We start from the raw sequence: 143,117 nt of genomic DNA on the forward strand, positions 1-143,117 counted from the left end.
CAAAGAGTCAGACATGACTGAGCAACTGAACTGAACTGAACTGAACCCTAGCTTCTGCAATACCACATTGATTTTTCTTTTGTCCTATTTTTGAGTTTATTTATTTTAATTATTGAATTTGTTTGGCCACGTGGGTTCTTAGTTGTGGCACGTGGGATTTTTGTTGTGTTATCAGGATTTTTCCTTGTGGCCTACAGATCTCTAATTGCAGCGTGTGGGCTTAATTGCCCTGTGGCATGTGGGATCTTAATTCCCTGACCAGGGATCAAACCTTCTTCCTCTGTATTGCAAGGCAGATTCTTAACCACAGGACCACCGGGGAAGTCCCGCGCCCTTCTCTTGTATTTCTAGCCCGCAGAAGTCTCATCATCCACATGGGTTCCTAGAGCACTACTTGATTCCTTCTCCTCATTCACTAAGCAAGCTCCTCTTCTGATCAACCACTTGTTTGGCTTCTTCTACCTCCAAGATACCTCTAGTCTCTGTGCATATACACCCTCTGTGTCTGTTGCTCCCTAGTCCAGATGACAACCCCCAACTCACCTCTTCACTGGTCTCCCTGCTGTTCATCATGTGACTCTCCAACTTATTCTCCACCTACAGCTGGAATAATATTTCCAGAACAGATGCAGTCACATAGAGCCAGAACTTTATGTGGGGCTTCCCTGGTGGTTCAGATGGTAAAGAGCCTGCCTGCAAGGCAGGAGGCTGGGTTCGATCCCTGTGTTGGGAAGATCCTCTGGAGAAGGAAATGGCAACCTACTCCAGTATTCTTGCCTGAAGAATTCCAGAAGAGCCATGGGCAGAAGAGCCTGGTGGGCTACAGTCCATGGAGTCAGAGAGAGTTGGACACGACTGAGTGAAAATATTTTTTGATTTGGTCTATGTAAGGTATCAGTGACTTTTTGGTTGAATGAATGTCATGTCCTAGCTTAAACCCCAATAGTTTTTTAAATTTTATTTATTTTAATTGAAGGATGATTGCTTTGCAATATTGACTTGGTTTCTGCCACATATCAACATGAATCAGCCATAGGTATACATATGTTCCCTCCCTCTTGAACCTCCCTCCAACTCCTACCCCATCCCACTCTTCTAGGTTGTCACAGAGCACTAGTTTGAGTTCCCTGAGTCACACAGCGAATTCCCATTGGCTATCTACTTTACAGAGGGTAGTGTATATGCTTCCACACTGCTCTCTATCTGTCCCACCCTCTCCTTCCACTCACCTCCCACCTGTGTCCATAAGTCTGTTCTTTATGTCTGTGTCTCCATTGCTGCCCTGCAAATAGGTTCATCAGTACTATCTTTCTAGATTCCATATATAAGCATTAATATATGATACTTATTTTTCTCTTCCTGACTTACTTCACTTTGTATAATAGGCTCTAGGTTTAACCACCTCATTAGAACGGACTCAAATGCGTTCCTTTATACGGCTGAGTAATATTCCATTGTATATATGTACCACAGCTTCTTTATCCATTCATCTGTTGATGGACATCTAGATTGCTTCCATGTCCTAGCTATTGATACAGCACTGAAAGGAACAACCTAATAGTTTCTCATGACCCTTAGAGTCCAAGCTCCTGGACACAGTTTCTAGCCCTTCTGACCTAGCCCTTATACACGCCTCTCTTTAACTTTAATTGTTATCATGTTCACCCTCCCTCCATGCGGGACACTTGCCTTTTTTTCCCCCTATTATTCATCTTCTACATTTCACTTTCATGGACCTTTTCCTGTCTCACCTGCTATTGGGTCCTAGTCACTTCCTGTTCCACCTATTATATAACAATTACATGTTTATTGTGATTGTTTACAGTATCTATTTGCACACCCTTATCCGTGTCTCAGTATCTCCATCACTCCATATTCTTGGCAACATTTGATGTAGCCAGACTTAAAAAAAAATTGATAACTTGGTAGAGAATATCTTATTATAACTTAATTCCCATTTCTCAAATTTTTAATGAAGTTGAGCAGCTATTCAAACGTTTTCCAGCCAGGTGTGTTCTTCTATGAAATGCTTACAATTTTCCCTGCTGATTTTTATTTTTAAAATTCACTTGTAGGAGTTCTATTTATATCATCTGAATACCATTTTTTTTTTTTTACTCCATTGAGTGAAGGGAATCTTAATTCCTTCTGTCTCTGTCTATGTGCTTAGTCGCTCAGTCATGTCCAACTCTTTGCAACCCCATGGACTGCAGCATGCCAGGTGTATGGGGATTCTCCAGGCAAGAACAGTGGAGTGGGTTGCCATGCCCTTCTCCAGGGGAATCTTCCTAATCCAGGCATCGAAGCCAGGTTTCCTGCATTGCAGGCTGATTCTTTACCATCTGAGCCATGAGGGAAACCCAGAATACTGGAGTGGGTAGCCTATCCCTTTTCCAGGGCATCTTCCCAACCCAGGAATTGAACCAGGGTCTCCTGCATTGAAGGTGAATTCTTTATCAGCTGAGTTACCAAGGAAACCTGAACCAGAGATCAAATCATGGCTCCTACAATGGAAGTGCAGAGTCTTAACCTCTGGACCACCCAGGAAGTCCCTAAATATCAATTTTTTGCAAAATATATATGTTGCAAATATTATATTCCAGTTTGTAGCTTGCCATTTCACTTTTAATGAAAAAAGTTTAACTTTTAAAATGAGATCAAGTCGATCCATATTCTATTTATGGTCTATACCTTTGGAGTCTTGTTTAAGAAATATCTTCCTGCCCATAGCCACAAAAATCTTCCTCTGTGTTGTTCTAAAAGTTTTCAAGTTTTGCTTTTTGCTTTTGTGCCTTTATTCCATTTAATTGACTGCCTCCTTTGCTGGAGAGGGACTTCCCTGATAGCTCAGTTGGTAAAGAATCTACCTACAATGCAGGAGATCCCTGTTCAATTCCTGGGTTGGGAAGATCCGCTAGAGAAGGGACAGGCTATCCACTGCAGTATTCTTGGGCTTCCCTTGTGGCTCAGCTGATAAAGAGTTTACCTGCAATGAGTGAGGTCTGGGTTTGATCCCTGGGTAAGGAAGATCCCCTGGAGAAGGGAATGGCTACCCTCTCCAGTATTCTGGCCTGGAGAATTCCATGGACAATATAGTCCATGGTGTCAAAAAGAGTTGGCAGTATGTCTGAGTGACTTTCACTTTCACTTTCTGCTGGGGAGAAGCTGCAGGAGGATGTAGAGCATCAGTCTTGTTTCTTGCTGATCCCCAGGGCCCCAAATAGTCACTGGTACCAATAAGGGATCTGTGACTAAACAAATGAATAACTCAGTGACTGAAGGTAGAAACAAAGTAGCGTGGACGTTCAAAGGGAGCAAGAGATACCTTTGAAGAGATGGAGAAAAAGTAGGATAGTGGTTCTCAATGCTGCATCCATAATGGAATTCCCTGGAGAGCATTAAAACATACTGTGGAGAGACTTCTTTAGTGGTCCAGTGGCTAAGACTCCATACTCCCAATTCAGGGGCTCTGGGTTCAATCCTTGGTCAGGGAACTAGGATCCCACTTCCTGCAACTAAGACCTGGGACAGTTAAATAAATTCATTAAATAAATAAAAATAATTTAAAAAATAAATAAAGGGGAAGGGGAGGGAAGACATGCTGGGGAGAGGGACCAGTAGAATGGGTAGAGAGTGTGAAGAAGACAGTAGTGGGGAATCTGCCCCAGGAGAAAGGTGGGCAAACAGATGTCAAGGGGATGATTTCTCAGGGATCCCCATGGACACAGCGCTCCTCCCAGTCTCCAACTTAGCCATCAGTGAGCAAGGGTTCCAGGTTCTCTCCTTCTCTTCCTTGTTCCAGGAGCAGAATAGTGACTGATATACAGGAGGAGAGTGGAGGTAGCATGGTGGGGAGTAAGGGGTGCAGAATGCAAAGATGGAGGAAGAGGCTTCCATCCCAAGGAGAGGAAGACTGGGGCTCCAGAGAGGCCTGTGGGTGATGCTAGACTCCACCTTAGGTCAGGTAGGAAGTATTTCTGTGAAGAATGATGTGGAGTGTTGTGGTAGAAGCAGCCAGCTCTAGTAAGCTTCCTGAAGTGCCAAGCCTTTTAGATGGCTTTTAAAAGCCATTTAATGGTGTTTTCCCCTTCATGGATCACAGCCTTGTCATGGCAAAGGGGCTATGGTTTTTCCAGTAGTCATGTATGGATGTGAGAGTTGGATCATAAAGAAGGCTGAGCACCAAAGAATTGATGATTTTGAATTGTGGTGCTGGAGAAGACTCTTGAGAGTCCCTTGGACTGCAAGGAGATCAAACCAGTCAATCCTAAAGGAATCAGCCCTGAATATTCATTGGAAGGACTGTTGCTGAAGCTGAAACACCAATACTTTGGCCACCTGATGCGAACAGCTGACTCACTGGAAAATTACCCTGATGTTGGGAAAGATTGAAGGCAAAAAGAGAAAGGGGCGACAGAGGAAGTAATGGTTAGATAGCATCACTGACTCAATGAACATGAATTTGAGCAAACTCCAGGAGACAGTGGTGGACAGAGAAGCTTGGAATGCTACAGTCCATGGGGTTGCAAAGAATCAGAAATGACTTAGCAACTGAACAACAATAACAAATGGAATTTTATCTGGTGTTCAAGTTCACAGACACTAATATAGTAACAATGGGAAACTATTTGAGAAGGCTCAAGGGAGTGGCCTGGAAGTTCTGTGTTGTTATATCAGGTGGCTTAGGGTGAGTTCAGACTTGGATCTTTGCATACCTGGCACAGTCACCTGGCTGTCCTAAAGCATCTTCACCTTAACATGCCTTACATTGAACCTTGATATTTCTGCTCAATCTATCCCTACACGCAGCTCCTAGCTCTCACCAAATGGTACTCCAATGACCCAATACTTGAGCAAGTCTTAGTATTCATCCTGAATTTCTCCCTGTCCCTGTTCTGTCACCCCATTCAATCCATCAGAGCATCTGGCAGGCTCTCTCTCTGACATAAATCCTGCCCGCGTGTTGCCAGTTCATGCCAACCACCTCTCAAGGGACTCCTTTCAAGTCTCTTCCAAGAACCTTCACTGCTCAAGACAGGCACGTCTGTAAATGCAACCAGGAGACTTAAAAGGTAACCAATACAACTGGGTGGAGTTACACTTACAAGTTATTCTTCCTTGAACAATAAACAAACATTGGTTATTTATATAGGGAAACATGCCATCTTTCTTCTCATGCCAACTAACAGACATTATTAGTTGACGAAATCTGCTGATGCCACCAGTACTATTTTTGAATGCTCAACTTGAATTATTCTCACTGTCATATATGGGAGTTATTCTTGGGGAAATGTAATTGAGTTTTCCAAAGCAAATGGAAATTTGAGGTGTGCCTCTGGAGCATGACTCATGGAATCAGATTCTTAGAGGGAGCTCAGCATGCCTCCAGGTGACTGTAAAGAAGCTTTGATAGCTGTCATGGGGAGTGGTTGACCTTTGCTGGAGTCATCAAGGTTGAAGTTTGGTTTGCTTACCTAAGTGTTCCTTATCTGATTAATAAGAATCAAATTCATAGGGGTTGATTAATAAGCTAGAACGCCAGTGTATCACATTTATGGTGAAGGCCATATCTACAATAACTGTATGTAGTCAAGTTCGTATCAGGATGAGAGTTCTGACAAATACGTAACACAGGTGAGGGGCTACCCTGGTGGCTCACTGGTAAAGAATCCACCTGCTAATCCAGGAAACAAGAGTGTGATCACTGATCCAGGAAGATCCCACATGCCACGGAGCAACTGACCCTGTTTACCACAACTACTGAGCCTGTGCTCCAGAGCCTGGGAAGCACAACTTCTGAGCGCAAGTGCGGCAGCTACTGAAGCCTGAGCTCCCTAGAGCCTGTGCTCTGCAACAGGAGAAGCCGCTGCGACGAGAAGCCCGCTCACAGCAACTAGAGAGGAGCTCCGGCTTGCTGCAACTAGAGAAAAGCCCCCATAGCCAAGAAGACCCGGCACAGCCACAAAAAACCTAACTAGTAAATAATTTAAAAAATAGCATGTGAGAACCATTGGACTGAAATTTAGATTTTCCTGGAAAACTGTGATTGCCATTGACATACTTTTCTGCAGACTGTGATTCTCATGCCCCCAATGTTAAAAGATGTGTTCCCATCAGTTGCTTTACTTCCCGTTTTCTTTTTAAAACCTTAATCAGTAAGTCAAGTGAGCCTGAGGAAGCATCGCTATGAACAAAGCTAGTGGAAGTGATGGAATTCCAGTTGAACTATTTCAGATCCTAAAAGATGATGCTGTGAAAGTGCTGCACTCAATATGCCAGCAAATCTGGAAAATGCAGCAGTGGCCACAGGACTGGAAAAGGTCAGTTTTCATTCCAATCCCAAAGAAAGGCTGTGCCAAAGAATGTTCAAACTACTGCACAATTGCACTCATCTCACACGCTAGTAAAGTAATGCTCAAATTTCTCCAAGCCAGGCTTCAACAATACATGAACCGTGAACTTCCAGATATTCAAGCTGGTTTTACAAAAAGCAGAAGAACCAGATATTGCTAACGTCTGCTGAATCATCGAAAAAGCAAGAGAGTTCCAGAAAAATATCTATTTCTGCTTTATTGACTATGCCAAAGCCTTTGACTGTGTGGACCACAATAAACTGTGGAAAATTCTGAAAGAGATGGGAATACCAGACCATCTGACCTGCCTTTTGAGAAATCTGTATGCAGGTCAAGAAGCAGCAGTTAGAACTGGATATGAAACAACAGACTGGTTCTAAATCAGGAAAGGAGTATGTCAAGGGTGTACATTGTCACCCTGCCTATTTAACTTCTATGCAGAGTACATCATGAGAAACACCGGGCTGGATGAAGCACAAGCTGGAATCAAGATTGCCGGGAGAAATATCAATAACCTCAGATATGCAGGTGATACCACCCTTATGGCAGAAAGTGAAAAAGAACTAAAGAGCCTCTTGATGAAAGTGAAAGAGGAGAGTGAAAAAGTTGGCTTAAAGCTCAACATTCAGAAAACTAAGATCATGGCATCAAGTCTCATCACTTCATGGCAAATAGATGGGGAGACAATGAAAATAGTGGCTGACTTTATTTTTCCGGGCTCCAAAATCACTGCAGATGGTGACTGCAGCCATGAAATTAAAAGAGACTTGCTCCTTGGAAGAAAAGCTATGACCAACCTAGACAGCATATTCAAAAGCAGAGACATTACTTTGCCAACAAAGTCTGTCTAGTCAAGGCTATGGTTTTTCCAGCAGTCATGTATGGATGTGAGAGTTGGACTATAAAGAAAGCTGAGAGCTGAAGAATTGATGCTTTTGAACTGTGGTGTTGGAGAAGACTCTTGAGAGTCCCTTGGACTACAAGGAGATCCAACCAGTCCATCCTAAAAGAAATCAGTCCTGAATAGTTATTGGAAGGACTGATGTTGAAGCTGAGACTCCAATACTTTGGCTACATGACTCGAAGAACTGACTCATTGGAAAAGACCCTGATGCTGGAAAAGATTGAAGGCAGGAGAAGGGGACGACAGAGGATGAGATGGTTGGATGGCACCACCTACTCAATGGACATGAGTTTGAGTAAACTCTGGGAGTTGGTGATGCACAGGGAAGCCTGGCATGCTACAGTCCATGGGGTCGCAAAGAATCAGACACGACTGAGTGACTGAACTGAACTAAACTGAACTGAATCAGTTCCTATTTTTCCCTGACCTCCATTCCTCAAAGGTTCAGTTTTCTGTTGAATGAAAAGCAGATTTCTGTTTTGGGCAACATGGCTGAGTATTTTGCAGGGTCTTTCTGCCTCAAAAGAAATGTTGTAGATAAAACAGACTTAAACACACTTTTTTTTGGGGGGGGGGCGGATTTCCAGTAAGGAAAGAAAATCTCTAAATTGCTCCTTCTGTGTCTCCCACCCCTCATCCCCAGCCCATGCCGTCTAAAGTGAACTTGAGACAGAGCGGTGGTAAAACAACATCAGGTAAACGTATCTCAAATTCAGTCTTCTTCCCAGAGAGGAAAACACTTACTTTAGCATTGTGATCAATGGTGCCTCTGAATTAGAGTTCAAGGTCAGTGGCAAGGTCAGGGGCTGACCCCAAGGTCACAATCTAGGACCTTCAAAGCATGCTAAACTGGGCTCCAGGTTATTCCAATTTTCCTGGTTTTCCAGCACTTTGAGCTAAATCCACGGACAGGGGTGATATTAAAAATGTTTGACAACGTACATGGCATAGACACCAGCTAATCAGAACAGGAACCAGCCAGAAAAGATCATGACTACAATAATGATGTCAGTTGTTTTGTTTGTTTAGTTGCCCACCAGACTGTAGCCACCGGACTGTAGCCACCAGACTGCCCACTGGACTGTAGCCCACCAAGCCCTCTGTCCATGGGATTTCCCAGGCAAGATACTTGAGTGGGTTGCCATTTCCTTCTCCAGGGGATCTCCCTGACCCAGAGATCGAACTTGAATCTCCTGCACTGGCAGGTGGATTCTTTACCACTTGGCCACCTAGGAAGAATTTGCTTCCCAATGCAGGAGATGTGAGTTTGATCCCTGGGATGGGAAGATCCTCTGGAGAAGGAAATGGCGACCCACTCCAGTATTCTTGCTGCAATAATCCCATGGACAGAGGCGCCTGGCAGGCTGTAGTCCATGGCGTCACAAAGAGTCAGACAGGACTGAGTGAGCACTCATGCACAGTCTCCCAGCAGAGGGAAACTCAAATCCTCTCTGGAGGCAGGACTCCAATTTACCATCGATTACAGTCCCCACAAGCTAACATACACCATCAATGAGCTCACAATCAAAGGTCACCAAACATAGAGCCACAAACCATGAGTGACATGAACCAGAGTCAATAGAAACTACACACAACAGCTGGGACCTCCCAGACCTCAGCTCTTGGAATGACTGAATACAGAATTCAGCTGCCACCAGTGTGAACATGTTAATCAGTACTCACTCTGCAGCAGGCCCTGGCATACCTTGTGCCAGATGCGGTGACTCAGCTCCACACTCACCTTCTCGTTTGCGCTGGATTAAAAGGTGGGTAGAAGGTGGTAGCTATTTTGGTCTTGGAAGTGCCTCTGGGAGCCACTGCCAAATGGGTAGTAGCAATGGTAATGACAGTTAACTGCAAGCTTTTGTGGCTGGGACTGAAGCAAGGACTTACATGTGCAAGGTCCCTGAAGGGACAGTGGTCAGCAGATGAGCAGTGGTCTATAGCTCCTACTGTCTAGGCTGTGCATGCTGCTAAGCCACTTCAGTCGGGCCTGACTCTTTGCCATCCTATGGACTATAGCCCACCAGGCTTCTCTTTTCATGGATTCTCCAGGCAAGAATACTGGAGTGGGTTGCCATGCCCTTCTCCAGGGTATCTTTCCCACCCAGGGATCGAACCGGCATCTCTTGTGTCTCCAGCATTTGCAGGAGGATTCTTTACCATGAGTGCCGCCTGGAAAGCTCACCACACTTAAGAATAAGCCCATTTCTACATTGGGCTCCCTCTGTGGCTACTGAGAGATAGTAACTCAGCCGGGCTTATTGCTTAATAGTGAATATCTGAGAGACATGCGAATATGATCCTAGGAAAGTCTTTTGTGTCTTTGAAAGGTCCATGAGGCTTAAATTTTCCTGAAGTCCTAGCAAGTGTTTTTATAATCACACTCATGTTTTCAAGACAGATTATGTGTTTCTGTTCTTCCTGGAAGCCACTTTTTAATTATAGCATTGTTTGCTCTCTGGAGAGGCTGGGAATGAGAAATAGTTTTATTGCTGAACTTTGCGAGCCTGGGCTCTTTAAAATTTTTTTTTAATTGGAAGATAATGGCTTAACAGTATTGTGTTGGTTTCTGCTGTACAATAACATGAATTAGCCATAAGTATACATACGCCTCTTCTTCTTGAGCCTCTTGCCTACCCCTACCTTCCCCGATTCCATCCCTCTAGGTTGTCACAGAGCACCAGGCTTAGCTCCCTGTGTTATGCAGCAACTTCCCACTAGTTATCTATTTTACACATGGTAATGCATATGTTTCAATGCTTCTCTCTCAATTTGTCCTACCCTCTCCTTACCCTGATGTGGTTTCTGGAGGTTTGAATCTTTTTTTGTTGTTGTTGTTATTTACTTATTCCCCACAGCACACTGAATGCTTAATAAATGGTTATGGACTCTGAGTTTTATTTAAATGGGTATGTTCCATGTCTAATTGGCTCCTGGACAATTGCATGGTTCCTCTCTTGCTTCACCAGGGGATGGGAAGCCACTTTGGGCTGGACTGTGCCAGGTGGAAATGCATGAATTTGCCCTGGCTCCTGAAAAAGAGCCTGTGAAAATGCAAAACTGAAACCTGCCATTTTTAGAGCAATGTAGTGATGTGGCACTCATCACTCAGGTGGTATTTTATCCTGTAGTTACCACCGGTGTTTTATGACAATGCTTACCCAGGTATAGATTTTATTTCCCATGCAGGGAACTGAGGACAGGAATGAGGTTGAAGCAGACTCTAGATAGTGAAGCCAACATTCATATAATTTCTATTATGTGATTTTTGAAGAATTTGATTTTGCATTCGTTTAGGTGGCGCAGTGGTAAAGAATCTATTTGCTAATGCAGGAGATGCAGTTTCCATCCCTGGGTTCTGAAGATCCCCTGGAGTAGGAAATGGCAACCCACTCCAGTATCGTTTCCTGAAGAATTCCATGGACAGAGGAGCCTGGCAGGCTACAGTCCATGGGGTCTCATAAGAGTCAGACATGACTGAGCGATGGAGCATAGCATTGAGCAACACTTCTCTAACTTGATAGTTGTAGGCTGACTGAATGTTTGAGATGTCCTCAAAAATGATGGCTTTGGTCTCAGAAAAGCTATTTTGAAACGATTATTTCTAGTGATACTTAAACAGCATGGCCATGGTTTCTGGAGACCTCCCTTAGACTGTGAAATATCCTAGATAGTAAAATCATATCATCTTTGAGTAGAAAAATGCTTATCCTTCAGTCCTGTGCAGCAGGATAGGAATCTAGCTTGTCTCCAGAATGAAATCAGATGAGTAGAGCGTACTTTACTAAGGAAATAGTTGGAGCAAAGAATTCTCTGTTGCATTGACTCTGTAGGAAATCATCTATCCATCAGACTTCCAACTGACCTCAACTCTTAAGAAATCACTACAATAAGCGTAAACATTGAGTTACATTTTTAAAGAAACTTTCCCATGATTTAGGGAACTGTTGACTGGATAAACTGACAGATATATAATTGGGGAGAGTAGACTGTTGCCCTAACTGGTTTGACTTATTTCAAAGCTACACCTAATTTTTTTTGTGTGTGTGAAATAGTCTGGATTCTTTAAAAAAAAAAAAAGTTGGATTGCATAATACTGAGAAATACTGAGCCATTTGCCTGGAAGAAGTAGGTGTGACAGAAAATTTGAACTAATTTAGAGATGGATACTATTGATATCAACTGGAATTCCATCACCTCCACTAGCTTTGTTTGTAGTGATGCTTCCTAAGGCCTACGTGAATTCACATTCCAGGATGTCTGGCTTGAGGTGAGCGATCATACCATCGTGATTATCTGGGTCATGAAGATCTTTTTTGTACAGTTCTGTGTATTCTTGCCACCTCTTCTTAATATCTTCGGCTTCTGTTAGGTCCCTACAATTTCTATCCTTTATTGTGCCCATCTGTGCATGAAATGTTCCCTTGGTATCTCTAATTTTCTTGAAGAGATCTCTAGTCTTTCCCATTCTATTGTTTTCCTCTATTTCTTTGCATTGATCACTGAGGAAGGTTTTCTTATCTCTCTTTGCTATTCTTCGGAACTCTGCATTCAAATGGGTATATCTTTCCATTTCTCCTTTGCTTTTTGCTTCCCTTCTTTTCACAGCTATTTGTAAGGTGGCCACAGGATTGGAAAAGGTCAGTTTTCATTCCAATCCCAAAGAAAGGGAATGCCAAAGAATGCTCAAACTACCGCACAATTGCACTCATCCCACACGCTCGTAAAGTAATGCTTAAAATTCTCCAAGCTAGGCTTCAGCAATACATGAACCGTGAACTTCCAGATGTTCAAGCTGGTTTTAGAAAAGGCAGAGGAACCAGAGATCAAATTGCCGACATCCGTTGGATCACAGAAAAAGCAAGAGAGTTCCAGAAAAATATCTATTCCTGCTTTATTGACTATGCCAAAATCTTTGACTGTGTGGACCACAAGAAACTGTGGAAAATTCTGAAAGAGATGGGAATACCAGACCACCTGACCTGCCTCTTGAGAAATCTGTATGCAGGTCAGGAAGCAACAGTTCGAACTGGACATGGAACAACAGACTGGTTCCAAATAGGAAAAGGAGTATGTCAAGGCTGTATGTCATCCCGCTTATTTAACTTATATGCAGAGTACATCATGAGAAACATTGGGCTGGATGAAGCACAAGCTGGAATCAAGATTGCCAGGAGAAATATCAATAACCTCAGACATGCAGATGACACCACCCTTCTGGCAGAAAGTGAAGAAGAACTAAAGAGCCTCTTGATGAAAGTGAAAGAGGAGAGTGAAAAAGTTGGCTTAAAACTCAACATTCAGAAAACGAAGATCATGGCATCCAGTCCCACCACTTCATGGCAAATAGATGGGGAAACAGTGGAAACAGTGGCTGACTTTATTTTTCTGGGCTCCCAAATTACTGCAGATGGTGATCACAGCAATGAAATTAAAAGATCCTTACTCCTTGGAAGGAAAATTATGACCAACCTAGACAGCATATGAAAAGCAGAGACATTACTTTGCCAACAAAAGTCCGTCTAGTCAAGGCTATGGTTTTTCCAGTTGTCATGTATGGATGTGAGAGTTGGACTATAAAGAAAGCTGAGCACTGAAGATTTGATGCTTTTGAACTGTGGTGTTGGAGAAGACTCTTGAGAGTCCCTTGGACTGCAAAGAGATCCAACCAGTCCATCCTAAAGGAGATCAGTCCTGGGTGTTCATTGGAAGGACTGATGTTGAAACTGAAACTCCAATACTTTGGGCACCTCATGCAAGGAGTCGACTCATTGGAAAAGACCCTGATGTTGGGAAAAATTGAAGGCAGGAGGAGAAGGGGATGACAGAGGATGAGATGGTTGGATGGCATCACCAACTGGATGGACATGGGTTTGGGTGGACTCCAGGAGTTGGTGATAAACAAGGAGGCCTGGCATGCTGTGGTTCAGGGGTTGCAAAGAGTCTGACATGACTGAGTGACTGGACTGAACTGAACTGAACTGAACTGAACTATTGATATCTACCTACTGAGACTTTTAGGCTGACCCACTGAAGAAGCATTACTTAACACCACCAGGCAACTATGGGGATGATCAGCTTAGTGTGTTTGGTGGTATTGTGTTTGTGAGAGAGAAGGGGAAGAGGAGAGTAAGGATTCCAAAGAAGGGGCCAAGTTATGCATGAGCTATTTGATCCATAACATAAGGGAGACTGAAGCAAAGAATCTCAAGCAAGAGGGGTGTGCATTTATTGATCTTCCTTTAAGAAGGACACAATGATAAGCATTGGGAAAATGAGGATGAGTAAGAATTGGTCTCTGATCTCAAGGGGCTCACAGGTTTGCAGGAGGACAGATAAAAATATTTGATAAGTATGGTAGAGTGTTAGAGATGCTCTGATAGAGGTCAGTGCAGGAGACCAAGAAGAGAAGGGCCAGTTGATTGAGTCTAGGAATCTGGGAGAATATATTCATAGGCAAATGCTACTCACATGTCTTATAGGAGAAGTAGTCCTCAGAGAGGATGGAGGGTATCAGACCAAATGCCTTCAGGTAAGCTCTTTGAAGGCAAGTGAAGAGAGATGAGACTAGCAAAGCAGGCAAGGACCATATTAGGAAGGACCTTGTGTACCAGGCAAAGGAGATCTCAGTGATACAACAAAATTTGCATTTTAGCAAGTTTATTTTTTCACTGTACAGCTGGAGATGGGCCAGGCTCAAATCAGGGAGACAATCTAGGAGGAAGTGATGAGGCCTTGAGATAAGCCAATGGTGATGGGGAGAGAGTAGAAGGGATAGAGTTGAGACATTTTCAAGGTAGAATTGGAAGGAACGTAATAGTTTTAGATATGAATGGGGATTGAAGAAGCAAAGCTGAGGCTAACTCTCATACTTTTAGATTGGCCCACTGGAAGAGGGATTACTTAACATCACCAAGCAACCAGTGGGATGATCAGCTTAGTGTGTTTACTTGCTTTAGGGGGAGGGATAAAAGAGGAGTTATTGCAGTAAAGCTTGGATAAATGAATTTGTTATGTTTTTGGTATTTATAGGTAAATCTCCCTAGACAACAGTTTGGCTGGTGATGCACAGTTAATAGCAGTCATTCTATTTCCCTGAAGTCCATGAGGTCTCAAGTAGTCAGACATGACTCAGCGACTGAACAATGATTCTGTTTCCTAGACCTCAGAGAGAGTAGTTGGTGACCCTGCAGAAGCTGGGTGAGGAGCTTGGGGAATAAATGTTCTCACCTCTCACCCTTCTGCTTTCTGATTTCCTCTCCATTCCTCTGGCAGGCTGAACCCAACTGAAAGCCAGACACCCAGGGAGGCCAGTGAATGCAGTCCATGTGAGTCAGATTCCAAGGGACCAAGTAGGGTGGAAGAGAGTGATAGAAGATCTGGGAGTTCAGAATGAATATATGTAGGACAGGCAACACCTGAGGACAGGTAGTATAAGAATTGTCAGTACAGGAGAAAAGAAGAAGGCCAGAAGGAAAACCAGGCAAAGGACTTCTCTGGTGGTCCAGTGGTTAAGACTTCACCTTCCAATGCAGAGGGTGCTGGTTCGATCCCTGGTCAGGGAACTAGATCCCAAATGCCTTGTGATCAAAAAATCAAAAACAGAAGCAATATTGTAACAAATACAATAAAGATTTAATAACTGGCCCACATTTTAAAAATCTTTTTAAAAAAGTAAAACTGGTATTTAAAAATAAAAAAGAAAGAAAAGCCAGGTGACTTAGAGGATAAAAGAAAAAGGAAATGGAAGTGGTCAATGGTGCCTAGGGCTTCCCAGGTAGCACTAGTGGTAAAGAATCCTCCTGCTAATGTAAGAGATGCGAGAGACCTGGCTTCCATTCCTGGGTTGGAAAGACCCCCTAGAGGAGGAAATGGCAACCTACTCCAGTATTCTTGCCTGGGAAATGCCATGGGTAGAGGAGCTTGGTGGGCTAAAGTCCATGGGGTCAAAAAGAATTGGACATGGCAGCAAATTTGGAAAACTCAGCAGTGGCCACAGGACTGGAAAAGGTCAGTTTTTATTCCAATCCCAAAGAAAGGCAATGCCAAAGAATGCTCAAACTACCACACAGTTGCACTCATTTCACAGGCTAGTAAATGCTCAAAATTCTCCAAGCCAGGCTTCAGCAATACATGAACCGTGAACTTCCAGATGTTCAAGCTGGTTTTACAAAAGGCAGAGGAACCAGAGATCAAATTGCCAACATCTGCTGGATCATGGAAAAAGCAAGAGAGTTCCAGAAAAATATCTATTTCTACTTTATTGACTATGCCAAAGCCTTTGACTGTGTGTATCACAAGAAACTGTGGAAAATTCTGAAAGAGGTGGGAATACCAGACCACCTGACCTGCTTCTTGAGAAATCTGTATGCAGGTCAGGAAGCAGCAGTTAGAACTGGATATGGAACAACAGACTGGTTCCAAATAGGAAAAAGAGTACGTCAAGGCTGTATATTGTCACCCTGCTTATTTAACTTCTATGCAGAGTACATCATGAGAAACGCTGGACTGGAAGAAACACAAGCTAGAATCAAGATTGCTGGGAGAAATATCAATAACCTCAGATATGCAGGTGATACCACCCTTATGGCAGAAAGTGAAGAGGAGCTAAAAAGCCTTTTGATGAAAGTGAAAGAGGAGAGTGAAAAAGTTGGCCTAAAGCTCAACATTCAGAAAACGAAGATTATGGCATCCGGTCCAACGACTTCATGGGAAATAGATGGGGAAACAGTGGAAACAGTGTCAGACTTTATTTTTGGGGGGCTCCAAAATCACTGCAGATGGTGACTGCAGCCATGAAATTAAAAGACGCTTACTCCTTGGAAGAAAAGTTATGAGCAACCTAGATAGCATATTCAAAAGCAGAGACATTACTTTGCCGACTAAGGTCTGTCTAGTCAAGGCTCTGGTTTTTCCAGTGGTCATGTATGGATGTGAGAGTTGGACTGTAAAGAAGGCTGAGTGCCAAAGAATTGATGCTTTTGAACTGTGGTGTTGGAGAAGACTCTTGAGAGTCCCTTGGACTGCAAGGAGATCCAACCAGTCCATTCTGAAGGAGATCAGCCCTGGGATTTCTTTGGAAGGAATGATGCTAAAGCTGAAACTGCAGTACTTTCGCCACCTCATGAGAAGAGTTGACTCATTGGAAAAGACTCTGATGCTGGGGGGAATTGGGGGCAGGAAGAGAAGGGGACAATAGAGGATGAGATGGCTGGATGGCATCACTGACTCGATGGGCATGAGTCTGAGTGAACTCCTGGAGTTGGTGATGGACAGGGAGGCCTGGCGTGCTGCAATTCATGGGGTCGCAAAGAGAAGGACACGACTGAGTGACTGAACTGAACTGAAGCATAGCATCCAGGAAAGTGGCCTAAGATGTGGGTAAATCCACTGGATTTAGGAAGCTTTCACAAAAGTAGCTTCAGTGGAATGGTGGAACCAGGAGTCAGTTGGATGAAATGGATTAAAAAATTAAAAGGATTTTCAAAATGAAGTTCTGAGCCTTCTGAGAAGGCCAAACCTTCCTAATTCCTTCATTTCTTCATACAACAATGTTTTAGGTTCTTTCAACTTCCGAGTCATTCTCTATGTTCATATTTATTTGTTTTCTTGTTTGTTGAATATCTCTCCTATTAAGCTGTAAGTTCCGTAGGGCAACATCATATCTGTTTTATGCTCCAGTATACATCCAGTACCTGATACAATGCCTCACAATTAGAAGGTTCTCAAGAAATATTTGCTCAATTAATAAGTGAACAAAGTAGTGAAGAAACTTAAAAAAAAAAAACACAATAAAAAGGCTTTTCATTTCTAGCCATATAGATGACTAATTGTGTAGCACAATTTCTCCCAGTAAAAGACATCTGGAATATCAGGATTAAGTTAGCTCTCATTAGCATATTTTTAAAAGTATTACTCAGCTGATAAGAGAAATAATATGAGGCTGGATGCAGTAAGAAAATTATTTCACAACTGAGGTTAACCACGTGTGTGCATGCTAAGCCACTTTAGTCATGTCTGACTCTTTGTGACCCTGTGAACCGTAGCCAGCCAGGCTCTTCTGTCCATGAGATTCTCCAGACAAGAATTCTGGAGTGGGTTGCCAGGCCCTCTTCCAGGTATGCACAGGAGATAGCAAAGAGAAGTTGGTTAGTTACAGAGGCGCAACAATTAGAATGATGGGGAACTCTTCAACAGTTAAAGTGAAAGCTGAAAAACAGTGCAATGATAGTTTTATAGTATTGTAAGCAAATGCTATCAACTGAGAATTGTGGGTCCCATAAAAACATCTTTCAAGAACAAGAACCATGCAAAGATGTCAGTGGTGAGAAGTTTCATACCAAGAGGCCTTTATTAAACTAACTTCCAAAGGCTGTACTAGGGGGAGGGGAAAATGACCCCACTAGGAAAGCCTGGGATGTGAGAAGAAATGGTGGGCTAAGAACATAGTGTTTGAATAAAGCTAAACAAACATTTGAGCTTCCCAGGTGGGATGCTGGTAAAGAATCTGTCAATGCATGAGATGTAAGAGACACCAGTTTGATCCCTGGGTTGGGACGATCCCCTGGAGTAGGAAATGGAGTAGGAGCCTGGTGGCCTGCAGTCCATGGGGTTGCAGAGAATTGGACTCAACTGAGCATACATACACACACACACACACACACACACACACTCACAAACAAGTGTCAACTGTTTAATAAAATATCTAATTTGTGAGGGAACTATAGTAGGTTTGGGGAGGGGAGAGATAGAAGTTAAAGCACCTGAGGTTCTTTTTAGTTCAAGAGAAGGAAATAAATATTGACAAATTTATTTTTGTCAAGACAGTTTTTGACAAAATAAATTTTATTTAATTAGATATGATGTTAAAAACTCTTAGAGGTAAGCACTTTTATAACAGAGATAAAATAAATAATTTCTTTAGATTAGTGAACGAAACATTAATGAAACAATGAAACAAAACTCAAACCATCTAAGAGAAAAAGATGACATGAAAATTCATAATGCATGCTATATTTTTATAAAACAGAAGTAGAGTCACAGACGTAGAAAGCAAACTTACGTTTACCAGGGGACAAGGTGGGGAGGGATAAATTGGGAGACTGGGATTGACATATACTAACTACTCTAAACGTGGGCTTCCCTGATATCTCAGTTGGTAAAGAATCTACCTGCAATGCAAGAGACCCTGGTTCAATTCCTGGGTCTGGAAGATCCCTTGGAGAAAGGATAGGCTACCCTTTCCAATGTTCTTGGGCTTCCCTTGTGGCTCAGCTGGTAAAGTATCCACCTGTAATGCGGGAGATCTGGGTTCTTTCCCTGGGTTGGGAAGATTCCCTGGAGGAGGGAAAGGCTACCCACTCCAGTATTCTGGCGTGGAGAATTCCATGGACTGTACACCCCCAATGGGGTCGCAAAGAGTTGAACACCGCTGAGCAACTTTCACTTCACTTCACTGCTGCTACATATAAATAGACTAAATGGCACAGGGAACTCTACTCAGTGCTCTGTAATAACCTATATGGGAAAAGAATCTAAAGAGTGGATGTATGTGTATGTATATGTAACTGATTCACTATGCTGTACAGCAGAAACTAACACACCAGTGTGTATCACCTAGAGTTCAATAAAACTTAAAAAAAATAAGAAAAAATAAAAAAGGAGAAACTTCTCTGAAAGAAATAAAGCAAAGCAAAACCTCTCTTAGCCTAGAGAGAAATTCTGGGGAAAAATGGCACTTCCGAATAATTCCAGATTTATATAAAAGGATGACACTAGCAGTGAGTTGGAAGTGACTCATGCTGGGTCTGAGTTTCCAAGCCTGCCTAATCCTGACAGATCAGAAGCACTGAGCTGGCTGGAGCAGGGCCTCTTGCTTCTCACGGAAGTCCTGGAAAAATGGTTCTGGCTAGCTGGGTTCCATTCTGAGGACCAGCCTGAGGGCTGCAAGTGAAAGAGAGTGATGGATGATGCCCCCAGCTCCTGGTAATGGTTTCACACGCTTGAGCATATGAAGACTGGGTTGTAGGGTTTTTTTTTTTAATTCATTTATTTTATTTTTGGCTGTGCTGAGTCTTCGTTGCTGCACGGGCCTTTCCCTAATTTTGGTGAGTCGGGGCAGCACTGTGCCAGCTTCTCATTGCAGTGGCTTCTCTTATTGCAGAGCATGGGCTCTGGAGTGCTGGGGCTTCCGTAGTTGTGGCTCCTGGACTCTAGAGCCCAAGCTCAATAGCTGTGGTGCATCGGTGCAGTTGCTCCACAGCATGTGGGGTCGAATCCATGTCTCCCGCATTGGCCCGAGGATTCTTTACCAGGGAAGCCCTGTGGGGCAGCTTCTAAAAAGCTTCTTAGAGTTTTACTTTCCTTCAATGTCTCTTCTTGGGAAGAGTTGGCTCAACAAGGGGACAGTTTCGCAGGTTAAATGATCTCCTGGGTGGAGGTGAGGGTGGAAAAAAGTGAGCACTTGTGGTTTTTCTCTGAGACAAGCTGGAAATATATTCTTAGAGAAAATACCCAATTCTTGAGCCTTGAGCCCTCCAGGAAAGCTTAGTCTGCAGAGTAGCCACAGCCACAGGAGTCTAAGAATTTCTGTATCACCCATCCCCTTTAATTCCCTTGCTAATCTTGGGTGATGTTAGGGAACTCTGGCAGGTAAACTTCCAAGTATTTGGTAGTAATGGGGTGGATGGTATGGGTGGCATGGCATGTGTGAAGCCATGTTGTAGAAAGGCAGTTGGTTCTAGACCTGAGAATTGCCTGAGAATTGAATGGATTGTTTCAAAGTTGCTCTGATGTGATTAAACTCAGGAGCAAAGGATCTGTGCTGTTGATGGACAGGACTGTGTGTGTGTGCGTGCTCAGTCATAGTCGACTCTGGGAACCCATGGACTGTAGCCCTCCAGTCTCCTCTAACCATGCCATTTTCCAGGCAAGAATTCTGGAGTGGGTAGCCATTTCCTACTCCAGGGGATCTTCCCAACCCAGGGATCAAATCTTGTCTCTCAAGTCTCCTGCCTTGGCGGGTGGATTCTTTACCACTGTACCATCTGGGAAGCTGCCCTATCTAGTTGGTATGTCAGTTTTTTCCACCCTCTCTTTCCCCTGCTGAGTCATGTGCACTATTGTAAGATATTTGTTGTTCTCTTTCTGACTTACTTCCCTCTGTGTAATAGGCTCTAGGTTCATTCACCTCACTAGAACTGACTCAAATGCATTTCTTTTTATGGCTGAATAGCATTTCATTGTATATATGCACCATGACTTCTTTATCCATTTATCTGTTGATGGACAGACATCTAAGTTGCTTCCATGTCCTAACTAAATAGTGTTGAATGTAAATAGTGTTAAATGTAAATAGTGTTGCAGTGAACACTGGGATACACGTGTCTTTTTCAAATTTGGTTTCCTCAGAGTACATGCCCTGTAGTGGGACTGCTGGGGCATATGGTAGTTTTATTCCTAGTTTTTAAAGGAATTCTCCATAGGGGCTGTTATCAATTAACATTTCCAATGACAGTGCAAGAGGGTTCTCTTTTCTCCACTTTCTCCAGTATGTATTGCTATTAGTTTTTAAAAAGCTTACAAGCGTAGGATAAGAAATCAAACAGCGTGAAAGCTTCCATTGCGAAAAGTGACACTATCTCTGTTCTGAGTCATATATTGCAGCCCAGAGATTACTGCCATCAAGTGTGATTTTTCTATTTTGATGGTTTTATTCATTGGAAGGACTGATGCTGAAGCTCCGATACTGATGTGAAGAGCCGACTCATTGCAAAAGACCCTGATGCTGGGAAAGATTAGGGCAGGAGAAAAAAGGGACAACAGAGGATGAGGTGGTTGGATGGCATCATCAACTCAATGGACATGAGTTTGAGTAAACTCTGGGAGATGTTGAAAGACAGGGAAGACTGGTGTGCTGCAGTCCATGGGGTCTCAAAGAGTCAGACATGACTTAGCAACTGAACAACAACAAGGGTTTATAGCTCTAAAAAGTAGATACTAGGGTAGAGCTCAGAAAAATTATCGTGGATGAAGGCACAGCTGCCTCACAAAGATAGATACATGCACAGCAGGGACATTTCCCATGGGGCTCACTAGCTGCTCTCACTCTTGCTTCTGTGCCCTTGTTGGGCTCAGGATACCCTGCAGTTGGGATCAGCTGAGGGGAGAAGGCTGACATGTAGTTCTCCAGAGACCACTTACCATCCTCGGTCACCTGGAAAACCTGTTGAAGAAACCAGATTCCCTGAGGTTCTCAGGAGGGCCACTTGAGGTTTTGGCCATTTGGAAAGTCTGTTGAAGAAACCAGATTCCCTGAGGGTCTCAGGAGGGCCATTTGGGGTTTTCTAGTCCCAAGGCTTCCCAAGTGGCTCAGTGCTAAAGAATCCACTTGCCAAGCAGGAGACACAGGTTTGATCCCTGGGTCAGGAAGATCCCTTGGAAGAGGAAATGGCAACCAAGTCTAGTATTGTTCTGGGAAATCCCAGGGACAGAGAAGCCTGGTGGGCTATAGTCCATGACATTGCAAAAGATTTGGACAAGAAATAGTCACTAAACAACAACAATGGCCTCAAGTTTAGGGAGGGACAGTTTGCCTTTAGGCCACATGCTCCTTCACCCAGCAGATGCAAGGCACCCAGGAGCTGCTGGGTTGGATCCTGGGCAGGAGAGCAAGGCAGGGACAAGAGGCCAGGAAGTTGATGGGTTGTAGGAAACTTCATGCTGGGCAGCAGAAGTTAAAGTTAGGAGTCCTGGTGGCAACTGTGGGTGCAGAGGTGGGAGAAATGACAGGACTGTAAGCTTCTGGGGCTGTTGGTGCTCTGACTGTGCTACTTTGCTTTCTAACGCTCATCTTGGGCTCTTACAGCAGATGGCTGACAGCTGGGGCTTCAGCCAGCAGCAGCAGCAGACAGGCAGATTGGCTGAAGGAAAGGCATGCTGACAGCTGTTCAATCTCATTAGTATTTTTGGACTCCCAGCCAGGGAGTTCTCAGTGACAGATCAAATGAGAGAGGAAATGAGGTCACCAGTGACTCAGTGCCCACAGATGCTGGGGGTCTTAGGGCGAGATCCCATCCATTGCCTGGGTCTTCTTCGCAGCTAGATCTGAGCATGACTGGTGAAGAGTGAGCTGGTCCAAGAGGCTGTGCAGAGGTCATCACGCAATCTTGCAGGAATGTAAGCACGCAAGCTCTTAAGTATGCAAACGCGTACTGACAAGCGTGCTGTCGCTTTCCCCTTTCGCACCAGGACCATGTCTGGGCTGCCTTGGCTCTGCCACGTGAGGAAACAGGCTGTCCTTGGGGAGCCCCTACATCCTGTGTCTGGCCCACATACATCAACAGATGTCTGCTCTTCTAAGACTGGGCCTCCAGGTCAGTTGGCTGTCTTTTACCCCATCGTGACACACTCCACCTAATGAGGGGCTCCCCATTGTCTCCATCCTCTTTGCCTCTAGCAAGTGGAGGTACAGAGCCTTTGCAAGGAGGAGTGACTGTTAGAGAAAGTGAACAAGAACAACAAAAAGTTATCTAAATGGCATTTCCCATGGGACAAGAGAGGGGTCTGCCTGTCATCTGACTCCTATCCCCATTTGCTGACCTTATTCCCAAGGCTGGACATGCTATGGAGGAAGGGAGGCTGAATACAAAATTCAAGAAGGAGACCTTCCAACCTTTTGTAGAACACAGGGAGCCCAGTACTCTGTAATGGCCTATATGGGAAAACAACCTAAAAAGGAGTGGATATATGTATACGTGGGCTTCCCAGGTGGCACTAGTGGTAAAGAACCCACCTGCCAATGTAGGAGACAAGAGATTCGGGTTCGATCCCTGGGTTGGGAAGATCCCCTGGAAGACAGCATGGCAACCCACTCCAGTATTCTTGCCTGGAGAATCCCTAAGACAGAGGAGCCTGGCAGGCTACAGTCCACAGGGTCACAAAGTAGGACACGACTGAAGAGACTTAGCACACATGCACATATGTATACGTATGGGAATTCCTAGGTGGCTCAGTAGTAAAGAAGCCTCCCGCCGATGCAGGAGACATGAGTTCGATCCCGGGTCAGGAAGACTCCCTGGGGTAGGAAATGACAACCCACTCCAGTATTCTAGCCTGGAAAATCCCATGGACAAAGGAGCATGGTGGGCTATAGTCTGTGGGGTTCCAAAAGAGCCGGAAATGACTTAAGCAACTGAGCACGTATGTTTATGTTTAACTGATTCACTTTGCTGTATACCTGAAAGTAACACAACATTATAAATCAAATATACTCAAATTAAAATTAAAAAAAAAAATGTAACCCTTCCAAGCTGCCCCAAATACCCAGCCTAACCAGAGATACACCGGCCTTGACTCAGCCCATGTGTTATATCCTTGTTGTGTTGACTCATTTCTCTTTATAACTATAAAGTCCCCCTTTCCTGTGACAGGAGGAGCCTGGGGCTAGTTACTTTCAGTTTATGCAAATTGGGCAGGAGGGATGACAGGTTTGTGTGCCTATGGTCTGGGAGGGCAAACACAGGCCAACAGAGATGGAACTTGATCCCAAGCTGTGCCTAAGGGATAGGCCCAGACTCGTGCAGACGAGTGATTCTCCTGCTTGTCTGTTCCAGAAATGTGAGCCAGGGGACTTCCCAGGTGGTCCCGTGGTTAGGACTCTGCACTTTCACTACAGGGAGCCTGGGTTCCATCCCTGGTTGGGGAAGATACTGCAAGTCAAGTGGCAAAAAAAAAAAAAAAAAAGAGTGAGCTAGATCCTCAGATTGTTGTTATTCAGTCACTAAGTCATGTCAAACTCTTCAAATCCACATGGACTGCAGCCTCAAAACTTGGACTTATTTCCACAGCTGAGGGCAAAGCCCCTCATCTCTGGGAAGAGAAGGCCTCTCCTCTTGGTATCATAGCTTTCCCTTTGCTTCTGCCTGCCCCCCTCCCTGCATGGGAGTGGTTGGGAAGGCTAGGAAGGGGAGTAGAGCTGTACTGCCCAGCCACGGGGTACATGTATCCTATTAAGGGAGAGACAGGATGTGCATATGCCTACTTGAACATGGAGAATTGACAAACATTGGCAGCTTAACCCATGCCAGTGAGTTTTCCAAGTCAGAACTGCCAGAAGGATGGAAGTAGGGACCCAAGCAGGGACCTAGTAGGGACCATGGATGTTGGGGCATCCATGGAGGGGCTGCACTGGCTAAAGGAAATTTTAAGGAAAACCACTGGTCTTTGTCAAAGCTATGGTTTTTCCAGTAGTCACGTATGGATGTGAGAGCTGGACCATAAGGAAGGCTGAGTGCTATGGTGCTGGAGAAGACCCTTGAGAGTCCCTTGGACTGCAAGGAGATCAAACCAGTCAATCCTAAGGGAAATCAACCCTGAATATTCACTGAAAGGACTGATGCTTAAGTTCCAATACTTTGGCCACCTGATGCGAAGAGCCGACTCATTGGAAAAGACCTTGGTTCTAGGAAAGATTGAGGGGAGGAGAAGAAGGGGATGACAGAGGATGAGATAATTGGGATGGCAACACCGACTCAGTGGGCATGAGTTTGGGCAGACTCTGGGAGATAGCGAAGGACAGGAAAGCCTGGTGTGCGGTAGACCACAGGGTTGCAAAGAGTTGGACACGACTGATTGACTGTACAACAAGGCCAGACGGGAAGGCTTGTTTATCAATAGGAAAGTGAAGGCTTGTCATTTGGTCTTTTAAAAATTTATTATTTATTTAAGCTGCGCTGGATCTTTGCTGCTTTGCTTGGGCTTTTCTCTATTTGTGGTGAGCTGGGGCTACTCTTTGTTGAGGTGCATGGTCTTCTCACTGCTGTGGATTCTCTCATTGCAGAGCATGGGTTCTAGTAGCTGAGGCACGTGGGCTTAGTTGCCTAGTAGCAAGTGGAGTCATCCCGGACCAGGGATCAAACCCATGTCCTCTGCGTTGGCAGGTGAATTTGTAACCACTGGACTGTCAGGGAAGTACTGGTTGTTGTTGTTGTTGTTGTTGTTGTTTCAATGCTGCTAAGATAGGAATTTCAACAGTGGAGACACAAGCAATAAATATTTTCTTGACTTGATTGATTTGGATATTACTGGGGCTAGTTTTATAGCTAGTCTTGAACCTTAGGAAACAGAAGAATTACTTGGTTATTTTCATTACAAAAACCAGATATTTCTGAAGTGGCAGAAAGAAAAGATGTTAGTATTGGATGGGGCCTTGGGTATCCAATCCCTGTAGACGAGGACGGCATCTGAGATGGCACGGTCTGCCTGGAAATTCTCATCTGGGGACAGAAGAAGCCTGGCTCCAAACTCACCACCGCCACCAGCTGTATTACCTCAGTTTGCAGGATGCTTTCCTGCCTAAGTCTTTCATGTGGCTTGTCTCATTTCTTGCTTCTAATGTGAACAGGACAGTAGTTATCATGAACACATCTTCTGTGTGACAAATGGGGGTGCCAGTGGCATGCATCCTGGGGACCCAAGAGCTGGAGGCTGTTGCTACAGAAACTGAAACAGAATGAAAGGCAATGAAAGAAACTCACATGAAAGTGGCTGCCACATCACAGACCCAGACCCCATCAGGGTCCAGTGATGTCTTTTTTCTGTGTCCACACCCACCCACCTCTGCTGGGTCTTCAGTGGGTAGGTCAGGATCCCTTGGAGACCTCCTCCGTGCCCACAGCCTGCCCCACCCTTTGGATCATCAAACCTCTCTCCTTCCCGGATGGGAAAACTGAGGCGCCCCAAACAAATCACCGTGCTTTCCCAAACTAGGTAGAAGTTCACCTCTGTAAGCACAACTTTGCACTTAAAAAAAAAAATCATTATTGCATTTCAAATTTATTCACAAGCATTGATTGCTTTTACAAAGTGAACGTTCACTACAGCTTAAGGAGTGAAATCAAAATGAGAATGAGGATGGTCAGGGAGTCTGGGAAAGCTGTATTAAAAAAAGAGTGGTTATCAGTCACTCCATATTTATTATTTCACTTTATCCTCATACCATCATTAAGCTTCATTAAACACCTTGACCTTCCCTCCTTAGAGGGTATAAACAAGGCTTAGAGGAGTTAAGCAAAAAATGGCTCAAGTTTCAGTAAATGGGAAATAGCAGAGACAGGACATGAAACAGAGTCTCACATCTTCGAAACTTCTGCACTTTCCCAAACTTTGACTTCTGGTTTTCTGAGAAGCCACTGAAACCCAGAAACACAAAAGCATAAGTAAAAACCACCACCAGCAAAAAAGCACACAAAAAGGAAAAACCTCAAACAAAACCTTGGTCTCAGGAATCTTTTGTCTTTCCATCGAGTACACTGACTCTGGAAGCTTTGGAAAATAATCAGTAAAGGATCACATAAAAACAGACACAAAATTCATTTCATTGAGCAGTGTCATCTGATAAAAATTTAATTGTAAGCTGCAAATGTGAGCCTCATAGGGAATTAAAATTTTTGTAGAAACTGCATTTAAAAAGTAAGAAAGAGATAAGATTCATTTTTGTATATTTTATTTAACCCAGTAGGTCCAAAATACTGTCATTTGAACACATAATAAAATAATAATCAGTGAGATATTTTGTGTCCTTTACTTAATAATAAAGAATGTAAACTATGTCATCTATGACATTTGGGGTGTGTTTTACACTTTAGATGCTTAAGAGCCATGTACGGTGAGTGTATAGTTCAGGTCTATAAGTAAAGAGAAAGAAAAATATTCCTGGAAGGATGGTTGTTGGGTATCAAGGCCATGGTTAATTCTTAAGGGCTTGAAATTTACCCTGGCATGGGGTGTTGAAACTATCAGCAAGAAGTAAGATGAGAGAGTGGTTGTTATGCCTAAATTATATACAACAACCACTCTCTCATCTTACTATTGAAATTATATACAAGCCTCTGACCTCATCTTTTGAAGTAAAAGTCTGATTGGAGAGCTAATGATTGGGAAATGTGAAGATGTAGAAACTGTGAGGCTGGGAAACTGGTAACAATTTATACTATAAGTCTGCCACATAGCAGAATCACAGAACTCACGATTATCTGCAAGATATTGGTACAGGCCTGATACACTTTCCTGAACTGTTTCTTATAAGAGGCAGACCCTCCATTAGATGAAAACTACTGACCACAAGAACACTGACCCCAGACTGGTTGGAACCAGAAGGCTATTGTTGCTGACTCCCAATTACCTCACCACCAGCCAATCAGAAGAATATCCACAAGCTGGCCACGCCGTGCTCCTTGAACCATAACACTCCACATGACCCCTTCCAGGGTGGATCACACAGTTTTGAGGGCAGTAGCCTGCTGGGGCCCCTTTTGCCTGGCAAAGCAATGAAGCTATTTCTATTTCACCCAAAACTCTGTCTCCAAGATTTAATTTGGCACTGATGTATGGTAGCTGAATTTCAGCAACGTTATTATTATTTTTGATTTAAGAAAGTTAAACATTTCACACACGGAATAGGAATGAGATGAAGGGAGCAGATTCGAAGTGAAGAACTGTTGGGTTCACGTTCAAGCTACATTCCCCACCAGCAATTCTGGGAAGGTTGTTTAATCTCCTTGAACTCAGTTGCCTTGTTTGCAAAACGGGATCCCACGACCTGCCTTGTGGAGATCTCAACTGAGAGAATGTGGCGATGATCACGGAGCCAATTTCTGGGGCTCACTTCCTTCTTTTCATAGTAACTTCCCTGCCTTCCGTGCAAAGTCCAGAAATAGAAGTCAGCCTCAGTCTCATTACTAAGAACTCGGCTTTGGGCCATTTCCCAGGAAGTGAACACATATCAATGGTCATAGACTCAGGGGAGCACAAATAGAATTTTCCTCCTTTCTTTTTGGTAACTCCCCTGCATCTCTGAGGGCTTCACTAGTAGCTCAGTTGGTAAAGAATCTGCCTGCAGTGCAGGAGGCCTGGGTTCAGTCCCTAGGTAGGGAAGATCCTCTGGAGAAGAGAATGGCTACCTGGACTCCAGCATTCTTGCCTGGAGAATTCCATGGACAGAGGAGCCTGTTGGGCCACAGTCCATACGGTCACAAAGAATTGGGTATTCAGTTCAGTTCAGTTCAGTCGCTCAGTAGTGTCCAACTCTTTGCGACCCCATGAATCGCAGCACGCCAGGCCTCCCTGTCCATCACCAACTCCCGGAGTTCACTCAGACTCACATCCATCGAGTCAGTGATGCCATCCAGCCATCTCATTCTCTGTCGTCCCCTTCTCCTCCTGCCCACAATCCCTCCCAGCATCAGAGTCTTTTCCAATGAGTCAGCTCTTTGCATGAGGTGGCCAAAGTACTGCAGTTTCAGCTTCAGCATCATTTCTTCAAAAGAAATCCCAGGGCTGATCTCCTTCAGAATGGACTGGTTGGATCTCCTTGCAGTCCAAGGGACTCTCAACAGTCTTCTCCAACACCACAGTTCAAAAGCATCAATTCTTTGGCGCTCAGCCTTCTTCATAGTCCAACTCTTACATCCATACATGACCACTGGGAAAACCATAGCCTTGACTAGACGGACCTTAGTCGGCAAAGTATCGGTACTGAGCGATTAACCGGAGAAGGCAATGGCACCCCACTCCAGTACTCTTGCCTGGCAAATCCTGTGGACGGAGGAGCCTGGTAGGCTGTAGTCCATGGGGTCGCTAAGAGTCGGACATGATTGAGCAACTTCACTTTCACTTGTCACTTTCATGCATTGGAGAAGGAAATGGCAACCTACTCCAGTGTTCTTGCCTGGAGAATCCCAGGGACGGGGAGCCTGGTGGGCTGCCGTCTATGGGGTTGCACAGAGTCGGACACGACTGAAGCGACTTAGCAGCAGCAGCAGCAGCAGCAGCAGAGAGACTAGCACTTTCACCGTGTCTCTGATGAACTACCTAATTTTGTTGTCGTTGTTTCTTTCAGGTAAACTCAGGCAATTCAGATTTTCCGTAGTCATTTCAGCTTATTTCGTTTTATTTTTTTAATTGAAGGACTTTAAGACATCCTCAGGTCTGCTTTTTAAAAGCTATTTATTTATTTCTGGCTGTGCTGGGTCTTTGTTGCTGCCTGCGCGTTTTCTCCAGTTGCAGCTAGCAGGGGTTACTCTAGTTGTGGTAAATGGGCTTCTCATTGCGGTGGCTTCTCTTGTGGAGCATGGGCTCTATGGTAATTGGGCTTCAGTAGTTGTAGCACACGGGCTCAATGGTTGCGGCCCATGGGCTTAGATGTTCCTCGACATACGGAATCTCCTCTGATCAGGGATCAAACACACATCCCCTGCATTGGCAGATGGGTTCTTATCCACTGAGACACCAGGGAGGTCCTTCAGTCATTTTAGGTTTAAACTCAGCCAGCTCAGGATTTCACCCCACCCTCTCTTTCTCCCCTGGAGGCACCCAGGTTGTGAAGAGGTCTTCGCCCTGTGGAGCTGCTGGCGGTTGTGGGGGACAGGTCTGTGTCTGGCGGCATCTGCTCTCTGTGTGCGCGTGCTGGTGCTCAGTCGTGCTAGACTCTTTGGGATCCCACAGACTGTAGCCCGCCAGGCTCCTCTGTCCTAGTCGTTCTCCAGGCAAGAGTACTGGCGTGGGTTTCCATGCCCTCTTCCAGGAGATCTTCCCGACCCAGGGATCGAACCCATGTCTCTTGCATTTCCTGCATTGGCAGGCGGGTACTTAACCAGTAGTGCCACCCGGGAAGCCCCATCCAGTCTCTAGTCATTGGCTTTGTCTCCCACGGTTCCTGCTGTCGGGTGCTTTGTGTGTTTCTTTCCCCAACCACCAGGTTCAGGCCCGCAGACCTCTCTCACTGCTGAGATACGGAGTAAAGGCAGCTTCTGGAAGATATTTTTCTGAACTTTCCTGGAAACTGCAAGGCTGTAGAATGGTTTCTGTTTAGCGTTTTCTTGCTACCACTTTGGTCATTTCTAGCTTCTGTAAGGCTTGCAGCTTTCTTGGACTCCCTTAGATGTCTAGATGGATCTTAGGGTTGATCATCCACTCATCGCCTGGCTCAGCCTGGAGAAGGGGGCTCTCTCTGGACGCCCTCTCCCCCGCCACTGCCCCCAGTCTGGCCTGGTGGGAAGGTTGTCTGACTCTTTGACATAGAGTGGGTGTAGGTTTGGGTCAGACAAATCTCATGTGGAATCAAGTTTACTGTTGGAAATATCATAGAAAATTTTCTCATTGATACTGTCACCTGGCTCTCTTTAAGTCCACAAACCAGTTTTTTCTGGGGTAGTTTTGGAAGGCAGGTCAGGAATAATGTGGCTCAGATGGTAAAGAATCTGCCTGCATTTCAAAAGACCTGGGTTCGATCAGTGGAGAAGGGAATAGCAACCCACTCAAGTATTCCTGCCTGGAGAAGTCCATGGACAGAGGAGCCTGGTGAGCTAGTCCATGGAGTTGCAGAGTCACACACAACTGATCCGCTTTCATTTAACATGTGGAGGGGTTTGTATAAAAGAGATGAGAAAAGGCAGAAAAAATTGTGAAGTGGGTGAAAGTATGTGACAATCCTTAGCTAAATTTTCAAATTGTACCTTGCCACCAAGGCACCCTCTTCCCAGGTTTGGGCTCATTGCCATCCTATCAGCTGTTTCTCTTCACAGAGAGAAAAGCCAGCAGGAAGCAATGAGAGAGACAATTCCTCCGCATTATATAGCAGTTGAAGGGTGTGCTGCGTGTTGTCTGGGTTCCAGGCTGATTTACGAAGACGGCGTTTGCAGGCAAAGCCAAGCCATAAACCACTGCTTTGCTGGAGAAGTGTCTGCCTTCAGCACCTTATATCAGGAAACATTTTTTAAAACGAGTTTGCCACAGTTTTCTTCTGAAGTCTATATAATGTTTTCATCATTAGATAGGCATGTTATGGAGGTTTTAACAAACAGATTTTATGCTTCCAAGGAATGTGTGGGTCAGAAAGACCCAGTCACTTCTTTGTGAGGAGCAGCGCAGCAGTCTACATCCACGCAAGCTGCACCACCCCCGCCCCCACGCCCGCGCCCGCGCCCGAGCCTCAAGGAACTCGCTCTCTCTCGCCACCTAGTGGTCATGTACCCTCAGTTCAAGGGAAGTGCCTCAGAGCTTGCCAGTCTAGGATCTATTACAGATTTTTTAGCAAAGCTAAACTCAGCAGAGAAATAGGGAGGAAAACAAAAACAAAAAAACACCCCCTTACCACAAAAGTGTTTTAAGAGAAAATTGGCATTTGTTTTTCAGCTCTATTCATTGCTTCTTAAACAGGGCTATCTGTATCTGACACTGTTCTAAAATAACAGATTTTTAGACGCGCTCAGTTTGAGGGCACTAAAAATGGCTGATGCTCTGCATGTGGCTCAGTTGGTAAAGAATCCGCCTGCGGTGCAGGAGATGTAGGCTCCATTCCTGAAGATCCTCTGGAGAAGGAAACAGCTGCCCACTCCAGTACTCTTGTCTGGGAAATTTCATGGACGGAGGACCCTGGCAGGCCACAGTTCATGGGGTTGAGAAGAGCCCAGCATGTCTGAGCACACACACACACACACACACAAGATGCTTGATATAAACTTTGTGGTGATTCATATTTTTGGAAGTAAAGTGCAGAAGTTTTTGAGGTCTGGGCTGTAGCATTATGGAATGTTTGGAGAACCATTCCTGATGGTACCAGGAGGGGCTAAGCTGTGGACCTGGCGGAGAGCACTGACAGGTGAATCTGTGAATCCTGTCTGTGCCAAGTGACCCCTGAGGATGTGGAAGCAGAGACACAGCTCTTTCTATTTCCGAGAAGACATTATTAGTAACAATGACATAAATATTTAACGCTTGAAATCAGTATCTACAGCACTGTTTCCACTGAAACTGAGCAATGTTTTCCATGATTAGAACTTTCCTAAGTGACATTTGTGTGCCGTCAAACTGAGCAACAGATGGTGGAGAATGTCTTCCTTCTGAGCCCCCTCTTGAGACCTGGGTCATTCCGACTGATGGAATCAGAAAGCCTGGACTTGAATCTCATCTGCCTCTGGTGTTTCCTGGACAAATCCCATAAGCTAGTTGTTTTTAGCACAGACTTTGTAGAAGAAAATGTCGACGTCCTGGCTTATACCTCCTCACTCCCAAATGCACTGATCTGAAGTACTTTCTTTGGTTGACATCTTTTGCATTTATACATACATAAATTTTTTTTTTTGCCTAAATGAGGTCACACTTGGTTATATTATTTTCTTTTAAAAATCAACCTTACTAAAATTATAATCTACATACAATAAAAGTTCATTTTTAAAAGATTTTTTTGATGTGGGCCATTTTTAGAGTCTCCCAGGTGGCGCTAGTGGTAAAGAACCCGCCTGCCATACAGGAGATGTAAGAGACACGGGTTCAATCCCTGGGTTGGGAAGGTTGCCTGGAGGAGGAAATGGCAACCTATTCCAGTATTCTTGCCTGGAGAATCCCATAGACAGAAGAGCCTGGAGTTTGCAAAGAGTTGGACACCTCGGAAATGACTTAGCACACATTGAATTTGTTACAATATTGTTTCTGTTTTATGTTCTGGTTTTTCTGTTGCAAGGTATGTGGGATCTTAGCTCCCTGACCAGTGATTGAACCCTTACCCCCTGCACTGGAAGGCAAAGTCTTAACCTGGAACCACCTGTTCAGTTCAGTTCAGTTCAGTCGCTCAGTTGTGTCTGACTCTTTGCGACCCCATGAATCACAGCACGCCAGGCCTCCCTGTCCATCACCAGCTCCTGGAGTTCACTCAGACTCACGTCCATCAGGTCTGTGATGCCATCCAGCCATCTCGTCCTCTGTCATCCCCTTTTCCTCCTGCCCCCAATCCCTCCCAGCATCAGAGTCTTTTCCAATGAGTCAGCTCTTCACATGAGGTGGCCAAAGTACGGCAGTTTCAGCTTTAGCATCGTTCCTTCCAAAGAAATCCCAGGGCTGATCTCCTTCAGAATGTACCGGTTGGATCTCCTTGCAGTCCAAGGGACTCTCAAGAGTCTTCAACAACACAGTTCAAAAGCATCAATTCTTCGGCGCTCAGCCTTCTTCACAGTCCAACTCTCACATCCATACATGACCACTGGAAAAACCATAGCCTTGACTAGATGGACCTTAGTCAGCAAAGTGATGTCTCTGCTTTTGAATATACTATCTAGGTTGGTCATAACATTTCTTCCAAGGAGTAAGCGTCTTTTGATTTCATGGCTGCAATCACCATCCCCTAAAAATCCATTTGTAAATGTATACCTTGATGAGTTTTGACAAATAAAAAGACTTGTGAAGTGAATACCTCAACCAAATCATAGAATATGTACCTCTCCTCCTAAAATTCCCTTATGCCTCTTTGCAGCTAGCCTCCCATCCCCAACCCCCTCTCCACCCCGGTCAATGACTTATCTACTATCTATCATTGTAACTTCAATTGGCTCCCTCTCTAATTTCATTCTTCCCTGGTGGCTCAGCTGGTAAAGAATATGCCTGCAATGTGGAAGACCTGGGTTTGATCCCTGGGTTGGGAAGATCCCCTGGAGAGGGAACGGCTACCCCCTCCAGTATTCTGGCCTGGAGAATTCCATGGACTGTATGGTCCACAGGGTCACAAAGAGCTGGACATGATTGAGTGACTTTCACTCACTAATTTCTTGTGAATGGAATTCTACATGTATTGTCCTTTGTGGCTGGCTTCTTTTGCATGGCCTAATGTTTTCTGAGATTTTCCCAGGTTTTGGTGTTTGTCAACAGTTAGTTCCTTTCTACTGTTGAATAGTTTTCCATTGTAAGGATATACCATAATTTACATATTCGTTTGACTCCTGATGGATGTTTGATTTGTTTACCATTTTTGACAATTGTGCATAGAGCTATTATGAACATCCACGTGCAGGTCTTTGTGGGGAGTTATGTTTTCATTTCTCTTGTTTAAGTAGCTAGGACTGGAATGGCTGGGTCACATGGTAAGCATATGTTTAGCAGTTTGTAAGAAGCTGCCAGAGTTATTTATAATGCTGATACCATTTTTTTTCCCCTTCCTGGAATTTGTGAACGTTTCAGTTGCTCACATCTTTGCCAAATCTGTTTTATTTAATATTAGACTATATATAGAGGCATCTCATTGTGTTCTAATTTTTTTTTCCTGATGACTAACAGTGTTGAGTGTTTGTTCTTATGCATTTGGACCATTCACATATCTCATTTTGTAGATGACTTTTGTTCAAATCTTTTGCCCATTTTAAAAAAATTTGGCGATTTGTCTTACTATGTTGGAAAATTTGAGATAATGGGAAATATTTACACTGCTCTCTGCCTCCAATTCCGAGTACAGAGCTCCTAAAACCTTTGTACATTCCTAAGTGATAAGATAAGATTCAAGATTTCAAAAAAATAAAGAGCATCTTATTGCTCTATTGAGGCGACTCTGGTGGCGGGTGGGGGAGCTTTCCAATGAGCACTGGTCACCAGAAAGACCAAACCATAATTAGAGGCTATGAACTTCAGTTCCACCCCCATCCTCCAGAGAGGGGGGAGAGGCTGAAAATGGAATTAGAAATTGATCATGTCCATGTAAGGAAGGAGCCATAAAATACCAACAGTACAGCATTTAGGGGGCTTCCTGGTGTGTGAACACGTCTACACCAGGAGGGTGATGCACTCCAACTCCATGGGAATGGAAGCTCCTGAACTCGGGACCCTCCCAGAACTCACCCTATGTATCTCTTCACCTGGCTGCTCATCTGTATCCTTTATCATGTATTTTATTTTTTTTAACTTTTATATTGGAGTAGAGCTGACTAACCATGTGGGGGTAGTTTCATATGAACAGTGAAGGGACTCCGCTACACATATATATGTGTCCATTCTCCCCTAAAGTCCCCTCCCAACCAGGCTGCCACATAGCACTGAGCAGAGTTCCCTGTGCTATACAGTAGGACCTTGTTAATCATCCATTTAAAATATAGCAGTGTGTACATGTCCAGCCCAAACTCCCTAACTATTCTTTCCCTCCATCCTTCTCCCCGGCTACCCTAAGTTTGTTCTCTAAGTCTGGGTGTCTGTTTCTGCTTTGTAATTAAGTTCATTAGTATCATTTCTTGTTAGATTCTACACATAAGGGATGTCATATGTGTATGACATACGACACACACTGTGTGACTTAACTTCACTCAGTTGACAATCTCCAGGTATGATATCCGGTGATAAGCTGGTAAACGTAAGTATGCTTTTGAATTGTGGTGCTGGAGAAGACTCTTGAGAGTCCCTTGGACTGTAAGGAGAACAAACCATTCAATCCTAAAGGAAATCAACCTGAATATTCACTGGAAGGACTGATATTGTAGCTGAAGCTCCAATACTTTGGTCACCTGATGTGAAGAGCCGACTCATTGGAAAAGACCCTGATGCTGCAAAGATTGAAGGCAAAAGGAGAAGTGGGCAGCAGAGGATGAGATGGGTAGATAGCATCACCAACTCAATGGACATGAGTTTGAGCAAACTCTGGGAGACAGTGAAGGACAGAGGAGCCTTCACAGTGCTGCGGTCCATGGAGTTGTGAAGAGCTGGACACGACTTAGTGAATGAACAACAACAACAAACGTAAATGTTTCTCTGAGTTCTGTGAGCCACTCTAACAGATTAATCAAACCAAACCCAAGGAGGTGGTCTTGGGAACCACCGATTTATAGCCAAGCTGAACAGAAGTGGTGGGTGAGGGGGACCTACAACTTGTGACTGGTGTCTGAAGTGTAGTGGGAGCACCTTGTAGGACGGAGCCCTTAACCTGTGGAGTCTCATGCTGTCTTGGGGAGATAGTGTTAGAATTGAATTGGATTGTGGTACACCTAGCTTGTGTGGCAGAGAACTGCTTGGTGGATGTGGTGTGTTAATAACCCTCTGCCATTGTAACTGGATCTTAGAATCATCACAGAAAACTTCCATATTTAGCTTTTCTTCTTTATCATTTTGTATACAATTCCTTTGTTAGATATAATAATATCCATCTTGCCTCCTCAGAGGTCAGATAAGATAATGAGTAGCAAGTGCTTTGCAAATGGGGGTGGATAATTTGATGTCATTCATTAAAGGTATAAGGTCCTTCCTGTTGTGGTCACAGAAGCTGCCTGTCCCTCCCTGCCTTTTACAACCAGCATGGTGGAACCATGTGGGCTATCTGTGTCAGCTGCTGTGAGTCAATAAGAGGGCTTTTTGTTTGTCTTTTCCCACCACGTCATTGCAATTTGTGACACACAGACAACCACAACATGTGTTTTCTGTTGTGACATTGGCCTGGGAGGCCAAGAGGCAGTGTGATGTGGGTTTCCGTGATTTTGCAACAGTGGTGTCTCTCTGGTCTTATTACTACAGCTTCTGTTAATACACATTCATTTAAATGAAATGGCAAAATACCTTGAAGATAGTCCCCCCTTCTTCATGACCCTGACTTCTCATAAGTACAATGGTTTTTTGGTTTCCTTATCTTAAAAGCATTTTAAGGCTCATTGAGAAAATATGGAAACAACACAGTGGGAAAAAAAAAAAAATTCCATTACCTCCCAGTCCTCTTTGTTTTCTCACATAGGGTGTAATTTCTGGGCTTTTTAAAAGTTCTTTTCTGCCCTGATTTGCATGATTGTAAACTCTGGACCTGGAAGTATTTGAATTTGGCTTGGGTCCCCAACACCTTCCAGATACATTAATTCTTACAGAGTTGTCCTTGCAATCACAATGGAGAATCAATGAAGACATTTCACACAGCCAAACACAGGGAGTGGGGTTGCCCCAGGATGCTACTGACTGGGGCTCTTGGCCTCCTTAAACAATAGATATTGACTAGAAGCCAGACAAGAAATTCAGGCAAGTCTTTACTGAGGCCCCTGCTTCAACGGGGGGCAGTGAGAACAAGTTTCCTTGCTTAGTTGCTCCCTAAGAAGGGTGGGCTAGTTCCTTACCTGGGGTGAAGGAAGGGGTGTGTCCAGAGGTAAGGCCAAGGGGTGACTTAAGTGCTTTGCCCGCCCCTGAGGAGGTGTTGTGTGCAGCGGGGCATGTGCAGTGCCCTGTTTTTCTCCTGGCTCTTCAAAAGTGGGGCAGCAGACACAGGTTTGATCCCTTTGTTGGCAAGATCCCCTGGAAGAGGGCATGGCAACTCACTCCAGTATTCTTGTCTGGAGAATCCCATGAACAGAGAAGCCTGGTGGGCTACAGTCCATGTGGGTTGCAAAATAGCTGGACACAACTTGGTGACTATACAACAACCGTAGTTGATTTACAATATTATGTTCATTTATACTGTACAGCAAAGTGATGAGTTATACATATATGTATTCTTTTTCATATTTTTTCCATTATGATTCATACCAGGATATTGAATATAGTTCCCTATGCTATACAATAGGACTTTGTTTGTCCATCCTATGTCATCCTTGGCTTCTTCTTTCTGGCTTAGCTCCCAGTTCAGCCCTTCTCTGCCCAGATGCGGCTTTCACACTGTGTGAAAGAGAGCAGTATAAAAGGAAAACTTGAAGGAACTCCTTCTTGCCTAAGGACCCCAAACCCAAGAGCATTGTGTGGCATCTGTGCCCAGCTTGTTCTGTGCAAATTCTTTGACCTCATCTCCCGCCAACCTGATGCCAAGGTCCAGCCACACAGAAGGGCTGGCCATGCCCAGAGCAGAACATCTTCTCCTGTGCCCCTGGGCCTTGCCTTCGCCACTTTCTCTGCTGAAAATGCCCTTCTCTCCTGTTCCCCTTGCCTGGCACTTCCTGTACTGTGAGCATCCTGGGAGCAAAGGCAATCGTGGACCAATTCCTAGTGTACCTTCAGTAGCCAGTTTAGCACCTGAAGAAAAAAAAGAAAGTGAAAGCATTAGTCGCTCAGTCGTGTCCGACCCTTTGCAACGCCATGGACTGTAGCCACCAGGCTCCTCTGTCCATGGGATTTTCCAGGCAAGAATACTGGAGTGGGTTGCCATGCCCTCCTCCAGGGGATCTTCCCAAACCAGCGATGGAGCCCATGTCTCTTATGTCTCCCACACTGGCAGGCGGGTTCTATACCACTAGCATCACCTATATATGATGATGTTACCTTAAATTTTCATTTTCTCTCCACAAATGAAAAGCTAGGAGTTTCCCCCATGTTCTCAGAGTTTATTCTGATGACCTATATACTCAGCCACCCCTCACTGCACCACTATGTCAGTCTGTGTCACCGGTCCCCACACCCGTCACCCCCTCTCACAAGGTCTCTTCAGCGACAAGAAGGCAGTCAGAGTCTGAGACAGCTCTGAGCCTCTGGGACCCTGTTGGGGAGAGGGTGTGGTCAGTGCTTCACGGGGGCAATGGGACTCCAGCGTGTGGTCTTGGGTAAGGGACCTCATGTTTCTGAAATGTGCTTGCAAAGAGCCGGACACGACTTAGTGGCTAAAAACAATGATGACAGTACTCCTGAACAGATCTACCAGGGAACAGGAGGAGGTAAATCTGCTAAAAGTTACTGCTTCTTACAGATTTTATGAAATCTAAGAGATGGATGAAGTAAAGAAGGCAGGGTTCAATAGTAATGCGTGGGGAAATTATCTGACTTCAATTAACAAGTCTTTCACCCCTTTATACAATGATATTGAAAACTATTAAAAATATTAAACCTAATTAAAAAAATCAAACATCTGAACTGAGTACCTTTATTAGATATTTACTTCTAGATTGAAAAATATGTATCTTAGGTAAATGTTAACCTCTGAATCTATACTTATCATTAAGAGTAAACCAAAAATACTAAAATGTGAAATGAAAGACATAAACATATTAATACAAGTTTATTATAGTCTCAGAAAGAAAAGAATATTCATAGACTATTGTGAAGGAAGGAAATGGATCAACATACAGTTTACTTCCAGTGTTAACTCAATAATAGATTTTTATAATAGGTTTCTATTTTAGAAGGTACCTATGTTTTCATAATTACTAAAAACACTCCAATAAAACACTGTTTTTTAAAAAAGGAAGGTCCCTTGAGGATGCTTTGCGTGTTATCACTGAAGAAAGAGGTGTGACAGAGAAGAGGTGGAGGGAGGTGTCAGTGGCATCCAGGAGTGCACTGGAAGGTCAGAAGAAAGAAGAACATATTTCTCTGAAATATGGGTGCCCCAGCAATCACTCCTGAATATTCATTGGAAGGACTGATGCAATACTTTGGCCACCTGATGCGAAGAGCCGACTCATTAGAAAAGACCCTGATGCTGGGAGGGATTGGGGGCAGGAGGAGAAGGGGATGACAGAGGACGAGATGTGGATGGCATTACTGACTCAATGGACATGAGTTTGAGCAAGCTCTGGGAGATGGTGAAGGACAGGGAAGCCTGGTGTGCTACAGTCCATAGGGTCGCAAAGAGTCAGACACAGCTGAGCTACTGAACAACAACAACACCTGCCTGAACACCATGAATTTGGGGACTTTCCTGCACCTCCCAGGCTGTCTGCCCAACCTGTGTCTCCTCTTTCCTTCCATTTACATCTCTTTCCTATACCACTGTTGTCAGACTGGATGGGCACCCATGCAGTCTATCTCAAGCACCGTGAAATGTGTTGAGTGGATGTAACACGACCCTTGGCAATGTGATACTACCCACAGGAATTCCTTTATACCTTTGGTATGAAAGATGGCAGGCAATGAGTGATGAACCAATAACCTCAGATGCCATCAATGACTCGCTAGAGAGATGCTGCATTTGCATATAGGCTTCCAAACTGATTACTCAAAGTGAGGATCACGCCTGGTCCCTCCAGAGTATAAGACAACAGTGCTCCAGGGGCCCAAAACAGAGCCACAGACTTCGGGGATCCCTGACCCAGGTAAGTGGTCCTTTGCTGTTGCTGTTTATTCGCTCAGTCATGCCCAAGTCTTTGTGACCGCATGGATTGTAGCCCACTGGGCTCCTTTGTCCATGGGATTTCCTAGGCAAGAATACTGGAGTGGGTTGCCATTTCCTTCTCTAGGGGATCATCCCAACCCAGGGACTGAATCTGTATCTCCTGCATTGGCAGGCAGATTCTTTACCACTGAGCCTCTAGGAAGCCCACGTGGTCCTTACCTCTGGCTTGAGGAACCACCTGATATAGATGGAAAAGCCCAGCAGCAACTGGTGCCTGCCTTCTATTTCCCTAACAGAAGCCTGCCCCTCCATGGATCTCCTGAATTTCTAAATATTCTCTCTGAGACCTGCCTAGACCACCTTGCTCTCAGCCCCCAAAGCAGCTGGAAGCCTTTTAGGAGGACTACCAATAAGCAGGCATTGCTCCAGGGCCGGGCTATCCCTGAACTTAGGAAACCTGCAAACTATGATAATGCCAGCCTCTTCTCTAAGGGCTGAGAAGACTCATTCGAGTCTGGAAAGTGCTGGTCTTCAGAAAGATATTTTGGAACCCAAAATATCCAGCGATCTGAGCTGGAGAGATGACTGTCAATGGCTGAATGCACTGCCTCTTTAGGAAGCTCTGTGGAGGCCACGTGCATTTACCTTGATATAGGTGGCAAATTCCATAGACAGCTCACAGGGACATCCTTAGATCCTCCAGCCTGTGGGCATCCTTCGGGTCACCAGCAGCATCTTCACGTATTTGGATACCTACATTTTTATCTTTTGTTCTGATGTCCTCCTATGAATGCCAATTTTCCTGCCTTCTCAAGTGCCACCAATCCTCTCTGTCCCTTGATTTGTCCCTCAAACTGCAAAGGCAGGTGTGCTTTGTGAATTCAGGGGATGCAAACAAGGACCTACTGAGGATCAAGTAGTAGATATCTGTGCCCTTAAAGAGCCATCAGTTCTCCCCACCCCCCAGAACTGCCCGGTGGTCATCCTCTCCTTTGCTCACTGTCCTACTGACAAGCCCTGGAGCTCTTCCTAGGCATTTTTACTTATAAAACCATCTAGGTTCTCTTTGTCTTTTTCCTAAGCCTTTCTCCAAGGATTGGGTTTTCACATGAAACTTCCATCTCTGCAACCTTAAAAGTGGTGTCAGCCTTGAGATGTCACCTACCTTCAGGTTTTTCATCTGAAATTGGGAATGAACAATTCTTGCCACGCTTCCCTCACTGTATTGCTCTGAACTTATGTTGGGAAATGGGCTTTGTGAATCGGGTGAGAGGTGATATGTACCGTTGGAAGGAATTTGAAAACGTCTCTCCTCCAAGCCTGTTCTGTGAGGGGATTCTGAGTCAGCCTTGCCCCAAGACATCAGGAGTTGAGCTCCTTGGGATCTCTGGAGGCTCTGTTTTCCATGACAAGAGGCTGCAAAGAAATGGCCTTTCTTTGCTGACTAGACTCTACCAGGGGGTTGGCAAAGTTTTTCTATGAAGATTGGGACAGTAAGCAGTAGAGCCTTTCTTTGACTCTCTTTCAATGACTCATCTCTGCTGTTGCAGCCAGAGAACAGCCATAGACAACACGTAAACACAGACATGATTGTGCTCCAATAAAACTTTATTTAAAACCAGGTGGTAGGACAGATTTGGCCTGTGGGCTGTCTTTCTCCAGTCCTGGGATTAGAAAAATATACTTCTAATTTTTTATTTTGTATTGGGGTATGGCTTATTAACAAACAATGATGTCATAGTTTCAGGTGAACAGCAAAGGGACTCAGCCATACACACACATGCATCCATTATCCCCCAAACTCCCCTTGCATCCAAGTTGCCCCATGAGCAGAATTCTCTGTGCTGTATAGTTGGTCCTTGTTGGTTATCCATTTGAAATATAGCAGTGTGTACATGTCTATCCCAAACTCCCTAACTATCCCTTCTTTCCATCCTTTCCCCTCTGCAACCGGAAGTTTATTCTCTAAGTCTGTGAGTCTCTTTCTGCTTTGTAAATAGCTTCATTTGTATCATTTCTCTTTAGATTCCCTATATAAGGGATGTCATATGATACTGCTCCTTCTCTGTCTGACTTAACTTCACTCAGTATGACAATCTCTAGATCCATCCATGTTGCTGCAAATGAATTTCATTCTTTCTAGTGGCTGGACAATATTTCATTGTATATACACACCATATCTTCTTTATCCATTCCTCTGTTGATGGACATTTAGGTTGCTTCCATGTCCTCACTATTGTACACTTCTTCAGTGAATGTTGGGGTGCATGTATCCTTTTGGATCATGTTTTTATCTGGATATACACCCAGTAGTGGGATTCGGGGTCATGTGGTAGCTCTATTTTTAGTTTTGAAAGGAACCTCCATACTGTAAAACAATATACTTTGAATTTTCTGTTTCATTTTGCTAAAATGTTGTCAAGATCATAAAAATGATATGTTTCAAAAATATCGCTTTGGAGAAGCAAACATCAAAGAAGGATGGCCCAGCCCTGGGAAGACTTCCTGGATGCAGCAAACGTTTCCAGGTAGAGAGCAAGGCCTGCAGCCTGATGGACACTTACAGGCATTCAGCAAGGTCTTCTAGGGTCAGAAGATGCCATTACCAGTTTTCTCCCTGTCTACTCAGGTCCTACCCTTTATCCCAGCCTCCTGTTGAGTCATTTCCTCACACTGAAAATGTCTGTTTTGGAGGAGAATCCAGGTATGAAAATGGACTGTGAAGACTGGGAAAGAGAGGAACCTCAGTGCTCCTCAGAAGGTAAGATTCTTATTTTAAAAATCCACACCAGGGCCAAAGAGTAACTCCTAAAGAGGGACCTTTAGAGGTGCTGGGCCCAGACCCAGCTTCTTCCTGTTGACCTTGCCTGGTATGTGAGTTTTGAGAAATTCCTTGGAAAACGAATTATACAAGAGAAATCCTTGAAGGGAGAATGAAGCTTTGCCCCACGTGTCCAGGTGCACCAGATGGTAGCTAAATCTTCACCCAAAGAGTTGGGGTGCAAAGTCCTGATTCAATACCTGGATTTTTTTAAAAAAAATATTTATTTTTGGCTGTACTGGGTCTTCATTACTGCATGGGCTTTTCTCCAGCTGCGGTGAGCAGGGGCTACTCTGCAGCTGAGGCACATGGGTTTTCACTGCAGTGGCTTCCCTTGCTGCGCAGCACAGGCTCTAGGGCTCTTCGGCTTTAGTAGTTGCAGCTCTTGGTCTCGGTAGTCGTGGCACATGGGCTTAGTTGCTCTGCGGCATGGGAGAATCTTCCCAGCCTAGTGATTGAACCCAGGTCTCCCATATTGGCGGGCAGGGCCATCAGGGAAGCCCCACCACCTGAACGGTTTTGAATCCTCCAAAGAAATCTTCTTCCTCCCCACTGGCCCAGGCAGAGGAGAAAGCCATGTGATGGAAGGGGTTCTCTGAGTCTGGGTTGGAAAAGGGACCCCAGCTCAGGGCTTCTGAGTACCTGCTGGAGGAAGGCACTTGCATATCGGCTCCACAGGAACAAGAAGGGGAGGCTATTGACCCAAATGGCTGTCTAATGCACAGACTGTGGACGGAGAGGTCTGTAACACACCAGAAACCAAATCCTGGCATTTCCAACCCACACACAGTGTTCAGAGTTGCAAAACCAAGAATCAGGATGTTGGTCTGGTGGATGTAGACCTGCTAACAGTGACAATAGAGCAGTTTGGCACCAGCCCTGCTCCTGTAACATGGGTCATGTGGAGGCCACCCTGCCCATTCTGTCCCCAAGACAGTGGGGAGCAGACTCTGGAAGGCACAGACACCAGATACCATAGTCTCCGAATGCCAGGGAGCTTCAGACTGCGACCCTGAGACCACATCCTGGCCCTGCCTCTGTCTGTAGCTGCACAAGAGGTGAAGGCATGTCTCCTGTCCCCACACAGAACTGGAGAGGCTTCTGTCTGAGCCATCTCTCCCCCCAGCCTTCCCCTCCCACTTCTCAGAAGCCGAGACTGTTAGAGCTGGAGGGACGGACGGGAGGATGATGGTCAAAGGGGTGGAGGCAGAACTGTCTCAGATGGCAGAGGAGCAGCAAAGCAAAGACGGGGTGACACCTTCACACCAGAGCACAGGGTTCGGTTTTTCCTCTTCTGGAGAAGGAAATGGCAGCCCACGCCAGTATTCTTGCCTGCAGAATCCTGTGGATGGAAGAGCCGGGTTGGCTGCTCTCCATAGGGTTGCCCAGAGTCAGACATGACTGCATGCATTGGAGAAGGAAGAAATGGCAACCCACTCCAGTATTGTTGCCTGGAGAATCCCAGGGATGGGGGAGCCTGGTGGGCTGTCGTCTATGGGGTCGCAAGGAGTCGGACACGACTGAAGTGACTTAGAAGCAGCAGCAGCAGCAGCAGGTTCTATGTGTTCTCAGTGTGCAAGAGTTGTATGGTTTATGACCAGACACTTCATTCAGGAATTTCTCAAATGATGTTTCATGAAGGAAAATCCTCCAGATGATTCTCAGAGTAATGTGGGCAAGTTATATTGTCTCCACTGGAAGAATGCAGTGCATGTGTTTCTAATAAGTGTGGGCTCTAGGAAGTTCTGCATTCAGAAACTATTTCCTTTTTAAAAAATTGTTTATTTTTGGCTGTGCCGGGTGTTAGTTGCTGTGTGCAGGTTTTCTTCAGTTGCAGCAAGCAGGGGCTACTCTTCGTTGCGGCGTGTGGGGTTCTCACTGTGGTGGCTTGTCTTGTTGCAGAGCACGGGCTCTAGAGCACATGGGTTCAGTAATTGTGGCTCAGGTGCTTAGCTGCTCCGCAGGACATGGAAACTTCCTGGACCCGGGATCGAATCCATGTCCCCTGCCCTGGCAGGCAGATTCTTATCCACAGCACCACACCAGAAGCCCCTCCCTCCCCGAAACTATTTAATCTTCACCTCCACCATTTTGGACCAAGGAAGCTATTTATAATGTCATCATTATTTCTCTGCGTCAGTGTTTCTCAAAACACATGCAAAAGTAGTAAGACAGTCAATGGCCCCTGATGCTCCTGAAAATTTCAATTGCCTGTGCTAACCTCCCTGTCTCTGATCCCAGACCCAGACAGAGATGCCTTGGAGCCCGGCCCCAGCCTCACCTCCGTGAGTTCTGCCCATGCAGGTAAGGCCCCTGGGTGAACTGATGAGTGTGGTAAAGGGTGAGGGTGTGGATGGGGGATGAGCTGCTGGGCTCTCAGGGGAGTGGGAGAATCAGAGACTGGGTGCTGGGATGGAGCTGAGGCTTTATCTTCGTAGAAGCAAATCTCAGGAGGGCTGATAACATGTATGGCGTTGATGTATGGCAGAAACCAATACAATATTGTAAAGCAATTATCCTCCAATTAAAAATAAATAAATTTACCAAAAAAGAAAGATGAGCCCAAGTTGGTTTCTGAGGTGCAGGTAATATGCAGCAGCTGAGGGGCACAAGAGAAGAAAGGTTTTGAGGCTGGTGGTCCCTCTGATCATGGCCAGGAGCCTGGAAACGCTGAAGTCCGTCCTCACTGTGTTTATGAAAATCAGAGACATGGCCAGCAGGGGGCGCCCTGGAACCCACACCCCTGAAGGCCATGGTGGCTCCACTAAGCTAAAACCCTTCTCACAAGCTACCCTGTGAACCTCCCAGAACCCCGTGAGGAAATGGTTAACATCCTCAATTCCACGGGCAGAGACTGAGGAACGGTGGCAGGTTACCTGCGCCAGGTGACACAAATAGTAAGCGACAGATGCTGGAATCTAAAGGTTCTACATGACCTTCCCAGGTGGCACTAGTGGTGAAGAATCAGTGCCAGTGCAGGAGACACAGATTCGATCCCTGGGTTGGACAGATCCCCTGGAGGAGGGCATGGCAACTCCAGTACTCTTGCCTGGGAAATCCTGGACAGAGGAGCCTGGTGGGCTACGGTCCACGGGGTCGCAAAGAGTCTGGCACGACTGAGTGACTTTCATTTCACTTTTCAGTTTTTTCATAATGTGAGAAACATAGGTTAAGAGGATTCTATCCAAGCTTTGTTGTGAGATGACGGGGGCCCAAGCAAGGGTATGATACGAGGTAAACAGAAGGAAAAGAAGACTAGATTTAGGAAATACTGAAAAGGTTAGAAAAAATAAAGCCCAGTATTAATGCTAGGAATGCAACCTATATAGTATGTCTGGGTCTCACCCTGGACCAGTTGAATCAGAATCTCAGGGGGCTGGGGCTTAGACATCTATGGTCTTAAAAGATCACCCACCAGTGATTTCTGCTGTATAGCCAAGACTGAGAATGCTGCCTTAGACAGTGATACTTGAAGCGTGGTCCTCAGACCAGTAGCATCAACAGCACTGAAAGGCCGAGTCTGTAGGTCTGGTTAACATTTGACACATTGAAAGGCTGAGAGTTAATCTAGTTTAATGATTCTGAATCAACATGCATCCAAACCATGAACTCAGAATGTCCAGGGCCCAGAAATGCTGCCTAGGACATTCTAACCTGAGCAGGGCCCATCTGACCCTACACCACTATGGAGCCTCTTAGGGTCTTGCCTGGGCCAGTCATCTTTTCGATCAAATGTCCATGATTTGGGGGGCTCTAGGCTGGGGCTGAGGATAGTGGGTGAATTAGGCAGGGGAATTGCTCCCAGGGGGCTTACAATGCTGCAGGGAAATGGGGCAAGGACACCAATACCTATGCTTCAGGGATGGGTACAAAGAGCTGTGTGGTCCAGAGAGGAAGTGGGCCCCACAGAGGGGCTTAGGAGGGCTTTCTGGAGGAGGCGGCAGGAGACCCAGCAGGAGCCCTCCCCACTCACGGGCAGGAGACCAGAAGGACATCCCAAGCTGAGACCAGTCAGCAACCTGTGCTGATTGCAGAGGATGAGAATGAGACTTCAGATTTCATCTCTGGTTATAATTGCCTAGGGTGGATAATTATATTACACGGTCACCTGGTTTGGTGGCTACTGTGTTATCACCCTGGACATTTCACAGCCACCCATCCCTGATGGTTGCTGGCCCACATGTGGGCTCCTGCCCTTCATCCTACCAGGGAGGGCTGGGTCACCTGCCCTGTCCAAGGCCCAGTAGGGAAGACTCCCTGTGTGGCCGCACCTCTAGGAGGGAATGGCCCGAATGTGTCTCCAGGAGCCAGGCCCTGGGAAGTACTCTGGTATTCTTGTGTCAGGTCCTGACTGTTCAGGGGGGTTCCTCCAAAGCCAGGCACAAACCCTGTAGCTTCTCGTGGGAACCTGGCAAAGCCAGCTCAATCTTTTATGAAGCTGTGCTTCTGGGTGCTTCCTACCTCCACATCTCACCTCCTGCTCTGCCACTGTCTGCGCATCGACTCAGTAGGGGTTTGTCCCAGCCCAGGCAGTGCTGGTGGTGTGATGCCCACAGTGAGAAGATGCAGGAAAGAGGATTAAGAAGAAGAATGATTCACTAGTACTGAGTGATTTCTGAAGCTGATACCTGGCTAATTCTTATTCATCTCATTAAGCATTTTAATTCTCTCAAGACCCCAAGTAGGCGCTGTTACTACCACTTCCCCTCATTTCACATATGAGGAAATTGAGGTTTAGAGAGACTTAGTAACTTCTAAGTCCTAAAGTATGTCTTCCCTGGTGGTTCAACGGTAAACAATCCAGCTGCCAATGCAGGAGGTGTGAGTTCCCTCCCTGGGTCCGGGAAGATCCCCTGGTGAAGAAAGTGGCAACCCACTCCAGTGTTTTTGGCTGGCAATTCCCCTGGACAGAGGAGCCTGGCAGTCTACAGTCCATGGGGTGGCAAAGAGTCAGACACGACTTAACGATTAAACAACAAGTCCTAAAGTAGTAAGTGGCGGATCTTGGATTTGAACTCATGTCTCAGAATCAGAGACATGGTCCAGTGGTTAGGACTCTGCCCTTCTAATGCAGGAGGTGTAGGTTCAATCCCTGGTCAGGGAACTAAAATCCCACATGTCCTATGGTGCAGCCAAAAAATGAAAAAAAAAAAAAAAAAAAGAATCAGAGCCCAGATGCTTACATACATCCTAAGTTGCTTGTTTGGAGCAAGGCAGACAGCCTGGGATGGGAGAAATCTTCAGGAGGCTGTGATGGCGATGGCCGAGTTCACAGGCAGGGTAGGGGGCCAGGACCATCAACCAAGGGCTAGATGGCTCAGATGGTAAAGAGTCTGCCTGCAATGCAGCAGACCTGGGTTTGATCCCAGGGTTGGGAGGATCCCCTGGAGAAGGGAATAGCAATCCACTCCCGTATTTTTGCTTGGAGAATTCCATGGACAGAAGAGCCTGGTGAGTCCATGGGGTCGCAAAGAGTTGGACATGACTGAGCAGCTAACACACACACACAGGGACAGAAGATCAAATTTTTCTGCTCAGTGTGAAATGTTACTATCTGGTTAATTTGATCTAGGTCCAAGAGTGAAGCCCAAAGGCCCGGAGAAATTCATCATCCATGACGGGGATCAAAAAGTTTTGGTCCTGGACTCCAAGATCCTCAGAGCAGTTCCAGATAGGACTTACATAGTCCCAGGTGACTCAGGGGTGTCATGTTTTCTGTCCCTGCCATCAGGGGACGATCTTCCTGTGAGGGGCTCAGCTCAGGCTGCATCACTCCTGCAGTTCCAGACGGTGGAGGGGAGCAAGGCGAAAGGGTCCAGGAACCACTAGGATTGCTAGCAATTAGATGACAAGTCTGTAATGATGACTAGTCTTGAGGGATGTCTTTCTGGGAGGTTTCTCCTTCTGAAAGAAAGACCCAGGCTGTGGAAGAAGGGGCAGCTTGACCAGAGTGAATGAGGGGGTCTTTGACCCAGAGTCAAGGGCTTCCCTGGCTTCCCTGGTGGCTCAGATGGTAGAGAATCTGCCTGCAGTGCACGAGACCTGGGTTTGATCTCTGACTCAGGAAGATCCCCTGGAGACAGGATCGGCAACCCACTGCAGTATTCTTGCCTGGAGAATCCCATGGACAGAGGAGCCTGGCGGGCTACAATCCATGGGGTCACAAAGAGTCGGACACAACTGAGCCACTCACAGACATGAAGGGAAAGGTTGTTCACATCTTGCCCCAAACCCCAGAAGACAAGAGGGCCTCTTCCCTATGCCAAGGACTAACCTATTCCCCTATCATTTTCCAGAAATCTTCTTTGTATTAGCCTCCTGTGTGAAGCCAGCTCATGAGAACCAAGGAAGCCCCATTCTTCTAGCCGTCTCTAAAGGCGAGCTGTGTCTCTGCTGTGACAAAAACAAAGGACACAACAAGCCATCCCTGCAGCTGAAGGTGAGGGTTTCAGCCAATTTCCTTTGCCCTCGGCCACCCAAGTGGAAAGTCAAAGTCCTCAATGCCTCTTTGTGCTGTGCTGTGCTCAGTTGCTTCAGTTGTGTCTGACTCTTTGCGACCCCATGGACTGTAGCCTGCCAGGGTCCTCCATCCACAGGATTCTCCAGGCAAGGATCTGGAATGGGTTGCTATGCCCTTCTCCAGGGAATCTTTCCAACTCAGGGATCGAACCTGTGTCTCTTGTGTCTCCTGCATGGCAGGCAGATTCTTTACCCAGACGCTCCACAAATTCTAATTTTGGCTAATATAACAGGAGCATCCATCTGCCTGAAAGTATTGAGTGGAAGGATTTGCTGCAAGAGCACACACACTGAGTTTTCTCCATCCCAAAGTCCGTACTGTCTAATTCATTTCTCTTACCTCCTAGAAGAAGAAACTTTCCACACTGGCTGCCCAGGAGAAAGGGAAATGTCTGCCCTTCATCTTTTATCGGAATAAAGTCGGCTCTCGGAATACCTTAGAGTCGGCTGCCCACCCTGGATGGTTTATCTGCACCTTCCCCTATCCTGGGAAACCAGTTGGAATGACAAAATGTCACGGAAAAAGGAAACACACAGAGTTTTCATTTCGGCAAATCTACGAAGCTGAAACGAGCCCCAGTGAAGTCAGTGAATAAGAAACAGCCCCATCAGATGCCTTCCTGCCCTTTCTTCTCTAACTGTGTACCAATGGCAGAAGAACATGGGAGCTACTCATTAACCTCCTTTCGTTTCTTAATAGTGTTATGGCCATGCGTTCTGGGAAACAAACTCACTCAGAAGGACAATGCAGATAGTGGAGTGCAGTTTATTACACCAGGGGGCCCAAGGCAGAGTCTCCTCTTAGCCAAGGACCCTGACCAGTTTGGGGGAAAACCTTATATACCCTAAGTGTACATGCACAAACCCACCCCCCCCCCCCCAAAATCCCTGACAGTCAAAGTTAATCCAGTGATTCATATGCCTTAAGCCTAGGTAGTTAACAGTGGACAATTATCAATAGGCCTATCAGTTGTGGTCATACCCCAATAAGCATAATAGAATCCATTATTCTATTCGGTTACACAGATAATTAGGGTATTATTTTAGTGACAGAGAGCCCTGGGGGCCTGGTTTTCCAGTTGGTATGTCATTTCCATAACTACTGGGCATATAGCCCAGTCTGGCCCAAGATAGAACCTGTTCTGTTTCCTCCTTCATTCCCGCCTCATGATGCTCTTAACTCATAGTATGAGCATCATTCATAGGGATATATTGCACCCTGGCTCTCCGACCACCGGTTTGGGAGAACGACACCAATCTTTGGGTTACAAAGTTCATAATACATTGTAAAATGCAGGGTCCACGAAGCAGAATCATCAAGGCAACTATAACAATGTTCCACAAATGACCCTTCACCCAAGATAGTGCCAAGAGGCAGCATTAACCTGTGAGCATGCAGTGCAGTTCTGAGATTCTGTCCTGCACAGGGAAGAGAGGTGGGGAATCAAGAAATATTTTCAAGTCAGCTCTTCCAGTTTATCATGGCCTAGATGCTTGGTGTGTTTGGCTTACCAGAGTGGGTGCCAGCTCCTTGGGTACCAATAATTTGCCACTTGGCAATTCCCACCGTCCCTTTTCAGTCTTCATGGCCCCTTCCACTTGGGCTAGTTGATTTTGAGCTTCAGTGTATTTTGGAGGCTCCAGTGTTAGCTCAGGCAGCTCCGCCAATACAAGAGCTTTTGTAGGGGTTTCACTTGTCACCCTCAAGCCCTCGGCTGCTTGTTTAGCGGTTTTATCTGTCAGTCTGTTTCCCCAAGCCTAGGGGATATCATTTTTTTGATGTCCTCAGCAGTGTATTACTGCAACCCTTTTTGGTTCCCAGACAGCATCTGATAGGGTCAGAATTTCTTTTTTATTTTTAATGTCCTTTCTGTTGGCTGTCAGAAGACCTCTCTCTTTATATAAAGCCCCATGTACATGTAAAGTAGCAAAAACATACCTGGAGTCTATGTAATTGTTTGTCTTCTTACCTTTTGACAGATGGAGGGCCCGAATTAGAGCATATAGTTTGACCCATTGAGCAGACCAGTGTGATAGCAGAGAGCTAGCCTCACCGATGGTTTATTCCATGACTACTGCATATCCCGACAGTCGTTGTCCTTGTTTCACAAGGCTGGGTCTGGGATTGGCTGGTCTCTCAAGTCAAGTCTGCTGGCATATTTCTTTGCAATCATGTAAAGGCCCACCTTCTCCCACAGGAAGGAGAGTGGCTGGATTCAGGGCCTGACAAGGCTCAATAGTAACATGGGGGTTCTCACATAACAGTCCCTGGTATTGAGTAATCTCGGATGTCGACAGCCATTTATCGGGGTCCCCTCGCAGGAGAGTGTTGACCTCATGCAGGACTTTTACGTTCAGTCTTGGCCCAAAGTTAGCTTGGTTGTCTCTTGGACCAGTAAGGCAACCACAGCAACTGCCTGTAAGCATCCCGGCCACCCAGTCGCAACATTGTCCAGCTGATTCGAGAGATAAGCCACGGGTCTGTCCCATGTCCCCATAGTCTGGGACAACACTCCCATAGCCACCTTGTCCTTCTCAGTCACGTAAAGAGTAAATGGCTTAGCAAGGTTTGGCAGGCCCAAGGCAGGTGCTGACCTAATTGTACTGGGTTTGAGTTCTATTACCTCTGGGACTTGTTTTGCAAGTCTGGGAGGGTTGTCTTCCACCCTAACCTCAGGGAATTGTTGAGTTAACTCTCTCTCTCTCCCTCGACCATTTAACCCATCTAGTTTCCCTTCTGGGAGATCGTTCAACCTCCATTCATCTTGAGGGGTTACCGAGAGGAAGAGTAAATAAGTGGTTGCTGTTGAGCCCACTCAAAAAGTGGGTCTTTCATTGGAGGGAAGCTCATTTGTGCCCCCAGTTTAGACAGCAAGTCTCTTCCCAACAAAGGTACTGGGCATTCAGAGATGTATAAAAATTCATGAGTCACTTGGTGTCCCCCCATATGACATTTTCGGGGTACGCTTGAAACACAAAGGCTGCAATTTATCACCATCTGAGACCCAGAAGCCTCTGGATCTATTGGCATATAAAGTATACGGGCCTCGCACAGTCTTTTGTAGAACTCAGAGGGTGATTCGCTTTCCCTTTGAATCACTTCGGAGGATTTTGCCCTACTTATGGGTTTTTGGGCCCCCCTCTTGAGACCTTGTAAAATAGCTGTGCAATATCTCTCCAGGTGGCCCCTCCCTTTCTCTGTGTTACAGTCCCAATAAGGCCTCTCATCGGGGGTGGCTAGTTCTGCCCACCACTGCAGGTTTGCAGGACCCTCAGGTGCCATTCCTCATAACCATTTTCTGGCCTCAGAATCCTGTGTCAGTCCTCAGTGCTGAAGAGGGAGACTACATGTCATCCCATGTAGGGGAGTGGGTTTGAAAAAGTCTCCATTAGCTTAATCTGGTAATAATAGGCTACGGGGGGCTGAAGGTAGTGGCCGTCTGCGCCCTGAACCGGAGGCTGCTGTAACTCTCTGAGGGGCATTTGTAGTGGGGCCCTTTCCTCTGGCTCCTTAGCAGAACGCAGCCTCTGTTTGATTCTGGTGTCTCCTTTCCCCTTCCTGTCAGTACTCACCTGGAAAGGCAGGTTTAGCTTGGGCAGTTCAGCTGGAGCCGAATCCTGGAAGTGTTGGTCAGAGGCTTATGCCACCAGGATCAGAGCCTGCCAAGGTGGCGGCTCTACCACCTCTAGGAGAGCTGGCAGAGGAACAGCGGCTGCTGCAGGAACTTCACCTGGCCCTGGATCGGGCATTAAGGCAGCCTCTGGTCCTGGTGGAGCACTGGGCGGCGGGCACGTCGTTATCCAGTATGGGGGAGGGGCGGGTCATCCTCGTCCAAATCCTGTCAGATCCCAGAGGGAGAAGGGGGATCGGCGTCTCTTCACCTGCCAGTCAGCACAGCCGAACCAGAACACCATGTGATCCAAGACTATCTCTCCCTTCAAGTCCATTCTGCCTTGGTGGGCTTGATCAGGGGCGGTTGAAAACACAGGTGGGTTTGTCACGTGAGTGTGTGTTCCTCGATTCTTTGTCTCGTCACAACAAAGATTTGGAGTGACGGACACTAAAGCCCCCTCAACATGTCACAGCTCTCAGGTCTTGGATAGACTGTGTTATAGCTCTTAGACAAATCAGTGTTACAGCTCTATTTTATTTAGAAGATAGCAGGAAAATCCATCTTCGAGGCGTGAGGGCACGTCGATCTAAAGACAGGAGGAGAAGAGCACCCCAGCACACGGGGGAGAGAGAGAGAGAGCTGGCTTTGGCTCCTCTATTTATATGTTTGTCTCTCCCTGGGCCTGTCCTATATAAATTGGGCCAGCCAGGAGTGTTGTTTGTTTTACCTGAGGTCCTCACTCTGGTCCTCGGACCTTCTTTTGTTTCATTTTCGCAGGCTTTTCCCTTCCTTGTCTTGTAGCCACCGCCATTTTGGACTCCTTTTCCCTGTTCTACCTACCTAACATTCCCCCACCCTCAAGATGGACTGCCTCCAAGAGGTGAAGAATCCGATCACCATATTTGACTGGGGACCCTCAGGTGGTCAAGCGGCCCCTTTCTTTCCAAATAGCAGCATGTGCATGTAGCACCAGAAAGGCATACTTGGAGTCAGTGTAAATGGCTTTTTTTTTTTTTTTCCTTTTCCCAGCTCTAGAGCTCGAGTCAGGGCTATGAGCTCAGCTAATTGGGCTGAAGTACCTGGTGGCAGAGGCTTAGCCTCTATGGTCTCAAAATTGGAGACTACTGCATACCCAGCTCTTCTTTTTCTGTCCAAGACAAAGCTGCTTCCATCAGTGTACCAGATTTCCTCACGATTGGTCAGGATCTTCTGACAATCCTTCTCGGGGTTTTGTCCAGAGGACCAAGGTTTCTAGACAAGAGTGAAAGGGGAGAGAGCCCTCGGGGGTAGGCAGGAGGGTGGCTGGGTTAAGAACCTCTCAAGGGGATATAGTGAGGCCTGGATTTTCGATCAGCATTACTTGATATCTGAGGATTCTTTGATTAGACATCCACAAATGGCCTCTCCCATTTAGGAGTTGTTTTACTTGGTAGCTGGTAAAAAATAGTTAGTTTGCCCTCAAAGGAGAGTTTTAAAGCATCTTCTATCATGATTGCAATAGCTGCAAGATTTCGAAGGCAGGGGGGCCAGCCTTGGGTAGTTGGATCGAGGTTTTTGGATAAGTAAGCTACAGGCTGGGGCTCAGATCCCAACCTTTGAGTTAACACTCTCAAGGCTATTCCCTCTCTTTCATGGACATAAAGTTGGAATGCTATTTATGGGTCTGGCAACCTCAAGGCAGGTGCCTGAGTTAAGGCCTGTTTTAGTGTAGCCTCTGCCTTCTTTTGAGGAGTTCCCCACATCAGTGGGATCGAATCATCTCGTCCCTTTAAGCTTTCATATAAGGGCTGGGCAATTAGACCATAGTTGGGTATCCAGATTCTACAATACCCAGTTAGCCCCAGGAAAGCTCGCAATTGTTTACGAGTCGTGGGGGAGGGCAACTGGAGGATTCCTTGTACCCGATCAGAGGACAGCCTCCTGGACCCGTGTGTAATCTGAACTCTCAGGTAAGTGACCTTTGTCTCGACCATCTGTGCCTTAGCACGGGAGACTTTATATGCTCTTTCTGCCAAGAAGTTTAGAACCTGAATTGCATGTTGTCGGGCACTTTTTTCATCTGGAGAGCAGATTAGTAGGTCATCTATGTATTGTAATATTTTCCCATTAGGTCCCAGGTCCAGGGCCTGTCCAAACAGGTGGGGGCTATCTCTGAACCCCTGAGGTAATACTGTCCAAGTCATCTGTTGGTGTTTTTCTCCTGGGACCTCCCACTCAAAGGCAAAAAGATATTGGGATTCTTTAGCCAGTGGTATGCAAAGAAATGCATCTTTGAGATCCAAGACTGTAAACCACTTGGCACTGGGTGGGATTTCTCCCAAGATTACATAGGGGTTGGGTGCTGTGGGATGGAGGGGGACTACAGCTTCATTTATGATCCGGAGATCTTGAACCATTTGCCAGGTTCCATCTTTTTTCCTTTACTGAGTGGATTGGGGTGTTACATGGTGAACTAACTGGTAGGGACCAATAGCCCACAAGCAAGGAATTTATTTATTAAATGCTGTAGTCCCTCTCGAGCCTCTCTTTTGAGAGGATATTGTTTCTGGTTAGGAAACTGAGTGGGATCTTGGAGGACAATGATGACTGTTTCAGCTTGGTGGGCTCGTCCAGGAATCCCCTGGTCCCACACCTGGGGGTTAATTTTGTCTTCCCATAGTTTTTGGTCCCTCTCTATTGAAGGTGTAATGGGTTCTTCAGTAGTAACCAGGAGCTGCAGGGCTCTAGGGGCTAAAAAACTTCCCATCACAAGGGTGGTTCCCAGTTTAGTGAGTATATCTCTTCCCAATAAGGGAGTAGGACACTCAGGGACCACCAGAAACTGGTGGGGAAATATTTATCCATCCCAGCAACAAAGAAGTGCTCAGGTGAATCTTTTAGTAGTTGTTTTTCCTGTAGCACCCAAAATGGTACAGTTTTGGGAGAAGGGTCCGGAGATCAAGAAAGAGTAGGTAGCCCCTGTGTCAACCAAGAAATTCTCGGACCTACCTGCCACATCCAGTTGCACCCTTGGCTCCAGCCCCGTGATGGTTATCTGTGACAGGCAGGCTGGCTGGAGCGGGCCGCTTCAGTCCTCTTGAACCATCGTGAGGGTAGGCTTGGCGCTTGACCTTGAGGCTCTTGGGTCCCAAGGGCAGAGTGTCGCCCAATGTCCCAGTTGATGACATTTGTGTCAAGCCGTTTTAGGAGACTTGTCACAGTTTGGACACTCTTTGGCCCAATGCCCCGCCTGTCTACAGAGGCATTTGTCTCGTGCCTTGTCCTTCAAGGACTCGGGGTTTGCCGAAGGGCTTTTCTGGAGGGCGGCCAGCATCTGGGCATGCCTTGTCTCTTTCTTTCTCTCCTTCTCCTGGGCCTTGGCCTCCTTCTCCTGTTCTCTGTTATAAAAGGTATTGGTGGCTGTCTGGACCATCTCATCTAACGAGGCAGTGGGGTCCTGCTGTTGTAGCTGTTGTAACTTAATTCTGATATCTGATGCACATTGGGACAGGTATTTGTCCTTTAAAATCACCTGTCCCTCGTAAGAGTCTAAGTCCAGATCAGTAAACTTTTGGAGTGCCTCTTTTAGCCTTTCCAGAAAGGCAATGGGGTTCTCATTGGGATCCTGAGTTATTGCTGAGACCAGGGATAGCTAATTACTTTTTGTTGGGCTGCTTTCAGTCCTGCCTTCACACAGATTAGAAAATGATCTCTTTCCCAGATGTGCTCAGGGTCATTATAATTCCAATTAGGATCGGAGGAGGAGACTGCAGTTTCCCCTACTGGGTATCTATCACTGGATATGTGAAGCCCTGTTGCATACCTCAGGCCTCCTTTAAGACCCTAGTATGTTCAGGGTCAGATAAAGTTTGACTAAATATGACCATGATGTCTTTCCACGTCAAGTCAAAGGCCAAGGTAATATGTTGGAATGTATCTATATATTTGCCTGGGTCAGCTGTATAGCTTCCCAGGTCTTGTTTGATCTGTCTTAGTTCTAAGAGGGAGAAGGGCTTATGGACCCGGGATGGTCCCAATTCTCCTCCAGTTCAACTAAGGGACATACTCGAGCTGGCTTTTGTGGAGGGGGTGCTCCCCGATATAGGGGCATGTTTGGATACGAGGAAGGAGCACCAGGCGGCTCGGGAGCTGTGGGAGGTGAGCCTTCACGAGGGGGTTCCTTCTCTTGGTTGCCTGTGCCTAACATCATTTGCCTAGTGGGCTCACTTTTAGGGCGTACAACAATCCCATACTTAAGACAGAGTTCCTTCATATCCCTTAGTCAAAAGAAAACCTGGACATAGGGGATCTCTGCCCATTTACCTTGTCTTTTACAGAATAATTCTGCTTGCAGGATGGTATTGTCATTTAAAGTCCCATCCTTGGGCCAGTGTTCCTCATCCCCCAGTGGATACTGTGGCCACGCAGTGGCACAAAAGAATTTCAAGCGACTTCTCCTTAGAGCTAGAGGGCCGAACAGCTTCCAGTTATCAAGGATGCACCTCAAGGGCATCTGCTGGGAAGTGGATTGGTTATTTCCCATCTGAAAGACAGTCATGACAGGGAGAAAAGAAAAAGACCTCTTTCGATTTTGATGTGTGGACTTCCTTAGGGGTGAGTCTTTTTGAAGCGTATCCTACCCAGAACTGTTGCAACCTGAGAGCCAGGCATCCCCGGGTCAGGGTGCAGATCCCCAGGCAGGCTGAGGCATGACAGCCTCCTAGAGAGCGAATCCCGGGGCAGGTTGAGGCTTGACGGCCTCCCGAGAATTGGGTCCCTGGGCAGGTCGAGGAGTGACGACCTCCTGGGAACCTGGGACTGGCGGATCCCCAAACAGGTTGAGGCGTGACAACTTTTCGAGGACCAGATCCCTAGGCAGGTCAAGGCGTGATGACCTCCTGGGATCCCTGGACTGGAGTTGGGTGTCCCCAAGATCTCCAGTGTGACCAGTACTGGGTAGGATTCGGGGGTTGTATATTATAGAGTATTTCTCTCCCAAGGCCAGCTATTTTCTGGTTGTCTTTCCAGAAGATTGTAGAGGCAACCTTGTGGGTCTGGATGGGGCTCAGAAAAAGAGCATGAAACAGGAAGAAAGAGGGCAGAGCACAACCTTTGAAAGAATGACATAGCACAAGGGTATAATGTAAAATAATTAAAATCAACTGGGTCTAAGATGACAAGTCAAATTCAAGTAAACCTTAATCTCCAATCTATAAGCCAACAGACACACCCAGACGTGGCAGGACAGCTCCAAGTTCAGTTCAGTTCAGTTCAGTTCAGTTCAGTTGCTCAGTCGTGTCCAACTCTTTGCGACCCCATGAATCACAGCACGCCAGGCCTGCCTGTCCATCACCATCTCCCAGAGTTCACTCAGACTCACGTCCATCGAGTCCGTGATGCCATCCAGCCATCTCATCCTCGGTCGTCCCCTTCTCCTGCCCCCAATCCTTCCCAGGATCAGAGTCTTTTCCCATGAGTCAACTCTTTGCATGAGGTGTCCAAAGTACTGGAGCTTCAGCTTTAGCATCATTCCTTCCAAAGAAATCCCAGGGTTGATCTCTTTCAGAATGGACTGGTTGGATCTCCTTGCAGTCCAGGGGACTCTCAAGCGTCTTCTCCAACACCACAGTTTAAAAGCATCAATTTGTCAGTGCTCAGCCTTCTTCACAGTCCAACACTCACATCCATACATGACCACAGGAAAAACCATAGCCTTGACTAGACGGACCTTAGTCGGCAAAGTAATGTCTCTGCTTTTGAATATCCTATCTAGGTTGGTCATAACTTTTCTTCCAAGGAGTAAGTGTCTTTTAATTTCATGGCTGCAGTCACCATCTGCAGTGATTTTGGAGCCCAAAAAAATAAAGTCTGACACTGTTTCCACTGTTTCCCCATCTATTTCCCGTGAAGTGATGGGACCAGATGCCATGATCTTCGTTTTCTGAATGTTGAGCTTTAAGCCAACTTTTTCGCTCTCCTCTTTCACTTTCATCAAGAGGCTTTTTAGTTCCTCTTCACTTTCTGCCATAAGGGTGGTGTCATCTGCATATCTGAGGTTATTGATATCTCTCCCGGCAATCTGAATTCCAACTTGTGTTTCTTCCAGTCCAGCGTTTCTCATGATGTACTCTGCATAGAAGTTAAATAACCAGGCTGACAATATACAGCTTTGACGTACTCCTTTTCCTATTTGGAACCAGTCTGTTGCTCCATGTCCAGTTCAAACTGTTGCTTCCTGACCTGCATACAGATTTCTCAAGAAGCAGGTCAGGTGGTCTGGGATTCCCATCTCTTTCAGAATTGTCCACAGTTTATTGTGATCCACACTGTCAAAGGCTTTGGCACAGTCAATAAAGCAGAAATAGATGTTTTCCTGGAGCTCTCTTGCTTTTTCCATGATCCAGTGGATGTTGGCAATTGGATCTCTGGTTCCTCTGCCTTTTCTAAAACCAGCTTGAACATCAGGGAGTTCATGGTTCACGTATTGCTGAAGCCTGTCTTGGAGAATTTTGAGCATTACTTTACTAGCATGTGAGATGAGTGCAACTGTGTGGTAGTTTGAGCATTCTTTTGCATTGCCTTTCTTTGGAATTGGAATGAAAACTGACCTTTTCCAGTCCTGTGGCCACTGCTGAGTTTTCCGAATTTGCTGGCATATTGAGTACAGCACTTTCACAGCATCATCTTTTAGGATTTGAAATAGCTCAACTGAATTCCATCACCTCCACTAACTTTGTTCGTAGTGATGCTTTCTAAGGCCCACTTTACTTCACATTCCAAGATGTCTGGCTCTAGATTAGCGATCATATCATCATGATTATCTGGGTCGTGAAGATCTTTTTTGTACAGTTCTTCCGTGTATTCTTGCCACCTCTTCTTAATATCTTCTGCTTCTGTTAGGTCCATATCATTTCTGTCCTATATTGAGCCCATATTTGCATGAAATGTTCCCTTGGTATGTCTAATTTTCTTGAAGAGATCTCTAGTCTTTCCCATTCTGTTGTTTTCCTCTATTTCTTTGCATTGATCACTGAAGAAGGCTTTCTTATCTCTTCTTGCTATTCTTTGGAACTCTGCATTCAGATGCTTATATCTTTCCTTTTCTCCTTTGCTTTTTGCCTCTCTTCTTTTCACAGCTATTTGTGAGGCCTCCCCAGACAGCCATTTTGCTTTTTTGCATTTCTTTTCCATGGGGATGGTCTTGATCCCTGTCTCCTCTACAATGTCACGAACCTCATTCCATAGTTCATCAGGCACTTTATCTATCAGATCTAGGCCCTTAAATCTATTTCTCATTTCCACTGTATAATCATAAGGGATTTGATTTAGGTCTTACCTGAATGGTCTAGTGGAGAAGGGAATGGCAAGTCACTTCAGTATTCTTGCCTTGAGAACCCCATGAACAGTATGAAAAGGCAAAATGATAGGATACCAAAAGAGGAACTCCCCAGGTCATTAGGTGCCCAATATGCTACTGGAGATCAGTGGAGAAATAACTCCAGAAAGAATGAAGGGATGGAGCCAAAGCAAAAACAATACCCAGTTGTCGATGTGACTGGTGATAGAAGCAAGATCCAATGCTGTAAAGAGCAATATTGCATAGGAACCTGGAATGTCAGGTCCATTAATCAAGGCAAATTGGAAGTGGTCAAACAAGAGATGGCAAGGGTGAACGTCGACATTCTAGGAATCAGTGAACTAAAATGGACTGGAATGGGTGAATTTAACTCAGATGACCATTACATCTACTACTGCGGGCAGGAATCCCTCAGGAGAAATGGAATAGCCATCATGGTCAACAAAAGAGTCGGAAATGCAGCACTTGGATGCAATCTCAAAAACTACAGAATGATCTCTGTTGTCTCCAAGGCAAACCATTCAATATGACAGTTATCCAAGTCTATGCCCCAACCAGTAACACTGAAGAAACTGAAGTTGAACGGTTTTATGAAGACCTACAAGATCTTTTAGAACTAACACCCAAAAAAGAAGTCCTTTTCATTATAGCGGACTGGAATGCAAAAGTAGGAAGTCAAGAAACACCTGGAGTAACAGGCAAGTTTGGCCTTGGAATACGGAATGAAGCAGGGCAAAGACTAATAGAGTTTTGCCAAGAAAATGCACTGGTCATAGCAAACACCCTCTTCCAACAACACAAGAGAAGACTCTACACATAGACATCACCCGATGGTCAACACTGAAATCAGATTGATTATATTCTTTGCAGCCAAAGATGGAGAAGCTCTATACAGTCAACAAAAACAAGACTGGGAGCTGACTGGCTCAGATCATGAACTCCTTATTACCAAATTCAGACTTAAATTGAAGAAAGTAGGGAAAACCGCTAGACCATTCAGGACAGCTCCAAGGCACTGTGAAAAAGATGAAGGAGTGGGTGGTTCCCCAATGGCTGGGGTGATCCTCCCACTCATTAGCATATGAATTCACCCCGCTTGCAAAACCTAGCCAGGCTGCATTCAAAGGCCAGTACCCTGTAGAGTGCAGCGCTTTTCTCTGAATCTTGACTAGTCTACCTCTTATCTATCGCTTTCACTCTCAATGAATTTTTGTAACGAGACCTCAGAACCTGAGCTTTATTAGTTTTGGCCGGGCTTGAGTCCCGGGAGAGAGCTGAAGGACAGGAGGAAAAAGCAGTAGGAAAAACGCGCCAAGGAATCCCCTTCATAGCCCACTGGAAAATTTGCTAAATATCTGACCGGTGCTCACCGTTTCTTTGGTCTGATCCTTGGCGCAGAGAAGAGAAAGGACAGAAGAACCCCCACCAGCTTGTGTAACAGCTGCTGGGGTTCGGCAGATAGCACCTTTGGGACATGCTGAGGTGTAGCCTCTCCACAGTCCCTCAATTGTGCCCCCTGCCACCCGCCTGTTCACGGGAGGTTCGAGGAAACAAGAAACGAGAGATTGTAAAGGAATTAAGATTTCGTTAGGCATGTCCCTCCAGCCAGAGGAGCGATGACCTCTTACCTTAACTGGAGGTCTTCTGGGATCTGAGACTGGGCCACGTGGGCTTTCAGCTGTCCCGGTTTCCAGCACGATGGGCCTTCCCCTGCGCTGGATTTTCTTCGCGTTCCACCTCTACCGCGGGAGCTTTGCTGAGTTGGGCTCTGGCTGTGCTTGGCCTCTTCCACGCGGAGGTTGTTTCAGCCAGGTTAAATCCGGGTCACGGCACCATAGCTGTCACGCAAGTGTATGTTCCTTGATTCTTTGTCTCATCACAACAAAGATTTGGAGTGACGGACATTAAAGCCCCCTCGGCGTGTCACAGCTCTCAGGTCTTGGATAGACCGTGTTATAGCTCTCAGGTCTCGAATGGACCGTGTTATAGCTCTTAGACAAATCAGTGTTACAGCTCAGTGTTACAGCTCTATTTTATTTAGAAGATAGCAAGAAAATCCATCTTTGATGCATGAGGGCACATCGATCTAAAGACACGAGGAGAAGAGCGCCCCAGCGCACGGGAGAGAGAGAGTGAGCTGGCTTTGGCTCCTCTATTTATATGTTTGTCTCTCCCTGGGCCTGTCTGATGTAAATTGGGCCAGCCAGGAGTGTTGTTTGTTTTACCTGAGGTCCTCACTCTGGTCCTCGGACCTTCTTTTGTTTCATTTTTGCAGGCTTTTCCCTTCCTTGTCTTGTAGCCACTGCCATTTGGGACTCCTTTTCCCTGTTCTACCTACCTAACAGGTTAAATATCCCACGTCCCAGGCCGTCTCCAGAAAAGCAAATTCATATTCACTTATGTATCCCCCTCCTTCTAGCCTGATAATTCCGAGGGGGTCAAGAATTTCATAGTAGACAGGACACTTCCTGGGGGAGGGTAGAATACGAGCACACAAGGACCAAGTTTCTTCTAAAAATCCCCTCGTGATCGCTTGGTAATAATTTTCCCCAAGACGGCGTGGACACACCTCCTAAGCTCGTCAACCTGTTGTTAGGACCAAACTGAAGCCAGGACAGGCTCTAAGGGGCAGGCTAGGCCTGAGGTTTAGTCTCTAGGAAAGCTGAGGCACTGGGAACTCCTGCAGGCAGTGTAGCTCGACCAATCAGAAAAAATCCCCGTAGCCCCCCGCCTGCGCCAGACCTGAGCCAATCCGGATAGGGATGCGAGGTTAAAAGTCCGGCGCCTGTATGGTTTAACCAATCAGCTATGCTGTTACAGGAACAAAGAACCATCTGTATAAAAGTAGATGTGATTCAGAGCTTGGTGCTCTCGTCAAGATTCCACTGCACTGGATGAGACTTGAGCCCTAGCTAGCAATAAACCCCTTCATGCTTTTGCATTGCTGTGGACGTCTTATTCTCTCAGTTTTGGGGACTCAGACTCTGGGCATAACACTGTATACCAAGCAATCACTGTTGCCTGTCTATTCTAGGCTCCTGTTGGCCCATGCCCCTTCTAGTCCCTCCCGGGAAGGGGGGAATCAGGCACCCTCTTCCACCCTACCGGGTGGGTTCCTCCTCACCAGAGCACTCAGTTCCCCTGCTGCTGTCCACTACCTGCTAACGTGAAAGATCCGGGCGTTGAGAAGCAGAATCCTTCCAGAAAGGCGAGGCGCCTTCCCCCTCTTGAAGATTCAAGCCATAAGGCCTTGCAGTAGTCCCAAATGGGACTTGTCTCCTCAAAATGAGGAGTTTCCTGGCCAAGGCATCAAGTGTTGCAGCCGTGCGTTCTGGCTACAAACTCACTCAGAAGGACAATGCAGATGGTGGAGTGCGGTTTATAACACCAGGGGGCCCAAGGCAGAGTCTTCTGTTAGCCAAGGACCCGGACCACTTTTGGGGAAAACTTTATATACCCGAAGTGGAAGTGCACAAACCCACCTCCCCAAATTCCCTGACAATCAAAGTTAACCTACTGATTCATATGCCTCAATCCTAGGTAGTTAACAGTGGGCAATTATCAATAGGCCTGTGGTCATACCCCAATAAGCGTAATGTATGATTCTATTCAGTTACACAGAAAATTAGGGTATTCTTTTAGCAACGGAGAGCCATGGGGCTCTTCCTTCCAGGGGCCTGGTTTTCCAGTTGGTATGTCGTTTCCATAGATACTGGGCATATAGCTCAAAGTCCACAGTCCAGCCCAAGATATAGTCCTGCTTTCAAGACAGAACCTGTTCTGTTTCCTCCTTCAATAGCACTACGGGAATTTGTATCTTTAGGTAGAAGGATACAGATATAGAAGGAAGGGTTGCTTCCTTGTAGAGTTCTCAGATGAAATAAAGTTCTCTCTGTGCATTGCTTACCCTGAAACATCAGACATTTATCGGTGGTGCCATATCACATCATCTGGCCAGGCAGAGTCTGGACTTGCCCTAGGAAGGAGCAGCTGGCCTAATCCTATGCTCCAGAGTCAGCCATTTCTACTGGGAGATGACGGGTTTTCCAGGTGGCCAACGCGGGTTTGATCCCTGGGTTGTGAAAATCCCCTGGAGTAGGAAATGACAACCCACTCCAATATTCTTGCCTGGGAAGTCCCTGGGAAATCCCAGAGGAGCCTGGTAGGCTACAGTTCAAGGGGTCAAAAGAGTCAGACATGACTTCATGGCTAAACAACAGCAACAACGACAAGTGGGATCTGATAGGCAATGGGGGTGGTGGTGTTGAAGTCCATGGAACTTGTTTAGTCTGTATCTAGGGCACAGTATGATGGGGAGAAAAGCAACAGCAAGTCACCATCCAGCTAAGTGATAAGTGGAAAAGGGTGGGGTGGGTCTCAGATGAGGAGTAGGGTGACCTAAAATGTGGCAGAGACAGACACAAGGAATCTGGGTCAAGTGACAGCCAGGAGACCAGTTGAGCAACCAGTTGGTGTCTGGGAGTGAGGTACAGATTTCCAGGTAGGAAGGCCAGGGGTCTCCAAATGGAGTAAATAGGCTCCAAGTGTCAGACATTTTCTCTCTCTCTCTTTAGTGGCAGGAGGAAACAAACTAGTGTTACATTTTTTCCCCCTACTCTACACGAATTTAAAAAGAGGCTTCTCATTAAATTCTGTGTGGCCCTAATGACAGCTGGTTCCACCTGAACTCAACTTTTCTCAAACCTTGAGCTACCCAATGCATTTTTCTTATGAAAATGATTGTCTTAAGCTATGTTAATGTACTGTGTATTTACCCTAGACTCTGTCTTCAACTTGGTTCACCTAAAGGCTCAGAACTGACTTGACAAATGTTATACATTGTTCTCCTAATCTATGTTAATGAAACTATATATTTGTATGGAAATCTGCCTTTCTTCAAGATTCAAGTCAATCTATGGCCTGGGATGATTCACTTGGTGCCAAGATTATCTCAAAATGCATCTTGTAGGTGAGGGGCCTGGTGCCATTCTTTGAATTTTGAGACATTTCCTTTCTTTAATTAGCAGACTGCTAGAAACTATATAATGTCCAGCTAAAGACTAGCAGGGGGGTACTCTTTCTGCCTCCTTCTGATGTCTATGTCAGAAGCTTTCTCTATATCTTTTATATTTTAATAAAACTTTATTACACAAAAGCTCTGAGTGATCAGATTTCATCTCTGGCCCTGGATTGAATTCTTCTCTTCCAGAGGCCAAGAATCCTGGCATCTTTCGTGGTTCAGCAACAACCTTTCAGGATGCCTGACAACAAAGGCAAGGTCCCATCACTAAGCTGGGCTCAGACTCCAGTAAAGAGAAGGCTGGTTGACAGGAAAGTCTTGACCTAGAAACCGAATCAGGGTGGTGCAAGGGGGAGGGAGACTTGGAAATTAGTTGTCTCCTAGGTATGGCTCTTCAGTTACAAGCAACAATAATTGAGGCAGGCTTGCTTAAGCAGAAAGTAAGCTAAAACAAACAGGAGTTTACTAGAAGGATTTGGAGCACACTCGTTTCTCATTGCTGCTTTAACAGATTCCCTCAAACACAGTGGTTTAGAACAATATTCCACTGTATATATGTACCACATCTTTATCCATTCATTTGTCGATGGATATTTAGTTTGCTTCCACATCCTGGCTATTATAAATAGTGCCGCAATGAACATTGGGAGACAGGTGTCTTTTTGTCATGCAGGGGACCCTGGTTCAGTTTCTGGGTTGAGAAGATTCCCTGGAGAAGGGAATGGCAACCCACTGCAGTATTCTTGCCTGTAGAATTCCATGGACAGAGGAGCCTGGTGGGCTTCAGTCTAAGGGGTGCAGAGAGTTGGACACGACTGAGCGACTAACACTTTCACCTTTCATGCCCAATAGTGGGACTGCTGGGTCATATTGAAGGAGGAAACAGAACAGGCTCTATCTTGAAAAGAGGACTCCATCTTGGGCTGGACTGTGGATTTTGAGCTATATGCCCAGTATCAATGGAAACAACATGCCAACTGGAAAACCACGCCCCTGGAAAGAAGAGCCCCAGGGTTCTCCATCGCCTAAAAAAATACCTTAATTATCTGTGTAACCAAATAGAATCATACATTCTATTATGCTTATTGGGATATGACCACAGGCCTATTGATAATTGTCCACTGTTAACTACCTAAGCTTAAACCATATGATCACGGGTTAACTTTGATTGTATCTTTCTTTTTCTGTTTTCCCAAAAACTGGTTGGGGTCCCTGGCTAAGAGGAGATTCTGCCTTGGGCCTGCCGGTGTAGTAAACTGCACTCCACTATCTGCATTGTCCTTCTGAGTGAGTTTGTTTCCCAGAACACGTGGCTACAACAATATGGTTTTTCATTCCTAGTTTTTCAGGGAATCTCCATATACTCTCCATAGTGGCTGTATCAATTTACATTCCCACCAAGGTAGTACATCTTAATCAAACTCTCTACAAGATACCTCTTTACGTTTCAAAGAGGCAGTGAAGGTCCTTCAAGTCAAGTTGAGGAGGTGATCTCAGGTTAAGGGTGTGTGGGTACTGGGCAGGAAGACAAAGCGATGCCTTCCTGAATCCCCTCATATGTAACTATGACTATGACATCACCCCAATCTGTGAGGGTCAAGGGGGATGATACCCCAGGAAAGAGCTTCGGCAAGGTCAGTTGCTTCTCTTTCTAATCTGAGGATGCTGGTGACCAATATCAGGCCAGCAGGGAAAAAAAAGTATTTGGTATTTTCAGCATTTGAAAATGTGTCCATGTGACAGTGATGTTTGGGGACAGGGGAGGGTGTGTCTTCTTAACATCATGGAAACTCTTTGCAGCCAAGACATAACTTCAAATTAATCTTCAAGCCAAGCAGGGCTGTCTCCTAACAGTGGGAATTCTGGCTCCCTTATGGGAGAGAGACAAGCTCAGTGACTGTGGTCTTGAGGAGGTCACATTGTGGACCAAATGGAGACAGGCATAGCCCCGACTCCATCCTCTTCCCCTGTCGTTTCTACCTGGTGTCAGGTAGCAAATTGCTGTGGTGAATATAGTAGGTTGTGTGGGCTTCCAGTGAGGCTGCACGGAGATTACAAACATACCCGCCCCCTGCAGAGGCAGATTCCTGTGTTCTCTGATTATTATTGGAAACTCAGGTGATCACACAGGTGTGGTACCCCACTTAGCGCTGTGAGCTGCTCCCCACGCCATGACCATCAACCTTCCTTTACCTACACTTATTTTTTTGTCCTTCTAATATATTATACATTAAAAAAAAAAGATCAAGTCTCTCGTTCTTAGCTTTTCTTTCTTATTTTCCCTCCCTTTGTTCTCTCTCCCTTTCTTTCCTTCTTTCTCTTTCCTTTCTTTCTCTATTTCTTTCTTTCACTGCACCAGGTCTTAGTTGCTGCATGTGGAATATTTATTTGCTCAAACTCCCAGCTGCAGAATGTGGGATCTAGTTACCTGACCAGGGATTGAACCCAGGCCCCCTGCACTTGAAAGTGCAGAGTCTTAGCCAATGGACCACCAGAGAAGTCTCAACATACTATATAATTTGCTTAATTATCATGTTTATTGCGTGGACCTTCCACTAAGATGTAAGTTCCATGAGATCTCTACTCTCTGATGTATACCAGAAACCTGCTTGGCACTTGTAGACATCTGATGCATTTTTTAATGAATGAAGCAAGGAGGAAGAAAGACCAGAGGATGAAGGAAGAAAGGGAGAGAAGGAAGAGTAGCCATTGAAGTTTGGTCTTATTACTGCAGCTATTATGACTTATCCTGCAAAGCAGATGCATTTTTGAAAACTTTCTTAAAATCAGCTAGGGTGATTTGGATTTTATTTTTCTAACTGTCATCGTAATCATGGATCTGGGTGCTCCTGTGAAAGTTTGGACCCATACACCTGAGACTCCTGTCTTCCTTTCTGTTATAACAAAGTAAAACCACCAGGTGGCTTAAAGCAACAGAACTCTATTCTCTCAGTTCTGAAAGCTGGAAGTGTGAAAGCAAGATGTTGGCCGAGTGGATAAAAGAGAATGAAATTAATGCTATTTGCAGCATCATGGATGGACCTAGAGATTATTTTACTAAATGAAGTAAGCCAGAGAAAGACAAATGTCATATGATATCGCTTATATGTGGAATTAAAAAAAAGATACAAATGGACTTTTATACAAAACAGAAATAGACGCACAGACATAGAAAAGAAACTATGGTTATCTAAGGATAAAGGAGGGTGGGAAGGATAAATTAAGGGGTTGGGATTAACATATACACTCTACTGTACATAGAGTAGATAACCAACAAGGACCTATTGTATAGTTCCTACAGGGAACTATACTCAATATTTTGTGATAGCCTAAAGCGGAGAAGGAAATGGCAACCCACTCCAGTAGTCTTGCCTGGAGAATCCCATGGATGGAGGAGCTTGGTGGGCTACAGTCCACGGGTCGCAAAGAGTTGGACACGATTGAGCGACTTCACTTTCACTTTCTTTCATAAAGGAAAAGAATCTGAAAAATAATATATAAATAAAATTGAATATATATATATTGAATGTTATATATACATAACTGAATATATACATGAAACTGAATCACTTTGATGTATACCTGAAACTAACACAACATTGTAAATCGACAATACTTCAATTAAAAAAAATGTTTTAAGAAACAGATGTTGGCAGGGCGGGTTCCCTCTTCGGCTGCGAATCTTTTCCGGTGCCTCGTCTAGTTTCCGGTTTTGCGGGCAAGCCCGGTGTTTCTTGGTGTGTAGGTGCGCCATTCAGGCTCTGTGGGCATATGGACTTCTTCTCCCTGTGTCTTGTGTCTTCCTATCCTCTCTGTGTGTCAGTCTCCAAATTTCCCTTTTCTCATAAGGACAGCAGTCACATTGGATTAAGACACATCCTAAAAACTTCATCTTGATGAGATCTGCAAAGAATCTCTTTCCAAATAACGTCACATTCACAGGGCCCAGGGATCAGCACTTTAACATACATTTTGGAGTACGTTAAATTCATGTCCACGGTTTAATCCATAACATCCAGCATTTCAACTGCTTACCTCAAGGCATTCGCTATGCTTGTAAAAGGGTGATCCTATGGCACTGATTCTGCAGCAAGAACAGCTGCAGGAGGACCCTGCCCAGGGAGTCCTTCCCAGCTGGTCACTCCTACCACCCTCATCCAAGATCCTGGGCAGGGCAGTGTGAGGGAAGGAGAAAGGTTGTATTGGGGAGAGAAAGAGAAGGCCCTTATCCATTCTGCAGTCTTCTTGGGAGTTAGTAACCCAGCACAGAGCATAACACATAGCCTTAGGAGTGGTACACCCCAAGCACTTTGGATCCCAGTTGTCCCAATCCATTAAACAAAATTGAGGACACATGTTGAAATGTGGGCAACAGAACTTTGTGAACTTATATAAAATTAGGACATTTACAAGGACTAGATAAAATAGGAACTGACGTTTTGTAGTTTCTTGTCACATTCCAATAGACTGGCTCGCCCAGCCTCTGCTCCTCACCCCAGTCTCTGCAGATACACCCCAGTGATGGGCTGGCATGTGTTTAACAACCAGTTCTCTCGGGGGTGGAGGGGTGGGGGTGGGAATAGGCGGGAGCTCTGAAACACAGCTCATGCCAGTTTCCAGGGTGTGAGGACTCCCAGCACAGCCAATGTATTGATTTACTTATTTATTTCTTATAGTACAATTGCTTTACAATGTTGTGTTAGTTTTTGTTGTACAAGAAAGTAAATCAGCTATATGTGTGTGTGTATATATATATATATATATATATATGTACATACGCACATATATATATCAACTATATGTGTACATGTGTATCAGATTTTTTTATACATATATCCCCTTCCTCTTGAGCATTTCTGCCACCCCCCACCCTCCATCCCACTCCTCTAAGTCCTCACAGAGCACTGAGCTGAGCTCCTTGTGGCTACTTTAAACTGCCCACATGAAGTCACTGGACATGCCATCAGGAAGGGGTGCTAACAGTGGGCTCTTACAGGCTGAGATGAATTGGCTCCAGCACGCCAGGGCTGCCCACTTAAGATGTTCATCTGAGACTCAGGGGTGGTTGGCAAACCATAGCCTGTAGGCAAAAATCCAGCTCTCTGCCTATTTCAAATAGTTAGCTAATACAGTCAGGGTCACTGGTTCCCTGTGGCTACCTTCCCCTTACAATAGAGCATATACCTGTTCAATCTGCAAAGCCTAGACTATTTATTTACTCTCTAGCTCTTTACAGAAAGTTTGTGGACTTCTTCTCTAGAAGGCAAGAGGCCATAGACTGTTTGCAGCCTCCAGATATTGACACTCCCCTCCACCCGAGTCATTTTAGAACTTTATATTTTCCATCAGAGAGCTGCAATGCATAATGGTCTCCAACTCACTCACCAAAGCCTTCATTGCTTTTTACTGCAAAAGTAACATTACTTTTGTTTGCTTGTTTGACTTAGCTCTGCTTCTCTTGGCAGTTTTCAGGAGGAAATTACATTCTAAATTCCACCTAATCAAGGGACCCAAACACTGCCTGCCACTTCCCTACGACCCTATTGCAGAAGATGCTTTGTCAGACAAAGCAGCTCTGTGCAGGGGCTCAGGGCAGGAACAGAGGCCGGTTGACCAACGGCAGGAACAGACTCTTTGCAGAATGTGCAGAGGGGACTGCTTGGCTGACTCTCAGGGTCATGCTGATTTCTGGGCTGTGAGGTAAATTTCATAATGCACTGGGTGACTATCGCCTCTGCCTAATGCTGGGACGAGGACTGAATGGGCATTATGCTCATTTCACAGAGGAGGAAACATACTTAGAGACAAGTAGCTTGACCAGTCACCCAGATTGTAAACAGCAGACTTTCAGGTGTTCTGACTTCTGTTTGTGCGTGTGTGCTCAGTCACTCAGCCATGTCCCACTCTTTGGGACCCCGTGTGCGGCAGTCCACCAGACTCCTCTGTCGGTGGGACTCTCCAGGCAAGAATACTGGAGTGGGTTGCCATTTATCACTCCAGGGAATCTTCCTGACCAGAGATTGAACCCACTTCTTGTGTGTCTCCTGCATTGGCAGGAAGATTCTTTACCACTGAGCCGCCTGGGAAGCTCAAATACCTTTGCGCTGTCCTTGGGGCTTAAAATGCTCTAGTGCTTAAGAATCTCCTGGAAACCTTCTGATGAACCTTGAAGGCATTATGCTAATTGAACTACATCAGAGAGACAAAGAAAAGTGATTCAACTTATATGCTGATTTTAAAAAAGCCAAACTCCGAGAACCAGAGAAGAGAGTGGTGGTTACCAGGGGCTGGTGGGGTGTGAAAAATGGGGAGATACTGGTCAAATGGTATGAACTTCCATTTATAAGATTAACACATTCTGGGGATCTAATGTATGTCATGGTGGTTATAGTTAATAGTATTGTATTTTATATTTGACTTGAATTAAAGGGATTCCTTGGTGGCTCAGATGATAAAGAATCTGCTTGCAGTGCAGGAAACCTGAGCTCAATCCTTGGGTCAGGAAGATCCCCTGGAGAAGGCCATGGCTACCCATACTTGCCTGGAGAATTCCATGGACAGAGCAGTCTGGTGGGCTGTAGTCCATGGGGTCACAAAGAGCTGGATGTGACTAGGAGACTAACACTTTCTATATACTTGACAGTTCAGTTCAGCTCACTTCAGTTCAGTTGCTCAGTCTTGTCTGACTCTTCGCAACCCCATGAATCACAGCACGGCAGGCCTCCCTGGCCATCGCCAACTCTCAGAGTTCACTCAGACTCATGTCCATTGAGTCAGTGATGCCATCCAGCAATCTCATCCTCTGTTGTCCCCTTCTCCTCATGCCCCCAATCCCTCCCAGCATCAGGGTCTTTTCCAATGAGTCAACTCTTCGCATGAGGTGGCCAAAGTACTGGAGTTTCAGCTTCAGCATCAGTCCTTCCAATGAACCCCAGGACTGATCTCCTTTAGCATGGACTGGTTGGATCGCCTTGCAGTCCAAGGGACTCTCAAGAGTCTTCTCCAACACCACAGTTCAAAAGCATCAATTCTTTGGCACTCAGCTTTCTTCACAGTCCAACCCTCACATCCATACATGACCACTGGAAAAACTATAGCCTTGACTAGATGGACCTTTGTTGGCAAAGTAATATCTCTGCTTTTCAATATGCTATCTATGTTGGTCATAACTTTCTTTTCAAGGAGTAAGCATATTTTAATTTCATGGCTGCAATCACCATCTGCAGTGATTTTGGAGCCCCAAAAAATAAAGTCTGACACTGTTTCCATTGTTTCCCCATCTATTTCCCATGAAGTGATGGGACCAGATGCCATGATCTTCGTTTTCTGAATGTTGAGTTTTAAGCCAACTTTTTCACTCTCCTCTTTCACTTTCATCAAGAGGCTCTTTAGTTCCTCTTCACTTTCTGCCATAAGAGTGGTGTCATCTGCATGTCTGAGGTTATTGATATTTCTCCCGGCGATCTTGATTCCAGCTTGTGCTTCATCCAGCCCAGAATTTCTCATGATATACTCTGCATATAAGTTAAATAAGCACGGTGACAATATACAGCTTTGATGTACTCCTTTTCCCATTTGGAACCAGTCTGTTGTTCCATGTCCAGTTCTAACTGTTGTTTCCTGACCTGCATATAGCTTTCTCAAGAGGCAGGTCAGGTGGTCTGGTATTCCCATCTCTTTCAGAATTGTCCACAGTTTATTGTGATCCACACAGTCAAAGATTTAGGCATAGTTAATAAAGCAGAAATTGACGTTTTTCTGGAACTATCTTACTTTTTCAATGATCCAGCGAATGTTGGCAATTTGATCTCTGGTTCCTCTGCCTTTTGTAAAACCAGCTTGAACATCTGGAAGTTCATGGTTCACATACTGCTAAAGCCTGGCTTGGAGAATTTTGAGCATTACTTCATTTTTTTTAAAATTTCTTTATTAAGGTGGATACACATTCTTATATTAACAATTCTTGTGAACAAAAGCAACCAAAATAAGGCGATAGTAAGATGTGCTTCATATAAAAACAATCATGTGGCTAAGAGGAGATCTGGCCCTGTACAACAGAAAGATTAGGCAGCAAAACGTGAATGAGCCCTATATTCCAGAAGCCACCCAAATGTGTGAGCAAAGACAGTACACCCATAATATAGCTCACTTAGGTTCCTTCTTTATGATGCATAATTCCTTAATTATCCATTTGTGAAATAAGAACAAACATTAAGAAATGTGAAATCCAAATTGCATTCATTTTCACAATATCAATACTAAACTCAAGACAGAAACTTCATTGAATATAAATGTTTCAAAAGTAAAAGGCAATCTTAATTTTTTTTTAATCCTATGAATAGGGTCTGCAAAAAAAAGGTAGATTATTTTACTCTACTTGCAGGAGACTAGGTCTCAGCCTGCACTGAAGGAGCATAAGCAACAAAAGACAGCCAACAAATATCACTAGGAGTAATGCCCATACATATCAAAAAGTATCTAGGTGAACCATGTTTTACTTATGTAGCAAATCTACTAAATAACCAGCATATAGAAGCTTACACCTCATGCATGAGAATTACCAAATTAACTATACATCTATTAGAAATCTCTAAGCCCCACTCCCTAAACAATTTTAGTACATCTACCAAATATTGTAGGTCATTTAGAAAAACAGAAATAAAACATACATCAGCCTTTGTAATTAAGCATTTTTCATAACATACAAACAATGTTCAGATATAAACTGTTAATTGTTTCTTTCTAAATATGATTTATGTAATCAAGACTTTCTTAAACAAAGATAGGTCTTAGGAATATGATCTGTACAAACTTACAGTAGTGTATATTCCAAAAGAGATTTTCTTCCTATTATGATATGACAATAAAACTCTTTTCTGAGTGAAGATATATGTTAAGGCTTAAGGTGTAAACACTGTGGAAGGAAAACAACTTAGTGAAGAAAATTACCGTTCATTAAAAATGTGTATCACATCTCATAATAGGCCCCTGAATTTTCAAATTCACATGTGAGAATACATTTACATCTTAAATTTCTAGGAAAGGCACAAGCTTTATGTAAAAAAGCAGCAAAATTTTAAACCCATCAATTTACTGAAAAAGCCATTACTTTTATTAGAAACAAAAAATGCTTCTCAAGGTGTTGGCAACAGGTCATAGTACAGACATTTAATTCATACAGTGTACTTCTCCCTTCAATTATATTCCAGTTGGAGGAGGAATACCTCCTTGAGAAGTAGAAGTATTTGATGGACTGTGAAAGCTGGTCTTCTTGTACACATACCATGCATTTCCTCCCCAAAGTATCATGTTCAGAAAGCCAAAGATCACAGACACGTTTAGGAATCCCATACTAGTCACAGAGACAAACTGGCACACCACTCCTTGAATATTACAAGGCTTAAGTTCCTGGACAATATTGGAACCGGTAGCTGATTTAATATCTGTAAGAGCTTTAGCCCAGGCTGAAGTGCTCACCAACCACAAAAAAGTCACAACAATAGTAATTACAAAGTCAGTCATGGTAAGCTTTCGACTATCACGATACAGGTTCGTGTAACCAACATACAGCAGAAGGGCGGCAATGCAGTACAGGAAGACAAAGACTGCAAAAGTCACATAGAACTGCGCAGAAGAAGAGTAATCTCCAATAAGGACATACTTTTTCCAATCTACACCACAGACAGTTACATCTTGAGGTGTCTGAAATGATGCTTCATTCAACCCACTCGAGGACTTTGATGAAGCCGAGAGGCTCCTTGAGCGGGTTGAGGTTGAGCTGGAAGGAGGACATCCTCTGAAGGAAGGAGGGCATCCTCTGAGGGAAGGAGGGAAAGCGTGTTAGGCGGAGGAGGAGGGGGACCGACCAGACACAGCTCCACGGCCGCGAGGAAGGGCCTGAGCATTACTTTACTAGCATGTGAGATGAGTGCAATTGTGTGGTAGTTTGAGCATTCATTCTTTGGCATTGCCTTTCTTTGGGATTGGAATGAAAACTGACCTTTTCCAGTCCTGTGACCACTGCTGAATTTTCCAAATTTGTTGGCATATTGAGTATAGCACTTTCACAGCATCATCTTTCAGGATTTGAAATAGCTCCACTGGAATTCCATCACCTCCACTAGCTTTGTTTGTAGTGATGCTTTCTAAGGCCAACTTGACTTCACATTCCAGGATGTCTGGCTCTAGGTGAATGATCACACCATCGTGATTATCTGGGTCATGAAGTTGTTTTTTGTACAGTTCTTCCGTGTATTCTTGCCACCTCTTCTTAATATCTTCTGCTTCTGTTAGGTCCATACCACTTCTGGCCTTTATTGAGCCCATCTTTGCAAGAAATGTTCCCTTGGTATCTCTAATTTTCTTGAAGAGATCTCTAGTCTTTCCCATTCTGTTGTTTTCCTCTGTTTCTTTGTATTGATCACTGAGGAAGGCTTTCTTACCGCTCCTTGCTATTCTTTGGAACTTCTCGTTCAAGTGGGAATATCTTTCCTTTCCTCCTTTGCTTTTGGCTGTTCTTCTTTTCACAGCTATTTGTAAGGCTTCCTCAGACAGCCATTTTGCTTTTTTGCCTTTCTTTTCCATGGGGATGGTCTTGATCCCTGTCTCCTGTACAGTGTCAGGAACCTCCATCCATAGTTCATCAGGCACTTTATCTATCAGATCTAGTCCCTTACATCTATTTCTCACTTTCACTGTATAATCATAAGGGGTTTGATTTAGGTCATACCTGAATGGTCTAGTGGTTTTCCCTACTTTCTTCAATTTCAGTCTGAATTGGCAATAAGGAGTTCATGATCTGAGCCACAGTCAGCTCCCAGTCTTGTTTTTGCTGACTGTATAGAGCTTCTCCATCTTTGGCTGCAAAGAATATAATCAATCTGATTTTGGTGTTGACCATCTGGTGATGTCCATGTGTAGAGTCTTCTCTTGTGTTGTTGGAAGAGGGTGTTTGCTATGACCAGTGCATTCTCTTGGCAAAACTATTAGGCTTTGCCAGTTGCTACAAGTAGATCTTAAATCTCAGCACACAAGAAATGATAATTATGTGATGAGGTAGAAGAGTTACCTGAGGCAATGGTGGCCATCATATTGCAACATATAGAAATGTATCAAGTCAAACTTTATACACCTTAAACTTACACAATGTTATATGTCAATTAGTTCCATAAAGCTGGAAAGAATATACAGATTCTCAGTGTTGCTCACCCTCAGATTCTTCCCATCTAGGTGTTCTGGGATGTAGCCCTGGGACATTACTGCCTTTTTGTTTTAATTTTCAAGTTTTATACAATTTTTAAAGGATGCTTTCCACTTACAGTTATTACAGAATGTTGACTCTATCCCCATGTTGTGCAGTACAATCTCGAGCCTGTCTTGTACTCAGTAGTCTCTCCCTCCTGCACCCCATCCCTAAATCGCCCCTCCCCCTCCCCCTGGTAACCAGCAGTTTGTTTCCTGTATCTGTGAGTCTGCTTTATAAAATCGAACTGCACTTTCTTTCATTTGGCTATGTTGGGTCTTAGTTGCTGCATGCAGGATCTTCATTGCAATTTGGGGTCTTTTGTTGTGGTTTGAAAACTCTCTAATTCTGCAACTCAGGTTCAGTAGTTGCAGCTCGCGGCCTTAGCTGCTCTGTGCCATGTGGGATCTTCCTCAACCAGGGATTGAACCCACTTTCCCTGCCTTGGAAGGCGGATTCTTAACCATTAAACCACCAGGTAAGTCCCATTATCCAACTGCCTTTAAGAAAAAGCCCCAGGGTTTTTGATTTAGGCATTTCTTTCTGGTCTACACTTTGAGAAACACTGCCTCCTCCCCATACATTTCATTAGAAAATGACAATTGCCTTTCTGGATGAGAGCTATTTCTGACTGATCGGGTACCAGCCAACAACGGGACAGGGCTTAAACCTGCACTGCTAGGAAGGTCCTGCTCCAGGTTACATGAGCCTGAACCACAGAGAATGGATTCTCTGATCATTGCCTTGTCCATCTGGTGATGGTCCCTTGTCCCCAGCCAGGAAATACCCAGCAAAACATAGCTCTGAGAGGGGCTTCTTCACCCAGAGCTTGGACTCTGTGGGCTGGTCTGGTGAGACCTCTGCCAGTTTATTGATTCATTACAACAATGTTTGTGCTGGGCTGTGAGTGAGGTGCTGAGGATGGAATGTTAAGCAGACTCACAGGCAGACTCTGCCCTCAAGGTGCTTGTGATCTGATGGGGAGACAGACCATCAGATAAGGCCAAAAACACAACTGTAAGTGGAGAAGTAGTGCCCAATGTAGGATAAGGGTGTGTAACCCAGTCAGGAAAGCAGAAGGACATCCCGAGTCTGATCTCACTCGGGGGCAAGAGACCCCCGAGTGAGATCAGAAGGAAGAGTGGGTGTTAGCCAGACTGGAGGTGGGAGAGCTTGCTACCATCTTTGAGGGGTCCTGATGTGCTCAGCTGCTCAGCCGTGTCCAACTCTTTGTGACCCCATGGACTATAGCCCACCAGGTTCCTCTGTCCATGGAATTTTCCCAGGCAAGAATACTGGAGTGGGTTGCCATTTCCTTCTCCGGGGAAGAGTTTCCTTTACTGCTATTGAAAAAGGCAAAGATGGGGAAAAGGGGGAGATGTGAATGGCATAGAGCCAGCTGCATCTCCACAGCTGGCAGGAAAGTTTTATGGAACGTACCCCATCTACATGACTACAGGGGGCAAAGGGAAGGACAGTGCTTAGGAGGCAGAGGGGGCCTCTGTCACCCATCCCTCTTCCATCCTATCTCCTGACCTGTGCAAAACTCACTTTCTCACTTGGCAGGTGAACCAAGTGTGGCTGGAAGGAAAATGAATGAATACGGGCCACAGACACATCCATGGAGTGAGACAACCAGTGCTTTTCTCAGAAGTTTGGGAAGAGAACCACTTTCTGCTCTGTTACATAGCCCCAAAGCAGAACCTGGTCTCTGATCCACTTTCTAAAGTGAGGGCCACAGCCTATGTATTACCCAAGGCTGCATAAGAGCCAGAAGGGCAGGCACATTTCAAAATGTTGGTGTGTGCTAGCCTTGGTCAGCAGACTCCTTCATGGGAAGGATAGACTCAGACCAGCGCCCACCAGATGGCAAACAAAGATGGAAGAAAACCCTGCTTGGCTAAGGGAAGGGACTAAGGGAAGCTAGCTTCTGTCTGCTACCTGCTCTGGATTCATTGTCACAGGCTTCTCCCACTGGTTCACACCCTCTGCTTTGCTCTCCTGCACTGAGGACTTACAAACAATGCCTTACTATACCCCTTGGCATTGGAGAAGAAGGGGACAACAGAGGATGAGATGGCTGGATGGCATCACAGACTCGATGGACATGAGTCTGAGTGAACTCAGGGAGTTGGTGATGGACAGGGAGGCCTGGCATGCTGCGATTCATGGGGTCGCAAAGAGTCAGACACGACTGAGCGACTGAACTGAACTGAAACCTCTTCTGTTGTCAACTAGATCAGTTTTCCTAGATTTCATTCACCCTCTACACACATCAATGATTTTTGAGCTTGTGTAATCCAGGCTGCCCTCTTGGAGGAGATAATCATTATGGCTTGGCTACCTCTTGAGAAACAGAAGGAGCTGGGCAAGGTTGCACGTGTTTAGGAAAGCAGCAAACCCACAGACACTGAGGTCATCAATCTCTAGAAATTTATTTAAGCCTTTGTAATTAACCACACCCTATTTTTATAGCCCAAACTCCATACACACGAAAGGGACAAATGACAGTAGAAGCCAAGTCCATGATAAAGTCAAGATATTACAAGGAGATATCCTTTCTTATTTGCTCCTCCTCTTTTTGGTTGTTGTTTTTATTTTCATTACTCTAGGAGGTGGGTCATAAAAGATCTTGCTGTGATTTATGTCCAAGATCGTTCTGCCTATGTTTTCCTCAAAGAGTTTTATTGTGTCCGAACTTATATTTAGATCTTAACTCCATTTTGAGTTTATTTTGGTGTATGGTGTTAGGAAGTGTTCTAATTTCATTGCTTTTATCTGTAGCTGTCCAGTTTTCCCAGCACCGTTTATTGAAGAGTCTCTTCAGTATTCTGTATTCTTGCCTCCTTTGACTATTCAAGAGGAAATGGCACCTATTTATTTAGAGTTGGCTGTATCAAAGGAAGTCATCCACTGTCAATAGCTTTTGGCAGAGATTCAGGGCAGGCAGAAAGGGAGGGCTCCAGGTATGCTTTGATTGGACTTGTTGCCATGGGGAAGCTGGGGGAGGGGCATCTATGTGATTGGTTTGGGCAACATAGCTGCCTTTTCCTAATTGGTGCTGAGTTGGAAGTGGGTGCCAAAATAGAGACGCTGGCAGTCATTGACTCTTCCTTGACTATTCCCCGATGGCTCAGCGGGTAAAGAATCCACCTGTAATCCTCCTCCTACACAGGAGACAGAGGAGACATGGGCTTGATCTCTGGGTCAGGAAGATCCTCTGCAGGAGGAAATGGCAGCCCTTTCCAGTATTCTTGTCTCAAAAATCCCATGGAGAGAGGAGCCTGGTGCGCTACAGTTCATGAGGTCGCAAAGAACCAGACATGACTGAGCACAGTGGGCTTGGCTTGGCTTTCTGGGCCAATTGCTATTAGAAGTTGACGGTTGTATACTGTTGTCAAACTGGCCACTGTCAGTTGGTATGTTCAGTCCGTTGGTATAGTCAGTCTTGCACTGTGTTGAGTTCCATTTTAGTCTCTTGAAATTGAAAATGAATGTTTTTTTCTTGCCCTACTTCTTTGGTCATTCCTACAGGTTGTCCGGGTTTGTTGGAAGTGTAGATAAAATATCCTGTGTTTGCAGCTGACTCCAGAGTGAAATAGGAACCCACCTGTTCCCTGATGAAAGTGAAAGGCAGACAATCCTTAGCCTTCAGTGAACTCAGTTCTTTGATGTGCTTTTTCTGAAACACAGAGCAGAGTTTGTTAGGTGGCCAGGCTACCTTGGGAAGAAAGAAAGGAGAGATCAAGGTAGTTGTTGTCAAAGTTCAGGCTTTCAGTCTTGTCATTTAGGCTTTGCACATTCCTGGGTGGCAGGACAGGGGGCATTTTGTCCCTAGGTCTCCTACCTTTAGTTGCAAAGAAGGATGCTTTGGCCTTTTGACTTTGTCACAGTAAAGACAGAGCTCGCCTTTTGAGACAGCCAAAAAAATATGATTCTTTCCTTCGTTCATAGGTTTCACAACTCTTCGGTGTGAAACTGATATATAAAAAGTCTCTGAAATTATGGACAAGGGTGGGGAAGAGGAAGGAGAGGATGAGATGAATGGAGAGAGTACCATGGAAACATATACATTAACACAAGTAAAACAGATAGCCAGCAGGAATTTGCTGTGACTCGGGGAACTCAAACTGGGACTCTAATAACTTAGAGGGTTGAGAGAGGTTTAAGATGGAGGAGACATACGTACATCTATGGTTGATTCATGCTGATTTATGACAGAAATCAAGCCAATATTGTAAAGCAATCATCAATCAATTAAAAATAAATAAATAATAATAATAATACAGTCTTTGGAAAAAGTCAGAAACTGGATCAGCCCAAGAGGAGAAAAATCATCTTTTTTTTTTTTTCCTATTGACATTTTGGGTTTAACTGCCATGTTTCCCTGTGCAGTGTCATCAAATTCTCAGGCCTGGGTTGTCCCAGGACCCAAGAATATCCCTCTTCTTGGAATTTCCCACTCCCTGTCCCTCTGGCTCCTCTTCCTCCCAGCCCTCCCAGGAAGACTTCTCTGAAGTCAGGGGGTCTCTGGGCCCACATTCCCATCCTCGCTGCTAACCGCCGTCAGCTGCCCTGTGCTCTTTCCAGGAGGCAGCCCTTTGCCGGTCCCAGGGGAGGGAGGTGCTGAGCTGCCCCATGGGGGAGGGCCTCCCTACAGGCAAGGTGGGCAGTGAGAGAATGAGAACCACTTCTGCTGAGTAAAGCAAGGCTGAGAGTCACCTCGGGCTGTGACGTCCTTGTCTGGGACTGCCTTGAGGACCCCACCTTCCAAAACCAGAACTTGCTGGTTCCTGTCTCGAATATTACACTTCTTAAAGGTTACAGATTTGACTCTTGGACCTGAAAAACAGTACCAGAGATTAGAAACCATTAACAAGGCCTCAGGTCCCCACATTTCTCAGCGGACTTAGGCAAGTGTATACCTCTCATTAGCTTTCTATACTAACTCATCCATCTATTCATCGACGAACTTCAGTGATTAACCCCTGCACCCTGAAGTCAGACTGAGTCGGGGTCCAATCCTTGTTCAGTCATTTACAAGCTGTTGCGTGCGTGTGTGCAGTCGTGTCCGAGTCTTTGCAACTCAATGGACTATAGCCTACCAATCTCCTCTGTCCATGAGATTTCCCAGGCAAGCATTCTGGAGTGGGTTGCCACTTCCTTCTCCACATTTACAAGCTGAACAAGTTACTAAATCTCATTCGCCCACTAGAAAAATGAGGCTACTAAAGGCTACCTTACACAGGGTTGGTGTGGGGAATAGGAGGGATTCAAGGAAAGTTCATTATTATTATCATAAAAAAGTAATATATCCATGACAGTACTAAAGATACATCATCATCATTACTAGTAATAGTATTGATAACCCTCTTTTCTGCATCATCTCTCTGGTGGGCCCATGCTGAAAGCTGGGGTGGCACAGATATCTGCCATGTTGGGCACCAGTGGGGCCAATGGTGAGGAGGGTGAAAGGCTGAAAATAATGAAGTGAAGCAAGAAGGCCCCCAAACAGCAGCTTTGGATTGAGAGAAACTGGAGATACAAGAGTTTGGAGCCAAATGCGGAGGGACTGTGTCTGCTCTTGTGGAGCCTGAGTGGGCGGGGCCAGCTGCAACATTGGCCAGGGATTTGCTTGAACCTGTTGGTGGGGGGAAATTGGAGCGTTCAGCCAATGCAGCCCTGCTTAGAAGAGGGGGGCAATCCTAGGCTGGAAACTTGTCCCTGTGCCACTTGTGATAGGGCCAGTGACCATCCATCTGATGGTCGGGTGTTGCGGCTTCCCTGGTGGTCCAGTGCTTAAGAGCCTGCCTTGCAGTGCAGGAGACGTGGGTTCGATCCCTGGTCCAGGAAGATCTCATATGCCATGGAGCAACTAAACCCATGAGCCACAACTACTGAGCCTGTGCTCTAGAACCCCTGAGTCACAACTACTGAAGCCCGAGTGCTCTAGGGCCCATACTCTGCAACAAGAGAAGCCACTGAAGTGAGAAGCCAGCACACCGCAACTAGAGATTTGCCCCTGCTCCCAACAACTAGAGAAAGCCTGTGTGCAACAATGGAGACCCAGAGCAGCAAAAATAAATGAATAAAATAAGGGAAGATGGGCAGGGGTTGCAGCCCATACATAGAACTGATGATAGAGTCTATCTAGAACAACAGATATAAAGTATGATAATTGATAGATGACCTTGTAGATTAGAAATTGTACTATATTATTATATACAGACATAACATAGTCTGGATTCCTACTCACTATAAACATAATGCTTTCAACTGGGAGCCATGGTATGCACCCTCCTCCTGTTGCCTATGGTCCGCCTCCTCCCTGTCCTGTCATCTTAACTCACATGCTACCCCCTCCTCCTGAGGCGCTCTGTCAATCCCTTAGTGGGAGAGACATTTTCTACTTGGATCTGCCCCAGCCATCAGTCTGTGTCTGGGGAAGGACAGCAGGATGGCAAGACCTCATACTACGGGTATTGCATTCTTGTGTGGGGTTAATTTCTGACTCATTCTATATTTTTCACAGGCCCAGGGTGGGGGTTTCAGGAATCAGCCCTGGGTCAGAGTTCACTGAGGTGGCCTTTCTGGGTCTGGAGGAAGTTATCAGTGTGCTTCGAAGGGCTCTTCTTTTTCAAAAAAATTTTTTTAAATTATTATTAAATTTTTTTCATTAAAAAAAAAATTGGCTGCCTCGGATCTTATTTGTGGCACATGAGACCTTTGCTGGGTCATGCGGGATCTTTCATTGCAGTGGTCGGACTCTTTGGTTGTGAGGCATGGGCTTAGTTGCTCCCCAGGATGTGAGATCTTAGTTCCCTGACCAGGGATTGAATTTGTGTTCCTTGCATTGCAAGGCAGATTCTTAACTACTGGACCACCAGGAAAGTCCCCCAAGGGCCCTTCTGACCCCAGCCATATGTGACTTTTGTTGGCGAATAAAACAATGAAGGTTGAAACTAACTGACGATGCATCTACTTGTATCCCCAAGTTCAAATTGTCTTTTTTTAGGGAAAAATAGATTGACACCAAAAAATGGCATAAACAGTACTGGAATATTGTTAAAAATCAGTGGTTCAACACTTTCTGGTACCTATGAGGTCTAAGAGAAGTATACTACTGACCTTTTACAAAACTTGCGTCAGGGATGCACTACATGGTTGGCACACATTGAAAGGAAATCATCCTGAGTTTGATACCACTAAGATAGGCCAGCCCAACTGAGGAAACCTTCTTGTACATCATAAGGGCATGGTCATTCAGGGAGGTGGACAAAGTCTTCATCACTTGGCTTTTTCAGCCTGCATTCCTGCCATTCCTCCACTCTGGCTTCATGCCTCTGTCCCAAGCTCCTTCTCTTCCATATGCTCCTCTATGCCTTTGTTTACGCTGTTCCTTCTGCCTGGAATCGCTTTCTACCTTTATTCCCTGTGTAATTCCAACTTCTCCATTGATGTTCAGTGCAGGCATCATCTCCTCTGAGATATATAACACAATTCAGCCCCCTCAACATAAACTGGTGTTCTGTGTTCCTGAAGCAACCTGCGCTGCCTTCTACTGCAGTTTCTTCTGTTCTTTGTATATCGAAATTGTTAGAGATCTGTTGCCCCACTTGCTCCCCCACTGGCCTGCAATTGCTGAAAGTTGAATGAAAGTCAGCCTGTGCTCATTTGCATAAGTACTAAGGGAGCATTCACAGGACCTTCCTTGCCTGGCCCCACGGCAGTCTTGGAACAGCAACTTCTACACCCAAAGTCAATGGCCAGAGGTCTTACACCAGGGCCTGGATTCCAGGGGCAGGTTGGGAGAACTTGAAACAAGGGCATATCGGCAGAGAATGGCAATCAGCGGGCTTCTGGTGGGAGGAGCTTCCAATGTATCACTTTGCCTCGTCTCTGAGGGACATCAGGGCCAGAGGAATTGGGGCCAGTCCAGGAAAGGAGTCCAGCTTTTAATGCCAACCAAACCATCATTGCCACCAGCAAAACTGAGAGTGGCGATCACTGGCTGGGCTAGCAGTGAATGTTCATCTTTTCTTTCCGTCATTGGGTTTTCATAGCACTTTATAGACAAGGAAGTGTGGGACCCATGCATACATTCTGGGACTCAAACTGAGGTCTTCCCATTGTGTGTGATGGAAGGAACCATGAACTTGGAGGAAGGCAGACCTGCTGATCATCCTGTCTCTGCTACTTGTCACTACATGTCTTATATGAGTTACTCACACTTCTGATGATCTGTCTGTCGGGACCAGCCCAACAGCGAACCAACCAGAGGGAGCAGTGCCACAGAAGAATAAAGAAGAAGACTCAGAAATACAGTGGGGATCAGGGGGCTGATGCCACTCCAGGCAAAAGCCCAGATCTAATCCTTGCATGCCTTTTATTGTTAACTTCTACTTCTTTATTCCTGCTCTAGAGATACCTGTTCTTTACAATCTCAGATCGGGGATAAAGATATACCATGCGCAGTCCTCAATGTCAAACTTTCAGGCGTTTCATGACTTTGTTTAGCCTTTTGGCTAGTGACGCCCTTTCTCAGCAACTCCCTCAAGGCTCTGGTTATGGGAACAGTCACTAATGGTTTTCCATCAGTCACATCAGTACTTAAACATCTTGTTTTCAAGATGTCTTTCCATGATGTACTTTTTACTGCTCCCAGCCCTTCGCCTGGGGGTGATGAGAAAGTCATTCTTATTTTTCAAAGAAGCCCCATTAATTATAGTACAGACCTGTGCATAGCATATTCTCTACACTGTCTTTACCAAAAAGGTGGAAATATAACACTTTCCCAGTAAAGTTGGGCTTCCCAGGTGGCACAGTTGGTGAAGAATCCACCTGCCAATGCAGGAGGCTCAAGAGATGTGAGTTCTATCGCTGGGTCAGAATGATCCCCTGGAGTAGGAAAAGACAACCCACTCTAGTATTTTTGATTGGAAAATTCCATGGACAGAGGAGCCTGGCAGGCCACAGTCCATGGGGTGGCAAACAGTCAGACATGACTGAGCACACACACAATAAAGTTGTCATGGGAAACAAACATTCCCTTGTGGCAAGAGTTCAGCATGGAGTTTGGTGTATATTTATCAAGAAATGTGAATTTCCTGCCCTTTACCAGCTCCAAGTCCTGTATCAACTTCCTGGGTTTATTCTTCCCCCAAAGGCTAATTTTTTCAAAGCAAAAATTGCAAAGGCTGGGTGCCAATTCCACCCACTCACCCCCAGTGTTAATGCCCCCAGGAGAAAGTTCCCTGCTTGTTAAAGGAGGTTTAGGTACACACCACCCTCCCCTCCCATCCCATACCCCTTTGGAAGGTCACCAGAGTGGGTGGGAGCCACAGAAGAAAGGCTGGGTTCTGATGCCAGGGCGCCTTGTGCTGATGACAAGAAACAAGGACAAAAAGTTAGCAAATGCAACACCATCAGCCTAAGGTGTAAGTTCATTGGCTTAGAGGTGATTTAATTCTTAACTTTGGCAGTTGCTAAAGGGCAATCTGTAAAACTCTCACATAGAAACATATTAATGCTCTTAAGAGGGTTCTGTGTCCAATAATTTGGGGAGATTCTGAATTAAGTACTGTTAAACTTGATTTCTTAAAGTGGGACTTCTCAGAGCCATCCCCGCCCCCGCCACCCCAGAATATTTGGTGAGGAATCACAAGAGTTTTGCCAATGGTGATCTAGCTAGACCTCCTCCAGTCCAAAAAAGGAGTCCCTTTTCTGATTTTTGGGTTGGAAGGCTAAGTAAGACTTTCAACAAGACGGATCTCACTCCTGGTTATTCCTTCAAATTTTTTAAATTTTATTTTATTTATTTATTTGGCTGTACCAGGTCTTATAGTTGCAGCATGTGGGATCCAGTTCCCTGAGCAGGGATCCAACCTAGGCCTCTCTCATTGGGAGTCCTGTGGTTTTGCCCTTTGTGGTCTAGGGAGTTTAGTATCTGCAAGCCAGTTGATTGGAGAAGCAGTGCTTTGAAGTTTTGTTCTGTTTTTTAAATTAGAGTGTATGTATGAAAATTGTGTCTACTCAGGATAGGACTGGGGTCCTGAATCCTAATATGTCCCTTTCCAACACTTTTCATAACTGTCCCTGTCTACCTAATGTGCTCGGGCTTCCCAGGTGGCTCAGTGGTAGAGAATCCCCCTGCAATGCAGGAGATCCAGGTTCAATTCCTGGGTGGGGAATATCCCCTGGAGAAGGAAATGGTAACCCACTCCAGTTTTCTTGCCTGGAGAATTCCATGGACAGAAGAGCCTGGCAGGCTACAGTCCATTGGGTTGCAAAGAGTTGGACATGACTAAAAAACAACAATTTAATGTGCTAGGGAAATTCCTGGAACTCAGTTCTTTGGCAAACTCAGAGAAGAACCATTTCTATAGACAGCATTGAACACATTTCCTGTTTGGGAATCACTTTTTGATACTCATGATGAATTTGCAGAGGTTGCTTACCTTCCAGGTCTGGCAAAGATTCAGACTCATCTTCATGGAACTCACGGTCAGTTTTCATGTCTGAGCTGCTCTCTGAAGACGACATCACCCAGGGGGACAATTAACGTGATTGAAGAGGTGAAGGGAACTCTGGACCTGCAGAGATCAGTGGATACTGGTTATGAAATCTCCCTAGTCTAGAAAACCTCCCCCAGTGTCCTAATGCCTACCTACAGGACCTTGCCTCATCTCTACTTGGGGATGTTGCTTTAATGTTGAAGTACGAAATCATTTCAATTCATAATGAAATTCTGTTTAGAGTGTAGTCCGCTGAGGTAATTCAGTGGTTTGCCTATCAAATGACTACTTTTGGATACTTGCTGTATTTTATTTCCCTTGTAGAAGAATTCCCAGGAATCACCTGAAAGGAGTCTTGCTAAAATGCAGATTCTGATATAGCAGGTCTGGCAAGTTCATAGGAGCTGCTGCTGGTTCACAGACTGAGTGTGTGTGTGTGTTTGTGTGTGTGTGTTAGTCGCTTAGTCATGTCCAACTCTTTGCACCCCTATGGACTGTCTATGGAATTCTCCAGGCAAGAATACTGGAGTGGGTTGCCATTTCCTTCTCCAGGGGATCTTCCTGACCCAGGGATTGAACTCAAGTCTCCTGCATTACAGGGAGACACTTTACTGTCTGAGCCACCAGTGAAGTCACTGTCAGGCATATATTGGATTGTCTCAAAAGTATTTTTGGGTTTTCAGTGACAGTTTATGGGAAACCTGAATGAAATTATGAGCCAGCCAAATATACACACGCACACGCACACACACACACACACACACACACATACTTGTCTTAGAGATTCTTACAGAAATCCCCTAGACACGGAGAAATTTAGTGTTTGAGTTGAGAAGTTTGGGGACCACTGGTTTAGAAGGTAGAGGTCATGTTGATCAGGCAGAACACACCCTTGGGATTAGTCAGTCCCTTTAACAGTGCATAGGAGAAGAAAATGGCAACCCACTCCAGTGTTCTTGCTTGGAGAATCCCAAGGACAGAGGGCCCTGATGGGCTGCCGTCTGTGGGGTCGCACAGAGTTGGACACGACTGAAGCGACTTAGCAGCAGCAGCAGCAGCAGCATGACAGTGCATTTAGACGTGAAAACAAAACTGTTAGAGGGGAGTTGTGTTGTGCTGGGAGACAGAGAGGACTGGATTGATCCACCCTATAAAGAAAGAAAAGACTGATACTTCCACAAGCACCCGAGAAAGTCAAGGCAAGGGCCCCGGAAATTGAGGGAGGCCCAGGAGTATGAAAGGAGAAAGAGAGGACTGGGAGCTGGGGCTGGAGATGGTAAGTGAGAAGTTTCTGATGAAGGTATCACTGATGTGTGTCTTACCAGGAAGGGTACAGGTTGCTTGCTATATGCTGTCATCTCCCATGCGTGTGATGACCCCTTGCTACTCTGGGTGTGGTCTGGGGATCAATAGTATCAGTAACACTTGAGAGCTTATTAGACAGAAATAGAGAACATGGGGCCCCACCTCAACCCCAGAAACAGAGTGTGAATACTAACAAGATATCCAGATCATTCCCATACACACTGGTGTTTGAGAAGCACTGTGCTACTGAGTTTCTCAGTACCACTGACACGGAAATACTCAGAGGAATTAATAAAAATATGGAGCCTGGGTTCCACCCTCAGTAATTCCTATTTGAGGGACTTCCATGGTGGTCTAGTTGTTAAGAATTTGCTAGCTCATGCAGGGGACACGGGTTCCATCCCTGGTTCAGGAACAACCCACATGCTGTTGGACAACTAAGTCTGCGTGCCACAAATATTGAGCCCGCCTGCGTCCTGGTCCCGTAGTCTGCAACAACAGCAGCCACCGCGAGGAGAAGCCAGAGGACTACTGCTAGAGAACAGCCTCTGATTGCTACAACTAAAGAAAGCCCGTGCACAGCAGCGAAGGCCTAGCGCAGCCAAACATAAATACATAAAAAAGAAATCCTATTTGATTGATCTAGGAAGTTGACTCAGCATCAGGATATTTAAAAGTCTTACAGGTGTTTCTAAAGCCAAGTGAGAAGAACAGGGCTGGTACTGTTCAGTACTAAACAAACTTTTTTGTTTGTTTGTCTTTGGAGGAAATCAAAGTTCTGGGTCAGTTTGGGACCAACACAAGAACCAACTGAAGTACGTAAGCCAAGAGAGAGAGCAGAGGGCATAAGAAATCACTGATGACAAAGAGGTACCCTGAGGTCTAAGGAAATAGGGTAAGAGAAACTGGGTCTCCACCATATGTTGAATAGGCGATTAAGTCAATTCCTACCTAAACATTGCAAAAAAGATGATTCCAACAGCCTGGAGAACTTGGAGATGTCTAGGTAACTGACATCCTATTATGGACAAAATAGGCTCAGAAGACTAATGAAATTCACAACAGACTTTAGATGATATTTACTTGGGTGGCATTTTAAAAAGTCACATTCAGCCATCTGGCATCTGTCTCCATCAAGCAAAGTGCTCAAAACAGTGAGTCCAAAAGCACTCTTCTAAGACAAATTCTCTATTTGCCTTCAAAATTAGTCGCTCCAGCCCCTGGAATAGAGGAGTTTGTGGCATCAGTGGTACTCTTACCACGACACACCGAGATAGGTATGATCTCCAGTTTCATACTCGACCTCTCCCATTGTTGTTGCATCACTAACAACCCATTGATATCTAGGGCCTCCTGGGAGAAAATGCCTGTTCTTGTTCTTAGGAGCAAGCTGCTTAAGGTGGTCTTAGGGATAAAATTCTGAAGAGCTAGAAAAGCATAAGCATAGTTAAAAAAAAAAAATTCAGCCAAGCCAATGAGTGCTATTCCACCTTTTCATCTATGCAGGTCCATAGCTAAGGAAAACAATTTAGATGTAACTTGATCCAGAAGACTGTGAAGGGCCAAAGTCACTGGGACCCACAGCTCTGAGGGTGATTTCCAGAAAGCAGGGATGAGGACCACATACCTGGGCCAGGGAGGTCCCGTGTCTGAGGCTCTGAGTGGATATCAGCGTGCTGGTGTGTCTTATACACTACCAGGACTGCTGCTTATCTGGATAATGAATGGGAGTGGGTAGATGTGAAATTATGATAACAAAAATTAGTTAACAACTCAGTGGTGGGGCAGATTAAAGATGACTGTGGAGTCTTTAACATTCCTCTCCTTGACATGAGTGATCCATGTATCCTGTCTTTGACTCTGTGTGGGCTCTGTGATCGCTCAGCCAATGGAAGGTGGTGGAATTGTCTGTTTCCAGCCTCTTCCGGGTCTTAGGGACTGGTGGCTTTTACTTCCTGTCTCTTGGGATATTTGTTCTTACAATCCAGTCGTTATTCTGTGAGAAATCCCAAGTAGCCCCACTTAGGAGGTCCACATGGAAAGAAATTAAGGCTCCACTGAGACCCCTGCTGAGCTCTTAGCTGACACACAGCACCAATATAAGAGTGAAAGGAGGGGTCTCCTGGGATAGCAACCTCCAGACCCAGTTGAGTCACATGAAATAGAATCACTTTCTCAGCTGATCCCTGTCCATAATGCAGAATTGTGAGCAAAATAAGCCAAAAAATGAGACTTTCCTGGGTAGCTAAGACTCTGCACTTCCACTTCGGGGGACACAGGCTTGATTCCTGAGGGGACTGAGATTCCTTGTGCCATGCTGCATGGCCAGAAAAGAGAAAAAGAAAAAGCCACAAAGTTTTGGGGTGGTTGGTTATGGCAGGAATAGATAATTAGAAGAAATTTTGGTATCAGAAGTGAGGTGCTCCAGTAACTGAAGTTTAAAACACGTGACTCCAGCTTTGTGTTTGAGAGGCTGGTAGAAGCTGGAAGGCTTTGAAGAGACTGCTCGAAAGGCTTGAAGGGCATTGGGGAAGATGCAACTGAAAACTGGAGAAAAGAATGATGTGTGCTATGTCACAGATGGGGAAAGTTCAGCAAGGCTGATGCCTGAAGCAACGTGGGACATTGAATCTCAGAAGGATTGAAGGGTGTGCCTGGGAGGTCCATTAAAAAACCTGACGGTCTTGTCCCACAGAAACCTCACAGGTGACACAAGGTAGGTGGGCTGTCTGCAAAGGAAATGTAGATGTGTCTTTTTGTCTAGTGGAATTGACTATCGATTGAGAATGCAAGATTTTTTTAAACTTACAGTTATTGAATTTATTTACCCATTAGTGAAAAATTTAATTAATTTATAATCTATAGTTTGATTCCAAGTTAGTGGAAGATCATCAGAATTATATCATGATGATCTTGTTGTTGTTTAGTTGCTAAGTTGTGTCTGACTCTGAAACCACATGGACTGTAGCCCGCCAGGCTCCTCTGTCCATGGGATTTTCCAGCCCAAAATACTGGAGTGGGTTGCCATTTCCTTCTCCAGGGGATCTTCCTGACTTAGGGATCGAACCCATGTCTCCTGTTTGGCAGACAGATTCTTTACCACTGAGACACCTGGGAAGCCCTATAAGTACATATGCATGGTGGCAGCTGCACGGCGCTTTAGCAGCAAGTGGCCAAGAGGAGATACCCCATGGCCAAGGTCAGGAGCTGTGACTGTGTGCTTTGCTGAAATGGCCATGTAGAGATACCACACATCCAAGGTCAGAAAAACCCCAGTAAGATGGTAGGCAATGGAATGGCTGTGAGGAGATACCCCAAGTCCAATGGAAAAGGAGAAGCCCCAGCAAGACTGTTCAGTTCAGTTCAGTCACTCAGTCGTGTCCGACTCTTTGTGACCCCATGAATTGCAGCACGCCAAGCCTCCCTGTCCATTACCAACTCCCAGAGTCTGCTCAAACTCATGTTCATCGAGTCGGTGATGCCATCCAGCCATCTCATCCTCTGTTGTCCCCTTCTGCTCCTGCCCCCAATCCCTCCCAGCATCAGGGTCTTTTCTAATGAGTCAACTCTTCGCATGAGGTGGCCAAAGTATTGGAGTTTCAGCTTCAACATCAGTCCTTCCAAAGAACACCCGGGACTGATCTCCTTTAGGATGGACTGGTTGGATCTCCTTGCAGTCCAAGGGACTCTCAAGAGTCTTCAACACTACAGTTCAAAAGCATCAATTCTTCGGCGCTCAGCCTTCTTCACAGTCCAACTCTCACATCCATACGTGACTACTGGACCTTTGTTGGCAAAGTAATGTCTCTGCTTTTGAATATGCTGTCTAGGTTGGTCATAACTTTTCTTCCAAGGAGTAAGCATCTTTTAATTTCATGGCTGCAGTCACCATCTGCAGTGATTTTGGAGCCCAAAAAAATAAAGTCTGACACTATTTCCACTGTTTCCCCATCTATTTCCCATGAAGTGATGGGGTCAGATGCCATGATCTTCGTTTTCTGAATGTTGAGCTTTAAGCCAACTTTTTCACTCTCCTCTTTCACTTTCATCAAGAGGCTTTTTAGTTCCTCTTCACTTTCTGCCATAAGAGTGGTATCGTCTGCATATCTGAGGTTATTGATATTTCTCCCGGCAATCTTGATACCAGCTTGTGCTTCTTCCAGCCCAGGATTTCTCATGATGTACTCTGCATATAAGTTAAATAAGCAGGGTGACTATGTACAGCCTTGACGTACTCCTTTTCCTATTTGGAACCAGTCTGTTGTTCCATGTCCAGTTCTAACTTCCTGGCCTGCATACAGATTTCTCAAGAGGCAGGTCAGGTGGTCTAGTATTCCCATCTCTTTCAGAATTTTCCACAGTTTATTGTGATCCACACAGTCAAAGGCTTTGGCATAGTCAATAAAGCAGAAATAGATGCTTTTCTGGAACTCTCTTGCTTTTTCCATGATCCAGCGGATGTTGGCCATTTGATCTCTGGTTCCTCTGCCTTTTCTAAAACCAGCTTGAACATCAGGGAGTTCACGGTTCACGTATTGCAGAAGCCTGGCTTGGAGAATGTTGAGTATTACTTTACTAGCATGTGAGATGAGTGCAATTGTGCAGTAGTTTGCAGCCAAATATGGAGAAGCTCTGTACAGTCAACAAAAACAAGACCAGGAGCTGACTGTGGCTCAGATCATGAACTCCTTATTGCCAAATTCAGACTCAAATTGAAGAAAGTAGGGAAAACCGCTAAACCATTCAGGTATGACCTAAACCAAATCCCTTATGATTATACAGTGGAAGTGAGAAATAGATTTAAGGGCCTAGATCTGATAGATAGAGGGCCTGATGAACTATGGAATGAGATTCGTGACATTGTAGAGGAGACAGGGATCAAGACCATCCCCACAGAAAAGAAATGCAAAAAAGCAAAATGGCTGTCTGGGGAGGCCTTACAAATAGCTATGAAAAGAAGAGAAGCGAAAAGCAAAGGAGAAAAGGAAAGATATAAGCATCTGAATGCTGAGTTCCAAAGAATAGCAAGAAGTAGGTGCCCAATATGCTACTGGAGGTCAGTGGAGAAATAACTCCAGAAAGAATGAAGGGATGGAGCCAAACCAAAAACAATACTCAATTGTGGATGTGACTGGTGATGGAAGCAAGGTCCGATGCTGTAAAGAGCAATATTTCTTAGGAACCTGGAATGTTAGGTCCATGAATCAAGGCAAATTGGAAGTGGTCAAACAGGAGATGGCAAGAGTCAACATCAACATTCTAGGAATCAGCTAACTAAAATGGACTGGAATGGGTGAATTTAACTCAGATGACCATTATATATACTACTGTGGGCAGGAATCCCTTAGAAGAGATGGAGTAGCCATCATGGTCAACAAAAGAGTCTGAAATGCAGTACTTGGATGCAATCTCAAAAACGACGGAATGATCTCTGTTCATTTTCAAGGCAAACCATTCAATATCACGGTAATCCAAGTCTATCCCCCAACCAGTAACTCTGGAGAGGCTGAAATTGAAAGGTTCTATGAAGACCTACAAGACCTTTTAGAACTAACACCCAAAAAAGATGTCCTTTTCATTATAGGGGACTGGAATGCAAAAGTAGGAAGTCAAGAAACACCTGGAGTAACAGGAAAATTTGGTCTTGGAATACAGAATGAAGCAGGGCAAAGGCTAATAGAGTTTTGTGAAGAGAATGCACCGGTCATAGCAAACACCCTCTTCCAACAACACAAGAGAAGACTCTACACGTGGATATCCTACCAGATGGTCAACACCAAAATCAGATTGATTATATTCTTTGCAGCCAAAGATGGAGAAGCTCTATACAGCCAGCAAAAATAAGACCGGGAGCTGACTGTGGCTCAGATCATGAACTCCTTATTGCCAAATTCAGACTGAAATTGAAGAAAGTAGGGAAAGCCACTAGACCATTCAGGTATGACCTAAATCAAACCCCTTATGATTTTACAGTGGAAGTGACAAACAGATGTAAGGGCCTAGATCTGATAGACAGAGTGCCTGATGAACTATGGATGGAGGTTTGTGACATTGTAGAGGAGACAGGGATCAAGACCATCCCCATGGAAAAGAAATGCAAAAAGGCAAAATGGCTGTCTGAGGAGGCCTTACAAATAACTGTGAAAAGAGAAGCCAAAAGCAAGGAAGGAAAGGAAAGATATACGCATTTGAATGCAGAGTTCCAAAGAGTAGCAAGGAGAGATTTAAAAAGCCTTCCTCAGTGATCAATGCAAAGAAATAGCGGAAAATAATAGAGTGGGAAAAACTAGAGATTTCTTCAAGAAAATTAGAGATACCAAGGGAACATTTCATGCAAAGATGGGCTCAATAAAGGCCAGAAGTGGTATGGACCTAACAGAAGCAGAAGATATTAAGAAGAGGTGGCAAGAATACACAGAAGAACTGTACAAAAAAGAACTTCACGACACAGATAATCATGATGGTGTGATCACTCACCTAGAGCCAGATATCCTGGGATGTGAAGTCAAGTGGGACTTAGAAGCATCACCACGAACAAAGCTAATGGGGGTGATGGAATTTCAGTGGACCTATTTCAAATCCTGAAAGATGATGCGGTGAAAATGCTGCACTCAATATGCCAGCAAATTTGGAAAACTCAGCAGTGGCCACAGGACTGGAAAAGGTCAGTTGTCATTCCAATCCCAAAGAAAGGCAATGCCAAAGAATGCTCAAACTACGGCACAATTGTACTCATCTCACACACTAGCAAAGTAATGCTCAAAATTCTCCAAGCCAGGCTTCAGCAATATGTGAACTGTGAACTTCCAGATGTTCAAGCTGGTTTTAGAAAAGGCAGAGGAACCAGAGATCAAATTGCCAACACCTGCTGGATCATTGAAAAAGCAAGAGAGTTCCAGAAAAGCATCTATTTCTGCTTTATTGACTATGCCAAAGTCTTTGACTGTGTAGATCACAATAAACTGTGGAAAATTCTGAAAGAGATGGGAATACCAGACCACCTGACCTGCTTCTTGAGAAATCTGTATGCAGGTCAGGAAGCAGCAGTTAGAACTGGACATGGAACAACAGACTGGTTCCAAATAGGAAAAGGAGTACATCAAGGCTGTATATATAGTCACCCTGCTTATTTAACTTATATGCAGAGTACACCATGAGAAACGCTGGACTGGAAGAAACACAAGCTGGAATCAAGCTTGCTGGGAGAAATATCAATCACCTCAGATATGCAGATGACACCGCCCTAATGGCAGAAAGTAAAGAGGAGCTAAAAAGCCTTTTGATGAAAGTGAAAGAGGAGAGTGAAAAAGTTGGCTTAAAGCTCAACATTCAGAAAACGAAGATCATGGCATCTGACCCCATCACTTCATGGGAAATAGATAGGGAAACAGTGGAAACAGTGTCAGACTTTATTTTTTGGGGCTCCAAAATCACTGCAGATGGTGACTGCAGCCATGAAATTAAAGACCCTTATTCCTTGGAAGAAAAGTTATGACCAACCTATAGCATGTTTTAAAGTAGAGACATTACTTTGTCAACAAAGGTCCATGTAGTCAAGGCCATGATTTTTTCAGTGGTCACGTATGGATGTGAAAGTTGGAGTATAAAGAAAACTGAGCAGCGAAGAGTTGATGTTTTTGAACTGTGGTTTTGGAGAAGACAGTTTTTTTAAAATATAAATTTATTTATTTTAATTGGAGGCTAATTACTTTACAATATTGTATTGGTTTTGCCATACATCAACCTGAATCCACCGCGGGTGTACATGTGTTCCCCATCCTGAACCCCCGTCTCATCTCCCTCCCCATACCATCCCTCTGGGTCATCCCAGTGCACCAGCCCCAAGCATCCTGTATCATGCCTCAAACCTGCACTGGTGATCCATTTCACATATGATAATATACATGTTTCAGTGCCATTCTTCCAAACCATTCCATCATCGCCCTCTCCCACAGAGTCCAAAAGACTGTTCTATACATTTGCGTCTCTTTCGCTGTCTTGCATACAGGGTTATCTTTCTAAATTCCATTTATACGCGTTAGTATGCTGAATTGGTATTTTCTTTCTGACTTACTTCACTCTGTATAATACGCTCCAGTTTCATCCACCTCATTAGAACTGATTCAAATGTATTATTTTTAATGGCTGAGTAATACTCCATTGTGTGTATGTACCACAGCTTTCTTATCCATTCATCTGCTGATGGACATCTAGGTTGCTTCTATGTCCTGGCTATTATAAACAGTGCTGCGATGAACATAGGGGTACATGTTTCTCTTTCAATTCTGGTTTCCTCGGTTTTATGCCCAGCAGTGGGATTGCTCGGTCATATGGCAGTTCCATTTCCAGTTTCTAAAGGAATCTCCACACTGTTCTCCATAGTGGCTGTACTAGTTTGCATTCCCACCAACAGTGTAAGAGGGTTCCCTTTTCTCCACACCCTCTCCAGCATTTATTGCTTGTAGACTTTTGGATCGCAGCAATTCTGACTGGCATGAAACGGTATCTCATTGTGGTTTTGATTTGCACTTCTCTGATAATGAGTGATGCTGAGCATCTTTTCATGTGTTTGTTAGCCATCTGTATGTCTTCTTTGGAGAAATGTCTACTTAGGTTTTTGGCCCATTTTTTGATTGGGTCATTTATTTTTCTGGAATTGAACTGCAGAAGTTACTTGTATATTTTTGAGATTAATTCTTTGTCAGTTGCTTCATTTGCTATTATCTTCTCCCATTCTGAAGGCTGTCTTTTCACCTTGCTTATAGTTTCCTTTGTTGTGCAGAAGCTTTTAATTTTAATTAGGTCCCATTTGTTTATTTTTCCTTTTATTTCCAATATTCTGGGAGGTGGGTCATAGAGGATCCTGCTGTGATTCATTTTGGAGAGTGTTTTACCTATGTTCTCCTCTAGGAGTTTTAGAGTTTCTGGTTTTACATGACTCTTGAGAGTCCCTTGGACTGCAAGGAGATCCAACCAGTCCATCCTAAAGGAAATTAGTTCTGAATGCTCACTAGAAGGACTGATGTTGAAGCTGAAACTCCAATACTTTGGCCACCTGATGTGAAGAAGTGACTCACTGAAAAAGACCCTGATGCTGGGAAAGATTGAGGGCAGGAGGAGAAGGGGATGACAGAGGATGAGATGGTTGGATGACATCACCGACTCAAAGGACATGAGTTTGAGTAAACTCTGTGAGTTGATGATAGACAGGGAGGCCTGGTGTGCTGCAGTCTGTGGGTTGCAAAGAGTCAGACACAACTGAGAGACTGATCAGAACTGATATATATATAATATATATATAAACAAAGTGTGAAGTCCCTTACCAAGGTCACAGGTGGGAGGCCTTGTACCAATATCACAGACACAGAGCCCAGAGACACCTTGCCAGTCGCTGGTATGAATCCTCCCTTGAGCTAGACTCCCTGGCATTGCTTGGAGCAGCAGTGAACTGACTTCAGTTAGTTCTGTCCAACTGGCAGAGATTTGAACAAAACAAATGGTTGTTAATATTTTAAGCCAAGTTTCAGGTGGTTGGTAATGCAGTAGTAGATGATGGAGATATTTGACTTCCTCTAATCTTTATTGTAGCCATCTTCAAGGCCAGAAACCATCTAAGCCACGATGAAAGAGGAAGCAGAAGATGAGGGGACTGCACAGCCACTTTGGCAACAAGGTGTCTGTGGAAAGCAGCCGTGATGGGTTCAAGCAAGGACACTGGGTTCAATCAAGGCTTCTGGTCTCATTTACATTTTCTTAACAACCCAAGGAGTCCAGGCAGCAGTGGCCTCTATTGTAACCAAAAGAGGGGTGTGGCTGCTCCTTGCTCAAAAGCCATGAAAAAGGCCAGGTTGGTGGAAAGAAAAGTTTACTTTATTTGGGGGAGCAGGAAGGGCAGATGCCTCTCCAAAGGTAGACTATCTTCCCCTCCCCTGACAATCGGGAGGGAATAGTTTTATAGGCTGGGAGGGGGTGTTACATGCAGAACAGCACAGTCAGCTCTGACAGTCATCTTGAAATTGGTCATCAGTGGTCTGACCAGTGTTGTCCCAGCATCATCTTGGTTGTTTCAGGGGTACAGTTTATCTTCAACTTCAGGGTGGGTTTCTTTCCATTTCCTTGAGGCCAACTCTTGGAATTGTGGCGGCTGTTGTCATGGCTACAGTCTGGTCATTATGTGGTTAACTTCTCCCACCAGGTGGGGATTTCAGTATCTGTAAGGCAGCTTATAGGATATGGCTCAGGATATTATCTATAGCCCTTGAGAAGAAACTAAAGGCCCTTGACCATGCTTAATGAGTGCAGGTGTGTGCTCAGTTGCTCAGTCGTGTCCAACTCTTGGTGAATCCTTGGACTATAGCCTTCCAGGCTCCTCTGACCATGAGATTTCTTAGGCAAGAATACTGGAGTGGGTTACCATTGCCTTCTCCGGGGGATTGTCCATGCTCAGGAATTGAACCCGAGTCTCTTGTGCCTTCTGCATTGGCAGGCAGATTCCTTACCACTGAGCCACTTGGCCTCCTTCGACTGTTTTCCTTTGTTTTTGCGTTTTCTCTCTTTTCTGATTAAACTTATTCTTTGGCTAATGTTTTTCCACAGACAAAAGGCAAACAGAGGACATGGAGATGTGGGGGCAAGGGCCATAGGAACCTGCTCCTGTTTCACTATCTCTCCCTCCATGTGTTCACTTAGATCCAGCTACCACCCCTTTCTGCTGCCCCCTTGACCCCTTAATCTTTAAAATGGGAAGCACCTCCAGGAGACCACCCATGACCAAGCCTTGCAAGGACCTGCTTCCCCCTACAGCCTGTTGGCTATTTGATATTTATTTCACTTTCCTTAGTTGTCCTTATCAACATTCTCTAATGTTTATTTGATGATTAATTTTTAGCACGACTATGTTTTATGATGTCACAAATAGATGGTTAATTCAGAAATAAAAATCCATAAACCAGTTTGGAACCTACCACAACAAAGAATATAATGAATATTTATTGAGCACTTAATATGTGTTATACATGTTATACACTCTCTGTATTATTGCACTTAAATCTTACAGGAGCCCTAGCATTCAGATAAAGGATCAGGAGCTCAGAGGCTGAGAAAATTGCCCTAAGGCCACATGTGTATAAGTCAGAGAAGGGATGTAATTCAGGTTTTTGTGACTCCAGAACCATGTTCCCAGCTATTCTCCTACACTACTTTAAAAAAAAAATTTTTTTTTTTTTTGGCCAGATCCCAAGGTAAGTAGGACCTTTGTTCCCCAACCAGGATGGACCCCATGCCCCCTGCATTGGAAGGTGGAGTCTTAACCACTGGACCACTGGGGAAGTCCTCGCTTATACCATTATTAATCACCATGAAAGTTTACTGTTTATCCTTCTAGGCTTTTATTTTTCATATATAGATAGTTTTAAATTATAAATATAGAATCAAGAACAAAAAAATGGTTTATTTTTTGTCCCTAACTATGCATCTTATGGTCCTTTCCGTGTCATACGATAGGCTTCTGTAAGACCATTTTTCACTGTTAGATAATGTGTAAGGATATATAGAAACTCTCTTCCTTTTTCAGCCATTAATGGAGTTTTTAGTAAGGGGAGACCCGTCTTTGTTGGAGAGTTCCTTGTTAGCCTTTCCATCGGGGTTCAGACACCTTAAATGATATCAATATGACAATATATGGTCATTAAACTGTGTTCTAAGTAAAGTCTATCCTGGGTACTATACTGGCCTTTGTTTTGGTGAACCCTAAAATGGATAAAGGAAGAAATTTGGTTGGAGAAGGGGGTGGAGAGTTGAGAAAAATGGTTTTCAATGATAAAGGATCGGATCGGAATCAGTGAAATTTTGATTGGTGGAAAGGAGCGCAGGATGGAGGCAGAGAGAAGAGGGAGGGAGGAGGAGACCAAGGGAGAGGGGAGGGAAGAACCAGGAAGGGGAAGCCATCTAGCCCGTGCAAAGAAGGGATATTGGATGGTGGGGTGATTAGGCTGTTAACAGGGGGTTACGCTGTAAACTTTCTCCATGCTTCCTACTAATCTGTAGTCGCTTCTACATTGCTAACGCATAGTTGGGTCTAAGTGGGTGCTTTTTTGGCATCAAAGTTGAGAGGAGAGACATGAACATCCCACAGTTTTTTGAAATGATTTTGTCTTGCTGGACACTTACAACAATATGTCCTATAAATTCAGCAGTGAGTGATTATTTCCTTGTAATGTAGCTTTAGAAGAGGACTTTCTAAGTTTAGTCTTAATATTCCACTTTTCTAGGCTGTTATGACATCAGGTTGAAAGCAACCTTTAAGACTGATTGTAAGCTCTTCCAGGTGTGCGGACTGTCATGTCACCCCCTTTCCAGATCAAAGTGTCCTTGTGGTTACTTAGAGAAGAGGCCAGATCTGTAGTTAACGCAGGTGACAGCCCACAAGTGGAGAAAGGACGGAACAACACTGGTCCAGGTGATGCTTCCTGCAAGGAAAAGGCTGATATAGGTGCTTCTGTACACACCTGTTCATGGATCAATCAAGGTGAGCTGGTCTCCAATGCCCGCTTGACAAGGCATTGGCTTATCCTGATAGAATGGCACTATCCTGTGGTGTGATGCATTCTGTGGGCATTTTATGGTGTGGTAACTTTGGGTTCAGTTCAGTCAGTTCAGTCACTCAGTTGTGTCCGACTCTGCGACCCCACGGACTGCAGCATGCCAGACCTCTCTGTCCATCACCAACTCCCAGAGTTCACTCAGACTCACGACCATCGAGTCAGTGATGCCATCCAGCCATCTCATCCTCTGTCGTCCTCTTCTACTGCCCCCAATCCCTCCCAGCATCAGGGTCTTTTCCAGTGAGTCAGTTCTTCACATCAGGTGGCCAAAGTATTGGAGTTTCAGCTTCAACATCAGTCCTGCCAATGAACATTCAGGACTGATTTCCTTTAGAATGGACTGGTTGAATATCCCAAGAGTCCAAGGGACTCCCAAGAGTCTTCTCCAACACCACAGTTCAAAAACATCAATTCTTCACCACTCAACTTTCTTTATAGTCTGACTCTCACATCCATATGTGACTAATGGAAAAATCATAGCTTTGACTAGATGGACCTTTGTTGGCAAAGTAATGTGTCTGCTTTTTAATATGCTATCTAGGTTGGTCATAACTTTTCTTCCAAGGAGCAAGTGTCTTTTAATTTTTAATTAACTCTGGGTACCGAACCGCAAACTGTGGTGCGAACCATGCCAGGTACTGAGCAGGCTAAACCACAGCGTTTGTGGCTCTGATCAGTTGACTCAGAAACAAACCTGGGGGGAGTTTGCTCCTAACTCTCTAACTATGTGTGCGTTTGATTGTGCCCATGAGTGGCCACAGCTTGGGGACCTGCAGGGCCATGAGACACAGAAGTGGTGCCAAGAAGAGGGCAGGGATGCAGCTGGTCTTTGCTGAGTGATTCTGATGATGTGTTGTGCTTGGTCGCTCAGTCGTGTCCGACTCTTTGTGACCTCAGGGACTGCAGCCTGCCAGGCTCCTCTATCTATGGGGACTCTCCAGGCAAGAATATTGGAATGGGTTGTCATGCCCTCCTCCACGGGATCTTCCCAACCCAGGGATCGAACCCAGGTCTTCTGCATTGCAGTTGTATTCTTTACCATCTGAGCCACCAGGGAAGCCCAAGAATACTGGTGTGGGTAACCTATTTCTTCTCCAGGGGATCTGATGATACACTTGTATAAAGCAGTGCATTTCCCCTGAAGTCTTTTTTTTTTAAAATTCATCAGACCCTTATAGCAACAACAGAAGTAAAATGGACAGGAGTTACCTCCCCCTCCCCATTTAACAAATAAAGCACAGTTGGGGTCCAAGCTTGGTTAGGGGCAGAATGGGGCAAAGGACTCTTTTCTCCTAATTTCAAGCTTGGTTCTCTCCATGGGGCCAGCTCTGGCGGAGGTGAGAGGGGCTGTGTGCTCACCAGAGCCAGTTGCTAAGAACCTATATGTTCTCTCAGCTCCCATTCTAACACGTGCCTTATCAACTCTGGGCTGAGACCCATAATAAGTCATAGAAATCAATTGCAAAACAAAAAGGAACAGAGCCTAAACTAGTAGAATCCATTTAACACAATAAACGGAAATCTCCTGCACTGGCCGTTGTATTCTTTATTACCAGCACCACCTGGGAAGCCCCAAGTATTGTATCACGAAATGTCAGTTCTGCATTTAACTCACACATTCTTGGTAAAGGTTTTCTTTTACTTACTTTTCAGCAGGGGTTTCTGCTCCTACATCTTAACAAGGAACTTAACAAAGAAAGCAAATTAGAAGCAGTTGGCATTTTCTTTCTTTTTTTTTCTGTATAAGTTTTCTTTAAAATTGAAGTATAGTTGACTTACAGTTGTGTGTTGATTTCTGCTAAGCAAAGTGATTCAGTTATACATACATATATATATATATAATACACATAAAAAAATCTTTCCCATTATGGTTTATCATAGGACACTGAACATAGTTCTCTGTGCTATACAGTAGGACCTTGTTGTTTATCCTTTCCATATATAATAGCTTATATCTGCTAACCCCAACTGGAGAAGGCAATGGCAACCCACTCCAGTACTCTTGCCTGGAAAATCCCATGGACGGAGGAGCCTGGTAGGCTGCAGTCCATGGGGTCGCTAGGAGTCGGACACAACTGAGCAACTTCACTTTCACTTTTCACTTTCATGCGTTGGAGAAGGAAATGGCAACCCACTCCAATGTTCTTGCCTGGAGAATCCCAGGGACGGGGGAGCCTGGTGGTCTGCCATCTATGGGGTTGCACAGAGTAGGACAGGGCTGAGGTGACTTAGCAGCAGCAGCAGCAGCATGAAAGGATGATAACATATTTACAGGAGACTTGGAAAATACAGAACAAAGTTGCATATTATTCCACTATATGTTACAATTATTTTTCAGTTCAGTTCAGTTCAGTCACATGGATACTTGACTCCTTTTCCTTCTGCTGCTGCTGCTGCTAACCCCAGCCTCCTATTCTACCCTTCCCCCAGTCCCTTCCCCTTTGGAGACCATAAGTCTGCTCTCTATGTCCCTGCGTCTGCTTCTGTTTTGTAGACAGGTTCATTTCTGTCATATTTTGGATTCCATATATAACTGAAATCACATGGTATTTGTCTTTCTCTCTGACTTACTTCATTTAGTATGACAACCTCTAGGTCACCCATGTTGCTGCAAATGGCATTATTCCATTCTTTTTTATGGCTGAATAATATCCCATTTACTTCCCTAGTGGCTCAGATGGTGAAGAACCTGCTTGCAATGCAGGAGACCCAATTTTGATCCCTGGACTAGGAAGATGCCCTGGAGAAGGACATGGCAACCCACTCTAGTATTCTTGCCTGGGAAATCCCATAGGCGGAGTAGCCTGGCAGGCTATACTCCATGGGGGTCTGCAAAGAGTCAGACACAACTGAGCAAACAACAGTATTTCTTTATGTATATTACCACATCTTCCTTATCCATTCATCTGTTGCTGGGCATTTAGGCTGCTTCCATGTGAGACGCATCAATGTTTTAACATCATGTGGTGTGGAACTCAGCTGTCTACGTACGATTATGCTAAGCCCTGTGTTACCAAACTGAGATTTAACTTAATCACAATTCCCAGCTCTCCTAGAAATGGAATCTTAATGCAGTCCATTAGGGATCACCTGAACAACACTAGTGAGGTCATCTGCCTGGTAGACCTCTGTCAACCCTAAAATGAATGTAACTTTGTAACAACAAACCTGACCTTTTACCTAGTATAACTTCCTTGTCATTGAGCCCTACTGCCTTTGAAAGTCTTATTTTGTACAGCTAGATTGGATTTTGCCCAATTCAAATGGATTTTTGCTCAAATAAACTCTTAAAATTGTTAATAAAGCCTCAGTTCATCTTTTAACATGCTGAAGAGTTGATGACGAAGTAACTTCCCTCACAACTGAGTATGATTTGTGAATCTAATAACGTTCTAGTTTTTTTTTTATAAACGTTCTAGTTTTGATTAAAATGGTATGCATGCCGCTGGCCAGAAAATAAATAACACATGAAAAGTAAATGTTTTATTTTAAGGAGAATGTAGGCCTTTATGACTTTACATGGTCAAGTTTTCATTTTTTGTTATCTATATTTTAAAAATGTTTCAAAATAAGTTGCTTTGAAAAAAAATGTTTTTAATTAAGCAGGCTGCAAGAAAACTAGAGGTAGTAGTACAGAAAATTTCATGTATTCTATAACTAAAAATGTGAATATTTCAGAAAAGAAATGCTTTAGGGACTCCCCTGGACTCTGTGCTTTTAATGTAAGGGGCATGGATTCTATCTCTGTTGGGGGAACTAAGATCCCACTAAGTCCAGTGGCAAAAAAAAAAAAAAAGCTTTAGTCACATAAAAATGTTAAAAACTTTAATTTACAAGTACAAAGTCCAAAACTCCACTTTAATTAACTAAATTTAATTGTGTTAAACTATTTTAAAAAATATTTTCATAAGTTTTTTTTATTATTATTTTACTTTTTCTTTTTGAATTTATCACTGTGAAATACCATCAGCAGATTTCGGCAGATTAATATTAAAAGTAAAAAATAAATATACGTGTATATTAGTATGCATGTACTAAGTTGCCAAGAAAAATGTACTTCAAAACCATGGTTTGCATTAAAAAAAAAAAAAAGTCTGAAAATCCCTTTTCTAAGGCTGGCATTCCCACGGGAGCTCAGAGCTCTCTTGGTCCCACGCCCGCGGTGTGGCCTCCAAAGGTGCCTTCGACGTCCTTCGGTGTCACAGCGCCCTCTGCTGGTTTAGGAAGGCACAGCTCTGATAGTAGCTCAGCCAGGGTCCCTGGACGCCCTGAAGGTGTATCACGAGGACCATCTTTGGATTCGCTGGCAGCCAGGTCCTCTCTGTTGTAGTACCCACAAGGGGGCAGTGGCTGAGGATGCTCTTTAAGGGATTTGTGCTGAACCAAACCTTTGCATTCGCGAAGCTAAAGTGAGCCAGGTGGTGTGCAGAGGCGGTTCATAGAGGGTCTGGAATCTCACTGAGAAGTCTGGAATTGCTGGATGGACAGCAAGGAGGATTTTGCATTTGAGAGGAATTTCTTGGCCAGAGTGAGTGGGCAGCCGACAGCAGGAGGAGCCCTGAAGTCTGCAGATATGGGCTGGGTCAGGAATCCTGGTGGTAAGTGGTAACCCTAAGACTCAGACGGGCGTACCTTGTATCTATCTGCTCCATGCCTGTGAAACTGGCTTTGCCGGCTGCCTCAGTGATCTTTTGTTCTCTGTCTTCTGGTTGGGCTCAGACACTGGGCAATCAGAGGGAGGGGGAAGAGTTTGGTTGGTGTTCTTCCCCCTTGGCCCCAATCTTGGACCAGTTGGCAGTGGTTACATTCATATAAGTGAGATGACACAGCCAGCTTTCTCTCTGTCAGGTCATGCCAGGTCCCCTTGCCCCTTTTCTTCTGGAAGGCGTGGTGGATTCCAGCTGTCGGCAGCTTTACCATCTTTTGTTGCTTCCTTGGGACCCGCCTGCGCTTTTGTAAACACTCCTTTGAATGCTTTCTCCCCGGTTGCATCGTTAGAGTATAAGCTTTATCCCTTGTTAGAATCTGACCCATGCTAGGGTTTGAACTTATTGCCCAGGTAATAGGTAGTCATTGAAGGTTTTAGACAGGAGTGTGGAAAGAGCAGATGTGTATTCTGAAAAAAATAAATCTGACCAAAGTGAGAGGACAGCTTGAATCAGCGAGGGTTTGGGACAATAGGCCATTAACAGACAGCAGGGGGAACCCAGGTGATAAACTGAGACCCTGAGGCCTGCAGCGTTGGGTCAGGGATGCAAGCGGGTAGCCAGTCTATTATATGAACATGTCAGTTGCGTGCATTAGTAGGTATTTCACTCTAAAAAACTGGAAATGTAATGTTTTGATTGCCAGGGTTGCAAAATGAGTTTGTCAAAATTGTCACACCAGGCACATTCCTGGTGGCCCAATAGTTAAGAATCTGCCTGCCAATGCAGGCGACAGGGTTTGATCCCTGGTCCAGGCACTAAGATCCCACATGTCCCCGGGCAACTAAGCCGGTGCACCACAATCACTGAAGCCCGAGCATCCTAGAGCCCATGCTCCATAACAGACGTCACTGCACTGAGAAACCTGTGCACCGCAACTAGAATGAAGCCTTGGTTCGCTAAAACTAGGGAAATCCCACACACAGCAACAAAGACCCAGAACAGCGAAAGAGAAGTGTCACGCCAAAACGCTCTGCTTTGCTCTGTCTCCCAGTCCTGGCCCTTCCACTCAGGCTAGGTAAGTAGCTGCCCTTTCACAATGCTGTCCCTTGCCTTTCTGACAACACAGTTGCGTCCTTAGACTATCATACAAAGTGAAGTAAATCAGACAAAGACAAATATAATATCACCTGTATGTGGAATCTAAGTTTTAAAAGATGATATAAATGAACTTGTGGCTCAAATGGTAAAGAGTCTGCCTGCAACGCAGGAGACGTGGGTTCGATCCCTGGGTTGGGATGATGCCCTGGAGAACGAAATGGCAACCCACTTCAGTAGTCTTGCCTGGAAAATCCCATGGATGGAGGAGTCTGGCAGGTACAGTCCATGGGGTTGCCAAGAGTCAGACAAGGCTGAGCAACTTCACTTTCACTTTCTTTCTTTCACTTATAAATGAACTAATTTACAAAACAGAAATAGACTCACAGATTTGGAAAACAAATTTATGGTTACCAAGGGGGAAACATAGTGGGGAGGGATAAATTAAGAGTTTGGGATTAATATACAGATACTACTATATATAAAATAGATAAGGAACAAGAACCTACTGTATAGCTCAGGGAACTTTATTCAATATTCTGTGATAACTTATAGGGGAAAAGAATCTGAGAAAGAATGAATATCAACATTGTTAATTGGCCAAACCACAATATAAAATAAAAGTTTAAAAAATAATCAAAAAAGAATGAAAATATGCAATTGTATACCTGAATCACTTTGCTATATACCTGAAACTAACATAACATTGTAAATCAACTATACTCCAATTTAAAAAAGTACAGTGTAAACCCTGCATCTGAATCATGTATGGAATTTTGAGTTTTCTGGTGGCCATATTAACAAAAGTGAAAAGACATAGGTGAAACTCAAAATATATAAAAGTCTGTGATAGTTTAATAGTATGCAAACAAATGACTCAATTAAAAATGGGCAAAACATCTGAACAGACAACTCCTTAAAGAAGATATACAGATGGCATATAGACGCATATACATCTATATGCCGATGTATATCTGCAGATATACAGATGTAGACATATGAAAAGATGTCTGTTTAGACGTGTGAAAAGATAAGTTATTACATATATCACTGAGGTGTGTGCATGCTCAGAGGTGTCCGACTCTTTGTGACCCCATGTACTGTAGCCCACCAGGCTCCTCTGTCCATGGGATTTTCCAGGCAAGAATACTGGAGTGGATTGCCATTTCCTTCCAGGTGATCTTCCCCACCCAGGGGTCCAGCCTTTGTCTCCTCATCTCCTGCACTGGCAGATGGATTCTTTACCACTGTACCACCAAAGGGGCCCTCACATGTTATCAGGACTTCCCTGGTGGCTCAGATGGTAAAGCGTCTGTCTATAATGTGGGAGACCTGGGTTCGATCCCTGGGTTGGGAAGATCCCCTGGAGAAGGAAATGGCAATCCGCTCAGTACTATTGCCTGGAAAATCCCAGGGACAGAGGAGCCTTGTAGGCTACAGTCCATGGGGTCGCAAAGAGTCGGACACGACTGAGCGACTTAACTTCTTAGGGAATTGCAAATTGAAGCAAGGAGATGCTATTACACACCTATTGTGAGTGAGTGAGTGAGTGAAGTCGTTCAGTCGTGTCCGACTCTTTGTGACCCCATGAACTGTAGCCTACCAGGCTCCTCGGTCCATGGAATTCTCCAGACATGAATACTGAAGTAGGTTGCCATTTCCTTCTCCAGGGGATCTTCCTGACCCAGGGATCGAACCCGGGTCTCCTGCATTGTAGGCAGACTCTTTACCATCTGAGCTACCAGGGAAGCCCACACACCTTTTAGAGTGGCTAAAATAGGAAACCCTGACAACATCAAATGCTGGTGAGGATGTGGAGCAACAGGAACTTTTAGTCATTGCTGGTGGGAATGCAAAATAGGACAGCCACTTTGGAAGACGTTCTGGCATTTTGTTTTTGTCTTTTTGTTTTTGCAAAGCTAAACATAGTATCACCATATCACCCAGCAATTGCACTCCATGCCAAACTTGTGTACAAATGTTCACAGTACCTTTATTCATCATTGCTAAAACCGAGAAGCAAGATGTCTTTCAATAGGCTAATGGACACAGAAAGTGTCGTATGTGTGTGTGCTGCTTCAGTCATGTCCAACTCTTTGCGAACTGTAGTCCACCAGGCTCCTCTGTCCATGGGATTCTCCAGGCAAGAACACTGAAGTGGGTTGCATGCCCTCCTCCAGAGGATCTTCCTGACCCAGGGGTTGAACCCGCAGCGTCTGCTGCGGCTTCTGTACTGTAGGCAGACTCTTTACTGATGAGCCACTGGAGAAGCCACCAAAACTGTGGTACATCCTAAGAAAGGCATATTTTTCAGCCATAAAAAGAAATGAGCTATCAAAGTGTAAAAAGAGGAACCTTGAACGCATACTGCAAAATAAAGGAAGCTGGTCTGAAATGCTATGTAGACTGTGTGATTCCAAGTGTATGACATTCTGGAATATGGCAAAACTACAGAGACAGTAAAAAGATCAAGGGTACCAGGGGTTAGGAGAGGAAGAAAGAATGAGCAGGTGGAGCACAGAGGATTTTTGGTTTTGGTAGGAAAAACTATTGTTTATGATACTGTAATGGCAGATATTCGACGTTATATGTTTGTCTCATTTATGCAGGTGGATTCTTTACCAGTTGAGCCACAAGGGAAGCCCTTATGATACTGTAATGGCAAACATATGACGTTATGTGTTCATCAAACCTCAGAATTGTGTAGCACAGAGTAAAGCCTAATGTAAACTATGTACTTTCGCTAATAATATTGTCTCATCAATTATAACAAATGCAGCTCTAATCGAGATCTTAATAATAGGGAAACTCTAGGCTCTGTGTGTGTGTGGGGGGGGGCTGCTTGGGCTGGAGTGGTATATGAGAACTCCTTGTACTTCCTGTTCTGTTTTCCTATAAACTTGAAACTGCTCTAAATAAAAGTGTATCAATTACATAAAATAGAGAGATGTGAAATTAATTTTAAAAGATATACTCTTTAGTTCAGTAGGCATATTATTTCACTATAATAGCTGATTGGGTAGAAACCTTTTCTGATTTTTTTTAAGCAAACGTTCTTTTTTTTTATTTTGATTGAAATACAGTTGATTTACAACGTTATGTTATTTTTTATTTATACAGTGAAGTGATGTAGTTATAAATACATATATATATTCTTTTAAGATTCTTTTCCTTATAGGTTATTAAAAGGTATTGAATATAGTTCCCTGTGCTATACAGTAGGTCCTTGTTGTTTAGCTATTTTATGTGTAGTAGTGTGTATCTGTTAATCCCAGATCCTAACTTGTTCCTCCCCCTTTCCCCTTTTGGTACCCATAAGTTTGTTTTCTATGTCTATGAGTCTATTTCTGTTTTTTAAATAAGTTCATTTACATCATTGTTTTTAGATTTGACATGTAAGTGATACTGTATGACACTTGTCTGTTTCTGTCTGAATTACTTCAGTTAGTATGATCGTCTCTAGGTTCATCCATGTTGTTGCAAATTAGCCTGAATGTTTCTTGATGATGGTCATAACTCCTATTAGGTGACGTTGTCCACAAATCTTTCTCTCTCTATCTGGGTTCTGGTAATCATTTCCTGCTTTCATCCCTTGAGGCCTATGAGTGGTAAGGGGTGTATCCTACTGTTAGCAGCCCTGGGGTTCTGCACTATGCCTTGGGATTTCCGTAGTCTGCCCACATCTTTGTAAATAACCACATTACATCTATCTCAAATTGCCAAATTTGAGTGTGTTGTATGTTGATATTAGGACTTCACATTAGGACACAGCATGGCTCCCAAACTGACCCAAACAGTCTTGAAAAATTTTAAGGTGGAAGTGACGTTCTTTTTCTTGCCAGAAGTAAATGACTGAGTATACAATTCTGATCATCATGGGCAATTATTTTACAGCCTTGAAGGAATATGTCCTCAAGTTATGAATGTGAGTTCAAAGGAAATTTAAAAACTGCAGATCCTTGTTGACATGAGAGAACCATCAGGTCAGCAACCTCGACCTTACTGCTTGGCTTTCATTTATGTGATCTAGGAGTTTCTTTGAGTTGGTTTTTTCTAGCTTTTGAAGCTGAAAGTAATTTAACCAATAGACTATCATAAGTAGAATTCATGGGTCAAAGGGTACCCATGTTTTAGATTTCTGAGAAATTGTTTTCCAAAAAGGCCTGGCTGATTCACCCATCCATTAATCCAGTGAGTGAATCTGTTTCCTCACACCATTGTCTATTATTTGTTTAATTTATGCTTTCCTGAAGGGTGGAAACTGAATCTCACTATTGCTTTGATTTGCATCTTGCTAATTATGGGTGGTTACTTAGAGGATGGTCAACTATAATTACTTCTATTTATTCGATATTTACATTTTCTTCTCAGTGAGATGCTTTTTACATCTATTGCTCATTTTTTCCTATACAATTATTTTTCATTTTTCTTATTGATTTGGTAGTAACTTTTAAAACATTGGATATTAATTATTAGCTAGTAAGATGTGTGGAAAATATTTTCTCCCTAGTACCTTCTTTTAACTTCCGTGGTGTGTTTTGTCCAAGTTTTCCCCAAATTCTAAAAAATTAAAAAAAATTTTTTATTTTGTATTAGTATGTATCCAGTTAGCAATGCTGTGATAGTTTCAGGTGAACGATGGGGTTCAGCCATACATACACATGTATCCATTCTCCCTCAAATCTCCTCCCATCCAGGCTGCCACATAACGCTGAACAGAGTTCCATGTGCTGTACAGTAGGGCCTTGTTGGTTATCTATTTAAAATAGAGCAGTGCGTACATGTCCATCCCAAACTCCCTAACTATCCCTTCCCCCCATCCTTCTCCCCAGCAAGTTTGTTCTCTAAGTCTGTGAGTCTCTTTCTGTTCTGTAAGTCAGTTCATTTGTATCATTTCTTTTTACATATAAAGGATGTCATACGAAATTTTTCCTTCTCTGTCTGACTTACTTCACTCAGTATGACACTGTCTAGGTCCATCCATCTTGGTGCAGATGACATTATTTTGTTCTTTTAAATGGCTGAGAAATATTCCACTGTATAAATGTACCGTATCTTCTTTATTTACTCCTCTGTCGATGAACATTTGGTAATCCCAAACTCCTCCATCCTTGGGGTCGCAAAGAGTCAGACACGACTGAGCAACTGAACTGAACTGAACTGAACTGAACCAATCTGGGGAGTTCCTCTTTCAGAATCCTATCATTTTGCCTTTCATACTGTCTTGTAAACAATGCTACAAAGAACATTGGGAAGTGTATGTATCCCGTCAGATCATGTTTTTCTCCGGATATATGCCCAGGAGTGGGTTTGCATGTTCATCTAGTAACCCTATCTTTAGTTTTTAAAGGAACCTCCGTACTGTTCTCCGTAGTGGCTGTACCCATTTACATTTGCACCAGCAGTGTTGGGCAGGTTCCTTTCTCTCTACACCCTCTCCAGCATTTCCAAATTCTAAAATTTTGACAATGGTCAGCTTATCTTTTGTATTTTGTGTGATGTGGATCAGTGGGCAAAGGCTAAAAGTTCTCTGTCATTTGAGTGTTTCTTTGGGAATTTCAGGTTTCAGGCATTTAACCTACCACCTTTCCTTAAATGTTGTACCACAAGCTGTCCAATTAAGGCTTTAGCTGTTTGTTTTTTATTTTTTGGTTGCACATAGTATACAACTTGGTCAATAGCTGCTTTATATTTAGAGACATATCCCTTTATGCTGGCCTTGTATAGTTGGCTCTTTTGTCTTAATGCTTTTAATGGTTCTGTTTATTTCTGACATTTTTGTGAGTAGTTTGGAGGTTATTTTTATTTGTCCTTTATTTTCACAAGAGAGAAAAGAAGCTGTTAAGTAGCATCTTGTCCCAACTCCTAAAGCCTGGGGTTTCATGGAGAAACTAGCTTTGGGGAAATGTGATGGGTGAGGCCACAAGGATGCAAGTCTTAGACAACGGGCTTGGGCTACTTGGAGAAGCAGTGCTCACTGCTCAGTGGCTCAGTTGTGTCTGACTCTTTGTGACCCCATGGACTGTAGCCCACTAGGTTTCTCTGTCCATAGGATTCCCAGGCAAGAATACTGGAATGAGTTGCCATTTTCTCCTCCAGGGATTGAACCCAAGTCTCCTGTATCTCTTGCATTGGCAGGAGGATTCTTTATCACTGCGCCATCTGGGAAGCCCTTGGAAGAGTTCAACTACATCATCCCACCCATGTTGAGAAAGCATATACTGCAGAGGCTGTCCTGGCAATTTCCTTGGCATTTTCCCAAACTGACTAGAGTACCAATGGCTCCATGCTATTCTTTTTGTGGTTCATGTTACACATCATGTTGTCTCATTAAGTGAACTTAGGTGAAAGCTAGTTTTTTTTTCCAGTAGCAATACACAATCCAGACTGTCAGCCCTGCTTGAAGGTAGCCTGTGATAGCAATAGCACCTAAGCTATAGTGGGTTTGGTCTTCTTAGGAGCCCCAAGGTCACTGATGAGCACCATAGCTGAGAGCCCAGGATTAAACCTTTTGTTGTTGTTGCTTAGTCATTAAGTCATGCTTGAGCCTGTCCTCCAGGTCATTTGTCTGTGGGATTTCCCAGGCAAGAATACTGGAGTGGGTTGCCATTTCCTTCTCCAAGGGATCTTCCCAACCCAGGGATCAAACCCAGGTCTCCTGCACTGCAGGCAGACTCTTTACCACTGAACCACCCAGGAAGCCCAGATTAAGACTTGTTCTATTATTAATTGGATTCTGTGTATTGTCAACTGTTGATTTCCAGGAAATCAACCCTGAATATTCATTGGAAAGACTGAGGCTGAAGCTGAAGCTCCTATACTTTGGCCATCTGATGCGAAGAACTGACTCACTGGGAAAGACACTGATGCTGGGAAAAATTGCAGACAGGAGGAGAAGGGGACGACAGAGGATGAGATGGTTGGATGGCATCACCGACTCGATGGACATGAGTCTGAGCAAACTCCAGGAGATAGAGAAGGACAGGGAACCCTGGTGAGCTGCAGTCCATGGGATCACGAAGAGTCGGATAGGACTGAGCGACTGAATAACAACAATTTGTCAGCTGTGGGGACCAGATAACCTTTACTGCTTCATGATCCCTTCTGCGTTATTCATTGTGACTGTCGACTTGGTTACATGAATAAGTCATCGTGGGGACTGTGCATCTGTGAATAGACCTAGAGATTCTAGTGGTGAACGGTCAAACTTTCTTACTCTAGCTGGTTTACACTGATGTTCCCTCAACTTGTTAAGATCATGGACGCTTAATTAAATGAGCAGACTGGCAGGACTTGTTGTCAAACAAGTGTGGGTAATAATATCTTAAAGCGTGGAAATTAGAACCTAGACTCAGTGATCTCTTCAAATTATTTGCATGTCTCGAATCGTTGGCTTTATGGATGCTTACCTGAGTTCAGTGCAAGCCATACTTAACAGTGTGCAAAATTTTCATTGTTCTCAGTGACAATAAAAGAAAGAATCTGGCATACTGGGTTTTGTTCATATAACAGAACCGCAATCTTTACTTTCTATAAGCAGCACTAGAATTGATGGCCTTCTCGAATATAGCTAAGGGATCATGGAATAATCCATTTTGCTCTAAGACAAAATTTCTGGTCCATTTCTTCAGCAGCTGGGCTCTCTGCTCTTCAATTATCCACCCCAGTGGCTCAGTTCTTCCTTCTGATTATCATCACTCCCTTTCTTCTCATTTCTCTGATAGTCATTCACACCCGAGTTTAAGCTGGGGACCTCAGAATGGATGCTGATGGTGATAGTTCTGGGAATGCTGGCCTCTCTGAATGTTGGGAAGCCAGGAAAAGGTCATGATCAAGTGGAATAAAAGGTTGAGGCTAAAGAAGACATGGCATCATCATACATAGCCTTTTGCAGTCTTTATCTGGGCATGAAAAACCCAAGCTTTTAAAAAATTAATCAATTTATTTATTTATGGCTGCATGGCTTGTGGGGTCTTAATTCTCAGTCCAGGGGTTGAACCCATGCTCTTGGCAGTGAGAGCATGGTGTCCTAACCACTGGACCACCAGGAAATTCCACCTCTGCCTCTTTTTCCAAAAGTTTTTTAAAAATATAGGTTGTATTATTTTATTTTACACACTGACAATATATTGTCAAAACCCCGGAATGACGTTGATATAGTTCTATGAGCTGAAATAAAAGCCTTATTCAGAATTCGCCAGTTTTGCGGGTACAGTCTCATTAAATAATTAGCAACTCAGGTGAAAAGCAGCAAAACTCTAAATAGTTGATCTTAGTGTCAACTTTTTCCCCCCCTCAGGCCCATGGCCTGTGAAAATGGCCAAAATCTGAGAGTTAAAACTGAGAGAAAAAGATCAGTCCTGCCATTTATCAGGCTGGGATGATCAGACAGACAAAGTTTGTCTTTTTATTTGATTTAAATTTATCAGACAGACAAATTTAAATTTATCAGACAAATAAAACCAGTCAAAGAAGTAAGCAGAAAACAGTGTGTCTCTTAAGTTCACACAGTGTGATGAGGTCTCTTACATGTGATAGCACCAACCTGCTCCCAAAGACTTAAAAAAATATATGTATATATATTTACTGTTGTTGCATTGATTGTTACAGTGCACTGGCTTCTCAGTGCAGTTGCTTCTCTTGTTGAGGACTGTGGGCTGTAGGGCATGTGGGCTCAGTAGTTGTGGCACTTGGGCTTAATTATCCAGAAGATATGAGATCGTCCAGGACCAGGGATCAAACGATCAAACCTGTGTCTGCATTGGCAGAAGGATTCTTAACCACTGGACCACCAGGGACGTCCTCCCAAAGGCTTTCAGTTAATGGAAATACGGCTCTCTATGTTGTGTCCTTTGGGCCCTCCGAGCATCTCCAGGGCTGACCCTTCATCTCCGTCTTTGTGTTTCATGCACCCCGGAGACCACACTCTCTTTTCAGAGGTCTGAGCACCAGTTTGACAGAGAAATCCCTCCTGAGGTCTAAGCATCTGTCCTCCAAGCTTCCTCCTTTGACTCCTGGATTCTTTTGTTTTCTCCTGATTCCTTCCTGTAGTTGGATACTGTCTGAGATAGCAAGCTCTGGGAGTTGGTGATGGACAGGGAAGCCTGGCTTGCTGCAGTCCATGGCTCACAAAGAGTTGGAGACGACTGAGCGACTGAACTGAACTGAACTGAGGTAACTTTGGCAACTCCTTTTTACTCTTCAGCCTTCTACCATATGTGTGCCCAGTTCCTGGTGTTCAGCTCCCTCTGTTTGCAGTTCCTTGTGTGGGTTCTGCTTTCCAGCCTAGATCCTGACTGAAACAGGGACCCATGGATTTGGGGGCCAGATGGTGGGGCCTTATTGATGTCATTTTGGGGCAAGCATCCCAAGAAAGGGGGTATGTTGACTGAAGCATGATGGAGGGATCCTTCAGCTGGGCAGAGAGGACTCAAGCGGTGACACTGGCCGAGCCTGGATTTGCACAGAGGTGTATCTAAACTCATAACCACACTTTCTCTCCAAGGGAAACAGATAAACTGCAAACCAGAAGTGATGGGACTGAGGCCTCACCAAGGAAGGATCATGTTCCTCTAAGGCCAGAAAGGAGATGGGTGGGACTTCACCAGTGGTTAAGAATCTGCTTCCCCTGTAGGAAGCAGGAGTTTGATCCCTGGTTGGGGAACTAAGATTCCACATGCTGGGTGGTGTGGCCTGGTGAGAAATTTCGAAAAAAGAGAGTAAGAAAGAAAGATAGGATATGGGGGTGAAATGTATGAGAGGTTAAGTAAGGAGACTCTTCTCAGGGCTGGGAAGAGGGGTTCATGGAGGTGCTAACCTAGAAGGTTCTATCTTATTCTTTGCTCTTTTCCCCCCAGGTGAATACGAAGCTATAGATGCTTCTAAGTCTGCCTTCTGAAATTCACTTCAGTCAAATTAACTTGTGTCTCAGAAATGTTTTGTGCGTGACCTCAGCAGATGGTGTGTGAATATAAGAAATGTGTAGAACAATAACTTACCATTTGTTGACACCTACAAATATCCTACATTACTAGAGCAGCGTGGAAGGGGTTCAGCTTTTCAAAAAGTCACTACATACCTCGTTAGTCCTTAGGCAGGTCTAGAGTCCACTACATTTAGGGGCACCAGAAACTAGGACTTCTTCTTCTTCTTCTTCTTCTTTTTTGGCTATACCAAATGGCATGTGGGATCTTAGTTCCCCAACCAGGGATAAACCTGCGTCCCCTGATTGGAAGGACGGAGACTTAACCCCTGAACCACCAGGGAAGTCCCCAGGTTTACCACAGTTAAGGGTGTGCTGCTCACTGCCTGTGGCTCCCAAGAGGATGGAGGTGCATCTCCAAGGGACTAAAGGAGCAGAGGGAGGTGCTTTTAGCTTAACCCTCCATGTATGGGTAGCCCAAGTTGGGATAATTCAGTGACCAGAAATGCCATATACCTCCTGTCTCTGCCTGTGTGTGCTAAGTTGCTTCAGCTGTACCTGACCTTATGGATTGTAGCCCACCAGGCTCCTCTGTCCATGGGGTTCTCCATGCGAGAATACTGGAGTGGGTTGCCATGCCCTCCTCCAGGGATCTTCCCTACCCAGGGATCGAACCCATGTCTCTTATGGTCTCCTGCTTTGGCAGGCAGGATCATTACCACTAGTGCCTCCTGGGCCCACAGCTAATTTTGCTGTCATAGGGCTCCCTTAGTAGGACTGCAGAGGGCAAGCTTCCCGGCCCCAGGTGATGGATTCCCTTCACTTGGAGCCAGCAAGTCCAGTCCAGAGTGACAGCAGCAGGAGAACTGTGTTCTGGGGAAGTCCCTCAATCTCCCCTTCCTGAGACACCCAGAGTCTGTCATTAACCCTGCTGGAGGAGCTTGGCTTGGTGTTTTCTTCCCAGGGAGCCCAGACAGACAGGTTATATCATGCTGATGCTGTAATTTCTTCATCTGAGCCTCACGGGATCTTCTGAAAGGAGGATCCTGCTTTCATTCATGTCAGAAGATTGTCCCGCCCCATTGAGGTAGCTGGCACTCCCTAACATGTCAGATAAATGTCTCCTGCTTTGTCATAGCCCGTCATTGCTCTCGGGAGCTGCTGGAGCTACTATACAGTCCCCTGTGCTTTCTATATAGATTCTTGCCAACTGAGAGCTGGAAGGTTCCTTGACTCTAGAGCCTTCTCTCTTTTCAGTGTTAGAGGATTCAGTGGAGGGGTGGAGCTGTGCCGGGCTAGGTGCTTCTTAATGGGGGGCTGCTAGGACCCCGGCAGATCTACTTGACTCGGGTCCCTCCCCTGTTCCTAGGCAGATGCATTTGCCAATAGGATTGGGGAGGGCTGCTGGGAGGAGGTGACCCAGACTTCAGGGAACTGTGGGCTATTTGAGGTCATAAGTCATGCCTGACCTTGGAACCTCTAGGGGGAATATGGTCCCAAGCTGGATCCCTGGGAGGAGGAAAATTCTGCTTTACATGCTCTCCTTAAGGTTGCTTTGAGGTTTTGTCCCAGAAGGTGCCTCAGATCTTGGTATCAGTCCAGGCTTCCTGGCTCCTTGCCCAGAATCAGGACATTAGGAACTAGTTTCCTGGGAGGGTCTTGAAATGTCTTCTAATGCTCAGATCTCCTATCACTGTCCCCCACAGGCACTGAGACTTCCCCACTATGGCATGTTTTCTGGGAGACGATGGAGAAGTCTATTCATCAGGTGATGTTGGCATGGGGTCTGGAGGCCAGGAACATTCATGCCTGTCTTTTCTGAACACCCCAGGCTCCTCTGCCCCTTCCTGTGTACAGTCCTTACCACCCAAGGCTATCCATCTCCCATTGGAACGTGAGGGTGAGGACCATTTCTTATTCACTGCTCTGGGTCCAGACCCAGGCTTGGGCCAAACCCAAAGCATCAAAGAGAGTAACTGGGCCTTGACACATGTGTATTTATGGGGATGAGAGTTTACCTTCTTAGACCAGTTATGGCCTTTCTCTTCCTCAACAGAGCCCACAGTTTCAGTGGAAAGAAATGCTGGGTTCACGGGTCATGTGAGAGCTGCCAGTTTTAATGTGCAAACCCTGAACCATCCTTCCTGAAAGACCTGGATTAGATCATTCTCCTGGTGGTGGTTTAGACGCTAAGTCATCTCTGATTCTTTGCAATCCCAGGGACTGTATCCCACCAGGTTCCTCTGTCCGTGGGATTCTCCAGGCAAGAATACTGGATGGGGTTGCCATTTCCTTCTCCAGGTGATCTTCCCCATGTCTCCTACATTGCAGGTGGTTTCCTGGGTTTCAGGCAGATTCTTTTTTTTTTTTTTTTTTTAAATGATCAGGCACATTCTTTACCAACTGAGCCTTCCTTCCTGAAAGACTTGGATTAGATGATCTTTCTCCTAACGTCTGGTAAAGCAGCCTTCATCATGTTGGGGCTTTTTAAAAGTTATTCTTTTCCATTTACACAGCAATGGATCGTCCCAGACCTGTAGTAGTCTCCGACTTGAGTCAGCAGGTGTGGCTCCTTCAGGGTCAGACCCTCGTGGTAGTTCCTCGGAGCAACAATGTGGGGCCAGGTAAGTGACAGGTCATTGTGTAGCTGCTCCTTGGAGCAGCCTCACATCAGTGCAGCTGGGATGTTTGCACCATCCTTTTATTAAAGTGTGGCTTTATAGCAGAGACATCATTTGGCTGACAAAGGTCCATATAGTCAAAGCTATGGTTTTTCCAGTAGTCATACATGGATATGAGAGTTGGACCAGAAAGAAGACTGAGTGCCGAAGAAATGATACTTTTCAACTGTAGTGCTGGAGAAGACTCTTGAGAGTCCCTTGAACTACAAAAAAATCAAACCAGTCAACCATAAAGGAAATCAACACTGAGTATTCATCAAAGGACTGTTGTTGCAGCTGAATGAGATGGTTGGACGGCTTCACCAATTTGATGGATATGATATTGAGCAAACTCTGGGAGAGAGTGGAAGACAGAGGAGCCTGGTGTGCCGCAGTCCATGGGATTGCGAAGAGTCAGACACAGTCTAGCAACTGACTGTGTCCCCCCTGGAGGGGGAAGAATTTCACATCTGCCCAGGAAGAGGTGTCTTGGACCATGGCAAAGAGAGCAGAGGGAGTGGAGTAGGTTTGGGGGGAGCAGGAGAGCTGCTTTCAGTGATCTGAAGGCCTGTCCTAAGGAAAAAGAGTGGCTGGTTTGCCCACCTTCCTATGTCCTAAGAGGACTAATTGGGTGGATTGCACAGAAGGCCGATTTCAACATCAGTTAGGCAAAACTCGCTAATGAACAGAACCTTACAAGGATCAGAGGGGTTGCTTGGGGTTGGGGCTCCTCGCCTCCACGTGTTCGAGCAGAGGTTGTGAAAATCCCGAGGGTGGGGTCTGCCTCCTCTGCCTGTGCCCCATTTCCTGGAGCAGTGACTGGTGCTTGGTGTGACTGGGTGAGTGGATGAATGAATGAATATGAGGCTGAGCACTCTGTGGGTCTGGGGTATAGGGATTATACTCTTAAGGTCTCTTCCAGCCTTGCCTGTAAGATCTTGGTCTATTGTAATTGCAAAAGGTCACTGACACCGTAACCCCTCTTATTTGACAGTCACTGTCACCATTATGCCATGCAAGTATCCGGAGTCTCTTGAGAAAGGCAAAGGGGTTCCTATTTATTTGGGAATAAAGCAACCAGAAATGTGTCTATATTGTGAGGATATTGGTGGAAAGCCCGCATTGCAGTTGAAGGTAAGTGACAAAGAAAAATAATGTTAGAAAAAACCCAACTTCTTTTCTCAGAATGATTTGTCAGGAAATCTAATTTTATAATTAAAAAAGAAATACTTTCCTGTTCTTAAACATATTTATACCTGGCTCCTTTAGAGTCATGTGCATGCAATAAGCTTTTTTTTTAAACAAACTAATTTTTATTTGTTTAGTTTTGGCTATGCTGGGTCTTTTTTTTTTTTTTGCTGTGTGGGGTTTCTCTAGTTGCAGTGAGTAGAGGCTCTTTTCTAGTTGTGACGGATGGGCTTCTCATTGTGGTGGCTTCTCTTGTTGCAGAGCACGGGCTCTCTAGGCACGTGGGCTTCAGTAGCTATGGTGCGTGGGCTCATTAGTTGTGGCTTCTGGGCTCCAGGGCACAAGCTTGGTAGTTGTGGCATGGCTTAGCTGTTCCTCGGCATGTGGGATCTTCCCAGAACTAGGGACCGAGACTGTGTCTCCTGCATTGGCAGGAGGATTCTTTACCATGAGCCACCAGGGAAGCCCACGTTTTTCCTTATTTTTAACTGCCTGTTATAAAACAACTTGTTTCTGAAACTTCAGTTTACAGCAATTCAATTTAATTCAACACCATCCAATCCAAGTCAGCAAATGTGTGCATTCTAACTGGCCTCCAGCACTGTTGTAGGCATTTGAACATCATCAGTGCAAAGAATGGCAAAGAGCCTTGCCTTCCTAGGGTTTACATTCTAGTGGAAGACAAGAAATGGTCCACAAGAAGCATAATCATGGGTAAGCCTGTGACATGTTAAAGGGGGTTATGTTGTCTGGGAAGGAATGATATAGAACTGGTAAAGAGGCTGGTGGTGCCAGAAAGAGCTAGAGCCTGGCTTCATGGTAAATAGTACAACAGGTGTTATTGCAAAGGTGAGATTTTATTGGACAGGAAAGGAAGCAAAAGTGTGAGCCAACAGAGTGTCCAGTGAGGGCAAGTTCAAGGACCGGGAGTGAGCTGGGGAGGAGGCAGAGTTCAGAGAAAGGCAGATAGTAAAAGAGCTTTTCCACTTTTGTAAGGACTTTAACCTGTCAATCAATTAATTCATTCAACATATATGCTAGACTCTAGGTTCATCTACATCACTACAAAGACCCAATTTCATTCCCTTTTATGGCTGTGTAATATTCCATTGTATTTATCTACTACTATGTGTAAGATGGGAGAAGGCAATGGCATCCCACTCCAGCACTCTTGCCTGGAAAATCCCATGGACAGAGGAGCCTGGTGAGCTGCAGTCCATGGGATCGCTGAGAGTTGGACACGACTGAGCGGCTTCCCTTTCACTTTTCACTTTCATGCATTGGAGAAGGAAACGGCAACCCACTCCAGTGTTCTCGCCTGGAGAATCCCAGGGACGGGGGAGCTTGGTGGGCTGCCGGCTATGGGGTTGCACAGAGTCAGACACGACTGAAGCGACTTAGCAGTGGCAGCAGGTGTAGGATAGATAGCTGGTGCAGCACGGGGAGCTCGGGCTGGTGCTCCATGATGACCTAGAGGGGTGCAGTTGGGGGTGGGGCTGGGAGAGAGGTCCAAGAGGAAGGAGATATATGTACACATAGGGCTGATTCACTTTGTTATGCAGCAGAGACTAACGCAACACTGTAAAGCAACTATACTCAAACTAAAAATACATACAAAAAATTAAAAATTAACTCAATCCAAATTATTAGAATGTTTTGAATAGAAGAGTTTCATGAAAGGACACAGATTTTAAAAGGATTATTTTGGCTGCTACTTGAGAGCAGAGTGTGAAGGACAAGGACAAAATGCCCCTTGGAGGCTTCAGGGTGACCCAGGTGTAATCTGAGAGTCTACTGGAGGAAGAGCGATGATGGTCAGAGTCTTGAAATACTTTAAATTGAGGCCATAGAATTTGCTGACAGAGTGAATATGGTGTGTGATGAAGTAGATGAGGACGGAACAGTACGCTCTGTTCTGTAGGCAAGCGCTAGATGGTTTAGACCCTGCAGGTTTTGTTAAAGGCCTTAAATTATATGCTAATTATGAGAACATCATTCAAGACATTTAAGCTGGATGGTAACATGGTCATATTTATTCAGTTATTTCAGTTTACAGTTCATTCAACTGCTTTGAGGAGAATGGGTGGTGGGGATGGAATAGGTGTGGGAGAGGGTGTGAGAAGCGGCTCAATTCAGCAAAGATTTTGGAACTAGGGTGTACAGGTCTTGCTACTGAGTTAGATGCTAAGAGGTCAAAGAAAGCAGTATCAAGGTTGGCTTCTTGGGTTTTGGCTGTCCACAGAGTGGGACAGATTAAATGGAAGTTATTCACTGAATAAAGAAATCTTTTGGAAGAAGTCCCCTTATTCAGGGTAGGATGTGGCTGAATTATGGGCCATTCTATTATCTCTTTGGAGATCTTGGATAGAATGTAATTTACTTAGAAATACTTATCTTACCTAAAATAACAATATGTAAATATATAAATATATACACCTACAAATATCTTTCTGTATACAATATGGAAGATTTTTTCCGATTATTCTATATTCCTTTGTTCCTTTGAGTGCAAGTCCTTTGAGATTTTAGACCCACTTGTGCCTTTCTCACGGCTTTGACCTTTCTCGTATGTTTGACAACTAATTAGAAAACTATACACCCTACCCTGCTAGTCCTTTGCCAGAGCAGTGGTTCTTACGGGAGGGGGTCTCTCATGGATGCAGCTTGGGTGAGAGAGGACCTTGGCTTCCTGCTGCAAATTTGCATCTCCTTCCTTTTCCTTGGGGGAGAGGGGGCCTTCTTCTCCTCTAATGTGAGGAAAGTTCCAATTTGTAATTCAAGTGTGGCCACTTATTCGTGAACCTGTGCCTTGTGTCACTTCCATGCCACCTCTGGATTTGAGCGTGAAGGCTGGGAAGGTGAGATTTTGTGTGTGCCCACTTTGTTGTTCCTTTGAAATGTATTTTCCTAGGCTTGCTCTAATGGATGGATAGGGTTGCTCAAAGGTTGGAACATTTATAGGTTGTGTGCAAGGAACCTTGAACTGCAGGGCTTCCAAGGTGGCTCAGTGGTAAAGAATCTGCCTCTCAATACAAGAGATGAGGGTTGAAGCCCTAGGTTGGGAAGATTCCCTGGAGAAGGAAAGTATTCTTGCCCGGAGAATCCCATGGACAGAGGAGCCTGACAGTCTACAGTCTGTGGGTTCTCGAAAGAGTCAGATATGACTTAGCAACTAAACAACGACAACCTTGAACTACTCAAACAGCCTCTATTTCTCCTTCTGGCATTTTCTGTCCCGTTTCAGAACCAGAAGATATTGGATCTGTACAACCACGCCGAGCCTGTGAAGCCATTCCTTTTCTACCATGAAACGACAGGCAGGACCTCCACATTTGAGTCTGTGGCCTTTCCTGGATGGTTCATTGCCTCTTCCGAGACAAACCAGCCCATCTTTCTCACTTCTGAGCTGGGGAACATGTACAATACTGCCTTCCAATTAGATTTCAAGGTTTGAACTCAGCCTAGAGGTGGCAACTTGGTCTTATCATTTCTAGCACTCAGTGTCTTTGTCTGTATTATCTCTGTGTCATTTTCATCCATGCTTAGAGGTGGGCTTGACCCCATTCTCATCTTATTTTATAAAAGGAGAAGAAGCAATGACTCTATGGAAACCAAGGAATAGAATGTGGGCTCAGAAGCAAAGGAGGTGGGTGGTGTGTGGCTCTCCTTTTCAGCTGCAACGGTCCCTCCCTCAAGCCATCTGTACAAACGTATCAGGACCCTAAAACAGTAGGACTCTCTCCTGGGTATGGTTATGAAGAAGCCTCAGAGCTCATGAGTCTTACCCAAGATATTGGGACTAGCTTGGAGCTGATCTTTCTATTATGCTTTGTTTCCTGATGGTATTACATTTCCCATAATCTCTATATGTTTCCAGTACTTTGCAAGGGTTAATACATCATTTTAAGGGTTAGAGTCTTGTAAAAGAAAATAATTCTTAATGAAATTGAATTATTTTTGTCTAATTCTAATGTGTTACCATAAAGCCAGGGCTTCCCTTGTGGCTCAGAGGTAAAGAGTCCACCGGCAGTGCAGGAGCCTCAGGAGACATGGGTTTGATCCCTGGGTTGGGAAGATCCCCTGGAGGAAGGCATAGCAACCCACTCTAGTATTCTTGCTTGGATAATCCCATGAACAGAGGAACCTGGCAGGCTACGGTTCATGGTATCGCAAAGAGTCAGACATGACTGAAGTGACTTAGCACACGTGCACTCACCAGAAAGCCAAATATAAACTCTAGGTTGTTTATATAATAAGAGCTAAAACAGATATAAAATGAAATAGGAAACAAGGAGCAAGCTGAAATTAGCAAGAGGAATTAAATGAGGACACCACAGTGGGTCAGCCTGGGGCTTAGCTGAAGGAAGAGGGTCCTTATCAATGGTGATAGGGTTGGGTGGTGGGGATATTTCATGTAAAAAGGCACTACTATTTACTATTTTCTGTAGAATCTCATGCCTTGCTTTCTTTTCTTTTTAGGAACTCTTACCATCTAACTAACTCCCTCTAAAAACTGCAGTAAAAGGTGTCTTTTGGGGGAACGGAGAGCCTAAATTCTTCACCAGCCATGCTTCAGATGTTACATTGTGATGAAATGAAACAACTGATTTAGGGTATAATTGTAGAAAGATGTAGCTCAGATCTGGTTCTGCATATCATAGATTTCTTATTCTGACTCTGATACTACAAATGCAGAAAATGATGTTTGCTTAAATGCAGTCCACACAATAACACCAGTAATGAATTTTTTTAATGAAACTTTCATTAAAGTAGTGGACAATCACACCACTTACTCTACTAGGCAGGCTAGTAAGCAGTCAATAAGCACTGACTTAACACAGTGTCTCTTGATTCTTAAAAGTTTTCTTCTTCAATGAAATACTTTTTCAGCATGCAGTTTTATAAAAGTCAACATTAATGTGGACACAAAGCTAATTAGTTCTGGAATATCAATAGAAGAATTACTCATCGAATATTTAGTACTACACTCACTGCTAATAAATGGTGACATGTTGTTACATCTGCTGATTTGCATCATTACATTGTCAATTGTTACATGTGACGGTTGGGGTCTGATGACACATTCCCTTGTGACATGATTATGATTCTGAGTGCCATGGCATAGCCAGTCCCACCAGGGGCTGTGTGGTGATGCAGTTTCCTCATCTCCTTTCTCTACTGTGGAATCTCTGTTCATGTGGGCACTATGATACCTTTGTCAACTGGCATGTATAAGAGCTTAAAACTCTAATAAGGTGATGCCTTGTGGCTGGGCTCAGGGGTAAAGTGGTCATTCTGGTCACCCATAAGAGATTCTGACAACATATTTAGAACATACTCAGAATGAAAAATGGGGCTTCTCTAGTGGCTCAAATGGTAAAGAATCTGCCTGCAATGCAGGAGACATGGGTTCGATTCCTGGGTCCAGAAGATCCCCTGGAGAAGGGAATGGCTACCCACTCCAGGATTCTTACTTGGGAAATCCCATGGACAGAGGAGCCTGGTGGACTATACAGTCCATGGGGTTGCAGAGTCAGACACAACTGAGCAACTAACGCTTTCACTCTCAAAATGCAAACATAGGGAATTTCTCCAAGGTCCAGTGGTTAAGACTTGGTGCTTTCATTGCCTTAGGCTCATGTTCAATTCCTGGACAGAGAACTAAGATCCCACAAGCCAAGTAGCATGGCCAAAAACAAAAAACAAAACCAAAAAAAACCAAACAAAAATGAAAAACACAATAATCTCATCTTGTGGAACTCAGAGAACAGCCTTCTGTGGACCCCCGGCTTACCCATCACATTTGAGAAATACCACACACGATCTGGCAAGAAATCTGGCAAGTGGAAGAAATCAGGGAAGGTTCTTGTGAGCAGCAGCACTCTCATTTTCAGCTCATTTCCTGGTGCACATCTGACTTTCACGTGCTTGCTGTGTCTAGGGCTCTTGCACTTGAGTACCACGTGCTCCAGGCCAACATTCATTGAAGCATTTGGTTCCTTTGGATCTTTAGCAACTAGATACTACAGAAAACCTTGATGCCCTGGAAGAGGGGTTTCTGGCTTCCAGTGGGGGGAGGGGATTAAGAACTTTGCCACCAAAATCACAAGTCCAGAGAAAACAGTTGAGTGGGATATTTTCCTGTCAAGCTGCTTTGGGGCTTACATCATCTGGCCCCATCTTTGCTGAAGGGCAAAAATGGTTTCAAGACACTGTCCCCAGCATTAAAAATTGGCCATGAGGACTAAAGATGCCTCCCCAAGACTCTGAGACCAAGGGTTGTAATGAATAATGCTTCATGTCAATGAATCATCAATTTGCATTTCTCACACTTGAGGAGATGGTTGGACGGCGTCACCAGCTTGATGGATGGGAGTTTGAGCAAGCTTCTGGAGTTGGTGATGGACAGGGAAGCCTGGCATGCTGCAGTCCATGGAGTTGCAGAGTCAGACATGACTGAGTGACTGAACTGAGCTGAACTGATGATGTGATATCACTTACGTGTCAAATCTAAAAAAATGATACAAATTAACTTATTTACAAAACAGAAAAAGACTCATAGAGAAAACAAGCTTATGGTTACCACAGGGAAAAAGAGAACGGTAAATTGGAAATTTGAGTTAATAGATACACCCTCCTATATATAAAATAGATAATCAATAAGAACCTACTGTATACACAGGAAACTATATTCAATATTTTGCAATAATTTTAATGGAAAAAATTCTGAAAAATATATATATGTATGTATGTGAATCACTTTCCTATATACCTGAAACATTGTAAATCAACTCTACTTCAATTAAAAATAATAGGAATAGCAATAGTTTTTTGCTCCCCCTCCCCAGGAACTGTATAGCTTTTCTTAATGACCTCACCTCCTTTAGCCTTTTCATTCTATGGGTGAGGAAAGGGAGGCGCACAGTGTGGCAGTGACTTACTGAGGTGGCATTGACATTGATTATTTGAACTGGAAGTCATGATAGCCTGGATTTGGGGTCTTTCAGCTTCTGTTTCTTGGAGTTGGGATATTATGAATCATGGTGTGAGAAATCAGCAACAATTATCCAGAACAAGACAGCACCTTGTGAGCCTCCTCACTTCCATCATTGGGCTGTTCTCGTCCGGCATGGAGTCAGTGCATGACCCACAGGCGGAGCACTCCCGGCACCTAGGCCTCATTATGAAATGACCTAAGTACTGACCTCTGTTGTGCAGTTGTATCTCACTGAGTATCTCACTCAGTTGTAAGCAACATCAGAATCACCTGGGGTGAAATTAAAAGCTCGAGTGTTTGGGCAAAATGTAGATCTAGTAAGTCAAACCCGGGCTTTCTTGGTGGCTCAGCAATAATGAATTTGTGTGCAATGCAGGAGACTCGGATTCCATTCCTGGGTCAGGAAGATCGCTTGGAGAAGGAAATGGCAACCTACTCCAGCCTGGAAAATCCCATGGACGGAGAAGCCTGGTGGGCTAGGGTCCATGCAGTCACAAAAGAGTCAGACATGACTTAGCAACTACACAAGAATGACAAAGTTAAACCCACTCCTCTCAAAATTCTAACTGTCCAGGCTTAGAGCAGGGCCTTAGATGAGAGAGATGTATGTGGCAAGGTATGGAGACAGAGCATGGAGCTTCCAGGTTCTCTGAGGATGCCACTAACTCCAGATCTTTGATATGTTCACCAGTCTAGAAGTTCTCCAAACCCCATCTTTTTGGGTTTTTATGCAGGCTTCACTACATAGATATGTTTGATTGAATCATTGGCCGTTAGCAATTGTTTCAACCTCCAGCCCCTCCCCTGTCCCTGGAGGTCAGAAGCTAGTGGCGATGAAAGTTCCAACCTCTAATCCAATGGTTGGTTTCCCAGCAACCTGCAAAAGTCACCTCATAACATAACAAAAGACAACTTTATTGCTCTCAACACCTAGGACATTTCGAGGGTTTTAGGAACTCTGTGCCAGAAATGGGGACAGAAATTAAACTTGTATTTCTTTTTTAAACATGTGTTTTACTTTGGCTGTGCTGGGTCTTCGTTGCTGCTCTTGCACCTTCTTTAGCTGCGGTGAGCCAGGGCTATTCTCTAGTTGTGGCTCTCCAGTTTCTCATCGTGAAGGCTTATCCTGTTGCAGAGCACAGGCTCTAGGACCGTGGGCTTCAGTAGCTGCAGCACACGGGCTCAGTAGTTGTGACTCGCAGGCCAAGTTGCCTGAGGCATGTTCAGTCTTCCCAGACTAGGGATTGAACTCGCGTCCCCTGAATCAACGGGCCCATTCTTAACCACTGGACGGCCAGAGAAGTCTGAACACGTATTTCTTAATTCAGATCACAACAAATGTCCCATATTGGCTGATCTGTGTCTTGAAGATGAAAAATAATGTTTAGCTGAGTGCATTAGATTAGAGGCAAGTTTCCATCTATAGGCATTTCCCTTATCACTTAGAAACCTCCCTCAGTCATAAGGGTTGGTAACAAAATCTCATTCCCAGCGTACAGGGAAGAGGTACATGCCATCTGCAGGGGTTGGGAGTGGAGTGGGAGTGGAGTGGGGAGGACAGAAAAGCCAGCTCTCAGCATTGCAGTGGTGAACCACTCCCTCCCGATACCTCGTGTAAGCCAGCTCATGAGCTGGTCATCACTATTGGTGTGACCACTTCCTAGGAGCTGGTGGGGCCTGGAAAAACCCTGGGCACATGAGGAGAAAATTTTGTTTTGGTAATTAGAAAGATCAGAGCTAAGAAGATTAGTGACAAATTTTATTTTTTTTATGTGAAAACTCAGGCTGTGCTCATGGTCTTTTTTTTTTTTTTCATGGTCTTTTAAAAACAATGTTTTCCAACAATATAATTTAATAATGAAAAAGTCATCATTTTAAAAAATTGTATTTTAATTTTAAAAGATATTATTCAAATTTAATAAAACATTTCACTACTGAACTAAAACTTTGCATTTAACAAATAAAATATTACATCTTGCCAAAAAAAAAAAAAAAGATGTTTCCCAAAATAGAATCACAACATAGAGAGTAGACATCTCAAGGGAGGAATGGGGGAAGGATGGAGGAGTTTGGGATTAGCAGATGCAAGCTATTATATATAGGATGGGTAAACAGCAAGGTCATATTGTATAGCACAGAGAACTATATTCAGTATTCTGTGATAAATCATAATGAAAAGGAATATAAAAAAAATACACACATGCACACAGAGTTCCCTACATACAAATGCATTCCATTCCCAGAGTGTGCTCCTAAGTCCAATTTGTTTGTAAGTCCAACAAAGTTGCCCCAAGTACCCAACTAATACAAAGAGTTAAATACCGTAATACTGTAATACGTTTATAATACTCTTCACACAAATAATACATAAAAAACAAACACAAAAAATTATGAAAACATATTTAATTCTATAGTATGGTACCTTGAAGAGTACAGTAGTGCAGTACAGCAGCTGGCACACAGGGGCTGGCATCCAGCAAACAGGCAAGAAGTGTTACTGACTGGAGGAGGAAGCCGGTAGAGCTGAAGGGTAGTCAGCAAGGAGAGGTGGAGGGCAAGGTGCAATTTCACTCATGCCTGATGTTGATCCACAGGTTTTGGTTCCTCGCCGGATTCAGTTCTATCCACACTCTTGAAAAAGTGATCCAGTGATATCTGGGTAGTAGCACAATTGCATCTCTGAAAGTTTGCAACTTGAAGGGTCATATGTAGGGGACTTACTGTGTTTGTGTGTATTTGTTGTTGTTTAGTCGCTAAGTTGTGTCCAACTATTTTGTGACCCCATGGACTATAGCCCACCAGGCTCCTCTGCCCATGGGATTTTCCAGTCAAGAATACTGGAGCGGGTTGCCATGGCTGCCATTTCCTTCTCCAAGGGATCTTCCCAGCCAGGGATTGAACTCGTGGTTCCTGCGTTAGCAGGCAGATTCTTTACTGCTGAGCCATCAGGGAAGCCCCATGAGTGTACATGTATATATGTAGATCTCTCTCTGAAACCTTTGCTGTACAGCAGAAATGAATGCATCATTGTCAATCAACTATATGTCGATAAATAAATTTTTAAAAAATGTTTCAAGTATATTATCGGTTGTCTAACTCTTAACATTTGAATTTAAAATAATTTCCGTTTGTCATTGGTGCTCTTTCTGTTTCAAGCAAATCATGAGTGTTTGTTTTGCCAGTGGGCTGGAGGCCATAGGATAGGGAGGTGGCCCTTCTTGTTCTCCACTGGGGGGATGTACCATTGGTCTGCCTGTAGGCCCTCACCTTGAGGTTATCTAGATTAACGCTCAAGTCTATAGAGAGGAACTAAATGCTATCATTCGTCACTGATTCATATTTTGGGATTGTAATATCTGAATATCTGTACTTAAAATTTTCATAAATGATTTTATTTTTTCTCTTTTTGTAAAAGTTTGATGAAAACATTATTGGCTTTCCTATATGACTGAATTTATTTTTAATCTTTTTTTTTACTGATATCTGATTTATTTCTACCTTTTAAATAATATTTTAGCTTTTTTTCTTTTGTTTCACATATGACTTTAAAAATGCTACATATAGCTGTTAAGAAATTGTTATGAGAGTTTAATGAAGGAGTGAAATTATGGTTAACAATAAATGATAACTATCATTGTATTCTTATTTCCAGAAAATTCAGGAAATCTTTCTATTTTAACATAAATATTGAGGTATACTGAGGGAATATTTACAACAAATATATTCAAGGTATAAATAAAAGGGACCAATGTGAACTCAGCCTTCAGCTGAAGAGACAGAAGACATTAAGAATACCCATGAGTTCATTCACCGTCCCATTGCCTTCCCATCCTTCCATTGGATGTAACTGTTATCCTGAATATGATGGCTATTATTCACTTGCATTTTGTTATAGATTTACCACATATGTATATGCTCTAAACAGATGTTGGGTTTCCCTGGTGGCTCAGCGGTAAAGAACCCGCCTGCCAATGTAGGAGACACGAGTTCAATCCCTGGTTTGGGAAGATCCCTTGGAGAAGGAAACGGCAACCCACTCCAGTGTTCTTGCCTGGAAAATCCCATGGACAGAGGAGCCTGGTGGGCTATAGAACATGAGGTCACAAAGAGTCAGACATGACTTAGCAACTAAACGGCAACAAAAATGGATGTTCTTTAGTTTTGCATGCTTCTAGACGTCACATAAGTGAAATCATGTTGCTTACACCTTTTTACAGCTGGCCTCATGTTCCTGAGATGCATGTGTGGCTCTGCCACTTTAGTTTGGGGGCCCTGAAGCGAAGACCCTGAGGTGAAATAAGATGTCAATAAATTTATTGGGAGAAATGCACATGAAAGATATGGGGGGAGGGATCAGGCAGAGCATTCAAATCATTTATTTTTAAAAAATTATGTATATATTTATTTTTTGGTTGTGCCGTGAGGGATTTGGGATCTTAGCTACCCAACCAGGGATCGAACCCACAACTCCTGAGTTGAAACAGCAGAGTCCTAACCACTGGACTACCGGGGAAGTCCTTGAGCCTTCAAATCATCATGCAGGACTGACACCAGTGATTGAAAAGAGGGAAGAAAAAGTGAGAGGAAGAGCTTCAGCATGCAGTGCAGGTGTGAGAACTCTGAGAAAGTCTTCATCAGACTGATGAGGAGATGCACAGCGAAAGTTACCTGTAACAGCTTCTGTGTCCTGATGGAGTCCTGGCTCTGGTCCCCCTGCTGGTCTATCATTGGCTGGGAGTGTCTCAGGGAGAGTAGCCTTGTCAGGAATATCACAGTGGATCCAGAAGGGTGGCACCTGAGGCTGTCTGCTTACTACTCTCCTTGAGACAGGGTCTCTTAAAGGGAGATCTGAGAGGCACATCTCTGTGGCCACAGCACTTCACCATTGCGCTGCATGAATCTCCTCCTCTCCACATGTTTGGGAGCAGATCCACTCTGATTCCCTTTTTCCTAAGGGGAACTTGGAAGCAGCATATAAATAGATGGACTACTGTACCTGTTTCTGCAATTGATCCCAGTGACTGGTTTCTACTGTCTCCCTTCTCCACTATCTATTCTGGATTCCCCTTATCCTCAGTGATCACCTTGGCAGGTCTTAGTGGCTTTCCTGGTGATCTAACCAAAGATCTCATCCATGAGAAGTCTGACCACTTAGTTATCGTGTTCTTGTGATTGTTTAGTCAAAGTCTGCCTGACTCTTTTTGACTGCATGGACTGCCCCGCTTCCATGTCCTTCACTATCACCCAGCGTTTGCTCAAACTCTTGTCCATTGAGTTGGTGATGCCATCCAACCATCTCATCCTCTGTTGCCCCCTTCTCCTTCTGCCCTCCATCTTTCCCAGCATCAGGGTCTTTTCCAATGAGTCAGATCTTCACCTCAGTTGGCCATATTATTGGAGATTCAGCTTCAGCATCAGCCCTTCCAATGAATATTCAGGGTTGATATCCTTTAGGATTAACTGATTTTATCTCCCTGCTGTCCAAGGGACTCTCAAGAGTCTTCTCCAGCACCACAGTTCAAAAGCATTAATTCTTGGGCACAGCCTTCTTTATGGTCCAACTTAGGTGTTCTTACATGTACTTATTCACAGTTACAGTTAGGCAAAGGGATACCAAGAGGTACCCAAGCAGATCATCAGAGTTCCTTGGATATTGTGGTAGTTTAGTCACTAAGTCATGTCCAACTCTTGTGACCCCATGGACTATAGCCCACCAGCCTCCTCTGTCCAAGCAATTTTCCAGGCAAGAGTACTGGAATGGGTTTCCATTTCCAGTTTTCTCCAGGGGATCTTCCCAATCCAGGATTCAAACCTGCATCTCTTGCATTGCAGGAGGATTCTTTACCACTGAACCCCCAGGGAAACCCTCCTTGTGTATTATACAAGAAATATTATAGTGTATTTCTCCCTGTCTTCATGTGTAAAGGAAAGTCTACCTCCTCCTCCATAGGCTGCATCCTGAAGGATGACTTCCATCCTCCAAGAGTACTGCCACTGAGAGGTACTTCAGTTGTACCTCCAATACGCCACCCAAAGCTCCATTAAGTAGACTACTTCTGGATGGACCAGTGGATCCAGGGAAGTAGCAGAGTTGGCTCATACTGGTTACAAAAGGCCAAAAGTTACATCTTCAGATTTTGAAAGCCAGTTGGTAACTTGAAATTGCCCAAGTTGTGAATATCCACATCATAGATACTGACAATCACCACAAGTTTTGTCTTATGTTCTGTTTGTTTATTTTCTAGGAAGAAAATAGTTAAAAATTTACCAGCATACTATTGAGTGGATTCAATGGTCATGGGCCTCTTTTAGCCCCTCCTTCAATATAAAATGAATTCTGTGCTTGGACGCTATCTTGTGTGGGATTCCATGCCTGTAGATCAGTCATCCCACAGTAGTGGTGATTGAGGCTCTGAAGGCAGAAATGGTATATACATCAATCCCTCTGAGGGCACACTGTTGCCCTTCCAAGAGGGAAAGGCTCTGACACGTCAGTAACTTGCCACCATAAGATTAGTCAGACTTCTTGAAGAACACTGCCACATCAGGGGCTCAGTATTAGTCTCTGTTGCTAATAAGTTGCACTGTCATCCTTGGTAAGTGGAAATGCCTTCTATTGGGCCCTAGAGTTTTCTTTTCTTCTGTTGTCCTTTGGTTTTGGTGTCACTATGATGCTAGTCTCATAAAGTGAGTTTAGGCCATCTTCAAGTTTTTGGAAGAGCATGAGAAGCTAATTATTTAAATCTTTAGTAGAATTCACACTCATGGCAGAAAGTGAAGAGGATCTAACAAGCTCTTGATGAAAGTGAAAGAGGAGAGCGAAAAAATTGGCTTAAAACTCAACATTCAGAAAACGAAGATCATGGCATCTGGTCCCATCACTTCATTGGAAGTAGATGGGGAAACAGTGGAAACAGTGTCAGACTTTATTTTTGGGGCTCCAAAATCTCTGCAGATGGTGATTGCAGCCATGAAATTAAAAGACGCTTACTCCTTGGAAGGAAAGTTATGACCAACCTAGATATCATACTCAAAAGCAGAGACATTACTTTGCCAACAAACGTCCGTTTAGTCAAAGCTATGGTTTTTCCAGTAGTCATGTATGGATGTGAGAGTTGAACTGTGAAGAAAGCTGAGCGCTGAAGAATTGATGCTTTTGAGCTGTGGTGTTGGAGAAGACTCTTGAGAGTCCCTTGGACTGCAAGGAGATCCAACCAGTCCATTCTAAAGGAGATCAGTCCTGGGTGTTCTTTGGAAGGAATGATGCTAAAGCTGAAACTCCAGTACTTTGGCCACCTCATGCAAAGGGCTGACTCATTGGAAAAGCCTCTGATGCTGGGAGGGATTGGGGGCAGGAGGAGAAGGGGATGACAGAGAATGAGATGGCTGGATGGTATCACTGACTCGATGGACGTGAGTTTGAGTGCACTCTGGGAGTTGGTGATGGACAGGGAGGCCTGGCATGCTGCAATTCATGGGGTCGCAAAGAGTCAGACACAACTCAACCACTGAACTGAACTGAACTGAACCATCTCATCCTGGGCTTTTCTCTTTTGGAAAGTTTTTGATTACTGATTCTCCTTACTCATTTTTGGTCTGCCCAGATTTTCTTTCTTCATGATACTGTCTTGGTAAGTTGCATATTTCTAGGTATTTCTTCTAGGTTGTTATATTTGTTGGTATATAATTGTTTATAGTGGTCTCTTATCTTTTGTACTTAATGTAAGTTGTAAGGTCTTTTCTTTCATATCTGACTTGATTTGAGTCCTCTCTCTTTTTTCTTAACTAGTCTAGCTGAAGATTCGCCTATTATGCTTATCTTTTCAAAAAACAAAGTCTTAGTTTCATTGATCTTTTCTTCGTGTGTTTGATTTCTATTCCTTTTACTTTTGCTCTGATCTTTGTAATTTCCTTTCTTCTGTGAACATTAGTTTCTGTGAGCTTAGTTTACTCTTCTTTTCTGTTCTTGAAATATAAGGTTAGGCTGTTTATTTAAAACCTTTCTCTTTCCTTAATGTGTTTATTATTATAAACTTTCCCCTTAGCACTGCTTTTATTGCATCCCATAAGTTTTGTTTTACTGCATTTTCATTTTTGTTTGGTTCAAGCTATTTTAAAATTTCCCCTTTGGCTTTTTTCTTTGACGTATTAGTTATTCAAGTACATGTTGTTTAATTTTCACATATTTGTTTATTTTTCACTTTTCTTCCTGTTATTGATTTCTAGTTTCTTTATTTTTATTTATTTCTTGGCTGCACCATTTGCCCATGGGGTCTTATTTCCCTAACCAGGGATCAAACCCACAATCCCTGCAGTGGAAGCTTGGAGTCTTAACCATTGGACCACCAGGGAAGTCCCTCTTCATATAATTTCTTGTTGCTAGTTACTGCTTTTTCTTTTCTTAAAGAAGTTTCTTAACATTTCTTTAGACTCTTTTGTGACCCCGTGGACTGTAGCCCACCAGGTTCCTCTGTCCATGGATTTTCCAGGCAAGAATACTGGCGTGAATAGCCATTTCCTTCTCCAGGGGATTTTCCTAACCTAGGGATCAAACCCACGTCTCCTGCATTGGCAGGCAGATTCTTTACAACTAAGCCATTAGTGGTGATTAACTCTTTTACCTTTTGCTTTTCTGGCAGTCTCTTAATCTTTTAATCTGAAGATGAATCTCTTAATCTTCAATTCTGAATGATAACTTTGCTAGGTAGAGTACTCTTGGTTGGAAGTTTTATTCCTTTCGGTATGTTGAATATATCACACCATTCCCTTCTGTCCTGCAAGTTTCTGCTGAGAAGTCAGCTGATAGTTTGATGAGAGTTCCCTTGTATGTAACAAGTTGTTTTTCTGTTTTTAAGATGATCTCTTTAACTTTTGACATTTTAATTATTACATGTCTTGGTGTGGGTCTCCCTGGGTTAATCTTGTTTAGAACTCTCTGCGCTACCTCATCGTGCATGGCTGTTTCCTTCCCCAGGTTAGAGGTTTTCAGGCGTTATTTCTTCAAATAGGTTTTCTGCCCCCTTTACTCTTTTTTCTTCTGTGTGTGCTTAGTCGTGTCCAACTCTTTGCGACCCCATGGACTGTAGCCCACCAGGTTCCTCTGTGCATGGGACGTTCCAGGCAAGAATACTGGAATGGATTGCCATTTTCTACTCCAAGGGATCTTCCCGACCCAGGGATCGAACCTGAGTCTCTTGTGTCTTCTGCATTGGCAGGCGGGTTCTTTACCGCCTGAGCCCCCTGGAAAGCCCTTTCTTCTTCTGGTACCACTACAATATGGATGCTATTCTGTTTGTTGTTGTTCAATAGGTCCCTTAAGCTATATTTACTTTTAAAAATTCTTTTTGCTGCTCTGTTTGGGTGATTTCCACTACCTCTCTTTGAGGTCACTGATTCCTTTATCTACTTCATATAGTTTGCTATTCAACCTTGCTAGTGTATTTTTTTTTCAGTTCAGCTATTACATTCTTCAAGTCTGTGACTTCTATTTCATACTTTCTTATATTTTTTGTCTCTGTCTTACAGTTCTCACGGTGTTCATCCATTCTTCTCTTGTTTTTGTAAGCATCTTTATGACCATTACTTTGAACTCTTTATCAGGTAGATTACTTATCTCTATTTCACTAGGGTCTTTCTCTGAGGTTTTATCTTGTTTTTTTTTTTTTTTTTTCATTTGGAATATATTCCTCTCTCTCCCCATTCTGCTTGATGCTCTGTGTTTGTTTCTATGTCTTAGGTATAACAGCGATCTCTCCAAGTCTTAAAGGTGTGGCCTTGTGCAAAAATAACTCATGGGGCCCAGCTGCACTATTTCCCTGGCCACCAGAGCTAGGCAGTCAAGAGACATCTCTATGTGGGCTGAGTGTAATTTCTAGCATTAGTAGGGCCACAGCGGTGGCATGGTGGGATCAGGTGTGCCTACTGGCTTTAACAGGGAAAGAGGGAGTGCCAAAATGGTGCCCACCAGTGCTAACACTAGCAAGGCCAAAAGAGAACTCAAAGATGATGCCTGTCAGTGTTTCCATCCCCAGAGAGTCTTAGCAAGTTTCTGCATCTCCAGAAGTACCCCCAAGTCAATCTCCTCCACACATGGTCCAGGCCCTTCAAATTGCCACTCCTGTGTGAGGTCCCAGGGCAGGTGAGTCAGTGCATGAGCCCTTTAAGAGCAGTTTCTCCATTCTCTACAGCTCTATGGACATAAACCACGTTTGTTTTCATAGACAGAGAATTTGTGGGCTTGTCTCTTTGGCATAGGTCCCCAGGGTTTTAAATACTTTATGTGGAGCATAAACACCTTGCTCTTCAGGGCAAAGTTCCGTATTCTTTTCAGATGTCTTCCACACTTATGGGTTGCCATGTCTCAGATATGGTATTTGGTGAGACCAAGTCTCTGCTTTCTCTACCCATCTCAATGTGGCCTTTTAAATCTTTGTTGTAGATGCAAGTTCAGCTAGCTTTGTAGATTTAGTGTGTCCTTGTGATGTGAGTTCAGGATCTTTGTACATCACCATTTTAAAGTGGAATCTTTCTTTTCTATTTTTAAAAAGTTTTAATTATTTTATTTTTGGCTGCATTGGGTCCTTGTTGCTGCATGGGTTTTCCTCTAGTTGTAGATAGTGGGAGCTGCTCTCTAGTTGCAGTGTGCAGGCTTCTCATGGTGGTGGCTTCCCTTGTGGAGCATGAACCCAATAATTGTGGTGCCCAGGCTTAGTTACTCCATGACATATGGGATGCTTCTGGATCAGGGATCAAATCTGTCCATGTCTCCTGCCTTGGCAGGGAGATTTTTTACCACTAAGCCACCAGGGAAGCCCCCTTTTTTTCTATTTTTAATTATTTTTTTTCTGTTTTTCTCCTCTAACTGAATAATTTCAAATGACCTGTCTTCTGTTGCTCTAATTCTTTTTGTGTTAAATCCAGTCTGTTGTTGAAGCTGCCTATGGAATTCATCAACTTGGTCATTGCAGAGTTGAAGAGTCCTTCAACTCCAGGATTTCTGTTTGTTTTTATTTAATGATTTCTGTTTCTTTTTTGGTCCCATTTTTTTAAGTTCTCAATTTTTAATTTGATTTAATATCCAGCATGACTAGTGGGATATTAGTTCCCTGATCAGGGATCAAACACAGGCTCTTGGCAGTGAAAGCAGGGAGTCCTAACCACTGGACTGCTAAGGAATGCCCTAAACTAATTTTTTTTTATGCATTATGCTTCTAATTTTATTTTGTTTTCTTTGTGTTCTTCTGTGTTCTTTTGTTCTTCTCTGTGTTCTGTAGTTCACTGAATTTCTTTAGAGGATTATTCAGAATTATTTGTCAGTCCATTTATCTCCTTTTCTTTAGGGTCAATTATTGAAGCTTCTCTGGTAGCTCAGAGAATAAAGAATCTGTCTGCAGTACAGGAGATCTGGGTTCAGTCCCTGGGTCAGGAAGATATCCTGGAGAAGGGAATGGCAACCAACTTCATTGTTCTTGCGTGGAGAATCCCATGGGCAGTTAGCTTGGTAGGCTACAGTCCATGGGGTTGCAGAGTTGGACACAACTGAGCAACTACTACTACAACTACTGTTGGAGCTTTATTAGTTTCCTTTGGTGGTGTCATGTTTCCTTGATTCTTGTGGTCTTTGTGGCCTTCATTGTCTGTGCATTTAAGAAAGTAGTTGCCTCTTCCAGTCTTTACAGTATGGCTTCAGAAGGGAAAGCCCTTCACCAGTCAGCCTGTCCAGAGATTCTGAGTAAGGCATCTGGTGGTGTCCATGGGTGTTTGCTGCTGGAGTTCTTGGACAGGCAGGTGGTGCGTGGGTCACAAGGTGACCATACCTGGTGCTTGGATCCACAGGGTTGATCCTTGAGACAAACTACCCTTGCGTCTGAGTTCACTGGGGTTGACCAGGTGCCTGAGTCTGTGATGGTACGCCTGGGACCTGAGTTTGTGTGGGTGGGCATGGATCCTGGGTCTGTGCCAGCCAGTCAGGTCCTGGGGACCACTGGGATGGGTCTGGCATCTGGGTCCACAGGAGCTGAACTGGTAGGGGGCAGGCCTGGAGTCTGGGTTCACAGGAGCCTTGAAGCTGGGGTTACCTAGCATTTGGGTGAACCTGACAACTGGGGCCGTAGGAGTCAGCCTATAGCCTACAGTTCCAAGGCTCATGGGGCCAACCTGGAGGTTGAATCCAAGGGACAAGTCTGGAGGTTGGGACTACGGGATTCAATCTGAAGCTGGGGCCATGGAAGCAGCCAAATGCTGGGCTGGGCTGGACTAGGGTGGGAGTCTGTATCCACAGAAGCTTCCCAAGAGTCCAGGCCAGGGAAGCCAACTTAAAGTCTGAGGCCATGGGGCTGCCTGGTGCTGCCATGAGTTAGGAGCCTGGCTCCACAGGAGCCTGCCTGGAGCCTGGGGCCAATGGTACCAGCCTTGCATTGGGGCAGGCCAAAAGCCTAGTTCCATGAAAGCTCATCTGGAGTATAGGTCTGTAGAAGCCATCTTGGTGCTGGGGCAGTTGGGAACCTGGGGCCATGGAGTCAACCTGGTGCTAAGGCAGGTCAGGAGCCTACCAGAAGCCTGGGTTCATAGGAACCTGCCTGGTGCTGGGTGGACTGGTAACCTGGTTTTGTGAAAGCCCACCAGGAGCCTGGGGTCATGGGAACTGGCCTGATGTTGTGGTGGGCTGATGGTAGAGTCTACTGTGAAGTCAAGTCCTTACCTCACTTTCTTTTGCCATAGGTTAGATGTCTCTTTCCACAGGGGAGGGGTGATGGGAGTAAGGTGAAACTGTCCTTCCTATGTTTTTCAATGCATCTTTTCTTACTTCCATGTTCCACCCAAGTGCTGTAATCCCTCACCTGTGAAGCTCTTGTGAAGGTATTTCAGAGCATGGAGAGTTGTTCAAATGGATGTTTCTGGGAGGGGACAAGCCCTAGAAATTCCTAAACCACCACCTTGTTGATGTCATGCTCTAATTCTTCTGCTGTGTGCTGTCAATTGCCAAATACAAATATTGGCTTATTTTGTTTGATGTATTTTACAGTGTAAGAGATGCTGTTTGCTTCTTCCAAAGTTGCCACTTTTCATAGTTTGCTGTTCTAGAAAGATATTCTTATTCATCATTTGTTTCTTAAACATGGTTAGGACAGCTGTTTTAAGCTCTATATATAATAGTTACAAAATGCGATCTCTGTGTGGATATGTTTTTATTTTCCCTTTCTTTCTTTCTTTTATTTTCTCCCTCACTCCTTCTCTCCCTCCCTCCCTCCCTTCTTTTCTCTTTCCTTTCTTTCTTTTTGCTCTTATTCTTGTTTGTGTGTATGTCTGGTAATCTTCAACTGCTTATGGCTTGTTGTCTTTGGAATGACTTTGCTCGCCTCTACAGAGACTTTCTCTTTCTTTCTGGTAGAAAGTATTTGGCCTAAATGAAACCAAGTATAGTTTGAGAGTACCTGGTTCAATCAAACTGTAAGTACTCCAAGTGAAAATCCTTGTGAGGGTCTGTCCATCATCACAGACTTCCAGGAATGACTTCTTTTCTTTACTACTGCCATCTCTCTTTTTTTTTTTTTCTTCCCAGCACCAAGACAGCCTATCTCATGGGTTCCAAAGGCTAAGGAAAGTTAAGGGTGGGTCTAGGGCTGGTTTGCTTGTTCCTCCCCCAGGCCCAGGCCTACCCTGAATCCCAGATTCTTTCTTTCTATGCTTATGTGACTAGAGTATTGACAGTGGTGTGTTCTATATCAGCACAGAACATATTGTAGTTTTAATGCTGTTTAAAAACATTTCCGGTCCTGATTCTCTAAGTCTGGGGTAGAACCTGAGATTCTGCCTTTCTGGTAAGTTGCTGGTTGTTATCAGTGCCGCTGCTCCATGGACCACACTTTGAACATCAAGAATGTGCAGAACAAGGACGGTTCCATGTGATTTTCCAACAGGTGAACCATAGAAAAATTGAGTTGTGGGGATTATACTTTCAGAACTGAAATGGATTTGTGGGGCTGAGATGACTGTATTAGACCTTAAACTGAATAATGAAGGATAGATATGGATGGGCAAAGGAATTAAATTTCAAGGCAAATTCAGTTCTGGCTAGCTAAGAGAGTAGGGAAGCTTTATCTCTAAACTGTACCCCTATGGAGTTATTTTCTTGCAGAGAGAGAAATTTCCTTCATCATATTTGATTCAATTTCCCTTCCCTTCTACTCCCTGAGCTATCAAGGATGTCATTTCCATATTAGGGAGAGATACAGAGAGGTCTTGGGTTATCTGGTATCACCTAAGCCCCCATCACCTCTGATAATGGTACTATGGGCTAAGTTCCCAGGTCATATAGAGCTCCATGTTTTATAGGATGCAATAAAGAATCTGGAAGGACCACATATCCTATTGACTGTGGTCATGAACGAGTTTGCATTAGTATATGCTGCATCTCGGAGAAGGCAACGGCACCTCACTCCAGTACTCTTGCCTGGAAAATCCCATGGATGGAGGAACCTGGTAGGCTGCAGTCCATGGCGTTGCTGCGAGTTGAACATGACTGAGCAACTTCACTTTGACTTTTCACTTTTATGCATTGGAGAAGGAAATGGCAACCCACTCCAGTATTCTTGCCTGGAGAATCCCAGGGACGGGGGAGCCTGGTGGGCTGCCGTCTATGGGGGTCTCACAGAGTCAGACACGATTGAAGCAACTTAGCAGCAGCAGCAGCATGCTGCATCTATACTTGTGTGTCCTGGATGTTTGCTTCTTTGTACCTGATGGCAGGATATTGAGCCCCTCTTCTAAAGATACCCAGAGGCATTCAGTCCTGTGTAAGGAGCATGGGGGTGATGTCACAAGCTCTGGACTTTCTTCTGCCATTTCCTTCTCAAGGGGACCTTCCCCACCCAGGGATCCAACTAGTGTCTCCTACAACTCCTGCCTTGGCAGGTGGATTCTTTTTAACACTGAGCCACCTGGGAAGCCCCTTCTTCTTAGATAATGGGAATCAACTCGTGCTAAGGGATGCTCTAGGCAGGCCCTTTTTATAGACTCGATTCTGAATCCCAGTTTCGACTCAAACAAACTTGCTGTACATTTAAATGTCACTGCTTCATGACTCCACACTCTGAAGAGGACAGCTCACCAGCTTATCGTGGGCTACCCAGGACAAGATCAAGAAGCAAGAATCTTTGGGGAGGGTAAGGTGTGAACATGAGAGTGTCTTTATGAGGTGAGGTAGGCTGGTGAGGTAGTTAGGAACCCTATGAGAAATGTGAGCACAATCCCATCAGAGGCTGAAGAACCTGAGACATTTATTCACCAATCCCCCCCCCAGTTGGTTAAGGTTGCCCCTGAGATGCAAGCCCTTGACGTGAAGCAGACAGGAGCTGGGAACCACTGCAGATAGTGAACTCAGATGGGCTCAAAGGTCGGGACAGAGCCTCACCAGCACTGCCTGTTTCCCTTTGTGGAAGAGCTAATGCCTGTCTTCTAGCTCAGGGAACAGAGCATCTAGGAGCCACTGCTCTAGAGTCCATGAGGAGTAGGGTGTGCAGGAGCTGACCTTGTCCAGGCAAGGTTTTCCTTGAGTGG

The 143,117-nt window shown here is 44.5% G+C and overlaps 3 protein-coding genes and 1 pseudogene across 15 annotated transcripts; 2 read left to right on the plus strand and 2 right to left on the minus strand.

The window, feature by feature from the left end:
• On the plus strand, positions 39,972-51,369 carry IL37 (interleukin 37). 4 transcript variants are annotated; one of them, XM_005686669.2, is made up of 6 exons: positions 39,972-40,055; positions 42,705-42,836; positions 45,138-45,200; positions 48,469-48,588; positions 49,193-49,335; positions 49,763-51,369. In XM_005686669.2, exons 2-6 carry the CDS (start codon positions 42,755-42,757, stop codon positions 50,009-50,011), a joined length of 657 nt encoding a protein of 218 aa, XP_005686726.2. In that variant the 5' UTR covers positions 39,972-40,055; positions 42,705-42,754; the 3' UTR covers positions 50,012-51,369. The 4 variants fall into 4 exon arrangements, with proteins under 4 accessions (XP_005686726.2, XP_013823175.2, XP_005686724.2 ...); XM_013967721.2 differs by having other exon boundaries at positions 49,766-50,094; XM_005686667.3 differs by lacking the exon at positions 39,972-40,055 and adding an exon at positions 42,510-42,603.
• LOC102179956 lies at positions 73,305-75,225 on the minus strand (annotated as a pseudogene). The gene has a single exon (XR_001918809.1). The product of XR_001918809.1 is annotated as a synaptophysin-like protein 1 pseudogene (transcript).
• Positions 79,051-90,120, minus strand: LOC102180231 (interleukin-37-like). Of its 4 annotated transcripts, XM_005686670.3 has the most exons (7): positions 90,074-90,120; positions 87,085-87,219; positions 85,951-86,007; positions 81,350-81,469; positions 80,475-80,623; positions 80,238-80,309; positions 79,051-79,794 (listed from the first exon to the last, which is right to left on the minus strand). In XM_005686670.3, the coding sequence occupies exons 2-7, from the start codon at positions 87,167-87,169 to the stop codon at positions 79,534-79,536; spliced, it is 744 nt and encodes a 247-aa protein (XP_005686727.2). In that variant the 5' UTR covers positions 87,170-87,219; positions 90,074-90,120; the 3' UTR covers positions 79,051-79,533. The 4 variants fall into 4 exon arrangements, with proteins under 4 accessions (XP_005686727.2, XP_005686729.1, XP_013823088.2 ...); XM_005686672.3 differs by lacking the exon at positions 85,951-86,007; XM_013967634.2 differs by lacking the exon at positions 90,074-90,120 and having other exon boundaries at positions 85,935-86,007; positions 87,085-87,195.
• LOC102181045 (interleukin-36 gamma) lies at positions 117,850-125,916 on the plus strand. Of its 6 annotated transcripts, XM_005686674.3 has the most exons (7): positions 117,850-117,938; positions 118,421-118,614; positions 119,231-119,338; positions 120,369-120,508; positions 123,807-124,010; positions 124,148-124,208; positions 125,042-125,752. In XM_005686674.3, exons 2-6 carry the CDS (start codon positions 118,440-118,442, stop codon positions 124,160-124,162), a joined length of 642 nt encoding a protein of 213 aa, XP_005686731.3. In that variant the 5' UTR covers positions 117,850-117,938; positions 118,421-118,439; the 3' UTR covers positions 124,163-124,208; positions 125,042-125,752. The 6 variants fall into 6 exon arrangements, with proteins under 6 accessions (XP_005686731.3, XP_013823091.2, XP_005686732.2 ...); XM_013967637.2 differs by lacking the exon at positions 124,148-124,208 and having other exon boundaries at positions 125,042-125,578; XM_005686675.3 differs by lacking the exon at positions 124,148-124,208 and having other exon boundaries at positions 118,421-118,482; positions 125,042-125,578.

Source organism: Capra hircus, chromosome 11, assembly GCF_001704415.2.
Source record: "Capra hircus breed San Clemente chromosome 11, ASM170441v1, whole genome shotgun sequence".
Taxonomy (NCBI): Eukaryota; Metazoa; Chordata; class Mammalia; order Artiodactyla; family Bovidae; genus Capra; species Capra hircus.

Bases quoted from the DNA above. Each gene is read 5' to 3' on its own strand.
- IL37 (XM_005686667.3), top strand. From the start codon at position 42,513: ATGTTTCAAAAATATCGCTTTGGAGAAGCAAACATCAAAGAAGGATGG. The intron at 42,604-42,704 runs GTAGAGAGCAAG...CTGTCTACTCAG, and splicing joins GATGCAGCAAACGTTTCCAG to GTCCTACCCTTTATCCCAGC. The intron at 45,201-48,468 runs GTAAGGCCCCTG...AATTTGATCTAG, and splicing joins CGTGAGTTCTGCCCATGCAG to GTCCAAGAGTGAAGCCCAAA.
- LOC102180231 (XM_005686670.3), bottom strand. From the start codon at position 87,169: ATGTCGTCTTCAGAGAGCAGCTCAGACATGAAAACTGACCGTGAGTTC. The intron at 86,008-87,084 runs GTAAGCAACCTC...TCTTGTCATCAG, and splicing joins ATCTTTGCCAGACCTGGAAG to CACAAGGCGCCCTGGCATCA. The intron at 80,624-81,349 runs GTGACTCTCAGC...CCATAATTTCAG, and splicing joins CAAGGACGTCACAGCCCGAG to AGACTTTTTATATATCAGTT.
- LOC102181045 (XM_013967637.2), top strand. From the start codon at position 118,440: ATGGCATGTTTTCTGGGAGACGATGGAGAAGTCTATTCATCAGGTGAT. The intron at 118,615-119,230 runs GTGAGGACCATT...CCATTTACACAG, and splicing joins TCTCCCATTGGAACGTGAGG to CAATGGATCGTCCCAGACCT. The intron at 120,509-123,806 runs GTAAGTGACAAA...GTCCCGTTTCAG, and splicing joins AGCCCGCATTGCAGTTGAAG to AACCAGAAGATATTGGATCT.